Source organism: Desmodus rotundus, chromosome 5 (assembly GCF_022682495.2).
Source record: "Desmodus rotundus isolate HL8 chromosome 5, HLdesRot8A.1, whole genome shotgun sequence".
Taxonomy (NCBI): Eukaryota; Metazoa; Chordata; class Mammalia; order Chiroptera; family Phyllostomidae; genus Desmodus; species Desmodus rotundus.
In genome coordinates, this window is record NC_071391.1 from 15,940,924 (window position 1) to 16,085,102 (window position 144,179).

General features: G+C 41.7%; 2 protein-coding genes across 4 annotated transcripts; both read right to left on the reverse strand.

Moving 5' to 3' along the window:
• Window positions 1–17,223: 17,223 nt before the first annotated feature.
• TTC17 (tetratricopeptide repeat domain 17) lies at window positions 17,224–107,747 on the reverse strand. Of its 2 annotated transcripts, XM_024559062.3 has the most exons (25): window positions 107,551–107,747; window positions 90,640–90,729; window positions 85,615–85,784; window positions 84,862–84,973; window positions 84,526–84,657; window positions 81,379–81,488; window positions 80,649–80,793; window positions 79,887–80,026; window positions 77,831–77,991; window positions 76,312–76,424; window positions 75,396–75,542; window positions 73,966–74,081; window positions 73,644–73,809; window positions 72,407–72,484; window positions 72,045–72,269; window positions 65,974–66,160; window positions 50,674–50,844; window positions 43,441–43,700; window positions 42,818–42,971; window positions 38,627–38,747; window positions 36,374–36,533; window positions 34,034–34,117; window positions 22,041–22,160; window positions 20,270–20,413; window positions 17,224–18,361 (listed from the first exon to the last, which is right to left on the reverse strand). In XM_024559062.3, exons 1-25 carry the CDS (start codon window positions 107,707–107,709, stop codon window positions 18,230–18,232), a joined length of 3,597 nt encoding a protein of 1,198 aa, XP_024414830.2. In that variant the 5' UTR covers window positions 107,710–107,747; the 3' UTR covers window positions 17,224–18,229. The 2 variants fall into 2 exon arrangements, with proteins under 2 accessions (XP_024414830.2, XP_053779901.1); XM_053923926.1 differs by lacking the exons at window positions 20,270–20,413; window positions 22,041–22,160 and having other exon boundaries at window positions 107,551–107,726.
• An 8,591-nt stretch (window positions 107,748–116,338) lies between these two features.
• Window positions 116,339–139,480, reverse strand: API5 (apoptosis inhibitor 5). 2 transcript variants are annotated; one of them, XM_024558890.3, is made up of 14 exons: window positions 139,255–139,480; window positions 134,248–134,409; window positions 133,060–133,153; window positions 132,532–132,597; window positions 131,771–131,922; window positions 130,458–130,664; window positions 129,729–129,833; window positions 127,634–127,723; window positions 126,513–126,694; window positions 125,356–125,449; window positions 124,511–124,567; window positions 124,008–124,084; window positions 123,369–123,505; window positions 116,339–118,448 (listed from the first exon to the last, which is right to left on the reverse strand). In XM_024558890.3, the coding sequence occupies exons 1-14, from the start codon at window positions 139,321–139,323 to the stop codon at window positions 118,426–118,428; spliced, it is 1,515 nt and encodes a 504-aa protein (XP_024414658.1). In that variant the 5' UTR covers window positions 139,324–139,480; the 3' UTR covers window positions 116,339–118,425. The 2 variants fall into 2 exon arrangements, with proteins under 2 accessions (XP_024414658.1, XP_024414657.1); XM_024558889.3 differs by having other exon boundaries at window positions 116,339–118,453.
• Between the last annotated feature and the right edge of the window lie 4,699 nt (window positions 139,481–144,179).

Genomic DNA, 144,179 nt, shown 5'->3' on the forward strand with positions numbered 1-144,179 from the left:
CACCCCAGTGAAAGACTGGGAACCCCAGCTGGCAGGACAGAGGGGTGTTGGGAGGAGCCATGGAGCGTCCCAGGTTCAGAAGAGCAGGGCTGCCACCATTATCTGCCCCCCATCCCTACATTTCCCTGAACCCCAAAACCTCTATCTGGGCAAAGAGGCTTCCTGCTCTGGAGACCCACCCATCCACTAGTCTGCTAGCAGGACTGCTGTTGACAGGGACTGCCTCCCCACACCGCCCCTCCCAAACACACCGTCCTCCTGGGCCTCGGTTGGGCTGGGAGGCACGGAGATCCCAGGCCCCGCCGCATCGTCCTCCTCCTCCGCTGACCCAGTGGGGAAGCACGTGGAGGAGAAGGACACTTCTCTCAGAGCCAGGGAAGAGGAGTGCAGCTGCCACTGAGGAACAAGGAGAGCAGGGGCCAGGCGTGAAGGGAGAGGTGGCGTGGGTTCCTCAGGGCCAACGGAGAGCTTAGACGTTTATACGATCTTTATAAAAGGAGATGCTAAAACTCAGGTAGGGAGGGCATATTCAGCCTATGGCCATAGGGGTCAGAATTTTCTGTAGCAAGTAGGCTTCATGTCCAAGTCCTTGGTCCAAGGGAAAATGCACCAAGCACAAGGTCAGGTGAGAGAAAGATCAGGTGGCCCGGGTGTGGCAATTTGGAGCCAGAAGTTGAGAGAGAGATGAGACAGAGGCTTTGAAGCCCAGAATTCCAGAGTTGGAAGGGGATGAGTGAGGGTATCCAGGGGACCTGCTCTCCAGAGCCAGGACTGTGTGGGCCCACATCCCTGAGGTGGAAGTGTCCACTTGGCTTGCGTACCTTGGGCCCCAGGGAGATGACCAGGGAGTGGAGAATAGCTACGTCCCAAGGGAACCTCATAACTTGGGAGCCCTGGGGAGCTGTAGAAATTACAGAGGGTGAGGTGGGAGGTCAAGAGGCATTTGCATCTCTCTTATTCTTGCAAGTGGTAAGTCTGACAGAGAAAGCAAACCCTGGGTAATGGTCCCCTAGTGGTAAAGACCAGAACTGGGTCTTCTGAGCTAAGACTTACATTACAGAAACAGACTTCTACCAAGGACAGAGTACCTCCGAAGGGGATTGCGACAATGGTGTTGGCAGGAAAATTTCCCGCCTGATGAACATAACTTAAAACTAAAATCTGAGAGAAAGAGGGAGGGGAAAATATCTGTCTGCAATGGATATTGTGGAGAACAGGCCTGGCACAAGCAAAAAGTAGAAAGACAAAGAGGTTCTCAGTTAAGTCTGTGTGGCTCAGATTGGGGCTGGGTATCTCTATTTTCTCCTCTCGTTCCTCTACCCGTCCGTCTGCAGTTATGCCTGAGACCTATCTTTACGTAGCAATGGGCTCTCAGGCCCCCTTGGCTCCTATGAGTTTCAGCCAACAAGAGTCAACCAGCAGGAGACTGGAAGGTAGAAAGAGAATAAAGTTGGGACGTTTATTCTGCGGCTCCCTCCCAGCTGAGTCACCGTGCATGGGCTGCATCCCTCTTGTGAAGACCGCAGCCCTGGTCAGACACCAGGGTCTCCTCGTCCCTTTGCCCCAGCAGGGCTTGTGATGGCACCCGGGCCCCACTGGGCTAGCTCCAGTCCTTGCTGGCTTCCCTTAGCCCTGCCCAAACTGTTAACCAGCCCCTTTATTAAACTTTTGGTTACCCCATCTGAGAGTGCCTCCCACCTCCTGCTGGGACCCTGACCAATACATTAAATGACACAAAATTGAAACTGTAACCTGAGGTTAACATAAGCTCAAAGCCACCACCAAGTCTTGGCTGGATGAGAGTCATGAGATGAATTCTAGTGGGTGAGGGTTCCCTTCATCCAGATAACTGGGTCTCAGGGCAATGAGTCAAGAAGTAGGACTCAGTTCAATCGCTTATTTAAAGAAATGTTTATTGAGTTTCTTCTGTATGCCATTTACTCCATGAGAGGCTCCGCCAGTCAGGGGTGGGTAAAGCAGACAGACCTCCCCCTCTCACGGTGTTTTCAGTCTAGTGGGGGAGAGAGATATTCATCACATAGCCACAAATATAAACTTGTAGGTAGAAACCAAGATAAATCCTTGGCAAACTAACTACAACTTGCTATGGGGGCACAATTAGGATGCTGATAAGGTGTGGAACTTGAGGAAGTGACACTAAGTTTAGCCAGGCAGGACACTACAGTTTACAATGCTCTTTTACATAGACAATTTCATCTGATTATCACGTCATTTTGTGAGCTGACATATATAGGGGTTCCTGTTTTCATTTTACAGCTGACAGAATTCCCAATTAGTACAGTAGCATATACATTTTAGTAATATTTATATTATTTGCAAAGAACTTTAGTATCCAAATGTATTTACAGTCCATCAAAGAGAACGAGGTTGTGCATTACATTCAATAATAATACATGATAAACAATACAGGTTATGGGTCAATTCATTCCATTGGACAGCCTGTTAATCTGTCAATATAAGACTGGAAGCAATTATCTTGGCCTCGTTAATAATTTCTTCAACTTATTAAGGTACAAGTGACAAAGAAGAGTTGTGCTCACTTAAGGTACGCAGCGTGATGCTTTGATACATGTACACATTGTGAAATGGTCACTGCAGTCAACATAATAGCACATCTATCACCTCACAGAGTTACAATTTCCCTTCTCTCCTTTCCCCTCCCTCCTTCGGTCCCTCCCTCCCTCCCTTCCTTCCTCCCTTCTTTTCTCCCCTCCTTGTGTGAGAACACAGTATCTACACACTCTCGGTACATGTCAAGTACACAGTGTGGCATTGTTGACTGTAGCACCATGCTGAGCTTTAGATCCCCGGACTTAATCACTTGCCATGACCGAAACTGTATTCTTTGACCACGGACTCCTCATTTAAGCCCCTCCCCCACCAGCTGGACAAACTCGTTCTATGAGTTTGACTGTTGTAGATTCCACATATAAGTGACATCGCGTGGTATTTTCTTTCTGTGTCTGGCTTATTTCACTCAGCGTTATGCCTTGCAGGGTCTTTCACCTCGTCATTAACGGCAGGATTGCTTTCTTTTTTTTATGGCTGCAAGAGGGGGACCCCCCAAAAACCAGAATTTATTTATAAAAAATTGTGTATTGGTTCTTACATGTTTAAACTTCAGTCACCTTCAGAGTGCTCTCCATTCGATGCCATACACGTATTGCAATGTTTCTTTCCACTGCTCAAAACAGTTTTTGAACTTGTCGCTTTTGATGTTTTTTAGTGCTTCTGCCTTTTTTTTGCTTCACCTCTTCCACATCGGTGAAATGTTTCCCTTTGAGGATTTTTTTCATTAGGGAAACAGAAAAAGTCACTCAGGGTGAGATGGAGGGGCGAGTAGGAAGGGTGGGGCACAGGGGCATGGTGTTTTTGGTCAAAAACTGCTAAACACTCAGCACGGTGGGGGCAGGTGTGCTATAAATCACTCATCATGAATTGGGCAAACATGTTGAAAGAGTCTCCAGGAAAATTCACTGAAGCTGAACACAGCCTCTCACAACAACACCAGCTGGAACACTGATAATACATGGGTTCCTAGAACACTCACCTAGCGGGGAAAGTCTGTGCAAGGAGCCCACCCTCCAGAAGATAACTCTGGTTTTTCAGGGGGCAGTCCCCCATTGTGTGTGTATACCATATTTTCTTTGTTTATCCATGAGCAGACATTTAGGCTGTTTCTGTATCTTAGCCAGTGTGAATAGCATGCAGGAACCCATTCATCTGCCCATCTGCAGCAGGCTCTGTTTATATGGCATGGCAAATACCGCAGATCTAGAACGGCAGAGCAATTGAAGTCACAGTCTGATTGCTCTCACATCACCTGCCATCCTTCTCTAAATCCAAGATACGTCTGCCCAAACCCAACATGTAAGTTAAATGGGGACGTAATAGGGATCAACAGTGGTTTGCTGGTAAACTGGCTCTTCAAAGGGAAAAAAAATCCTAATTTGTAGTGTTTGCCAGTTTTCATGGTTTAAATAGTCCCACCGTGGCCAATTTCAAGCTCTCAAAGTGACGTCACTGAAGAGGAAGTTGCAAGGTGATGTTGACAATCTCATAATAATTCTTGTGAATAAATGGTAACAGTTCTCACGAGCCTGCCGGGCTGATTCCAACACACCACTGCGTCACCAAACTTGACGTTTTCAAGTCTTCCGTGATAGCACTGCTCTCTGCGATTCTCCTAGAACTGTGGCGATGATTTCAATTTACTGCTTTGTTAGAAAAACTCACCAGGAGTTTTCACTTGATCCTTCCTTTCACGACAGTCCTTAATCCAAAGGTCAGGCAGGTTGCTGCGTATATTCCAGGTATACATTCAGGACCTAGAGAAATAACGACCAGGTGCGTACGACTCTATTTGACGTACTGTGAAAGGGTTTGGGCTGAACTCCATTTATTTCCTGACTCCCGTTAACTCCTACTCACCCCATGACCAGAAATAAGCATTGTTTCAGAACCAGCACTAAGCCCTGAAAAGTCTTGCTTTTCGCTTTTCCCAGTGAACGCTCGCTGTACTGAATTTCCTTGGAGGAAAACTGGGAGGAAGATTTGCAGTGCAGTGTCCATGGTATAGAGTACACCTTCTTTCCTCTTCACCTGACCTAGGCCTGGAAATTTAGTGAAACCCTATCACCCTCGGATACCCGGAGTCTCTGACGTCCTGAGACTTCATTTGTCAGATCTGCTCTAGATCTAGTTTTTCCCCCCAATTCTACAGATCAGGCGGGACCTTAATGCAATACTCCGTGTATTTTAGTCCTTGGTTTTCATAATCAGTCAGCCATCGCCCAAGATCCCTGTGTTAGTTTATTCTGACTGTCGCTCTGGCCCTTCTGCCTGCTTTGCTTCAGGTCACTAACTGTCACTACATAGCCAATGCTAGGACCTTATTACCCCCGTTCAAACCCAGGGACACAGTTCAGTGGCAGCATCTTCCATCATCACCCCCAGCAGATGGAGGACTGTAACTATAGCCCTTATGAAGGCCGTGGATGCTCCTCATCAACGTGTTTCTCTACGTCTGGATGAGAGGGGAGTCCTTCGGTCCCTGTCAGGGGATACACCATTCCCACGTGATAAATCCACTTCAATGTACCTAGCTCCCCAAGTCTATGCATTTTTCCTACGTTATACCTGAGAATTTTTTTTCTTGTTTTTTTGCGTCTCAGTTTCATTTGACTATTGCTGAGTTCAGTCTTCAGTTCGCCAACTGAAATAACAACAGAACTTTCATCAGATTCTTGAGCTGGCACACCAACTTTGGAGTCTCTGGTAATCACAGCCACACCAAAAACTCCAGCCAGAGCTAAAACTGCATTCTTTCTCTGTCTTCAGGCATGATTGAAGCCGGTTCCTGTGAATATTCCCCAGGTTTTCATTGACATGTAAACTTGGAAATTTTGACATCAAAGCATTTTTAGGCCAACTTTATAATTGGCAAGCTGGGCATATTGCAATTGGATCTGGGGGATGTGTGAGGCGTGGAGGGGGGAAACAGCAACAGAGCCTCCAGGTAAGGCAGGACCAGCCTCCTCTGGAAGGGCAAAAGGGGCTGTTTACACTGGTGAGAGAGGGCTAGTGGGGTGCCGAGGTGCAGGGTCTTCGGAGTTAACTGGGTTCTCCTAAATAGCGCCATTCTAATTTTGGAGATTCTGGCCTTTCCTCATTATGGCCCTAACTTCAATCTGGTGAGGCTGTGAATTTAATCAATTTTGTCCATCAGCAACCTACAGGCTAAGCATCGCTACCTGGCTTCTGGCTACATCTACTTGCTCGCTCTAAGAGACAAGCTGTTGTTCTCGGGCACGTATAAGATGCTCTCTTAGGGCAGTTACGGCAAGTCCTTGGTTCTCTGACTGTGTCCTGAGCCATAAATTCAAAGTTTTGAACTTGTTATTCCATGTCTTCAAACTCTCCTGAAGGGGTAGAGGCAGCCAGCCTACCTCATAATCCTTACATTCTTTATGCAACCCAGCTGTGCTACAGCATCGGCCATTCATTCTGCCAAAACCATATCTTAGAAAACAAGTTTATTCCATGTGACACCTCTCTGTCTCTCTCTCCTTTATCAAGATATAATTCACACCCCCCACAATTCACTCATTTAGATTGTACATTTCAATGATCTTTAGTATATTCACGTAGTTGTGCACCTGTCACTACAAACAGTTATAGAACATGTTCATTACTTCAAAAAACCCATTACTTTCACTATCACCCCCGAGTCCCCATCACCTCTGGCCCTATAAAACCCTAATCTACTTTCTGTCTGTATATACTTGCCTATTTTGCGCATTTCATATAAATGGAATCAGAATGCATGATGAGCAAATTGCCGTCTTAAATTGTTTTCTTTTTATTTGAACTGGAATGGTTTTCAATGCAAAGGAATGAAGCTCTAATGATAGACTCAGCATGGGCAACAGGGGTGTATGTGTTTATGTGTGTGTCGGAGAGGAGGAAGAATTTGGAGATTCAGATCCCACTTCCTGTGTGCATAATGCTAGCCTATTTGTTTTTTTTTCTCTCATAACCTGCTTGGCAAGGAAAATGTCAAAAGCCAATCAGCTGCGGCACCCAGGAGCAGGCCAGTGAGCGCCGCAGTGGCTGAGGCCCTGCTGAGCACTGCGCGAAGGGAGGGGGAGATTTCTGCCCTTGGGGAGCCTCTCTCAAGGGAGAGACCAGCTGTCTGTGAGGTGGCAGGTGGGGTGGAGATGGTGGACCGCACCGCATTGCCCTGGAGGACTGGAAGAGGCATCCAGAAGCGCCCCGGCTCTCCTTCAGTCCACACAACCCTTCCACACGGACACGGGGACGGGGCAGGGGTCGTCAGGGTTTGTCACACGGGGGGATAGACTGCTTGACCAGCATAGCTGACGTTCGTAGTTCACCTGAACCGCTTTTAGGGAATGTCAGCCCCTAAATAACATTCAGTTGCCCACTAAGAACAGTTCCTCCCCTTTTAATTCTTTTTCAAGGCCTTTATGTTGATGGGTGGGGACCACTCGGCACACCTGCTTCGAACACTGAACGGCCCTCTAAGTGAGAGACTGGGTTGTAGAATCGGGGCCCATCCCAGCAACACTTGTTCCCTCGAGTTTAATAACATTGCTTTGATTACAATGAATTAATTTTACCCATGATGTTGACCTTTCATGTCTGGTAGCAACATAAATTTTCCAAGTTTTGTAAATTTTTTAAGAGCTTCATAAGTGAGTCTGCTGAAAGAAATAACAGAAAGTGGTATGGGGAGACGGCAAAAATGGTGGTGGTGATGAATGAGCAGAGCCGGTAAAAACTGAACTAGGACCCGTTTCAGCTGAGAGGGTCTGTGCCTCAGCGGCTGAGGAGATGAGAAGGGCCGTTGGGGTCAGCTGGACTTGACCGTCAGAGCTCTCACCACCCCGCGTTGTGATGCACAGGTTACTTGCCTGCTTCTCTCCCCAGACCGAGAACCAGATCTCTGTCTTGTCTTCGTCTCATCCCCAGCGCCCGGCACAGTGCCTGGTACCTGCAGTCCTCAGTGATTATTTACTGAATGAATGTGCAAATGAATACATAAATGAGTGGATGATTGTCTTCTATGTTATTGGTCTTAATACCCTGAGCAGTCACCCTGATTATGTCTGTCCGTCCCTCCATCCATCCATCCATCCATCCATCCATCACACACTTATTAAGACCTACGATAGCCCTGGCTGGTGTGGCTCAGTGGATTGAGCGCAGGCTGCGAATCCAAGGGTCACCAGTTAGATTCCCAGTCAGGGCACATGCCTGGGTTGCAGGCCAGGTCCCCAGCTGGGGGCATATGAGAGGCAACCCCACACTGATGTTTCTCTCTCTCTCTTTCTCCTTCCCTTCCCCTCTCTCTAAATATAAATAAATAAAATCTTTTAAAAAAGACCTACTATGTTCAAGGTGCCCTGCCCTTAAACTCCTTGGGATGACTTTATTTTCCATCCATACGCGATCTATTTATTATGCACGGGGTGGTCAAGACACTGTCAGTGGTGGGCGAACATAATCTCTTCTTGACCTGAAAGTAGAGATGTTGGAGTCAGGCGGACCTGAGAGTGAATCCTGCCTCTGACAGTGTTTTGAGCACCTTGGGCCAATTGTCTTTTTGAGTAACAGTTTTTCCTGTAAGATGATTTTAGTAATGCGGAACGTGGGGGAAGGTCCTGAGTCCACCTCAGTGGATGTTGTTGAATGAAGGAGACAGAGGGAATGCATGAGTGAATGGGGGAGGGCTTATGGCCCCCCCCCCGCCCCCCGCCCCCCTACCCCCAGGGCTGGGTGGTTGGACACAGCCTGGCTCCTCTCCCACAGCCAGGCCTCAGCCTGCGGGCTGAAAATTCTGGATGCGTAAGAGAACGTCTATGCCCCAAGCTTCGCTTAACCAAGCAAAATTGGAGCAAACTGTGTGTAAAAAGAGAGAGCTAGCGAAATCCTTTCCCACAGTGGGCTCTGGGGCTTGTGGCTGTGGCAACAGTGGGAGCCCCAGGACAGGTGAGCCAAGAGGTAGAGCAACTTGCTCACTAGACTGAATGTCTGACTGCCCCGGCCCCTCCTCTCCTCTCCCCCGAGGACGTGGGCAATTCGATGTTGGCATGGTGACCGCTCAGCCTGTCTCCCCCTCCTCTACATCCTGACCTGACAAAGAGGCCCTTCGGAGTATAGAATGGGGCCCCGCGGGCTCCACTGCCTCAAGAATGGTGGGGAGAGAGGGTCCAGGAACTGAGGGGGCCTGGTTGCTAAACTCCCGCAGTGGGAACAATGGAGCCGTTGCCCTGGCAACCAGGGGAGGCCTCTCCCTGGGCCTCAAGGCTGAGTCTGGGAAGAGGTGTCCTAAGAAAGGGAGGTTGGGAACAGAGGGGGTGGGGTGGGGGTGCCTGTTCTCAGAGCTGTCTGCCCCCCAAGGAAAGGCGGCTGGGGCCTCTTTCCAGCGAAGAGGGCCAGAGCCTCTGTGGACCCATTCCGCAGAGCCGCCGAGGGGGACCCCGCAAGAACCGAGAGCAGTGTCGGCCACACTCAGGGAGGGCCTGCTGGGCGACCGCGGTCGCTGCGCTGCAGTGTCCGCCGAGGACCTTTACCCAGCGCGCACTCTTCCCGCACTCAGGCCTCCGGAGGGCAGGTTTGCGCAGGGGCCCTCTCCCTGGGGCTGCCCTGCCGACTCTGGGGTGCGCTCCGTGCTGTGAGCGCAGGTGGGAGTGGGAGCTGGGGGGTTGGGGTGGGGCTGCGTTCTCCGAGTCTGAGCGCAGATCCCTGACAGGCCCTGGGGTTTTGTAACCGCGTCAGCTTCTGGAGCAACACAGTCTCTCCGAGGCTCCGAGGCTCTAGCATTAAAGCAGAAATGAGTCCGGCCTTAGCATGTGCGGGCTGCGTGGAGGAGCGGCCCCGGGAGGGCCGAGCTGGCACCACACAGCTCCTCGTGGGTTGGCTGCCCTGCCTCCGCAGTCACACGTCTCCTTCCATGCCCCTGTGACCCAGACGCAGGAGGTATCGCCCAGCTCTACACGAACGGCTGAGACACCCCGCAGACACAAATACACGCCCACTCTCCCTAAAAGCCTCCGGAGGAGCTCAGTCAGTGAGGGTGCTGGGCAGCATGGGCCCCTGTGGTGGTGGCCCAGGTCGTCTTTGAGATGGCCTGGTTACAGGTGTCCTTTGCCTGTCCGAATTTTCTCACGTTCTCCTTTGAACTGGGGTTGCTTTTGCCTTAAAGAAAAGAGACAGTTGAGAGGGGGTGAAGCACACCTTACCAAAGACCTGAGAGCTCAGAGGCGCTCGGAGTGGGCAGCGGCCTAGAGGATGTCCTGGGCCATCCGCCCATGGCGCCTGCCTGGGTAGAAGCAGGTGCGGGGGGAGAGCCTGCCTCAGCTGGTGGCCACATGAGCCAGGGCTCCAGTGCAGAGGCCCAGCCCCGACTTCGTGGTCAGCACCCGGCAGGACCGGGAACTTACGTGGGTGTTGGTAGAAGGCGGGAGTCACGATCTCAGCTAGACATCTCGTCCTTTCAGGACAAATGGGTCCCTCTTGTGGCCGCCAGGCCTCATAGCCGTTGCTTCCCACTCCTATGCCCTTGGGGGCTGCTCGGAGAACTCAATGGGTTATCTGAAGGGAGGGGCCCTAAGGAGAGCTGGGTCCAGGAACTATGGGGATCTGGTCTGGCCCCGCCTTTCAGCGCCCAAAGTAACATCAGTCCTGGCCTGATCCCCTCCACTCCCCCTCAACCAAGTCTAGATGGAGCAGCATGGCTTTCTGCTGCCTTCCCAAGCAAGAACCTTGTGGAGGACGAAACGCAGCCACTCTGAGAACCTCACCACACTCAGATGGGGCTGGCAAGCCTTTGGGGAGCGGGGGAGGGGGGGCAGGGGGAGGGGCTGAAGGGCCAGCTGGCCGCAGGGATGTCACCCGCAAAGGTGTAATCTCAGAGTGGAGAAGATCGCTCACGTCGTTCACATACTGTTTCTGGAGACTGCTGAGTCCGAGCTCTGGGCTGGGCTCCTTGCGGGGTGCGGTGCGTGGCAGAAGCTGAGCAACCCAGGGCAGCATTCTGCTGCTCTCTAGTGCTTTCAGTCTAGTAGTTGGTGTGTTCATTCCAAACAGAGATTCTTAGCAGGGTCCTTGGATGGGGCCAGGGTCCCCCTGAAATTATATGCCAAATACGGCCTCACAAGCATTTTTCCAGAGCTCTCACTGGATTCTCAAAGGATATAAAAGAACGAGAACCACAGCAAAGGTGAATGAGCGCAGCATTTCCCTGTCCAATGCTGCCTGGGCCTTCTACCAGCAGCCACTTGGCGAGGGGTCATCATGTTCAGCTGATACTCTCTGCTTCCATCTGAGGCTCCTTTGGACTGTGCCCATGGAGAACTTGAAACTATGGAAGAATCTCAGGCTCACTTTTCCCTGACTGTGTCTCGTTTTTGTCTCCAGAAGGACCCAGCTTCATCACCCGCTTCAGTCACCAGCTTTGAATCCAAAGCTGTTTGACTCTTAGCGGTTCCAAAAATTCCATCCAACCTGCCAGAGCAAAGATTTGTCACCCTCAGGGGTCTTCAGGGGAACAGGACAGCATCACTGTAGGAATTCCTGACACTTCCTTCAGAATTCAGAGTGGGGCAGGAGTAGATAAAGTTTTTCAGGTGACTACTTTAATAGCTCTGAGGGGTCAGTCAAATGTCAGCCATGGGATGTTATAATGACTTACAAGCCTAACAGATGGACGGACAATATCCAGATGAGGTAAAGGGTCAAAGGAATGTGTGCGGGGAGTCAGAGAAGCGGGAAGTGGCGGCGGCCAGGAATTCGCCGTCATTCATACAGCACTCGGGTTGGTTATGGACGTCCACTGTGGGCCCTCGATAAATAAGACAGGAGCTCTCAGCAACACAGAGAGACAGACACACAAAGAACCAGCTCTGAAACTATGTAGGAAATGTTATAAGAGGGAAAATGGAGGAAGTGACACCCTAAAAGTTCACCCAAAGTGACAGTTCACTCAAAGTGGCAAACCCTGCCAGAGCTGTGGAGTGGACAGAGAGCACAAAGCATGCCCCCGGAAGGCAGCATTTGGAAGAAGCTGTTTAGACTGCATTCACGGCGCCCACTCCTCATGCTTCCCTGCGTCTCATGGCCATGGGACTTTGCTGTGCTCCCCCACTGGGGGCCACTTGTCATACCATGCCCCTGGACAGTGGCTACTAGCAGATGTGACACAGGCGGGGTATCCAAAAATGCTTGCGTGGTTGGGCTTATTCCCTAGTCCCTCTGCCATCGCCAGCATGTTTCTGGGCTAGCTTGCTGGTCCCGGGAAGAGGGTGAGAGACATGGAGCAGAGTTACCCTGGTGCTGGTGCGCCCCCTGCCCAGCCTAGAAAAGGACACCCAAACCAACCCCAGAGGCAGAAGTGACCCCAGGCAGGCCAGCAGACCCCTGACTCCCATCTGACCCCAGCCTTGGTCAGCCTGCTTCTATCAGCCCAAAGACAGGTAAGATGTGATCATAAATGACTGTGGTTTTAAGTCACTGAGTTTTGGGATAGTTCGTCACACGGTGATAGCTGACCAATACCAAGTCCCTTTTATCAGAGATTTCATTAAATGTTTCCTTGTCTAGCTATCTGAAGGGTTGGGCACTGCTCACCCAGGAAGTTCATTTATCCTTCTAGAAATATTACTGAGCACCTGGCATCTACTGTGTTCACAGGGCTGTGGCAGGTAAAATGCCCTGAAGAAACTTGAAGTCTCCCGGAGCCTTTGTGGCTTAGTGATCACCAGGTCCTGGCAACTCTCCAACAACCTTCCTCTGATCCTTCACCTTCTGCCCGCCCCCTGGGCCTGGGCCCCACCTAGTCCCTGCTCCACCTCTCCTCTTCCACTCCCACCGCAGGCTCCCCGGGGACCTGCTCTGGTCTGTTTTCACATCACTCCCAGTGTGGCCTTTGTGGGGAGGCCAAACCCCTCTACCCCTCCCAGCCCGGAAGGTGTCCAGGGCTCCCCATTCACTGCCTCCAGGAGTGCTCTGTCTGGAGTTCCTACCCCTCCCTCCCTCTTTCGGCTGAACTCAGCTGAGCTCCCAGCCCTCTCCCCACCTGCTCTTGAGAACAGGTTCTCATGGAGAGGCCTCGGTGGAGAAGCCCTGGGCACCTGTCCATCATGTTTAGGAAGTCCGCATGTGGTAAGGGTCTGGGCTTTGTTTTCCTGTAGTGAATTGGAAGATAGAACAGAAGAGATCCACCCAAGTGAAAAACAGAAAGGTAAGAATTTCCTCAGGCATTTCTATTAAATGCTGTTGTGGGGAAGCTCCTTACCTTCCAGACCGGGAACCACTGTCCTGAGCAGTGAATCTTTTAACACAGGGCCCTGCCCTGGCTGGTGTGGCTCAGTGGATCGAGCCTGGGCGGCGAACTGAAAGGTCGCGGTTGGATTCCCAGCCAGGGCACATGCCTGGGTTGCAGGCCAGGTTGCCAGTAGGGGGCGTGTGAGAGGCAACCGATTGATGTTTCTCTCCTCTTTCTCCTTCCCCTCTCTCTACAAATAAATATGTATAATCTTAAAAAAAAATCAGAGACCAGAAATGGAACAAAACTCTTAACCTGAAAAGAAAAGGTAATTAATTTCTAGAATTAGGAAAAGATTTTGCGGCGGGTTTGAAGGCCTCTGCTCCTAAGAAGCGCCAACACCTCTTGGTTGCGCAGTGAGTGCCTGTCCCGGTTCAAAGCGCTGTGTGCAGATGGGGAGCAGGGCGCGGCTCGGAGGCGGGTGGGGGGCCGGGGTGAAGAGAGAGTGTTCCCTGCCTGAGTCTTCCCTCTCCCTTTCAGCAGCTACCTGTTTCGGGTCTCTTCTCCCTGATGTTGCTATTCGCCATTAGTTCAATTGTTCAGTAATGTTTGGTTTTTTTTAAACCAAGCAATTGCCTCGGCCCAGGCCCTTCTGTCGTCGGCGCAGGGGGTGCAGACTGTAATTAGACTCGGAGCTAAGCACGGAATCGGAGACGAGATTGTGGCTCACTTCCACACCGTGCGCTGAGGAGCGTCACCAAGGGGTTCATCGCAGGGGCTGTCGCAGCGCGGCGTCTGGGACGGGCAGACGACGCCTCAGAGAACCAGTGGAAATAAGGGAAGACAGAAGACTGGGAGGAGTTGGGATTCAGGCAGCGGGAACTCCAGGATCCCAGGCACGGAGGTGGGGACGTTTGGTGCGTGCGGGGAAACACTAAATCGCAGCTTGAAGAACGAGCTGGGGAGAGGCTTCCCTTTTCCCTCCGGAACAGCCCGAACTCCGTGGCTCTGCTTCTGAGGTTCTGATGTTGCTCATGCGCTGGCTGCGGACTCACCTCCCGCCGCTGCCCCACGCACACTGCGCTCGCCCACTCTGCGGGATTCCCTGCAGCGGCCAGCACAGTGCCTGGCACAGAGTAGGTGTTCGATCCGTGTTTTCTTTTTAATTTTAGTTCTTTATCATTTTCAATTACTGTTGACATTCAATATGATATTACTTTCAGGTGTATATTGTAGTGGCTAGACACTTATATATATAAGTTATGAAGTGACTCGCCTGATAAACCTAGCACGCACCTGGCACCATACACAGTAATTACAACACTACTGACTATATTCCCCATGCTGTGCTTTACATCCTTGAGACTGTCTTGTAACTGGCAATTTGTACTACTCACTCCTTCACCTTTTCCACCCATCCCCCCAAAGCCCTCCCCGCTGGCAAACATCAGTCAGGCTGTGCTCTGTAAGTTTGTGACCATCTGTGAGTCTGTTTCTGTTTTATTTATCTTGTTTTTTAGATCCCACAAATACGTGCAATCACATGGCATTTGTCTTTCCCTGTCTGACTTATTTTACTTAGCATAACACCTTCTAGGTCCATTTATGCTGTTGCAAACAGTGAGGTTCATTCTTTTTTATGGCCAAGTAATATTCCACAGCACATATGTACCATATCTTCTATGTCGGTCATCTATGGATGGGCACCTGGGTTGCTTCCATATCTTAGCTACTGTAAGTAAAGCTGCAGTGAACATAGGGGTGCACACATCTCGGCAGATTGGTGTTCGGTTTAATCTGTGTTTACTGAATGAAAACAGAGTGGCGAAAGAAAAGCGTGGAAAGGCAGGCAGGGGCTGAGGGCTGAGCCATGGAGGGCTCTGCTTGGGGTGTCCAAACCAAGGAAGGTGCCCCTGGAAAGGTCCACACTGTCCCAGTGGACTCATGTAGTAGATCCATCAGAGAACTCCATTTTTACACCAAGGCTTCTGCTGGAGTAGATGCCACATCTTGCAATTCTCTTAGTCTCATCTCTTCAACTAGATGTGACTCTTGGGTGCAGAAACCATGTCTAGTGGCTCATCCATGGTGTTGGACATCACCAGGTGCTGAATTAAATGTCTGTAGGTAGAGCTGGCCTTGCCTGGTTGCATCTTCGCAGAAAGTGAAACTATGGGATTCGATCTGGGGAAGGCATGTCTGACCAGCAGAATTCTGACCATTAGAATAACCACATAAAGCTGAAGCTGGCAGCCAGTCTTCCCAGCTGCTGGCTCAACCACTCGTTGGGAGACCACAGCAGGCATAGCCGTCAGAGGGGAGTGGCTGGAGGCCCAGGAACGGGGAATTCTGTGCACAAAGCTGGCCCCACCTTCTCCTTACCCAGTGGTGCAGGGGCCATGGGCAGTGAAGGGTGCACTGTAGACTGTTTCCGCTCTTACCCAGATTGAGAACGGAGAGCCTGAGGCCGAAAGATGGGTGTGTGTGAGTGTGTGTGTGTGTGTGTGCAAGGTCCGGTGTACAGAAGCAAGACATTTCATTTCCCTGAGATTAGTTTTCTAAAAAATTGTGAGGTGTGGGTGGAAAGCCCTCAGAACTCCAACAGCAGGAAGAAGAGGAACATATTAATTGCATCGTTTGTCAATCATCCAGCACTTGTTATTTACTATATAATATAGTGCAGTTAGTGCTAGGAGACGGACATGTGACATATGAACGTGTGAGAGAGACACAAGATCAACACACCTGGGAGTAAATAAGGGGCAATTAAGAGTGAAGCAGTCCCTGGAAGTAACTTACCCAGTGAAGGACAGCAGAGCAGTTCCGGGGACTAATGGGTGCACTGACTGAGGCAGATCTCAGCTTGGTGTGGATCTGAGCTCCACTACATACGGCGCAATTATGAAGCGGCTACTTCACCTGTGAGCGTGGTCCTCTCACCCGCGGAACAGGGATGAGACCATCTACCGCACCGTGTAGTTGGTTGTGAGGGTTAACTCAGCGGATGCAGAGGGCACGGTCTCTCTGCAGGTCTGCCTGGGCTCAGACCTCGACTCCATCGCTTCCCACCTGCGGTCTTGGGCGAGTTATGTAATCTGTTTTCCCATTTTTTAAATCGAGTAACAACAGTACCTGTACTTGTGGTTTGGTGTGAGACTTACATGAGCTTTATTGCATGAAAACTTTTGAATACTTTTGGAGCATAGCAGGAACTCCATACAACAGGAAACAACCGCTGAATTGCTTACACAGGAGAAATGAAAACCTATGTGCACATGAAAACCTGTATGTGAATGTTTATTGCAGCTTTATTCATAATCTCCGAAAGCTGGAGGCATCCCAGTGTCTTCCACCAGGTGAATAAAAACGATGGAACACTATTCAGCAGTAAAAAGTAATGAACTGACTCACGCAACAACAGGGATGAATCTCAAGTGCCTTCTGTTGAACGGGAGAAGTCAGACTCAGAAGGCTATACACTATGTAATTCCATTCTATGACAATATGGTGAAGAACTAGGGAAAACAGATCAGCAGTTGCCAAGTGTTAAGGGCGTGTCTGACAACAAATGGGCAGCATGACAGCGTCTTTTGGGGGTGATGGAAGTTGTGTCCTGTAAGGGCTGCGTGACTGTGTATTTTTCAAAATTCATAGAGCTGTAGACCAGAGTGATTCTCATTCTATGTAAATTAAAAAAAAAAAAAACTCCCCCAAACAACTATTGAGTGTTTCAGGAAACTAAACACCAAGTTGTGAAGAAGTGGGGAAGCACGTTAATTCATAAATAACCTGCTAGTGATTAAAGGTTCACTTTATTTAGCAATCAAGGAGCTTGTACCCAAAGTACATCTGATCAAAATGTTTGGCATTAGTTGGACTCTAGCTGCACAAAGGACAGAGTTCACAGGGATGGCTGATTGCTATCTGCCTCTAGGGACTTACGCAGTCCGTGCGAGAACCAAAAGCTCCGGGATCTCTGACCCAGCATCTGAGAGGATTCGTGTCTGACATGGTTCTTGGAAAGTCTGCAGAACTCCTGTCCCAAAGGGGATGCTCGATTTTATACTCGTGTAACCCTCACCAAGGCCCTCCACGGCGCTTACTGGGGTGAACGTCAGAATCAGTGCTCGCCTGAGGGGACGTGACTTTGTGGCTCACGTCCCTCTTCTGGGGAGGTCAGTGACAGACCCAGCCCTGAGTATCTGCTGATTGTGCTCCCTTCCTGCTCAGAGGTCTCATGCTCATAAGTTCATCAACTAGGAAGCCTAGTGTGGGTCTCCACTCCCCCTGCTGTTATGGAAGGAAAGATAAGAGGTAACCTAGGACTTGAGACCTGATCCAGTTATCAGTGGGCTTCACAGCTGTCCGAGTTAGCCTGGTTCTGAAGAATAACCACACTACAGACCTGTTTTGCTCATAAACAACTTTAATTTTGTTCTCAGTATGTGCCCTTGAAGATTCCAAAATGGCTGGAGTTTCTGATTCTGCTGGGACCAGAGGTAACGGCTTTGTAGGAAACACTCAACCCTGGCTCACCACTCTCCTGAGGGGCTGTTTGAAGGCTTCAGGGAGAGGGAGCCGCACTCACACCTTATTCCAAGACGGGTAACACAGTGAACAGAGAATTAGTAAACCACAGACTCAGTCTGTAGAGGGCTTCAAATATACATATTCTATATATATAAACCTGTTACATAGGATTTCAATTTACTGGTGTCCTTGTGATTTGCAATTAAAAGTACAAATGATATAGATGTTGTACTGCTGATTTCCCCTTCTCAGCCCCCCTCCCTCCCCAACATAAATAACATCACAAAGGTCAGGTGATCCTAAGAGATTTTGCTGTTGTAAATATTTTGTTTTAAAAATCATTTTCCCCTACCTCCCCTGCAAGCTACCTCTGAGAGTCTGTGACGTAGCAGCATGGAATGGACAAGACCGGGACAGCGTGGAGATCTAATGGAGAGAGCAAAGGGCGCTGCTTCTCCCTGAAGGGCACCAGGTGGGCTTCTGCATTTCCACTGACCACCGAGGCGAGACAGGAAGCAGAGAATGTGCGTGCGGTTCGTCCTCGCCACGGAGGAGGAGGCTGGCTGGACCACTGGGAAAAGCCCCAAGGGCCTCGAGGTTTTGGACACAGAGCACAGCTCCAGAAATGTCTTGGCTCAGTATTTACACAACATATTAAGCTGCATTTTCCTTTAAGAAATCTGTGTTTCTGAGGTTGGCTGGGGGAAGAAGGAGCTGACAAACAAAAACGAACTGATTCCCACCTATGTAAAAGTCCTGTTATAAGTCTTACTCAGTTATTTTCACACATCATTAAAAGTTTAAAAGTAGATACTGACAATGATTGGTTTCTTATTCTTTTTTTTTTTTTTTAGGAGCAGGAGGAGAGAAAGAGAAAGGAGGGGTGCGCTAAGGAGAACGTCGCCCCTTCTTCAGCATTAGGTGACACTGGATGGTCTGGATTCGGTTCTTGGCCGGGACAAACTCAGGCTGCAGCTTCAGAGTCGATTCGTACCACACCAGCGCCTTTTCAAACTCTTCCTGCGAGGGGCAAAGGGGCAAATGTGAGGGGCACTGTCACCAGACTAAAGATACATTCAGACTCTCCCTACTGTCCCGTCCCCACCCCTTCAAAAAGCACCTCCGTGCTTGTGACAATCTCCAGTACTTTCTCATTCTAAATGGATCTAAATTGCTGAGAAAAACTCTGAGGCCTGGGCGGGGGGAACAACTACCTCCATCCCCAACTACAACTCACAAAGAAAACCACGGCAGAGCCCAAGAACCAGAGGGAGAGGGGAGAGGACTGTATAGAGGAGGTCTGACCGACGAGGGGAATACTCGGTTAGTGACAGCGAGAGCTAACATTACTGAGTGCCTGTTACGTGAGGAGGTCTGACCGACGAGGGGAATACTCGGTTAGTGACAGCGACAGCTAACGTTACTGAGTGCCTGTTGCGTGCCAGCACCGTGCCCAGTGCTTTGTGAGACCCTCCCGCTCCGTCCTCACGGGAACTCTGCCTGACAAAGGCTTATTATTTAGCGGCCTGAACATTCTACTGTAGCTGGAAACGTGGAAGTCAAGTCAGGTATCTCAATTAGACTTGTACATTTTGAAACAGTTTTTTATTCTCCCTAACATTTAAGAGTATGAACACGGCCCTGGCTGGTGTGGCTCAGTTGGCTGCAGCAGCACCCTGAAAACCGAAGGGGTCGCAGGTTTGATTTCCGGTCAGGGCACGTCCCTGGGTTGGAGGTTGGGTCCCAGGTGGGGCATATTCGAGAGACGACCAATTGATGTCTCTCTCCTACCCTCTCTGTCCCCTCCCCTCTCTCTAGCGTCAGTGACCATGACCTCAGGTGAGGGTTACAAAGTGCCTGGACATGGTTCCGAACGATCGCTGCCACACCGAAGGCGCTCACCGTTCACTTAGACTAATGCTCTCAAAGCAGATCTCAAACCCACTGGCCAAATGACTCCTTCCAGCCAAACGAGAGGAAGAAATCCTAATTTGGGGTACAAATTTTCACACTTGCTGGGGACGAAAACAGAATCTGCAGTTTTAATAAGCGGAGAGGGAAATCTTACATCTAGCAACACCTCCCTGGCCAAATTACAGTCCCTACCTTTGAAGTAAAGGAAGACCCATGAAACTCAGCCTGAAGCTGCTCATTCTGTGAACCTGCAGTGAGCGCGCCCTGGGAATACCCTCTGATGGGACACCAAGTTTTAGATGGGAGTGGATGGCACGATTCTCATGTTAAATTCGGTTATCACGGTTTCTGGGGAACCCCTAGAATTTTAAGTTCTGAAAGCAGTCCTTGTTTCCGACCAGAATGAGGGTTCTGGATGATGGGTGTGCCGTTTTCTGTCAATGGTATCCCATGGAACAGTGGCATTTCATCATTCACCGAACATTTCGTGAGCACCTACTGTGTGCCAAACACTGTTAGTGCTGGGAACAGGGAGATGAAGAGCAGTGCTTTCTCTAAGGAGCTCCTACTCTAGGGGGAAGAGACAAACACTTAACCCCAAAACATAAAACAAGGTGAAAATACGGCCAGGGAAATGAGCACAGGGCACCGAGAGTGCGATGGTAGGTGCCAGGCCAACCTGACGGGAGCGGGGGGCGGGGGGGGGGGGGGGGTGCGTCCCTGGGGACTGCGAAGTGGTGTCTCCAGAAAACTGGAGGGAAATCTGACTCTGCCGTTAGTGTTCGACTCATGGTGAACTACACAGATGCAAATACTTAGATGAATTTACTTACTATTTTTAAAAACTCACACACCGCTTATTCATAAAATACACCTTTGGTGGATGAGCGACTTTGGACACAAAACTTACAGGAAACTGTGGACACCGACATAGTCAAATGAGTTTGAGACCAGAGAGGTGCCACTGAGAGAAAGCGGCAGGGCCGGGATTCCCTGCCCCCGCGCCAGCCTCACCATGGCCACGTAGACGTTGCCCAGGGTGAAGTGGTTCACAGCGAAGTGCGGCGCGATCTCCACCGCCATGGTGGCCACGATGACGGCGTCGTTCCAGAGCTTGGCGTTGTGCAGGATGTTGGCCAGGCTAATCAGGGGCACGTCCTGGGGGGGGGGGGAGGGGATGGCGAGAGGGGAGGAACACAGGTGTCTGAGCCTCCATTCTTGGTTTCTGAGATCATAAGCAATGCAGTCGACGTTTCCCGGTGGGTGATGGGGGGCAACTGGAGGAAGTGCCAGTCTGCTGTTTTCGCCGGCCTGTGCCCGTAAGGAGCTCGCACCGGAATGCGAGTCTAGACCTGTGCGTTACCGCTTCCACGCAGAGTCTTGCCTCAACGCACAAGCGGAACAAAAACATCGGCTGAGCAAACAACCTGCTGAGTGAGGCTGTGGTTTACATCCTGGTGCAAGCTCCTCGCCTCATTTCAGATTGGCAATAATTAGTTAATGGGCTGACACCGGTCCACGGGTCACACTTTGGTTATACTGCCACAGAGCAAATGTATTTTCTGCAACGACCACTGTGCCGCTGGAAAACTTTGGCCCATGGGCCATGTCCAGCCTGTTGCCTGTTTGGGTAACGTTTTGCTAAAACACAATCATTCCCATTCCTTTACATATTTCCGTGGCTGTTGTATGTTACCACGGCAGAACTGAGCGGCTGCAACAGAGGCCGGCAGGCCTGCCATGGCTGCATTTCTTACCATCTGACCCTTCGCAGAAAAAGTTTTCTGACCTCCGATCTGGAGTCTTGGCCCTTCCCTACTGCCTGACAGTACAGAGCACAGAATGCTAGGTTGAAACTGTAGCAACATTATCATCACAAAATATTTATTGAGCAACTGTATCTCACTGTACTGGGTTCTAGAGGAGATACAAAAGAAACGGGGAAAAAGGACCCGTCTTTATCCTATGTGGATACCCGTAGAGTGCACAAGAGTGTAAGAGGTCACAGAGGTGGAATAACTGGCCTAAGGTCACAGAGCGAGAGAGGCAGAGCTGCGGTGAGCACTCAGCAATGGCCAACCGGGAGCCGGTGCCTCCCCACCGTCTCCCAGGCTGCCTGCCCTTACGGACAAAGGCCTCAGCGGTGCTCAGGAAGGATGAGGTCTGGAGACTAACGCAGCCCTCAGCACACGTGGGTACAAATGTTCTGTCAAAAAATGGTAAATTCTCAGTTATAAAAATAACTGACTTTTTGGAAAAGCTTGATGTTAACCCCTACAGGGGGCTAGCTGCCTTGTGTTTGTGTGTGGAGGGTGAAGTCAGACAAAGAACAGGAACTAGCTGATGTATATGAAGGAATGGCAATTTGCTTGTTTCTTGTCTGGAAGCAAGCCCATGGCAGGAGTATAAGCAAATCAAGCGTAACAGGCCTCCAGGCCCAGGGGGTTAGCTGAATCCGGAACGACTTCCCGAGCGGTGGCCTGCCTGGGCCAGTGTATTTGTGGTACGTCGGGTGGCTCTGACTGCAGTAGAGGGGCATAAAAGGGTGTGATCTCTTAGGGTGATCCTGAAGCCCTTCCCTCACGTTCCAGCGTGCTGAGGCAGAGAGGGCACGCCAGCGGGTGTAACTCCCAGGCTTGCGGCACTGGCGTAGGGGCGGTCACAGGTTCTTCTGCCCTGTCCTAGGCTTTCGCCGTTTTCCTGGCTAAGTTGAAACCTCCAAAGAAACCACGGGCAATGGGCAGGACCCAGGGACAGAAATTCGCTCCGTGGGAGTCCCACTCACCTTCATCTGGTGTGGCGCATAGTGGAGGGCCTGGCGCAGGCAGTCGATCGCCTTCTTGCCTTGGCCTTTCACTCTCCAGTAGAGGGCAGCCATGCTGGAGAGGACCCAGGATGTCTGGTTCTGCGGAGGAATAGCCAACTAAAGCTGAGGCCTTAACACACTAATTTTCTACCAAGACCAAGAACAGTAATGGGAGGCCCTGGCCCTTGGTGTCCTGATACGCCAAGGTTGCAGGTTCGAACCCTGGTCAGCACATACAAGAATCAACCAATGAATACACAGTGGAACAATAAATCAGTGTTTCTCTCTAAAATCAATTAAAAAAAAAAACTAACACAAGTTAAGAATCATTTAACTATTTACTAGGTGTTGGCACCCTGCAATGCACCTGATATTCATCCTCTCGTTAATCCTAATGACAATCTTACGAGCTTGATTCTACTATTTCAGCCTTTTTAGATGAGAAAACTATGATGCAGAGAGGCTGAGTATCTCATCCAAATCCACTCAACTACTAAATAGCAGACCTATACTTCATGTCCACGTTCTTTCCTTTTTAAAGATGTACTGTTTTCTTAGAGAGTGGGGAAGGGAAGGAGAAAGAAAGGGAGAGAAACATGGACGTGCGAGAGAGAGAGAGAGAGAGAGAGAGAGAGAGAGAGAGAGATAGATAGATAGATAGATAGATCAGCTGTCTGGCACCCCGCAGCTGGGGACCTGGCCCGGAACCCAGGCGTGTGCCCTGACTGGGAATCCAACAGGCAGCCCTCTGGTTCGCAGGCCGGCGCTCAGTCCCCGAGCCACACCAGCCAGGGCTGATGTTCATTTTCAAGTGGTGTCCTCAACAAGAATCCACAGGAACAAGATTGTTATAGGCTGACGTTTCCCCCCAAAACTCCTATTTGATGTCGCAGCCTCTAGTAATAGTACCTCAGAATGTAACTTGTATTTGGAGATAAGATCTTTAAAGATGTGGTTAAGTTAAAATGAGACCCTTGGTACGGCGCCCTGATGCAATCTGACTGGATGTGTGTGAAGGGTGTGCAGAAGAGACACACGCCAGGGTCACGTGTACAAGGGATGACCATATGAAGAGGCAGCAAGACGACTGCCATTTACAAGCCAGAGAGAGCACTCAGAGGAAACTGACCCTGTGGCACCTGGATCTTGGTCTTGCAGCCTCCAGAATTGTGGAAAGATGAATTCCTACTGTTTAAGCAACCCAGTCTGTGGTATTTTTGTTATGGGAGCCCTAGCAAACTAATACCATCGTGTGTGTTCAAAACTCTGTCTGCAGCCTTCAACCCTGAAGGACAGCAGGCTAGGTACAAAATCACGGCTCATTCCCTCCTGGAACGACGCATTGGCACTGCTCCACTGCCTCTTGGCAGGGACACTGCTGTGAAGAGATGTGAAGTTAGCCTCGTTGTTCCTCCTCCTTAGTGAGTGACTGGACCCCTTGACTGGCTTCCCCAAAGGGTTCTTAATTAAAAAATAAAATTATCTTTTTTTATTGCCACTATTTGACACATACAAGAGAATGTATTTGTATAATTATGCATATCGTATGTAGTTATATAAAACATACTTATGCTGTAAAGCAGAAAATGACGACTATCCCCCAAACTGCCGCCCTATCAAAGAATGTGGTGCATCTCCCCATGTGTTCTGGCACCATTCCAGCCCCTGGCCTCCCTCCAGGGGCACGCACTACCCTAAATGCCATGCTTATCATTCCACTGTATGTATAACACTGGTCTACCACTTACAACACTTGCTTCAACAATGTAATACTTCGTTTACTTCTTCCTGTGCATTATTAAAATGGTGTAATACATTTAAGCAGTGTACTGGGTCTTGGATTTTTACTCAACACACTATTTCAAAGATTCATCCATGTTGTATGTAGCTTTAGTTCAATTTCCTTGCCACACAATTACATGTCCGTCAAGGAAATATACTATAATGTACTTATTCATATTCTGTACATAGGGGTTTGAGTCCTTTCCTGTTTTTAAATCTCCTGTTGCAAATTAACATACAGAGTTTCTTAGTCTAGAGTACCTCGGAGTGAAACTGCTGGGTCACAGGACATGCAAACATCCAACCTAACAAGAGAATGCCGAATGTTTCCGAAAGGTGTTGACTATTTGCCATCCCATCAGCAATGCTTAAAAGCACCTCTTAATCAACTTCCTTTCTAATCCTTGGTTATCATCAGTAGGGGTCTTAGTTTGCATTTTCTGATTATTAATGAAATTGAGAAATTTTTTTGTGTATATTGGTCATACACACCTCTTTTTTTCTATGAAATATCTGCTAATATCTTTTATGCATTTTTGTTTTATTACTTGTATGTTCTACATATTAATCCTTGTAGGTCAAGCGTGTTACACATATTTTCTCCCACTCAGGCTTATCTCTTTAATTTAAAAATATCTTAAGTCTACAGCCATACCACCCCAAACGTGCCCGATCTCGTCTAAAAATATCTTTAAAAAGATTTTATTTATTTTTAGAGAGAGGGGATGGTAGGGAGAAAGAGAGGGACAGAAACACTGATGCAGGAAAGAAACATCTATCTGTTGCCCCTCGTATGTGCCCCAGCTGGGGACTGAACCCACAACCCAGCCACGCACCCTGACCAGAAGTGAAATGGCGACCTTTCGCTCTGCAGGACAATGCCCAACCAAGTCACACAAAACACCTTTAATTTTAACAAACTTAAAACTTGAGTGTAGTTGAACTTATTAACATTTTCTTTATATGTAATGTTTTTATTATCTTCTTTAAAAAAACTTTCCGTACTGTAAGGCCAGAGAGAATAGCTCCCACATCTTCCTCTAATTTGTAGAGTTTAGTTTTTGATACTTAATTCACATGGAATTGATTTTTTGTGTGAGATGTGAGGTAAGGACTGAAATTAAGTAATCACGCCAGCACAGCTTCCGAAACAGTCCTCTCCTTCCCACTGGTCTTCCTCAGTTGTGTGTACGAGCCTGTTCTGGTCTCTATGTAGTTCTGCTAGTGACTTGTTTATCCTTGATCCTATGGCATAATGCCGTGTAACTTTTCATAAAAGGCAATTCTCACAACCTTATTCTTTTCAAGGGTGTCACGCCTCTTTCTTACCCTTCCACGTAAATGTAAAGACATGCTTTTCAAGTGCCAGAGATATTGTTGGTTTAAAAACTAGCAGCAATGACTCTGCAGTAATCAAACGGGAGAAAGCCAGCGTGTTTGTGACATGCGTCCCCTTACCCATGAGCACTGTGTCCCTGTTTACTTAGGTCTTTCAAAGTGCCTCTCAGTAAGGTGGTATCACTTCCTGCATAAAGTCTTACACGCTTTTTTGTTCAATTTATTATTGGGAACCTATTTTTATATCAATGCAAATATACTTTAAAATTATTCTCCTACTATTTTGTGCTGTTGTATAGAAGTGCATATTTACTTTTATTTATTGACTTTACAGGCAGTCATCCTGGTAAAAATGTTATTGCTAACAATTTGTAGATTCTTGTGGGTTTGCAACGTGGATGATCATGTTATTTCTGAGTATTTTTTTTCTTCCTACTACTTATACCATTTTCTTTTTCTCAACTGTATTTGCTAGGACCTCCAGTGTAAGGTTGAAAAGAAGTGGTGATGGTGGACAATCTTTTTCCTGATTTCAAAGAATTACTTTAAATATTTCCCCCATTAAGAATCATCTTTGATGTAGATGTTTTGCCGATTATTCGAATCAGGTTAAGGAATTCGTCTATTCTAATTTTCACGAGGTTTATATCATGAATGGTATTGAATTCTATCAAACACAATCTACTGAAGTGACTTCGTAATTCTTCTTCTTTAATTTGGTGAATGTAAGATTTTTCAAAAGTGAAACCATTTTTGTATTTCTGGGATAAACCCAAATTGGTCAAGTTGCATCTTAAAATAATGCTGTTGGATTCAGTCTGTTAGTATTTTGCTTATGGTTGCGATACCTACATTCATGAATAAGATTAACCTGTAATTTTCTTTCTCATCATGCCTTTGTCTAGTGTGTTTTCGAGGCCACACGTGTCCAGGGAGGCACACACCTGGTCCTGCTCTGGTTTCCTCCCCACTGTCCTTCTGAGTGCCATCCCCAGGGAGGCCGATGGTGAGTGAGCAGCGCCCGACCATACACAAGGCTGCTACAGTGGTCAGTGCAGCTCCCTTCTGCCTCGTGGATCACTGGGGTCATGAATTTTAACCTCAGAAGACACTACTGCTATATATTTTGTGCCGTCATATTCTTCTATATTTAACATTTACCCTTTCTGTTGGTCTTCACTCTCTCCTGTATTTCTGAGTTTCCACCTGGGATAGTTTTCCTTCTGCCTAAAGTAATCTCCTTAGTGATTTTTAGTGCAAGTCTGTTGGTAATACGCATCTTTCAGTTTTGGGTGGTCTAAAATATTTATTTAACCTTCATTAAAAAAAAAACAGGTATAATTTACACAGAGAGAAATACTCAGCTCTTAAGTGTAACATTTAGTTTTTGACTATTATTTGAAGACAGGAAATTTCCTATACTCCAAAAAGTCCTTTCAAACTGCTTCCCAGGCAACCTGTTCTGCCCACAAAGCAAGCGCTGATCTGACTTCTATAACCATAGGTTAGTTTTGCCTGTGCTGCAATTTCCGAGCTGGGATCATTCACTATGCACTTTTTTTGTGCCCGACGTCTTCTATTAACATATTTTTAAAATTCATCAATACAGATGTTGAATCTTTCTTGCTGAATAGTATCCACTGTATAAATATACCATTGTTTATCTAGTCTTCTCTTGATGGGCATCCTGCTGTTTCTTGGTATATTGGCTGTTATGAATAAATCTGTTGTGAACATTTCTTTAGACAAGGATTTTGTGGACACGTTTTCATATCTCTTTAATAAACAGCAGTACAATTACTGGGTGATGTATGCTTAACATTTAACAGACTACCAAAGTGCCTTCCAAATGACTGTCCTGTGTTACATTCCCACTAGCAATTATCAGAGTTCTGGTTGCTCTACACCATCACTAAAGTTTACCATTACCAACCTTTCATTTTAGCCCTTCTAACTCTAGTAGTGCTTGTTAATTCTAAGTTTATTTTTTCTAACAAGAGTGTAGCCATACTAGCTTTTTAAAAAAATTGTATGCACGGTGTATTATTTTCTATCTTTGTACTTTCAACCCACTGTACCTAATGTTTAAAATGTTTCTCTTATAAGCAGTACATAGTTGGATTAAAAAAAAATCTATTCCATACTAAATTATATAATTTTTTCTTTTTTAATTATACTTTATTGATTATGCTATTACAGTTGTCCTGATTTTTCTCCCTTTGCCCCTCTCCACCAAGTACCCCTACTCCCTCAGGCAATCCCCCTGCCACTGTTCATGTCCATGAGTCATGTCTATAAGTTCTTTGGCTACTCCATTTCCTATACTGTACTTTACATCCTCATGGCTATTCCATAACTAGCTACTTGTACTTATTAATCCCCTCACCTCTTCACCCATTCCCCCCACACCCTCCTCCCATCTGGCAACCATCAAAGGGCTCTCTGTATCCATGATTCTGCCTCTTTTCTTGTTTGCTTAGTTTGTTTAGATTCAATTGTTGATAGATATGTATTTTTTTGCCATTTTATTGTTCATAATTTTGATCTTTTTTCTTTAAGTGTATTTTATTGATTATGCTATCACAGTTGTCCCATTTAATCTTCTCTCCTTTATCCCCATCCATGCTGTACCCCTCTCCCTCCAGCATTCCTCTCTCTTTAGTTCATGTCCATGGGTTGTACTTAAGTTCTTTGGCTTCTCCATTTCCTATACTATTCCTAACTTCCCCTTGTCTATTTTGTACCTACCAATTATGCTTAAAAAAAAAAAAAAGATTTGTATTTACTTATTTTTAGAGAGAAGGGAAGGGAGGAAGGGGGGAGCGAAACATCAATGTGTGGTTGCCTCTCGAGTGCCCCTTACTGGGGACATGGCCTGTAACCCAGGCATGTGCCCTGACTGGGAAATGAAATGGTGACCCTTTGGTTCACAGGCCCATGCTCAACAATTATGCTTCTTATTCCCTGTACCTTTTCCCCCATTCTCCCCCTACCCTTCCTCGCTGATAATCCTCCACGTGATCTACATTTATGTGATTCTATTCCTGTTCTAGTTGTTTGCTTAGTTTGTTTTTGTTTTAGGTTCAGTTGTTGATAGTTGTGAGTTTCTTGTCATTTCACTGTTCATAGTTTTGATCTGCTTTGAAGATAAGTCCCTTTAACATTTCATATGCCACACTGTGCTGTGTATCAGGTGCTCCCATGCATAATGTGCACTCAGGTTCTAGTACTACCCATGTATAATGCACATCCTTATTTTTCTTCAAAAATTTGGGCAAGCAGTGCTCATCATACAAGGTAAAATGAAATGATGGTGAACTCCTTTAGTTTTTCCTGTCTGGGAATTTCTTTAACTGCCCTTCTATTCTAAATGATAGCTTCACTGAATAGAGCAATCTTGGCTGTAGGTCCCCGCTTTTCATGACTTTGAATATGTCTTGCCAATACCTTCTAGCCTGCAAATTTTCTTTTGAGAAATCAGCTGACAGTCTTATGAGAAATCCCCTGTAGGTAACTAACTTCTTTTCGTTTGCTGCTTTTAAGATTCTCTCTTTATCTTTAAACTTTGGCGCTTTAATTATGATGTGTTTTGGAATGGGCCTCTTTGCATCCATCTTGTTAGGGATTCTGTGCTTCCTGGACTTGCATGTCTATTTCATTCACCAAATTAGGGAAGTACTCTTTCATTATTTTTCAGATAGATTTCCAATTTCTTGCACTTTCGTTTCTCCTTCTGGCACCCCTATGATGCGAATGTTGGATCACTTGAAGTTGTCCCAGAGGCTGTTTATACTGTCCTCATTTTTTTGGATTCTTTTTTCTTCTTGTTTTGATTGGTTGTTTTTTGCTTCCTTATGTTTCAAATCCTTGATTTGATTCTCAGCTTCATCCACTCTACAGTTGTTTCCCTGTAAATTGTTCTTTATTTCAATTAGTGTGTCCTTCATTTCTGACTGGATCTTTTTCATCCTGTTGAGGTCCTCACTAAGTACCTTGAACATCCTTATAACCAGTGCTTTGAACTCTGTACCTGATAGACTGCTTATCTCCATTTCATTTAGCTCTTTCTCTGGAGTTTTGATCTGTTCTTTCATTTGGACCATGTTTCTTTGTCACCTCATTTTGGCAGCCTCCCTGTGTTTGTTTCTTTGTATTAAGTGGAGCTGCTTTGACTCTGTAGTGTGGCCTAATGCAGTAGGTGTCCTGCAGGGTCCAGTGGCAGATTCCTCTATCACTCAAGCTGGGAACTTGAGGTATGCCCTCCATGTAGACTGAGTACTGCCTCCTCTTGTAGTTGAGCCTTGCTTGCTGTTGGCACATCAATGGGTGGGATTTACCCAGGCCAGTCAGCTGCAAGGATTGGCTGTGACCACATACCACCAACCTTCACCCTCCATGGAGGATCAGCTGTGCAAGGGCAGGGTGGTACTGCAATGTGGTCTGTAGCTGTCCATTGGGTGCATTGGCCCTCATGCTTCCCGGGTGATGTAGGCCAAGGTCGGCCCCCACCTGTGTTTTGTCTGGGGACACTGAGCTATAAAGCAATCTGAGATGGCTGCTACTTGTGCTGGGCTTGGAGATTCCCAGGTGAAGCCAAGGTGTGAACCTAGGCTGACTGCTGCTAGTGCTGGGCCTGGGGCTCACTGAGGCCAGCTGTTGCTTGTTTGAGAGGATTTAGGAAGTTGTGAAGCAGGAGCCAAGACCAGCCATTCATGTGGAAAAGCAGCTCGGATGGGCCTGTAAATTGGGTGAGGTGGAATCTCTGGGGATCTCTAAGGTGGGCCAAACACTGTTAGCCAGGTTGATGGAGTCTCAGATATGGCACCAGCTTGTGGCTCTGTTGGGGAAGAGTTTAGAAAAGGTACGATGGCCTCTTCTTGCCTTGATGTCAGAGACTTCAGTTTCTCCCAGTATGCTGCTGGTGCCTTTCACGCTGCTACCCTGGTGCTGGAACTCAGAGGGAGTCTGAGTAGGTGAGTCTGTGTGTGAGTTCTTTAAGAGGAACTGCCTGGGGCTCCAGAAGTTTATTCCACTGACTCAATCCCCGCTGGTTTTTGCAGCCAGAAGTTGTGGGGATTTATCTTCCTGGCACTGGAAGCCTGGGCTGGGAGGCCTGGTGTTGGGCTGGGATCCTCGATTCTGAGACATCGTTCCCAAGTTTTCATCCACCACACGCGGGTGTGGGACCAGCCTGTTCCATGTCTGCACCATGCCTGGATTTATGCAGTTTAATTCTGTAGTTGTCAGACTCAATTAAATTTTTGATGGTTCTGAGTGATGGTTGTTCTATATTTTAGTTGTAATTTTGATGTGATGTACTTTTGATGAGACAGGTTTGCCTACACTGCCATCTTGACCAAAGTCCCAAATACTTATTTTATATAATCTTTTGTACTTAACTACTGACAAACTTGGCTCTGTATTTACTATTTGTGTTATATTTTTTCTTCTTTTTTAAATTCTTAAGTTTTTCTTTTATTGTTGTTCAATTACATTTGTCTCCATTTCTTTCCCTACTGATCTTCCCTGCCCTGTCCATCACCCACTCCCAGAGATAATCACCCCATTGTCCTTGACCATGGGTCCTTTGTACATGCCCTTGACTTGACCCTTCCTCTTTTTATCCTGTTATCACCCTCCCCTCTGGTTACTGTCAGCTTTTTCTTTATTTCCATATGTCTGGCTTTTTTTTTTTTTGCTCATTTGTTTGTTTTGTTGATTAGGTTACACTTATAGGTGAGATCAAATGGTATGTGTCTTTCACTACCTGGCTTATTTCCCTTAGCATAATGCTTTCCAATTCCATTCATGCTGTCACAAAGGGTAGGAGCTCCTTCTTTCTTTTTGCTGTGTAGTATTCCATTGTGTAAAGGTGCCAGTTTTTTGATCCACTCATTTACTGATGGCACTTAGGCTGTTTCCAGCACTTGGCTATTGTAAATAGCACTGCTATGAACATCAGGGTGCAGAGGTTCTTTTGAATTGGTGTTTCAGGATTCTTGGGTATAATCCCAGCAGTGGAATCACTGGATCAAAAGGCAATTCCATTTTTGGTTTTTTGAGAAAACTCTATACTGTTTTCCCATGTGGCTGTACCAGTCTGCATTCCCACCAACAATGCACTAGGGTTCCCTTTTCTCTACAACCTTGCCAGCACGTTTGTTGATTTTTTAATGATTCTCATCAGTGTGAAGTGGTACCTCATTGTGGTTTTAATTTGCACCTCTCTGATGGCTAGTTATGTTGAACATCCTTTCATTTGCCCATGGGAACTCTGTATGCCCTCCTTAGAAGTGTCTGTTCAGGTCCTTTGCCCATTTTTTAATTGGATTGTTTGTCTTCCTGGTGTTGAGTCATGTGAATCCTTTATATATTTTGGAGATCACACCCTTGTCTGAGGTATCATTGGTAAATATACTTTCCCATACAGTTGGTTCCCTTTTCATTTTGCTGATGTTTTCTTCAGCTGTGCAGAAGCTTTTCAATTTGATGTAGTCCCATTTGTTTATTCTTTCCTTTATATCCCTTGCCCTAGGGGACATATCGGTGAGAATACTGCTGCGTGGGATAGCTGAGATTTTCCTGCCTATGTTCTCCTCTAGGACTTTTATGCCGTCACGATTTATATTTAAGTCTTTTATCCATGTTGAGTTTATTTTTGTGTATGGTGTAAGTTGGTGGTCTAATTTCATTTATTTGTGTTCCATTTTTATGTTCTTTTGCATTTCTTTGAATTAATCAGATGTTTTACATTGCTCCATTTTCCTTCAACTAAATTGTATTTTAAAACCATTTTTATAGTTAAGACTATACCTTAAAATGTGCAAATTATCACTTTAACTACTTGGCTGATACCAATTAAAGCTTAGGACTTTAAAATCCATTTACTTCCCTCCCATCATTTGCTGCTGTTACCATGAATTTCGCCATCTATAAAACTGAAGCGCTACAGTTAACTATTTTGTACAGTTACTGTTCATTTATATTTTCCTTCCCAGTGCTCTTTATTCCCTCTTGCATGTCCCTGTTTCTGTCTGGGACTATCTTCCCGAAAAACTCCCTTTAAGTCTCATTTCAGTGCAGGTCTACTGGTACCAAATCCTCTGATTTTCTGTTTGTTTGAACGCATCTTTGTTTCACTTTTAATATTTGGAGGGTGTTTTGGCTGGTCTAGAATCCTAGGCTTGTCATTTTCTTCTTCTAGCTTTAAAGATGTCGCTACATTGACTTCTGATTTGCATCATTTCTGTTGAGAAGCTGTCAGCCTTACTCCTCCTTTGATGGGAACTGTGACAGATTGAAGATGGTCCCCATATTCTCTGTCACTACTGCTCTCACCCTCGCAGAGCCCGAAGCCACCATGCACAAAGGCTCAGCCTCACTGCTGCAGCGACTACACGGAGAGAGAACCCTCCCAGCTGTGCTCCAGCTATTCCAGCCACTCTGAGTAAGGAAGCGGATATGTGGGTAAAGCCTCCTTTCGTGGACAATCTCAGAGGAGTCACCACGTGTCTGCAGGTGCATAAATGATGCCAAGTGAGACCACAAGAAATGCCCAGCTGAGCTCCACTCAGACTGCAGAATATTGAGCTAATAGTTTTAAGTCAGTAAATACTGGGGGTGGTTTTTAAGGCAGAAATAGATAAGTGAAATAGCATTTGGTATCCAGAATGGAGTGTTGCCACTAACAGAGAACTAAAACATGTGGCACCAATTTTGGGAAGGGGCTACAGACATTTGCTAAAAGAGCAGCCACGAGACCATCAAAGGACACTGGATGAGCCCTGAGGAGCTTGCTGTTGGAGGCTGACACAATGGTGTTGTCAATGTGCAAAACAAATAGTGTGGCTGTGTCTTGCAACACAGAAAAAATACCTAACAAAGCCATGGGCCTGGTGAATAAGACAAGGAAGAATGTTGAAAGTTGACAAATGGTTTTTAAAAAGTCATTTATAATATGGTATTAAAAGAGAGAGAACTAAATGGGGAGCTGTGTAGTTTTTAAGCAGAATTTAGAAAAAATGTTTTCAAGCTACTTGCAGGGTTAGGAAATGAAACTCTCTCAACTGCCCAAAATAGTCGCTCCTCTGGGACTGGGGTGGCGTATGTCTGGATGGATTTCAGAACTGACAACGAACAGTGACTACTTTGTGTGTGCTTTCCACTTGATCACTTTTAAACTGATGGGATTACCCTACCCCTACCATACTGCCATTTCAGATTGGACGCTGAGCTGATTTAAGTTTAATCACTATATTCTTTAGTATTATATAGCAATCACATGGAGAGATGTGGAACCATAAAGTAATTAGTTTTAATATAAAAAATCCTCTTCTTTACATAAATATCACACAGAGGCAGATCAACGTATTAGAAACTCTTAGTTATATTTTCTGTAGGCTGTATGAAAATGCAGTTTTATAAATATTTTGTTTCATGATTTTGAGAGAGAAAGGTATTTAAAGATGTATTTCTCATCCACAATCTGAAACACCAAATATTCTTCACCATGAGAAGAACATCTGGCTTATTTCATATACCTAGACTCCACGGTTCCCAGGACCACCACCACCTCTACACACCCATGCTGGAGTAAAGAAGAGAAAACTGATTAGGTGGGTTTCATCGCAGAGAGTAAGCAAAGAAGCAAAAAATATTCAGTACTAACCACGGGATGGGAAAAGTAATGGAACAGTGATTGAGACATTCTATGTGGGGTTATTCCACGTTATCTCTCTAGTTACCAAGTGCTAAGTACCTAACAGGAGAGGTTAGAGCCACTTCATGACAAATAAATTTGGCAAAGTTAGAAGGCGGGCAACAGTTCCCAGCTTTCCTACAGGGTGACTTACCTTTTCCAGAACTTTGGCAATTCGGGTGCCAATCTGTTCAAGTGACTGTTGTGGATATTGGTTTTTGCCAAGATTTTGTAATACCTGGTACGGGAAGGAAGGCGGTAGATTAGAGCAGTGGAAGTGAGGCAGGGTCCAGGCAGCACTGCCGACACCGAGCTGGGCTCTACCCACAAAAGCAAGTCACTTCTCTGGGGTAAGTCCTGTGGTCCTATTGGTCAGACATGTTTAAAGCCAGTGTATCATCTCTTTAGTCTTCTCTCAGTTAACAAAAATTACAGACATGTAAATCACATTCATTACAACAACATGAGAAAATAGAATAAAGAAAATAGAAACTGTTTGTAATCTTGTTACCCAGACACAACCACTGTTAATATCTTTCCATATACGAGGTCTGTCTGGAAAGAGTCCAGCCATTGTTAATACAAGGAGAATGGTTTGTGCAACATGGACGTGGCCTGGCAGCAAGGAGAGTGGACTGGAATGCGCATGTGTGAACAATGACTTCACTGTACTAGTCAGTGGGGGCCGTAGACACCATTGAGTGAGCATGTGTACTGTGAGGCTGTCATATTCAACAACTGAGCAAGTGGAGCAACAAATCTGCACCAAATTTTGCATTAAGCTTGAACATTCCTCCATGGAAGCTATTCGGATGATTCAGAAGGCTTTCGGGAACGATGCAATGAGTGCAGTGCAAATGAAAGTGTGGCACAAACACTTCAAAGATGGTCAAGAATCTGTTGAAAGTGATCCACGTTCTGGAAGGCCTGCAGCAAGCAAAACACCTGAGAATGTTGAACATGTATGGGCTGCAATCAACAAAGATGGGCAAGTGACACTGTGAGAACCAGAAGCTGACGTGGGGATTCCAAAAACTACCGTGTCTGAGACCTTGACGCGCAGGACCTTAGCATGAAACGTGTCATGGCAAAATTCATACTGCAGCTCCTGCTACCAGAGCAGAAGGAACATCGTGCTGCACTTGCTAATGACTGGATTCAAACCACTACCAATGAACCAGATTTCCTCAAGAAGGTCATAACCAGAGATGACTCATTGGTCCATGGCTATGCGTATGTTCCTGCAACGAAGGCCCAGTTGTCCCAATAGAAGTCGCCTGGTTCTCCGCACCTGAAGAAGTCATGGCAAAGTTGCAGCAAGATCAAGACCATGTTAACTGTGTTTTTTGATTGGGAAGGTGTCCATCACGAGTATGCCCCTCCAGGCCAAACAATTAATACGGAGTACTACCTCACTGTTCTTTGTCAGTTGAGACATGCAATATGACGACAATGGCCGCAGCTATGGGCAACTGGTGACTGGCAGCTTTATTAGGACAATGTGCCCGCTCACGCATCACATCTCATGCAGAGTTTTTTGGTAAAACATGAAATCATCCAGGTGACTCAGTCCCCCGTACAGCCCAGATTTGGGGTCCTGTGACTTCTGGCTCTTCCCCAAACTAAAATCACCTTTGAAAGGGAAGAGATTTCAGACCATTGATGACATTTAAGAAAGTATGACAGGGCAGCTGATGGTGATTCCAACAAAGGATTTTGCAGAGTGTTTTGAACTGTGGAAGAGATGCTGCGAGAACTGTGTGAGCTCCCCAGGTGCCTACTTTGAAGGGGACTGAAGCGTCATTGTATCTTGTATCTTGTATCACTGCATCTTGTATCTTCTTCAGTAAATGTCTGTATTTTTCACATTACATGGCTGGATACTTTCTGGGCACACCTCGTATATCTTTCAGATTTTTATACATGCACACATTATTTCTCTCACAAAATATGGGATCACACTGCATACTGTCACCATTTTCACATAATACATTCTGAAAACTTCTTCCGCCACTAAATGTATTCCCACACATCTTTCTTAATGACTGCAGTGTATAATACCTTACATCTACACCAACATTTATGTAACAAATCCTGCACCGTTGGACATTTGTGGCATGTTTTCCCAATTCCTCTTGATATATTCTTTGCTAGGTATATTCTGGGTCTGTCCTCCTTTCTTTCCTTTTTTGGAATGCCAACAGGGGAATTACACTGTCCCAAATATCTCTTGTAAGAGACTCTTGTCTGATAGCAAGCAGAATGCTACCCACTTCAAGGAGTGAATCAGAATTAAAATGTCCTGGACATAAAAAGAAAGTAAGCTCTGTCCCAAAGTCTGAAAGGAATTAGGCTTAGCCTAAAGCCACTGAAGTGACAGCCAACCAAAGAAAGACAGCAACACATGACCTGGCCATTGTGCTTTCCGCTGTCAGTTGCACCAAAACTGCTGGGCTAAAAGCTATAGACGAGCTGAATAAAAGCGAGCACTGACCTCTGTTAACTGACTCTCGCCTGTGTAGTGTAGGCTGGCGCGGTTGGAAACCCCATGCAGGTGGTCCAGGGTATGCATGCTGGTGGGGAGATTGCCATTGCAAACAGGCTCCATCGCTGGCTGCTGGATTGGAGTGGCAAAGTCTATGTGTTCTGTGATGCTGAAACATGGAGATGACCACATTAGCCATGGAAAATCTGAATGGGTGGGGAGAAAGTATTAATGATCAGCTGATCGGAACTTCAATAGGTTATGAGGACTGCCTGGAACCATAGACTCAGACTGCAAGAGACCTCAGAAGTTATTTAGACTGATGTCTCCTTATGCAGATGCAAGGAATCCAGTGCCTGGCAATAACTACGTGCTGAATGCAAGAGTTAAGATCGTATCCCGATCAAAGGAGCAGTGTTGGGATCGGAGTCCTGAACTCAAGTGATTTTCCCAACCACCTAGGCTGCCTTCTTTCTACATACCATGGCATTTGATTTGCTCACTCCTGCTGGCCGCTTTTTCTCACTGGGGAGATTTTAAACCAGCTGGGTTTTCTGGTAGGATTTCTTTTTCCAGGGTACAGAGAATGATAAACACCTACAGGTTGTTCCTATTTTATTTTCCCTTTTACACAGAAACATACTTGTCTCCACACAAAGTTTCAATAGGAAATTTTATACAAAACAGTTGTCCATTGTATCTACATAAAAATATTTTCTGCATGGTCCCAAAGCGGTCACTTTCCTCCTAGACATAAGCTAAATATTATGCACTACCATACACATCGACATGGCAAACTGGCATCGACAAATTTTGTTTCTAACTATTTAATACCAGGGCTAGCATAATTAACATAACATACCCAGTCCCTGCTGTTATGGTGCTCACAGTCTTGTGAGTGACTTAACTATTACAGATGTGACAAATTATAAAAGATAAAAACGTGGTAAAATGTCGGTGCTACACTACAGGAGGGTATCTGTTTCCTCTACACAGACGAAGGAGGCAGACGGTCAGTGAAGAACTGCCTGAGGAAGTAAGATTTAAGCTGCGATCAGGAGGAGGAGTCTGCACTAACCGGGCAGAAGATGAAAAGAACGCAGGGAAAGAGACACACCAAGCGTGAAGGCCCTGATGGGAGAGAGGACAGAGTTGGAGATGGAAAGACATGCACGAGCAGACTGACAATGTGGAGCACTGTAAATAGCAGTAAGAAGTTATTAGAGCATTTTACGAATTATTTGACCTTGAATTAAGGAAGAATTCTGAGCACTATGGAGAGAATGGATTGAATAAAGCCAAGAGTAAATAAAGCAAGAGGACCAGCTAGGAGGCTACTGACTGCATGTAAGGGGAGATGATGGTGACCTGATTGAAGAAGGCAGCACTGGAGATGGAGAAAAGCAGCTGGATTTGAAAAATGCTCAGAGAGTTAAAATGACAAGTGGTAACAGACTAGATTCAAGGGGTAAGGAAGAGGGTTGTTAAGGATGACTCCCACGGTTCTGGCCTAAGCACGGCTTATTCTTATTTACTGAGAATAAGAAACAGAAAACAAACACAATGATAATTTTCTTGGAAGGCGAGAGCACAAGAAAATGGTAAGTTTAGCTTTCCTGAACTTGGGACACCTGAGAGCTATCTAGGCAAAGAGGCCAGGCAGGTAATTGGAGAGGAGGGTTGAGGATTTGAATCAAGGTCTGGTCTGGAGATTGACATTTGGGAATTATTAACATATTAGTGGTGCTGTAAGTTCTGACTAGAGTGATTATAAAGGCGGCTTACTGGTAAATCTTGGGGAACTCCAACACTTAAAGACTAGGAAAGGGGCCAGCAAGAGAGAATGAGGGTCTGAGAAGGGAAAAAGCAGTTATCAGAGAGGCAACCTTGTGTTTTGGAAGGTATTTGTAAATCGGATTGGCCCCCACCCCTTTTCTGAGTGGGGGGTGTCAGTGAGAGACCACAGGTTTTACACTTCTAAAAAGAGGGATCCAGTCTTCGAGTCAAACTAAGTACACCTGGGTAAGTTACAAAAGCGTGGGCAAAGGCACTGAGATCGGGGGCCCATTTACTGTTCGGTGTAACTGGCCGGGTCCATCTGTGGGCCATGGTTGGCAGTGGTCATCCTCTGAACCACCAACTCTAGAAAGGACGACTCTTCTAATAGCTGCTGCCAAAAAAGGCATCCCAGATGCCAGCTCAGGCCCGTGTGCTCACTGGTCCACAAATGCCACGGAGGAGGGAGATGTTTAAGATACTCACTCGATGTTTTTTGAAGAAACTGCAAGCCAGGTACTCACGATGGCAGTCAGCTCTACCCAGCGGAGTTTGACACACTCATCTGGGCTGGGCCATCCCAGACTCTGGTAGTCACGCTTTTTTCCTGGGAAAAAGGCATGTCAGCAATGACACAATTGCAAAGGAACAGCATACACAGTGTCTTATGCCCAGGCGATCACTTCCCCCAGATTGGTGTATTTAAAGGCGCTAGTCATTCTTCTAGTCTTCAGAATTTGTATGACATAGAGAACGAAAATCTTGTCATTCACAGCAACAAGAACAAAGATGATCTCTGAGTAAAGCCTTGTTCTTGAAGGAGATAGTAATTTAAGTACAAATACTTGAGTCCTTCATTAGATTTAAGACTAACCAACAAGAGATAAGGGTTAAGATGTTCTTCAATGTTAACATTCTTACCAAACTTAATTTTCAACCCTGTCCATTTTGATTTTATAGACCACGAGAAGCATGTCTCTAAAGTAGGCTCCTCAGCCTGGCCCTACGACTCCGTGGGCCAAACAATGCTTTGCTGTGGGGACCGTCCTGTGCACTGGAGCAAGCTTAGCAGCATCCTAGGCCTCTACCCACTAGATGTTGGTAGCGCCCTCCCCCAGATATGACAACCACAAATATCTCCAGATACTGCCAAATGTCCCCTGGGGGGGCAAAATCGCTCCTGGTGACAACCACTGCCGTAAAGAAAAGCAGCAGGGTGGGGAATAATGGTGGTAACAAGAGGATATTTAATTCCAGAGCACTTGCCGTGTGTTTGGGTCCTTGCTAAGTGCTCTACATTCCTAACTTCATGAGGCGGGTTTTACCCCTCACTGCTCAGGTGAGAAAATGGAGGCTCAGAGATCTCACATGACTTGCCCAAGGCCACCTGGCTAGCAGGTGGCAGGGCTGGGGTGAACATCCAGGTCCACTAACATGCAGACCCCCAATACCATGCTATTTAAAGGTGCATAGGGCTTTTAAAGTTCTCCTTCCTGATACCCCTCCCCAGTGCTACCCTTTGGGCACAGGTCCTTCACTTAGATCAAGTTCCCAAGAGAAAAGCAGAACTAAGTTTGGTCGGGGAAGGGTTCTTCTGGAGGACTTATAGTTAAAGGGACAGGAAGGAGAACTTTGGTTCTGTATAGCTCTTTTTGTACTGTAGGAATTTACCAATAGTAGAAATTGTCTGAGGTACAGGCAGGGTTTTTAGATTTAGATTTTAATAAAATAGAAAAGAAGTGTGAAAGAGTTTCAAATGAACACTGTTTAAATTAGTAACTGAAAGAATTAAACTGTAAGTTTCACAATTAAGCTTACTTTTCTTTTATGTTTAGGAATTCCCTCGGAAAATACTTTGTGAACATCCATTACCCAGGGCTGGGAACCGCGGTAGGAAACAAAGGGCACAGAGGGAAGACACAGAGCCTGACCTTGTGCTCGGAGCCCAGTGAGGCGGCAAATGTGAACGAACCCTTAGAACACAGTAGGGTCAGTGGGAGTGCCTGTGCGGAATACCTGCAGAGGGAGCAACTAATTCTGTCTGAAGGTGCCAAGGGAGAGATGGCTTCTGAGCGTGAAGTTTAAGGATGAGTGGTACTTTAGCATCTCTGAGGTAGCATGAGAGCATTCCAGGCAGAGGGACAGCGTGAACCAACCTCTGCTGGCTTCAAACTTTCCTTCTGCAGCTCCTTCATCTCTCAGCTTTCACAGAACTGAAGGGCTAGGCCTTGCTCTGGATTCGGCTTTGGCACAAGGGAATGCTGTGGCTGGTTTGGTCTTCTATCTAGACCACTGAAACCTTCTCCATATCAGCAATAAGGCTGTTTTACTTTCTTATCATTTGCGTTCACTGGAGGAGCACTCAATTTCATTCAGTAACTTTTCCTTTGCATTCACATTGGCTAACTGTTTAACACAAGACGTCTAACTTCTGGCCTATCTTGGCTGTTGACATTCTTTCCTCACTAAGTTTAATCGTTTCTAGCTTTTGATTTAAAGTGGCTCTTGCTTTCAGTTGAACGCTTGCAGGCCACTGCAGGGTAACTAACTGACCTGACTGCAACATTGTTGTGTCTCAGGGAACAGGGAGGCCTGCGTGGAGAGCGCGCTGGGGAATGGCTGGTTGGTGGAGCAGTCAGGGCACACACCACATGTACTGATTAAGTTTTCAGTCTCACATGGGTGTGGTTCGTGGTGCCTCAAAACAATTACAAGGGAAGTTCACAGACCACTATGACATTTATAATAAATAAAAAGTTTGAAATATTGAGAGTTACTAACACGTGACAGAGAAACAAAGCAAGCTAATGCTGTTGGAAAAAATGGCACCACCAGACTTGCTCAATGAGGGGTTGCCACAAACCTGCAGTTTGTGGGGGCTGGGGGGACCCCATAATATCTACGAAGTGCAATAACGCGGTACAATGAAAAGCAGTGCACCTGAATGCTGCTTACAGACCTGCTCTCCTGCACTCACTAAACCACAAGCACCTTGCCCGCACAGCACACGGGCTGCAGTTCATTCAGGCAACTACCAACCTTCAGGCTGTTCCCAGTTTTCACTGTGAGCAACTCTGCGATCAACAACTCTGTACTTCTATCCTCAGCACTTGTAAAATGATTTACTTGGGGTAAGGTACTGGAAGTAGAACTGTTGGTCTGTTTTTAAATTTTCTGGACATCTAGTCAAACTGTTCCAGAACTCATAATTCATTGCACTAATTCTCATTGTTTACTACACACTTAAAGAATCCGACAGGCAAAAATGGAACGTCACCATTGATTTTGCACTTTTTGTTTGCTAGTGAGGGTGCGCATCGCCTCACCTTTAGGGCTGCTTGCACGTGTGTGCACACGCGTGTGTCTTTGGTGAACCGCCTATGTCCTTGACACATGTTGCTGAAATGCTGTATTTTTCTTATTGATTTGTAGGTGCTCTTTAAATGATATTACTATCCTCTGCTCATTGTACATCCTGTAAATATTCCACAAAAAATACTCTGTTCCAGTCCTTTGTCTTATTTCATGGTATTTTCTGGTGTTAGAATTATTTGTTCTTTCAACCATAGAAATTCCCTTTTCACCTTAAATGCATATAAATAACCATCTAAATTTTCTTCTTTTATCATTTTATTATGTGTGCTGTTTAATCCAACGCGGTGCTCATTTCCATAATAATGTTCTACAGTTCGAGCGTTGTTCCCTTGCTACAGAGGACAGATCTAACAAAGGAAGTGTAGCTTTCCTGTGTCACCTGTTGACACATGCTATGTTCCCTTAAACAGTAAAGCTACCTCGTGCTTTTAGTTCCAGTCATGACAAAATGTCCTTTTTGGTGTCCTTACTATTTTTCACAAGTCACAGTTCATTCTGGGATTTAGTCATTTTACTGCGTGCCCTCTGCTTTGAGCTTGGTAAGTACACCAAATTAAATAAGACATTTTCAGGAAGTTACCTTGAATTTCCAAAGTCCAAGACAGGGAATATATCCTTTTAAAAAATAATTTTTTAAAAAAGAAATTCTAACGTCCTGATTGCTGGAAAAGACAGTCAACTGGACTTACAGGAACGGCCCTGAACCTGGAGTGCAGAGATGGGTTTTGGAACAACTACGAACCTTGAAAGTACAGCTCTGAGTTTGGTGTGCATGCATTTTCCCCGGGGAATGGTTCTAGAGCATTCACGCAATATGCAGAGACACCCGACACACGAACATGTTACTGGATTGTTAATATGTGCTGAGCCCCCTTGTGTCCAGTTCATTCAAAGCACTACAGATGTATGAACTCATGGAACCCTCACAGCCACCGTACAAGATAGGTGCAATTATTGTTCCCATTTTATAGATCAGGAAAGTGAGGCATGGGGAACGGAATGGCAAAACTGGTGATTGAGCCCAGGGAGTCAGTCTCAAACCCACCTTTTTATATATTAACCTAGACTTTCAAGTTAAGAATCAATAGGGTATTTAAGCTCAAGATAATAAGAATAAACACCAAATAACCAATGGTAAAAAAAGTGACCTGTCAAAACAAACTTTTTGTGTCACTGACTGGCTTCATGTTCACTTAGCCAACTTACCTTATCATCTACTTTAAGTAACAAACACATCTTTTGTGACAACTAGGACAGTAAAGTCTGAAAGAAGAAACTGGCGTATTAAACATTCAAATTCACCTTGTGGCCCAGGAGATGCCACCTTGGGGCCAGTGATCTCCAGGTTGGCTTGGAAGCGATGTACGTTTTCTGCTTGATTTGATTCTATCTTCTTCCCTGGAGTTTTTTTATGATCTCCTTTGGGCTTCTTTACCCGTTTGACCTGGAATGTGATCTAGGCAATAGAAACATGTTAGGGACAAATGAGACCAGTGACCAAATCTGTCAATGGCTGTGGATATTGGTGGCTTTAAGAAAAACCAGTCCTGGGCTAAGGTTAAGTTTTCTCCTTCAGTTTAATTCTTAAAGCTCTAAATCAAAAATGTTTAGTAAAATAAAAATAGTCACCTAGCCCTGAAGAGTGTAGAGAGGAAGCTGAAAGTTAAGATGTCTGAACTGGGTAGTTCCAAACCTACGGGCTTTGACTGTGGCCACACACCCATCCTATTTCCTCTGCTTCCCAGAAAAGCTAGTGACACAGTTACACGAAATGCTTCCTGCAGTACAATTCCAGTGTGAAGGCTGACTGGAGTGTGGACTAAAGTAGGGCCACATGTCCAGCAGAAACATCGCACTTTGAAAACTTAGGCCCCCCCGAAAGACCTGGGCTACGATCTGCGGAGAACTGAGTTGGCAACTCTTACCCATTCTGTTGCTTCGTCATCTTCACTTCTGCAGTCTCCATAGCAAGAGCTTCTGGCCACTCCGTCCTGGGGACCTTTCTTCAGTACCCGAATCCCCTGCAGGTCCAGACGCCGCCCTTTCATCTCTAGTGGTCCCCCAAAGCCTTCCAGGGGCCACGCCTGTTGAAATTCGTCCACCAAAGCCAAGATCTCTTCTGACATTTTTGTTTCATCTGAATTCTCTATCTCATCAGAACCATTGCTTTCTTCAACCACTGTACCTGCAATTCAAGTTCCAGCATGTTATTCAAAATTACATAGTATTCTTTCAAGTACTTGAGTGACTCCAACCTTGCTTTTTGAGAAAAATTTTGGCTCTGGTTAGAGGCACTTCTCTGGCCCACTTGCATAAAAATACCATTCGGCATCTTCAAAATTCCTGTAAAAATATCATCTTCATCATGTGCCTTTTGCCAACAGCCTGGCTGAGAACAATGGCAGCAGCTCGATGGCGGGCACTCAGCGTATGTCCCTAGTGAGCACGAGGACGGCTATTTCATGTATGTGTTTTTGCAAAAAAGACCAACTTGCCCAAGATAGAAGACACAGATGGCAAAGATGAGGTTTACTTATTTAATGGGGGATTCTTCAAGCTTTATTCAAACAGCACATAAAATACCATAGCTGCAGGTCCAGGCCATATAATCTAATTGCCCTAAGTGAATAACGTTTTGTTTAATGGGAAATTATCCTATTTCCACACAAAGGCTCCCATTTTCACTAATGGCTGATATAAGAACTAGCAGTATGCTAGTAATAAAACAGTAATTTTTTTCTAAAATGTTTATCAGGATACTACTTGTTATGTTGCTCAAGTTTCTTATGCAAAGACTCCCATGGATGCTTCTCAGCACAGTGGCCTAGGGAAGAGTCTCTCCCCGGGAAAGTCGGTGCGTTTCCCTTATCGTGCGGTGCAGACTGCACCACCGTACCCATTCTCTTCTACGCTTAGGTAACTAGGACGCTTCGGGAAAAATTACTAAGTTTCTTAATGCCTTCCTTCTAAAAAAATTCTTTACTACTCACGTTATTTTGAATTAGTGGCTGAACCCTATATTGTGTTTGATGAATGTTATCTCCAACCCTGTTTGGAAGTAGAGAGGGTATAAAAACAAATAAAATGAAACGCCTGCTTTTGTAGTATGTACCCACTGGCCAACCTGAGAGCTTGTGGCTGACTGCTCCCAAAACGCTAGTCCACGTTACCCCAGTTATCCCAGTGAGCTTCAATGGGTAATTCTGGCTTGTTCGGTGATTTAGAACATGGCGTTACAAAAGCCAGGGCCAGGAACCTCATATCCGTAGTGACCCATGTGGCCACTGTGAGTGATCTTTCTTAGAAAAGGGCAGCGTTGGTCTCTGAGGAGGCTCGGGGCGAGAAGGACGCCTCACTACCCTGCCTAAAAATAACCTGAAGCTTTGAGTCCTACTCACAGAAGATGCAGTGGCACCTCTAACCCAGGTGACGCCTGACTCCCATCCCCCATTCTATTCCAGAGAGTGGGAAGGTCTGTTGTCAGTACCACCACCAATCTCTGCTATCGTTCTTTGAAAAAGCTATAGGGCTCTTCTATTCATCACAAGTGAGTACAGAATATACTATTATTTTTTTAAGGAAGTTCTTCTGAATTTTCTGAATGAATCTGCTGGTTTCTACCGATGATGATGATGATGACGATGATGACGATGAAGAAGAAGAATGAGATCTGAAACAAGTTGTAAGTAAAATAGAAGCTTGCAAAAGCTTTTTTAAAAAGAATATTCAGATAAAAATGGTTGGTCACTTGCCTCAATTATGTGGCCAGTAGTGTAAGTAGTGTAGGACTGACAAAGAGTTTTAAGTTTTCAACATCTATCTTGCTACTATGTTCTGAATGTCTAACATTTTACCTGGCACAGAGCAGGCACAGAAGGAATCAATGGGAACGCAGAAATAATGTGCTTCGTGAGGTTCCTGAGAATCTGCCGCCCCTGCCCTTCCCGTGTCCCGCTGACACCTTCAACTCTAAGGGTTTCCTTGTCCTGTGTTAAAGTTTGGTCGGCTCGGCTGAATGAACGGTAAGCAACAGAAAGGCAGGCACGTCTCGGCGGGATCAGACGCACACTGTGCCATTTACAACTTTCTCAGTAACTAACCCAGGAAAGCAGCTGGACGGGGTTTCTACAGGCATCCCGAACAGCGACTCAGAGACATTCCAGGCCTCTGACTTGTAGCAACACTGTTGTCCCTCAGTATTGCTCATGTTGTTTGAGCTTCCTCTCCTTGCCTCTCCTATGGATACCATGGGATTCCTTGTACCTCGTCCTGGAACAGGAAAGGGTTTTCTGAAAAATTCAGCCACAGTGAAGAATATGGGTTTAAGGAAAAGTGGCTTTTGGCCAAAGAGAGACTGCAAGTAACTAATTCCCCAGTGCACAGTCGGAGCTGCACATGGATACTGTTGTTTGGAAGCCTTTTTTACTATTTAGAAAGCATTTATGTTGTTCAGCTGCAATGAGTTCCCCAAGGTTATGCTTCCCTGTGCCCTCACCATTAGGTAATATGTATCATGATTAATGTTTTCTGAGAAGAAAATAATCTTGAGTTTTCATTTGCACCAACAGTGCTCTTCCTTCTTTTAGGTGGGTCCAGACAGCAAGAGAAAACAGAATTCCATGAAGATAGTCTAGAAGAGCAAATAGGTAATCTTTCCTCTGCCAACACCGGTGAAAATATGTCAGGACTCCCTCCAATCAAACAGATGTGTACTTAGAAGATACTGTACATACATGCTTGTGAGGACTTTGGCTCATAAGCAGCCTGAGTCCAGAAGCAGCAGGGTCTCATGCCTATGTCTGCAGAAGTGACATTTACTTAGTTCCCACTATGTACCAGGCACTAAATAAATGTTTCCCTAAGTTATCTCATTTAAATACTCAAAAACTCTTTGGAATTTTTTTCTTTGATTATTTTTAAATTAAGAACATAAGAAAGGCTCAGGAAGGCCAAGTAAGTTGCCCAAGATTGAATAACTGGTATGTGGGAGAGCCAGGACATGACAGTATTTCTGACTACAAAATCTACACCCTCCCTTCCACATCTAAGGTTTACTGTGGAGGAACTCTGTACTGGATAATGACAAGTTAAAGCAGTGGTTTTCAAGCGTTACTCAGACACAGAATTTCCAGCAACCCTTAGCAAAATGAGAAAGGAAACAAAGACACACATATAGTTATACACACACACACGGACACATGTCTAGATACACTTCTGCGGCTGTGAGGCTGCCAAATGTCCATTTCTGAGAAAGACTCCCTTTACTCTGAGATTGTCTTTGTACCTTTATGACATCAAAATGTTCTTTGCTTTATATAATGGTGATAACAGATTCTAGTTTTCTTTTGAAAGATTTTATTTATCTATTTTTAGAGAGAGGGGAAGAGAGGGAGACAGAGAAGGAGAGAAACATTGATATGAGAGAGAAGCATCGATTGGCTGCCTCCTGCACATGCCCTGACTGGGGACCAAACCCACAACCCAGGCATGTGCCCTGACTGGGAACTGAACCGGCAACCTTTTGCTTTGCAGGATAACGCCCAACCGAGCCACGTTGGTCAGGGCAGATTCTAGTTTTCTTTTTAAATGACCTTGCCAATTAAAAAATGAAGTTCTGCATCAAACCTCTACTTCTGACAACTACAGGCACAGGACAGTTTATGGAATCAGAAGGCCTGAGAATAATTTAAATTATGCCACCTACTGAATAATTTGGGCAAGGTACCTAAGATCACTGGATCTCAATTTTCTCATCAGATGGGCTTAGTAATAAAATCCACAAGGTTAATACATAATTCATAGTCCTGTGTAAGTTATAAGTACCACAAAAAGGTAGTGATTACCGTGATATTTTTATAGTTACTTTTATAGAGAGGGTATTAATTTGCTCCCCCACATGCCTAAATTCTGGCAGTACCTTCTTCTAAATTTCCCCACATAGTGACACGTCCAAGAGGACTGTAGCTGTCTGTACACGTCAGCATGTTTGTACCAGCAGGCTTCCTAAGATGAGGTTATCGGAGACAGGAAAAGTATCCCTTTTTAATATAGTGTGTTATAATAAAAGCCAAAGCACAGACATAAAAGAATTTTTGTATTGTATTTTTGGAGGAAATTTTTAAAAACCACATGCAGTAAAGCCCATAAGAGTCATCATCATATTGCAGATTCAATTAGCTATCTGGAAAGGATCCTCCCTGGGAGACAGTCTGCACAGTGCTGTAGGGACCTGGAAAACACCCACCCAGGTCTCGGCCAGGGCCACGACACTGCGTCCTCAGTAGGGCGATGGACAGAGCTCTGTGAGGGACGTGGGGCTAAAGAATGATGCGAGCGCTACGTTACAGTCTGTCTGCCCCAATGACACATTCAGAGACCCGGGACACAACGAGCAAGACTTTGCTTGGGTTTTATTCTGAGTTACGCAAAGAACAAAGCCTCTAATTTGATAGTCATGTGTATTCTGGTCACTAGGGAGTTGTACTGCATTGGAATAGGGGCAGTTTCTATAAACTGAATAAACAACCCCTAACATTACAGTTGCATTTGTATTCATTGTGAATTTATCAAGCAACCTCACGATGTCCATTCGGTACTGTGGGTGCCTGATGCCAGAAGGAGACAGGAGTCTGCCCGATACCAGAGAGGAGCAGCTTCCTCGTGAAGGAACAAATTGGTTATCTGGTTTAAGATCCAATCTCCTTTGAGCTGGTAAATGGGAATCAGTTTCCTTAAAAGCCTAATAGTTTCTGGTAGAACTGATAAACTAATTTTCTAAACCTGCAAAGGTGAAAGTCACAACTTCTCCTTTGAGGTCTAGCTTGACTCTCTTAGACATCATTTTTATATACAATTCCACTTAGAAAGAAGCAAGATTTTGTAATTGCTAAATATTGGGTTGGCCAAAAAGTCTGCATGGTTTTTTCTGTAAAATAAAAGACATATATTTCATTTTCACCGATACCTTTACTGATTTGGATAGTTTGAGTATGTTGGCAATCTCCCACGTGGTATAACACTGATTGTTCTCAACGTCTAGATTTGATTGCTATCAACTTCAAGTGGTCTACCCGACCGTGGAGCATGGTCCAGCAAGAAATCTCCAGCACGAGAACTTCACAAACCACTTTTGACACGATCGATCAGTCATAAGGACCTTCTCCATACACTGCACAAATCTTTTTTTGTATCTCAGTTGTTTTTTATTTTTCTTGAAATAATAAAGCGTAATATGCTGAAAATGTTGCATATTTTCTTCCATTTTAACATTAAAATGGCTTCACAAAAACTCACTGATTTTAATTTTTTTTAATGCACGCTGATATGACAGCTGTCACAACACAATCTAACAAAGTTGTTTTGAATAAAGTTAAAGACAACTAACGCTACTAGAACTATCTTACGGAAAACACCAAATGAACTTTTTGGCCAACCCAATAGGTTAATCCAACCTACATATAGGAAGGCAAAGGCCACACTTTATTACTTTAAAAAATACTTACTGTACACAGGAATATAGTAATATAAGATGTGGTACATAAGAAGCTCACAGTCTGATGGGAGACAAGACATACAAGTGACTAACACTGTGTGACTTGGCCTGGGTAGAAAGTGCAAACATACGGCAAATGCAACAACCAAATGCTTGGAGTCCTTTGTGAATGTTTCACAGAGGAGGTGACATTTGAGCTGCATCTTGGAGCAGCACGGGAGTTGTCCAGGTAAAGGAGAGAGTACGCGAAGGCCACTCCCAGCCTGTGCAAAGACACGGAAGTTTGGAGCAGCACCGCACGTGAGGGGAATGCTCAGAGGCTGCACTCTCTGTCACACAGAGCACTAGCGGGCAGTTCAGTTCAAGACGAAATTGAGGGGTAAAATGTCATGTACCCCATTTTAAGACATTCGGACTCTCCCTATAAACAACAGAGAGCTGTTGAAACATGTAAATGTAGGCGACTTACCTGATCAGATCTGATTTTAGAAACAACTCTTTGGATACACAAGAAACCGGTGTATCTGCTTCTGCTTCAGCTTTTCAGCTTTTGTACCATTACATGTATCATCGCTCTCTTACTCTCATTCCCTCCCTCCCTCCCTCTCTCCTCACTCAGGCTGAAGGAAAAGGCCAGACAGTAAGGAACCTACTTATGAGGCCCCTGCAGTAGCCCAGGCAGAAACGAAGACCGTCTGAATGTAGGCAGGGGAGAAGGACAGATGAAGGTAAGATGCAACCAGTCTTAGGAAGCGACTGGATGTAGTGGTGCCTGGGTGAGCTGCGATGCCATTAACAGAAGAGGAATAGAGACCTTAGAAGCAGTTCAGGAAATGGGGTGAAAGTGAGGACAAGTTCAAGTTTGGATATATTAAGTCTGAAGCGCATGTGGCACATCCTGATAAAGAGAGCACTAAAAAAGGGGAAGTGAGATCTGGAGTTGTGGAAAAAATCTTAGCTGAAAAGAGAGAGTTGGAGTCACTGGTATACTCAAAGGCACGTGAAACACCGAGAGATAACACACAGAGGGATAAGAAAAAGAAGACCAAGGTTAAATAAAATACTGGGTAACTCAACAAATCAGGGGCAAAGTAACGAAGTGAAGGAAACTGAAAAAGATGTTCTGAAGACAGGAAGACAGCCAAGAGCAAGTGACAGAGGAGAATTTTAAGGAGTTGTGCATAGTTCCAAATGCAGTAAATTTTGGTTAAGTAGGATGAGTATTAAAATCAAGTCATTCATTTTGGCAGTTATGGAACTGACTCAAAATGTGGTCATACAAATGCAATTGGGGGGGCTGGTAGGTAAGCCCACTATTCCAAATCTTTAAATTTTACTGGGTTAGCATAAATACAACTTATCTTGCTTTGTTTTCAAGGACTTACTCAATAGACTAATAATACTAAAAAGAGTAGTACATAACCAGATCAAGTTTGTTCTAGCAAAAGACAGGGAGGCAGAGAAAAAAGAAAGGAGGATGAAGAGCACTTCCACCGTACAGCTCATCTTCTGCCTCACCATTTGAGGGCCCCCCTCATGAAACGACCACGGAATAAATGAGTAGCTGCTAAAAGAAGGAAACAGACTCTTGAGTAGAGAATAACCTAAGCTTAAATCTGAGAGTTGATTTTACCCCAGACGCACAGCTCAGGTCAAATCAACTTACTTTCCAGTCTAAGGACAGCTGAGTCCCCCCCTGAATTCTCAACAGAGAGTACAGGGTCCTCCTCTGTTCCTGTCTCAGAGGGCTCTTCTTCAGCAGCATCCAGTGACTGTGAGTTGTCAAAATATTTCTGTTTGTCATGGCTGTTGTCCAGGGTTTTCTCATGACAATCACCTCAATGACAAGAGACACAATACAGCACATTAGAAACATCTCTCTTCTGCAGCCCCACGGCTCAAGGTCCCCAAGCATCAGGAAGAGCAAAAAGGCAACAGTGTAGGTTTTTTTCCAGCAGAACATACAAAATCAGTGAGTGGGAGAGCCCAAAGGCAGATCATTACTGTGACTCAAGTTTAGCACTGAAGTCCAAGTTTTACCTGCCAGGCTATTATAAGAAGCAAGTATTTGGGGGGACAAACTGGAACAAAGATCATGTCCTAAGATCTCATTCCATTCATAATGAATGTGAAACAGTTCTTTGAAAGTCAAAAACACCATTAAAAAGTTTGCCTTCTACCTAAATCAATCTGGAGATAGATGAATTATAGCAGAGAAACGTAGCATTTTTTCATCCTAACTTAAAATGAAACATGTATCAAATGATAAAGGGTTATAAATGAAAAATCAAGGATTTAAAAGGGGACAGTGGTAGCAGAGAATCCATGTTTAAGACTGCAGTATCACAAAGAAAACCTTTTCTTTTGGAAAACAAGTTCTGGTCATGGACATAAATATTTGCCTAAGCACAAAATGCTGTATCTTGAATGTAATCATAGCTCTCTTTGATACTTTCTGGTATGTATAGGTGAGCCTGACCTCTTACAATTTTGCCAGAGTCGAGGAGCTTTGGTCCTATTAGGGACTGTGTTAACGTGGACGAAAAGCTACTATCCAGCCCCGCCCGATGGTCATTCTCTGCGTAGGGGTTGAGGCTGATGCGGCAGTGATCTGACTAGCTGAACAGGGCTTCTCTTCCTTGCTTATATCCCATGAGTACGCTGGCTGTGGATACATGTTCAGGGGAAGCCTACAACCTTCCCAATACAGGATGCTTCTTTGGGTGAGAGTGTGTAAGTAACTTCCCTTCTTTACCAGAACATTTAAAAATGCTCTAAAAGTTTACTATTAGAGAATGCTGTCTCAAAGAGATGTATGTTCCCAGTCAAGCTCTCTCTGCCGCTGTGGAAGTACAAGAAGTCTCTTTCTGGACTTGATGACTCCCTACAATTCCACAATTTAGGAAAGCACTTCTCAAGCCATTTCCCTTACTGTGCCTAGTGGACTCCAACCCTTGCCCAATTCACTGAGTTCAGAGAAATGGGACGACGGGCATGCGAAGTCACCTTCCATTTTCCAATTCTAAACTCTCACATGTCAGTGGTAGTTCTGTTTTATCACATATCTGAGGCCATCATATTCAACAAGGCTACGCTGAAACAGGATTCTGTCTGATGAGAGCTTTACCTCTCAAGAAACTTGGAAGCAACTTGGGGAGACGGTAAATACAAAGTAAGAAACAATAACGAGATAGAATTCTGTGCCAAATAGGACCTTCAGAGAATAAGCTTTCAGCAGGCAGATCTTGAATTCTGAAGAGGTAGGACTTAAAAAAGGGAAACCTAAGAAAGGAAGCCAATATTTTTGAGTCTGTTGCCTTCTTCTTCAACTTACTCCTCAAAAACACATAAAATATTTTCATTTTACAGATAAGGAAACTGATTCTCAGTGAAATTAAGTAACTTATTAGTAAGTGGCTGAGCGGGGATCTGAATTAGTTCTATCTTATTGCAAAGCCTTTTGGGTTTCCTCTAGTCAACATTACTGCTGTAGCAGAAAAAGTGAAGGCAGCAATCCAGGCAGGGAGGAACAATGTGTTCAGCAAAGCAGAAGAACAGGAATTCTCATTTGTGTTTGGTAGACAATGAGAAGGAAGGCGTGTGTGTGTTTACATGTGCCCCAAGAGGACTAACAGAAAAGAAGCCCCAACCAATAGTAGTCGCTTTCTTTCTCCAGATTCTCCTGTGAGAAGACAGAGGTTGCTAATTTGCTTCCGCTTCTGTTTTTGCCCCCTAGTATGTGCAGGTAAGTATGGGGAAACTAAACACAAGCGTATTAAAATAAGCAGAGCAATGACACGAACTCTCACACCCAGCTGCATAAAGTCTACTATGAAGAACGCCGTACTTCTCAGAGACAACTCTTGAGATACAGATAAGCGTGACTGCTGAAAGCAGAGAGGAAACAATGACAATGATGCTGAGAATTTTAAAATGTATGTTATTCCCAGTGCCTATCCTCTGCTTTCAGCTTTGGTGGTTTTGCTTCTAAAGCATTTTCACCATTAACACAGGTAGAATAAAACTTAATGTCACAAAAGCAAAGGTCAAATCTTTTAACACTGGAACCCAGTGAAATCCTAGCTGTTTTCTGCAGTTGACTTCGTCTTTCAACTTTTGTGTCTCTTTTTTTCTCTCCCACCCTCTTCCCATTACAAAACTTTAATTGGTTTCTTCTTTTTAAATATCTGCAGCATTTTAAAATGCTTTATAAGTAATTTGTAAGATATGATGGGCTTAAGTTCCCAAAGCTAAATAATCCTCTTGCACAATGCTCAAAACCCGGATACCCTTCTTGAGACAAACCTTGTGCATTCTAAGAATGTCTTGCCCTCCAACTGAGGAAATTTGGGCGAAATCTCTGATAGAGAGGGCAGAGTGGGGAATCAGGGAGAACCGGGGCAGTACAAAGAATAAGTTTATGTTCAGACACTTCTTGGGGGTAGGCAGGATCAAAATGAACAAGTGAAAACTATATGCCTTAAGAATAGAACTGTTAATGCTTTTCTTAGGATGATAGTTAAAAAAGACTGCTTTGGCATTCTGATATGATTACATAATTACCTCAACTAATAATAAAAGCCAAATTGCCTAATTTTAAATTACTCCTTCCAGTTGTCTGAGGAAGAACGGAAGCATTTCAGAAAGAAAGTTTCCATTCTTTGGACTACAGTACAGGTCTATTCCAGCTCAAAGGGGAACTTAAAAAGCTGCTTACATGGAAAAATATTACTTGTCTTTCCGCAGAGGTGGAGATGATATTCGTGTGAAAGAAACACAAGAAAATGTTGGCGAAGTAAAAGTGGAAAGACACCTATCTATACAGTAACATGTCATCTTCCATGCGTATTTCTTGCTGATGCAAAAATGAGGAGATTCTATAGCTAGACTGATCCTAAGAGGTATGATTTTTTTTTAGGGGTTTAAATGAAATACTTTAGATAACAAGGTCCCAGGTGAAAAGGGGAACACGTTTTCTGTGCTTAATGCTTTATACTTGGTTGTAAAGCATTTAGCACCTAATTCAAATCCTGGTGGTTTGGTTTTTCTTAGAAGTAAGAGACTCCAAGACAATACCAACTAAGAACTCTCCAAGGGGGCATTTCTGATTCTGGAACTGCTATGAGATCTTAGACATATCAACATCCTTTTCTGTGGTTAGAATATACATGCATAAATTCAGTTATTAATATTAACTTATCCTAAAAGGATGTTCTGGAAAACAACTAAATATTTAATACACTTGTCAAAGCATAAGTCTTTTAGAGATAAAAGCACAATTTATTCTGTGGCTACAGGTTTTCAGAGTAAACTAACTTCTCAGAAACTCCTATCATTTCTAAGGTTAAAGAAATCTCCTGTCTTCTCATATTAATTCTGTTTACAAAGGTTCAAGATTTATTTTCTAACTAGAGTTGGATAAGCATACTTACCTTCTGAATCTCAAGTTAGTAAGAGATTCCTGGTTGGGTAATTTAGGATCCTTTAGGACAGTTATACTAAAGAAATGCCACAAATAAAAAGAAAGGCATCAGAAATTGGAAGCGCCGAGTGACGAGAGCGCCGAGTGAAGCCAACAACAGGGTCATGGAGCACTGAGCACAGTGCGTAGGAGCACACGCTGGAAGCAGGCGAGTCAGTTCAAATCCTGTTTCTATGTTCTAGCTGTGCAGAGCAGGGCGAATTCTTTTTAACCTCTTTGTGTACCAGCGTCCTCATCTGAACACTGAGTGTACTAGCAGTATCCATTTCATTGGGTTATTGAGATTAAATCAGACCACTGCCTGGCACATGGCAAGCTGCTATTATTATTTATTGTCTCCCTGAAAACAAAGTAATGAGAAGTTATCCCAACATAGTCTCTATTCACAAAGGCCTTTTAGATAATAGCCCACTCAGAATCTTGAGTACAAGCAACTAGCTCTTAGAAGTTATCAAGGTATTCGCCTAATTTCAGCTTCCAGTGTGTGTGCGTGTAGAAGATGCTGGAGGCAATACAGAGTTCATTTCTGCCAGTCTCTCAGAAGTAAACTGCAATTATTTCTGATTATACCGTTTAGCATATCTAAATTCTAGATTAGTTAGTACTTTTAGAAATTAGCCTCACAGTCCACTATGTGCTCTTTGAAGGACATTTTGGCAGATGGCGTGAAATCACTGTCTTACAATATAAAAAAAAACTACAGATACCATATTCAGTGAAATCAACCTTACCTCTGCTACTCAGCAGTTCCCATTAGGCTGCTACTGTTTGTTCCTGTCTTCCGCCAAACCTTACCCCCCCTACCATACTTTCCCCCAAAACAGAACAAATAAGTATGATACTCCTGTGCTTCCCATTACACAATGAATTTCTAAGATGTAAATAATAATTGAACTGACTTGTAATGAGAACTAGAATTCAAATGTTGAAGGCAAAGTAACAAATGCTAAAACAATGAATATTATAAAAATATTCCGACTGTCCCTGTCTAATAGGATTATTTGTGGATTATACTCTAAAGTCTCCTTTTTTCTGCCTGCAGGCAAAGTTACTTTATGGGAGGCAATCTGGTACATTCAATGAAACATAAGGTAGCTGGGTGAGAAACACAGATAACACTGCCCTCTAAACAGACACGAGCGACGCTTCACAGTACATCCTTCTCCTTACCTTTCCGCTCAACCGCACTCAAGCTATGCAGCTCTAAAACTACTGTTTTTATACAGCTAACTCAGAAACACACTGCGTCTGTTTCATTTTATTATAATTTTAGCGACCTCATAATTTCATATCCATTTCTCTAGTAAGATAATCTGTCTTTTAGAAAAGGTAGTAAAAGAAATCATGAAGTGAACAAAAGTATATCTTTTAATTGCTCACCACTGCTCACCAAATTACTTTAAAATGTTACCAGGAAACTCTAACTGTGGGTGGCACATGGGGGCTTGGTACCACATGGAGTAACAGGAGGAAAGAAACTTTCCTGGGGGCAAAAGGAAAATGATTTCCATCTCTAGAGGTGGTGACAGAGTCCTGTATACCTCCTTCCAAGAGGAACATTCCATGGAATGAATTTAAAATCTGCCTCAACTGCAGCCTGACCATCTGAACTGGGGCAAATCAACTTACACCTCTGTGTCTAGGTTGTTTATCTGAAGTTTTGAAATGGACAGGTAAACTACTGTCCCACAAGAGGCTTCTTGGGCGACAATATTAATGAGACCACTGAGAACATAGGCCTACGGAACTCCTTGCATCTGGGTGAGACCTAGGTTGCTGAGGACTGTGTCCGAGACAAATGCGGTTGTCCCACCTCCTCTGCCCTACACTGTCCGTACTTAGGAAAGATGAGAGGTAATGGCTCCTCAGACTTGTTCTCATTCAGCAATTACTGCTGAAGGAAATTCTTTGCAGTTTTTAAAGAAATGGTTGTGCATTAACTGACCTTAAAAGTGCAATGTCGGGTAGGAAACAGACCATATTAAAGACTTGAAATCAGCAACCTCAGGATTACATAGGCATTTCCTCATAGTGAGGTGAATGAGTCAGAATCAAGTTTAAAAAAGAAACGAAGATAGAAAAGTATGATCTCAGATACAAGTAAGTGTATATATTTCCCTTCTACTGCATATTCTGGAGTCGAAATCTTCCCTGGGACACTCGGTTCACACATGGCAGGGAAACCTGCTTTGCCTAAGAATTCAGGGCTGCATCTGTCTTGGTTTCTGCAGACCGGGATTTCCTCCTCCTTTAAGAGGAGAACGAGGAGAACTGGCTGTAAATCTGACCTCTCTGTCATGCCATGTGGCCCTAAGTGACTAAGGCAAAGTCAGCGTCAGGTGAGACACAGACACCATGAAACATGGGGTGTGGAAGAAACAACCCCAGTGATGGAATCTAAGCTCTTGGGAGCTACACATCTTCCTCTAGAAACACAAACGGTTGGACTAGATGCCTAAACAAGGGAATTTAAACACTCGCTGGAAGTTTACTATGAAAGATGTGCCCATGCAAAAAAAAGTTAACTACCACAGCTATTATTATTACTAAATTTAAATCTCTGGCTTACTTCATCCTAGGGAAATTTATCTCAAGCAAGAATGCTGGGGAAACAAATCCAAAAGCTTTTCTCAGACTCACTGATGCACCATAAAGGTTTTTATGAGTATCAACAAGGGCCTTTATTTGCAACTGTTATTAAAAACTGTGTGGACAGAAGGTGGAAGATTACAAGCTATCTATTATAGGTGTCAGTGTCTAGTGGAGAAGTGAGACAAAGAAATTCCTTATCTCTTCTGTCTCCTACGGTATTGCAGCTATAGACCTTAACAGTTCTGCATTTGTATATGTATGTTGAGTGGTGGTTCGGTAAAAGCATTCTGGGTAAATAGTGGGTAGATAAAATTAATTACTCTTTATTACTAGGTATTTTCAGTAGTTCAAACTTGAAATATCATCAGCTATATGCCACTTACTTAATCCTACATGCTAGATTTTGGGGCCAGGGTATGAAGATGAAAAAAAGGATCAGCCCCGTTCACAAGGAGCTAGAGAATTCTTGTATACAGGAGATTTGTCTCGTGTACATGAGTAACTATAATAGCAAGTCACAGGAGCTGAAGGAGAGGCACAGGTGGGTAGACTGATTGGTTACACATTACTTGTAATTAAGCGATCAGGAACGGCACATGGCAGAAGTGGGCACTGAAAAATGGGTAAGATTAGGAATTTTATGGAGAGGGAAGCGGGTAAAATTATGGGGAACTGCTGCAGAAAACATAAGCAAACACATGGGACCAGGAAAGCAGGATGTATGTAGTAAAGAAAATAGGCTGTTCACAATAGCATTATTAAAAATCACAGTTTGGTACAATTTCCATTGACTTTGCAAAAGGTAGAATGATATTATAGTTCTTACATGGTAAGTGAGCTTAAATTCACCACATCGATTTGAGTCAACCACACACTCTTGCAGAGAATCAGCTTCACTCAATTCTTAATACTTGGTTGTAAGATGTACCTCTAGTTCAGGACTTTGAAACTAGTTTTAATTCTTACAAAAATAAATGGCGGTAAGCTACCTAGTAACATATATAATGCTATAAAAACTGAGTCTTTAAGACTGCGTGTTTTTTTTTTAAAGCAGGTATCTTCACTAATTCTTAATGAAGAGGGCGATAAAGCAAAGTCCTTAACTGCAAGTAGCACATGCTGGACAGTCCACAGGAGGGCAGCAAAAGGCAGGACTTCGCTTCCTTCAAAATTTGAACACCATGAAAACTGCTCTAAGTTACAATCTATAAATCTATAGAAATTTAGGTTGAAGAACACAGACTAAACAAGTTATAAAAGGGAATAAGATTTACGTAAATAGATGTTTTAAAAATACAAACATTGGGAAGACAACACAGGTTAATTCTCCCGTACACTGAACAGATATTCTAGCTCATGTAAATAGTTTGGAAATTCTCCCATTTTTTCCTCCAGTGGAGATACCTTTCAAATTGATATTATAGAGAAACTTGCATAAAATTCTAAGCATACCTAGATATTAAATTCTAACTTCTGTATAACATTTATTTGTAATTTCTAAAGTTCTGGGCCAACAATTTTAGTGGGCGTGCAACTCAGTGAATTAAGACCAGGGTGAGAAATGCTGGGTTTGATGTTTAATTACATTAGGTAAATATCAGTACCACTGTTAATGGCATACCTGTAAACATCTCATGAAAAGGAAGTCTAATAAATGTAACCTGCCATTGATCTTATGTTTTCTATTATAATAAAAATAATACTGAGTGAAGAATACTAAAAATAAAGTGAAATTATGCATATCAAAGACATAATAGAACAATGTAGACTATGAGATGTACCTTTTTAATCTGCAGGTTAGTGAAGTTGAAGGATGAGAGTACTTAGAAAATATTTTAGAGTAATAAACACTTGGAAAAATCCACTGTCATGAATGTTACAGATTCAATATTTTATTATTTTGCAATATCTATTATTAAAAATTATCCAATTTGGTCATTAGAGAAGATACTAATTATTACCTCATGAAGTTTCATTCTCTGTGACTTCATTTTTTCTAGTTAAAAAAGGTCTTTTTAAAAATGTTGAGCATTTCAGAGACCTTACTTAGATTTAAAAACATTGTAAGTTCATTAAACAGATTCCATTTACTTTAAAAAGGGCCAGATGTGTTGTTACTGAAGCATGAGTTTGTTAAAGCAACTCATTCAGGCGTATTTAGGTTAACTCAAGTTGTAAAATAACAAACCAGTAAATGTAGAAAAACAGTGTATATGGAGTCTGTCCAGAAAAAAGTCCAGCCATTCTTAATATAACAAGAACAGATTGCATGACACAGATGTAACCTGGCAGTCAAGGAGAGTGGACTAAAATGCGCATGTGTGGACAATGATGACTTCACTGTACTAGTCAATAGGGGCAGTAGACGCCATTGGGTGAGCACGTGTCCTGTGAGGCTGTCACATTCAACAACTGAGCAAGTGGAGCAACAAATCTGCACCAAATTTTGCATGAAGCTTGAACATTCCTCTACGGAAGCTATTCCGATGATTCAGAAGGCTTTCGGGAACGATGCAATGAGCGCTTCAAAGATGGCTGACAATCTGTTGAAAGCAACCCACGTTCTGGAAGGCCTGCAGCAAGCAAAACACCTGAGAATGTTGAACATGTATGGGCTGCAATCAACAAAGATGGGCAAGTGACACTGTGAGAACCAGAAGCTGACGTGGGGATTCCAAAAACTAACGTGTCTGAGATCTTGACACGCAGGACCTTAGCATGAAACGTGTCATGGCAAAATTCATACTGCAGCTCCTGCTACCAGAGCAGAAGGAACATCGTGCTGCACTTGCTAATGACTGGATTCAAACCACTACCAATGAACCAGATTTCCTCAAGAAGGTCATAACCAGAGATGACTCATTGGTCCATGGCTATGCGTATGTTCCTGCAACGAAGGCCCAGCTGTCCCAATAGAAGTCGCCTGGTTCTCCGCACCTGAAAGCGTGGCAAAGTTGCAGCAAGATCGAGGCCACGTTAAGTGTGTTTTTCCATTGGGAAGGTGCTGTCCATTATGAGCATGCCCCTCCAGGCCAAACAATTAATAAGGAGTTCTACCTCAATGTTCTTTGTTGGTTGAGAGATGCAGTATGATGAAAATGGCCACAGCTATGGGTAACTGGTGACTGGCAGCTTCATCACAACAATGGGTCTGCACATGCCTCATGTCTTGTTCAGAGTTTTTTGGCGAAACATGAAGTCATCCAGGTGACTCAGTCCCCCTACAGCCCAGATTTGGTGCCCTGTGACTTCTGGGTTCTCCCAAAACTAAAATCACCTCTAAAAGGGAAGAGATTTCAGACCGTTGATGACATTCAGGAAAATATGATGAGGCAGGTGATGGCAAGTGGGAGAACTGTGTGAGGTCCCAAGGTTCCTACTTTGATGGTAGGTCCCAAGACTGATGTGTCATGGTCCTATGTACATGTATGTTTCTTGTATCTTGTTCAATAAATGTCTGTATTTTTCACATTACATGGCTGGATACTTTCTGGACAGACCTCATATTTCAAAACTGGTGAAATAAAATATTTAATCAAAACCATAAGCACTACTTCTCTTTTGTAGTCAACTTGACAGTGGGCAATTAAAAAAATCAATCTATTAACTTTTCCTTCCCAGTCCTTGAAATGGTAGTGGCAATATAAAACTTCCTACAAAAGAGAAGGCTTTGGCTCTGGCTGGTGTGGCTCAGTGGACTGAGTGCTGGCCTGCAAGCCAAGGGGTCATCGGTCTGATTCCCAGTTAGGGCGCATGCCTGGGTTGCGGGCTGGGTCCCCAGTGGGTGGTGCATGTGAAAGGCAACCACACACTGATGTTTCTCTCACTCTCTTTCTCCCTCCCTTGCCCTCTCTCTAAAAATAAATAAATAAAATCTTTTTAAAAATTTAAAAAAAGAGAAGGCTTTATTAAATGGTAATCAAGAGAGAGAGATGATAAGCAGTTGCTATAAGACTTATGTACCTAACAAATGGCAGCCAATAAAATGATTCCTAGATTAATAAAAGTGTGGAAAAACTTTGAGCTAAGTAATTCAGTACTAATTGACACATTTTAGCTATACAGTCTTTACAAGTAGAAAAATTTTATGAGCATAGCGATTATTTATTTTTAAGCTGAATTAATCAGTATTCAAAGGTAATAGAATACATTACCTGTGCAGATATTCCAAGAAACATAAACTGAAAATTTATGTGAAAAATTCCAATTATATATGAAAAGCAATAAAATACTTGATGTTAACATACTGACTATAATTTTACCATTAAGTTCATATTACCCAAGCATTATATTACATATAGTTACTAGTATGAATCTTTAAAGAAAATAATTTGTGGGAGATTAACAACAGTGGCCAGAAAAATTATTTTAAAAAGGGTTTCCCAAGAGTACTTAAGTATTTTTGATCTTGAAAAGCTTATCTAAAAAGTCTTAATATGGTAGATTTTCAAAAAAGGGCGGATAAAGACAGTTTAAATCCTTGTGTAACTGATATCAATATGAATTCCTTGATTATTATATGGAGAAGGAATCGTGAGTCTTGTCCATCCTCTTGAAACCTTATACTGTCACAAGAAAAACTTCAGACCATAATACGTCAGACAAGAAAAATAACTTGTGAAGCTTCTTTCAATATTGCAAAACAAAAAAGCAAAAGCAGACAGATCATCTAAAGGTATAGAAATGTTAATCATTATCCAGAGACTTTTGTTCATTTTGTTTATTGAGCAGTTGCAATTGCTTAGGTTTTCAAATGTAAGTTCATGGTTTTTATAGTTTATTTCTTTCAAGTTTCAGCTTTCAAAGCTGGAACTCAGCAAAGCAACTGTGAATGAACAGGATTACTATGGAAACAAGTACAAAAAACACTGTCAGAGAAAAATTCAATACTGAAATTAATCCAGTACCATCAATGAGTTTTTAAACATAGAAAATGCTACAACACTCTTTATTTAGGGGCTAACAGATGTTAGATTCTTTTCTAAACTCGTTCATTACAATGTGAAAAAGGGCTACATTTTAAAAATTATTAATTAATGAGTTCTTTCTAAAAGAACTAAAAAAGTATTCCCACTTCCCAATTATTTTCTTTTAATATTATTGTATTGGATCCAATAATATTCTTTGGATAATCTGGACTATCAGACACTACAGCTCCAAGGCAGGTCTGTTTCAAGTTAGTAGTACCTTGGGCTAGTTGAGGTTATATTCTGGGAAAAAATTTCAGGACAAATGAATTTCCTATCTTGACATGAGTAACATAAAATAGGAATCAATTTCAAGAAACAAATACTGATGGCATTTTTATACACCAACAATGAACTATGAGAAAGAGAAACTACGAAAAAAAATCCCATTTACTATAACAACAAAAAAATAAAGTACCTTGGAATAAATTTAACCAAGGAGGTAAAAGACCTGTATTTGGAAAACTTAAACACTTAAAGAAGTTGAAGGAAGATACAAATAAATGGAAGTATATACCCTGTTAATGGGCTGGAAGAATTAACATCATTAAAATATCCATACTACCCAAAGAAATCTATAGGTTCATCACAATTCCTATTAAAATACCAGTGGCATATTTCACAGATCTAGAACAAATACTTCAAAAATTTATAAGGAACCAAAAAAGACCCCGAATAGCCTCGGCAATCTTGAGAAAGAAGAGCAAAGTTGGGTGATCACAATACCTGATATCAAACTATACTACAAGGCTACTGCAATCAAAACAGTCTTGTACTGGCATAAGAGCAGGCACATAGATCAATGGAACAGAATAGAGGGCCCAGAAATAAATCCATGTCTCTATAGTCAATTAATATCTGACAAAGGGGGCACGAGCATACAATGGAGTAGAGACAGCCTCTTCAATAAATAGTGTTGGGAGAACTGGACTGATACATGCAAAATAAAAAAGAAACAAGACCACTAACTCACACCACACACCAGAATAAACCCAAAATGGGTAAAAGACTTAAATTTAAGTCATGATACCATAAAAGTCCTACTGGAAAACTTAGGCAGTAAAATTACAGATATCCCATGTAGTAATATTTTTGCCAATACATCTCCTAGAGCAAGGGAAATAAAGGGAAAAAAATAAACAAATGGGACTTCATCAAAGTAAGCTTCTGCACAGCTATAGAAACCATCATCAAAATAACAAGAGAACTGACTGTATGGGAGAACATATTTGTCAATGATACAAAAGACAAGTGTTTAATCTCCAAAATATATAAAGAACTCATTTGCCTCAACACTAGGAACATAGACAAGCCAATTAAAAAATGGGCAAAGGACCTGAATAGACACTTCTCAAAAGAGAACATACAAATGGCCCATAGACATATGAAAAGATGCTCAACATCACTGGTCATTAGAGAGATGCAAATTAAAACCACAATGAGATATCACTACATACCAGTCAGAATGGCCATCATTAACGAATCAACAAACAAGCACTGGTGAGGATGCAGAGAAAAGGGAACCCTAGTACACTGTTGGTGGGAATGCAAACTGGTGCAGGCACTGTGGAAAACAGTATGCAATTTCCTTAAAAAACTAAAAATGGATCTGCCTTTTGACCCAGTGATTCCACTGCTGGAAATACACCCTAAGAATCTAGAAACAGTAATTCAAAAGACGCTGCGCCCCCATGTCCATAGCAACACTACTGACAATGGCCAAGTGCTGGAAATAGATCGAAAAACCGCGGTAAATGTACACAATGGAATACTACACAGCAGAAAGAAAGAGGAAGGAATTCCTACCTTTTGCGACAGCATGGATGGAACTGGAGACTATTACACTAAGTGAAATAAGCCAGTCAATAAAAGACAAATGCCATATGATCTAACTTATAAGAGGAATCTAGTGAGCAAAATAAACTAACAAGCAAAATAGAACCAGAGGCATGGCAAGAAGGGAAAGGGCTTAGTCAAAGAACATGTATGAATGACCCATGGACATGGACAATGGGGTGGGGATGGACTGTGGGAACGGTGGCGGGCTGGGTGGAGGAGGGCAAAGGGGGGAAAATTGGGACAACTGTAATGGAATAAACAAAAATTAAAAAAATAAAAGTGCATCTTAATAAAAAAAAAGAAGCAAATACTAAACAAAAGCATGTAACACTAATACTAAGGAAAAGGCTTTTTAGAAAAAGGACATTATATACTTTCAAAACCTCCTTCCCAGTAACAGAAACAAATCAAGAGAGGAGGGAGATGACGGTAAGTAAAGAAAATAAAAGACTATTAATATATAAGCAGCTCAATGGAAAAAGTTAAACTTGTTTACAAGGCTGTGCTTAGGTAAACTACAGAACATTTTCCAGGATGCAGTAAGAAAATAAAGATCTGCCCTGGCTGGTGTGACTCAGTGGACTGAGTGCTGGGCTGTGAACCAAAGGGTCACTGGTTCGATTCCCAGTCAGGGCACATGCCTGGGTTGCAGGCCAGGTTCCTAGCAGGGGCTATGCAAGAAGCAACCACAGTGAAGCTTCTCTCCCTCTCTTCCTCCGTTCCCCTCTCTCTCAAAATAAATGTATAACATCTTAAAAAAAAAAAAAAAAGAAAGAAAAGATCCATAACTTGCACTGTGAAAGCTCTGAATACTTTGTATACATTATGCATTTCTACTTACTTTTACCCAACACCTGTAAGAATCTCATCTAATCCTCCCTATAGGTATATGAGATAGACTTTTATTGTCTTTCCTTTTAGAGAGGAGGACACAAGTTTCTTTACTGGGCTGACTCTAGCATCAGGCACTCCACTCCACTGCTTTGCTAAAGCGTGGTCTTTGACCGTCAGAATTCTCGCAAGACCTTACGCTGTGCTCAGCATCGCTCCACAACTAAGTTATGGAGTTATGGTGCTGAGAGATTTTTGGTTCTTCACTAAAAACTAGTCTCTGATATTTTTTAAAAATGTAAGCACTAAATACAGCCTGTGACTGCATTGCAATCCTGAGGCACTCTAGTACAGGGAGTCAGGAAAACCAGTTTTGGGTGCCAAATCTACCAGGAATTCCTGATTATCTTTTAGGTAAGTCACTTAACCAAGTGGGCGTCACTTTTTGTTTTTTAGTATCTGAAGTGAAGGAGCTGAACAGATAGCCCCAGGCTTGAATATTACAATCAAATTCAACCATTAGTGGAGCACCACTGTGTGCTCTACAATGGCAAGCTGCTGGGGATCCACACACATGTAAACCGTAACTCATAATTCAAGTGAAACTCATTTTTTCTCTTGTAGTGAAGATTAAACAAACATCATGGAACTCTGAGAGAGTTCTAACTGATGAATTTACAATAGTTCAGATATTAACTCAAATATTTTGACGAAGGTGGACACACCTTTGCACACATGCATATGTACACATTGCATAGTAGCTTTGGAAGAAAGTGGATGAATGCAAAGAGATACCACTAATGCCAGGGACTCTTTAAAGGTGAGGAAAGGTTTCGAACCCCTTTACTGGAAGGCAAGGGGCTGTATTTCCGTGCATGAGCACAGAGAAACTGTTTCAAATCTCACCACACAGTTTGAATTCATGGACAGAAAAAATATCCCTAACCATAAGTATCAGTTGCTATAAAACATCAGAGACTTGGGGAAAAGGAAAAAAAAAACCTCACAGCCTACCAATCCCAGCTGAATGTACTTTAGTCAGCCTTTCTCAACTAGGGTTCTGAGAGAGAATTAAGCCTAACACCCTGCAGCATCTGTATAGTGAGAAATAAGTAACTTCTTTCCTATGTATCTAGAATTATACTAGTTATACACTGTCCTTTGGAAAAACTGAGAAAGTCATTTTCTGTGTTGTTGATCAGAATAGGAATTCTGGTTGAACTCATGATTTTGCCAGCACTTAACAGCTGCTTACCACTGCAAACGGAAGAGGTGATGTTGTACAGAAAAGGATAAAACTGCATACAGCGAATCAACTTCAGGCTGCTTTCACACTCTGGGCATTTGGTAGTTAATTTCAAAGCCTGTCTAAAGGCCTCAAGTGCCCCACTGATATTCTTCAGAGCAAGGTAAGCATTTCCCAGGCTCAAAAAGGTCAGGGGCTGAAAAAAAAATCAGCAAAATGTTAATGAATTAATATTATCTGAGAATTACCAAACCTTTACATTATAGGTCTTTTGGCTTTTATTTTTTAGGTTACCCCATAAAAATTAATGGCTAACTACCCACTTGACTTTCACCAGCTATTTCTAAACTGTATAACACAAATATAAATTTGTCTTTTACCTTTTTCCTAAGATAAAAAGTACATAAAGTGTATAATGTACACTGGTATTAAGTGTATAGATCAATGAATTTTATATATATAAATTATCTCATCTTAAGATATAAAAACAAAACATTCGGAATGTTCCTAGTGCCCCAAGAGGGTCCCTGGGGCAAAGTCAACCCCAATCCCAGAGGTAACCACTGTTGTGACTTCTATAGATTAGCTTCGCCTGTTCTTGAACTTCATGTAAACAGACTCAAACAGCATGTTGTCTTATGTGTATATACAATATATACCCTTTTGTAGCTTCTTTCACTCAACACAAAACTAAGATACAAGAAATTGAATGTTTTTGTGTATCAGTAGTTAATTCTTTTCAAAGCAATGTGTAATGTTGCATCATGTGGATACAGTACTACAGCGTGTTCATCTGTTCTCTTACTGATCTAGGCATCTGAGCTAGGTATCCAGTTTTTGGCTATTATGAATAAAGCTACTATCAATATTCTTGTAAAGGTCTTTTATTGATAGCCGTTACGTACTCATTTTCCTTGGGTATACACTTAGCAGTGGTTCTTAAGGAGGAGCATACACTCCGTGTTAGGAGATACAACCAAATAGTTTTCCAAAGTGGAGGTACAGATTTATACTCCTACCTGCTGGTATGAGAATTTGCTCACTGGGTCAGTCTTTTTAAATAAGCTGTTTTAGTAAGATGAAGTAGCATCTCACTGTGGTTTTAATCTGCATTTCCTTAATTAGGAATGATGTTAAACGTTTTTTCATGTGCTTATTGGCCATTAGATATCCTCATTTCTGAAGTGCCTGGTGTTTTCCCCATTTGGAAAAATGGGTTGCCTTTTCCTCATTGACGTGAAGAACTTCACACACACACTCATACACACAAGATAAAGACCTTTGTTAAAAATATTTAGCACAAATATCTTCTCCCAGTCTGTAGTTTTCCTTTTCACTCTCTTAATGGTGTCTTTCGACGAATAGAAATTCTTAATTTTAATGAAGTTTAGTTTATATATTTTTCTTTAATTATAGTTAGTGGTTTTTGAAATCTTTGCCTAATGTAAGGTCATGAAGATGTTCTATTTTTTTTTTTAATCAAGAAGTTTTATTGTTTTACTTTTTACATTTTGGTACATGATCCACCTTAAATTAATTTCATGTACATTGTGAGGTAGGAGTAAAGGTTCGTTTCGTTTTCCTTCGGGGTTGTCCAAGTATTCCAGCAACACTAATTAAAAACCAAAAGCCTCCCCCGCGGACACCCACATGGAACTGCAGATGTGCCTTTGTCATAATCAGGTGACCATATACACGGGGGCCTAGTTCTAACTTCTCCACTGCTGTTCCGTCATACATTCGGGTGTATCTGGGCCAATACCATACGCACGTCATCACAACCAGTCCTCAGGTCTAGTGATGTAAGCCTTCCAACTCTGGTTTTCTCCCTCTCACTCCAAATTATTTTGGCTATTCTAGACCCATTCCTATTTAGATTTTAGAGTGAACTACCAATTTACACACATATGTACATGCAATTGCTGAGAAGAAAAAATATCTATGAAGTGAATCTATAAATCAGTTTGGAGAGAACTTACATCTCAATATTGAATCTTCCAATTCATGAACATGAGGTGTATCTCCACTTACTTAGGTCTTTTTCCTCTTATCAATGATTTGTAATCAGTACAGAAACTGATTACATCTTCCTTTAGATTATTTCTAGATATCAGATTTTTTGATGCTATTATAAATAGTTTTTGTATTCTATTTTCCAATTGTTTGTTGGGACTTTGTTTTTAAAAGCAGCCCAAAGTATTTAGTTTAGGTTGTTTTAGCTGAAATATACCTATGCTTAGAATTTTTGTAATTTGCTTGTATACACACCATTCATTTTACACTTACTTTATGATTAAAAATATTTTAAAAGATGTAAGAATGTTTTATTCTCAAATTGTACTATATATGCCTATGAAACGCAACACCTATGATTTACCCAACTACTTGCTTTTGATTCAGGCGGTTAGGTCATCAAAAATGTCTCATGTAACAAAGCCAAGGTGTGCAAAATCCGCAGATTAAAGAGGCCTAATCCAAGCAGGTTTCAAATTACATGTACAGTATTACTTAGGGACTCACTGTCAGATTCAAAATGAAATCTCACACCTTGACTTCAAAACTGCCTGTATGCTCTGCATGAGAAAGCCGTGTTGTGACTCCTGTCCTGTCCAGAGTGATGGCGGTGCAAATACCGCGTATTGAGACAAACTAGTAAGCATTTTGGAAAAAGTGATAAATTTTCATCAACGCTTCCAGAAAATAACGACTGAATATTTACTGATATTTCAGACACTGTTTTAGATACTGGGGATCCAACGGAAAGGAAGAAAGATAAATCCCTGCCCTTGTGGATCATACAGTCTAGTGTTACACTACTGTGAAGAAAGTATGATGGAGAAAAGTACAGCAGGAAAGAGACACAAGCAATACTAGAGTGGGGGAGTGCCACTGTAAATAGAGAAGTTAGTACTTGTAAAACATTTTAAGCATATGGAGGAGCGTGCTTTGAAGCAATCTTGGTGGGAGGGTGAAGTATTCCAAGCAGAGAGAACAGTGCAAAGGCCCCAGCGGGAGCATGGCCAGCACATTCAAGGCAATGTAAGGAAGCAAGTAAGGCCAAACAGAATGAGCAAAGGATTGATCTCACGGAGTTGAGGTCAAAAAAGAAACAAGGTAACGCAGGACTTCTACACCATTATAAATTTTTGTCTTTTATGGTATGTTACATGGAGAACTGTTGCAGAGATTTGAAGACACAAGTGACATTTACTTATTATTATTATTTTTTTTTACTAAGGATCTGACTGTTGCTATATTGTGAATAGACTGTAGGGGGACAAATGCCAAAAGCAGAGAAGCAAGGTAGGAGGCTGCTGAAATGAGTCCCAGATAAAGATAATGGTGGTTTAGATTAGAGAGCAGTAGAGATATTGATAAATAGTGAAATCCTAGGTATATTGTGAAAATAGAATCAGCAAGGTTAGCTAATGGACTGAATTTGCCCTGAGAGAAGGAGAAAGGTTATCCACGAGGCTCCAAGTTTCTGTCCTGAGCAACAGGCTTTACTGTTTCCTTAAACGGGGAAGACAGAGAAGAACAAGCTGGAACAATGTTAAGAAGCTTAGTTTTTTAGTGTGTTTCAGACATTGAAGTGGAGATGTCAAGTAAGCAAGCCGTTGCATAAAGGAGTCTGGAGTTCAGAGCAAAGGTGACAGACGATTCAACAGGGAAAGGACAGTGCTCTCAAGATACAGTACTGGTACAACTGCTATCAATGGGTGAGAGCTCTGATGAATAACCTTTGATCCCTACCTCACATCACAGAGAACACTCAACTTGAAATGGATCATAAACCTAAATGTACAACCTAAAACTATAAAACATCTAGAAGACAATACAGGACAAGGTCTTTCTATATTCGAGAGTTAACAATTTAAAGACAAATCACAGAAAACACAAACAAAACAGAACTAATTTTTTCAAACTTCTTACGGAGAAGTTAAGTTTCTCCTACGGAGAAACCAAACAATAGAAATAAAAAGAGAAAAGATAGACAAATTTAAGGGTAATTTTTAAAAGCTAAGACAAAAAAGCATAGATAATATTTTTAACATAACAGATGGAGTTGAAGACTATTGTATAAGAGTTCACATACAATTAAACAACTAAATTTTAACAAAATGAGCAAAATGCATACATGAACTTTTACTTTAAAACTTAAAAGTTAAAGAAATTTATATTACAACAGAGAAGTGCCAATTTTAAAAGTAAACTTGTGTTACAAACATAATTCAGAGGCAGTGTGACATAGCTAAAGGTGTGAGCCCTGTGGCCTCTCTCCCTGAGCTCCAATCTAAGCTCTGACATGTGGCAAATCTGCTGGAGTTTCTCTCTCTATCAAATGGGTAAATCCTATCTCATAGGGCTGCTGTGAGAATTCGGTCAGTTATTCCATGTAAAGGGCTCACCATGGTTCTGGTTCCAGACCAAAATCAACAAAAGTTAGCATTTATTTTAAGTGCCCAATTCTGGTGAAGATACAGGTGAAATGGGTATTTTTAGACCTTGGTTATGGCAATGTATATTGGCCCAAATCTGTTGGTGGATTTTTTTGTATTTTGTATCATAGTCATGAAAATATTCATTCTCTTTTTAGTAATTCCAGTGCTAGCCATCTTTATTAAGAAAATTATCTGGAATACAGAAAAGGCCTTACAGAGCAAACCATATTGATAACAGCTAAGCACTATCGGTAACCTAAATATCCAACAACACAGCAGTGAGCGGGGACATACCAATCCATTGCATCTTTACACAACAACCATTTAAGGTGATGGCTACAAAAACTATGAAGTAGTAAGTTATTTTTATGTAATACATTTTAAAGATCACCAGTAAAGCTGAGTTGCAATACTATGAAATATTTACATAGAAGAAAAGCTTAACAAGGAAATACTTCCAAATATTGGCAGCTACGGATGAGGTACCGAATAAAGTTTATTTGGGGTATCTACTCTGAATCACCGATTTATCTTTTTATTCTTGTTTCAGTACACAGTTTTTAACAACTGAAATTTTAGTGTAACATTCAAATGTATGAAGGCGAGCAATCTGCAAAGGAGCTCCTTTTCCAGAAAACCCTGCCTAATTGCCTTGGCGCGGAGCAGTAGAAAGTGAAAAGCATCAAGGGGAATACAGATGTACTCAACCTTCCATCTGGGAACCCAACCTTCCTCACATCCCATACACAGCGTTTGTTCCATGTTTCCACCACGCCTGGCACATAGTAAATATTCAGTAAATATTGGATGTACTTCTTTAGCAACTCGACCTGTTGAATAGTATAGCGACTGTAAACTTTTGCTTAAAATCCAGCTACGAATTTGTGTATTTTAAAGGACACTCTTAATAGGAAATATTTTCTCCTCATACTTAAAAAATTACTTCAGAGTATCTCAAATAAACCTACATCATTCATGCACACTTCTTCTAAAAGTTTCTTTGGATAGAAAACTTATAAACTTTTAGATACCAGGTATAAAAGCTATTTAATTGTACATTTATTCTAACTGTATTTCATCAGACCTAAGATGTCATCATGTCATCAATGGTAACATGTATCCTTATTTCAGAGATGCCAAAATATGATTTAAAAAGAAAGGAAGTGGTATCTTAGAAACTATGAAACAAATTAAGTGACTGCGGAGCAGCGATGTAAACCCACGGACTGCACGTGGGAGGTTCAAGGCATGCACACCAACCCACCTGCCCTTCCCAACCCACCTTTCACCCGTGCTCTGGCCTGCTTGGTATAAAGATACCTGTAAATTCAAGTTGTCAAACAGCATGATATTAAGCAGCGTGCATGTTGTGATGAGTCGGATAAAGGAAAACCGGATGTTTCAGAATAACATAAAAATAGTGGCAGTATATTTTTAGCAGCTATGTCATTCCTATTTAAATGTAATTTGCTAAAAGATATTTAACTGTATAATCACCCATTTCACTTATTTAAAATAAACAAACATATCAAAATTAAAACAAAATATGTTTCATGTGCTCTCAAAATACACACATTCTACTCTGAACCTGAGTTACCCACACAGCACATGTAGCTACAAAGGAGCATAAAACCTTACCTCAGAGCTATTGATGGCCAAAGCTTGGAGCAGCAGCTTAGCAGCATCAAGATGAAGGCCATAGTGAATCAAAAGGTTGGCCAGGTTCACAAGAGGAATGTCCTGGTATTGAAGCGGAGCCAAATTCAAAGCTCTCTGAAGACAAGCAATAGCAAAGGTGCTATTTCCTACCGCTCTCCAGTAGAGTCCAGCTTCGTTGAGTATCAGCCAGACGGGAGCGTTTGGCTGGAAAACCCCCAAACACTTCGCTTAGTACAAGAACATAGTACTTGTTCTAAAAAGGATGTTCAATATATGCATTTCAATTTTTAATTACAATTACTAATCACTTAAACTTCAGATGTCTGAAGTAAGTGACTCACCTTATTAATAGCGTGAAATAAGAAAGACCCAATTTCTTCTTCTGGGATAGTATAGTTATTAATACGGGAAAGCAGAATCTGGAAACAACAAAAGGAGGACTGACTCAATTGAAAATAGCAGGGAAGACATTTGAAAAGAATTTCTACAGATAGCAGTCTCTACCTGAGCTCCTCAGGAACAGCCAATTTGAACAGATATTTATAATTACATAACATGAGGTCACAGACATACCAACAGGTGTGGACCTGCTCACATGTATGCCCTAGTTTCCTATAATTAAAAAAGCTGAAAGATACATACCCCATATACATATTAAGGTGACCTGCCATACCCCGTTAAAGCCAACTTAAGTGTCCAGAACCAAATGAGAAATTGTTCAGGAGACAAGAGCAGGCACCCCCTGTTGCAACAAAGATCTACCTTTTCCAGCTGGAAAAGCACCTGACCCTAAATTATCTAGGTTCTTCCAGCGTGGATGTAACTGTGAGCAACTCTAGGACAGGTGTCATGTCTATCTGTCTTTGTATTCCTAGCACTCCAAACAATGCCCAGCACATATTTTTTTTGCCTCAGTACATGTTTGTCGAATTTAAGTAGTAACTGTTCACAGTTTTAAAATTAAGTTTAAAAGGAGGTTGTCGCGACAGTCCGTTTTCTTTGTTAAAAGGTTATTTTTTCATTTGTACCTATGAAATGGAAGGTCATATAGAATTTATACTCAGTAATAAAACATTCCTAGTTACACACAACTAACAGAATTAAAGAAAACAACATGACAGAACTTATTTGTGACAATCTTTGCAAAGTGGTCATCAAATTCATGCAAATCCCTAAGGACCTCATATAAGCCCGAAGCAGGGATGATCAGACCAGGGAAAGAGGGTCTTCAAGCTCTCCATTCACACTAATGTCGGAAGGCTAGGGGACGCAGGGCTAAACTGAGTGGGCTCAAGGGCCCCATCAGGAGACGGAGCGCTGCGTTACTCATCTCGTAGCCCTCTCGGTGGGAGGGAGTGTTCAGGGGGGTCTACACAAACAGCACCCCAAGGGACACCTTCCTGCCACCCTTTCAACATCACTGAGTTCTCAAGGGTTTCAACAATTCTTTAACTCTATCCTTCAGTTTCATCAAGGGAAAGCTCAACCACTGCCTCCTGTCACATTTTTGTTCCACCTAAGGGGCTTGGAAGTCACCCAGAATGGACGGCAATAAACACCAGCCTAAGTGAGCCTTACTTTGCGTGCATGGTCATCTGGCATTTTGGCTTTCAGATCCATGCGCACCTCTAATTCTTTGACTAAGTAGGACAGAGTCTGGCTTTTTTTGAAGTCAGTTATGGAACAGTCAGGGGTTTGGGCCTCTTCTTCTGAAGAATAATCATCACTGTTGAGTTCGTGGATCCTGGCACAAGAAAAAGGAACAAGATTCACATTTTCAAAGTTTGGGTGATGTCAAGATAAAGACTTAACCTTTCAAGTCCAAGGCTGGTGCTCTCAAAGAACTGCCAGATGACAATCATGCCGATTCAAGTGCTTTGCCAAATCCATCAGCACTTGCCTGAGTCCTTTGTTTTCCGGAGGCAGAAAGTACGTTGGCAACTGTCCACCAACAGGGACTCTCGGGTAGCTTTCTGCACAATCCGCTCTTTTAGGCCAAAGCATATCCTGTTTGTCCTAATAAAGAAAGAATGTTTCTCATCAATTTCTTTGGACTTGGTATTTCAAGATGCATAATGAACTTTTAAAAGAACATGAATATACTAGGATAACTAAGCAATAATTTAGTTATTTTAAGATAAATGTAGACATTGTGGTTGATTGTATAATATTCCTTCTGCTGCAGATTATTAGTCCAAGTCAGTAATTCTACCTGCATTACCACATAGTGGTTCAGGGTTGGGCAGGCCTAAGTCAGGTGAGCCAATGAAACCCAAGGAGAGGCTTGCTTGGGGCTTCTGGGAAAGAAAAGCCAGCCTTAGTTTCTTAGGCCACATAGGAACAAAATGGTTGTTGCTCTAGTTGCTGCTGACTGTCAGGCTGTAGGATGAAAACCAGTACCGTGATGGCAAATTTAAGAAGATGAAATACATGGGTCACTGGTGACATCCCTGAGCCACTGAATCAACCAAACCGAAATTATACCTTATCTCTGGACTTCCTGTAATGAGGAGAATTTTCTCTTGTTGAAGCCAATTTGAGGTGAAGTTTGTGATTTGTACCTGAAAGTATACATATTCTTATAAAACTGACACAGAAAACTATTTTTCCCTGAACATTTCTTTGCCAATGCCAAAGTTTAACAATTGCTTTTGATTTCTAAAATGTAGACTTTTTCTAAATATAAAAGCTTGCTAAACTTATATCCTGATGCTGTCAAACTATGGTAAATTTATTTCACATATAATTAAGTCTAAGTGGCTATATTAATTTTGTTAGAATACAAATTCTGAAAATTTAATAGTGAATAAAAAAATATATGATTTCTGGTATTTCCACTGACTACCATACAGTTACTTCTTAGCTTAGGAGTGCACCTTTATTAACATGTTTATTATCCGCGTCTTCTGCTAGAATGTAAGCTCCAGCAGAGCAAGGAATTTGTGTACCATTGTCATAGTACCAGCCTGGCACACAGTTGGGAGCTCAATAAAAGGATGCTGATCAAAAGCGTGTATCCAGGTAAATACTTAGGTCAAGTCTACACACTTGTTAGGGCTGGTAACTGTACTCAGAGCTCAAAGCCTGAACAGAAATCAGAAAGTCAATCTGCCCCATTTGACTGCAAAGAAGTCAGGGCAGACCCAGTGTCTTACTTATCTACTACCTAGCTGAATGCCTGCCATTTAGTAGAAGTTTAGTAAGTGCTGACCTGAGCTGAACTGTGCTGAACTGTGATTGGGGCCATATTAATCAGTGAGGTTGAGAGCCACTGCCTTAAAGGAGCTTGTCTGTTTGAGAAAACTCCTTCACTACCCTCTGTTAACTTACCCTATATGCATCAGAGTCCCTGCCCCATATCCAGAGAATAGAATGGGCTACAGGAGAAGCCTTGACCAAATCACTGATGTCACTCTGATTTGCTGGAACATCAAAGTTCACAGACATCATACTGGAGGTTGATGAATCTTCACCAAACTGGGAAATGAAAAGTTCAATTAAATTAAAAGTAAAAAGGAGTTGTAACTAATATTTAAACCAAGACATTTAGTGAACACTCAAAATTAGTATGAAATCAGAACTTTTAATAATTTTCAGAGCTATGTTCCAACAGTATTCTCTCATAGATAATGATGCATAGTCAGCAACTTTCCATCAACTATGCCACTGGGTTGTTCTCCCGTCCTGTTACTTCTTTCGATGATTGAGTCTATTTTAGGTTTAACAATGAGCTGATTTAGAGGTCTGGTTCATTATTTCACTCCTCTACCTAGACTGAAACGATCACTACTCTATAAAATTAACGTTCTATGGGTTAAAGCACAGAGTTTAATATAGAGTTTTACATTAAGAGTTTAATATAGTTGTCATTTAGGCCTTATAGACTATTGTACAATCAATTCCAAATATATATATAGCCTTTCTCCAAACAAAGGTAAAACAATGTTTGATGTTCTCATAAGACTGGACAGTTCTAAAACTTTGTTAGATAAGAGAATGGGGCCAAGATAGGACAGGGTAGGAGACGTGGGAAAAAGGTATGACTATGTTGAGTATTCTTTGGGGAACAGAAATGTCATTCATGGAGGAACAGGGAACTTTCTATAAAATCTGACTTCAAAAACATAACAGGCAACTTGAAACCTTAACTGAGAGTCAAAAATTTTAGGGATCAAAAATACAAGGAGTCAAGGAGGGGGGCAATGTAAAAGCTCATGTAAGAGCCAGACAAGAACAAGAGAAAGACCTGAACATAATCCACGTTCTCAAAGATATCTCCGCGGTGGTAGCGCACAGGCTGGTCCCACTGGCAATGTAAGCTATGCTGCTGGTTGACCAGACGGCATATCTGATGATTGCCTAGAGTAAGAAAGAAAATTAAGATTGATGAGAAAGATCAGCAATGTCGACATGATTTTCTCAGTCTAAATCATTTGTTTCAACTCTGTATTCTTCAGAGCCTGGCAGAGTATTTACAGAGGAGGTATCTATACAGGAGAACATTAATTAATGGGTAATTAAATTAAACCTTTCTAAGGAAGACTGCCTCTACCTACAATACAGAGGGTCTCCAGATAATCACTAAGATATCTTCTGGCAATTACATTCTATGATTATAAAAGTCTATTAATAACAAGAGACTTCAGCCATCTCTCTGGAAAGAATTTACATTATATACTTCATAATCCTGTTTCAAATTTATATGTTAAGAGCTCTGGTTGTACTTCAGTACAGATTGGAGATGTTACTAATCCCAAGGACTGAACATACTCTTTACACTCAAAATAACAAAGAAAACTTGTTAGGTGATTTGCAAAATGAATTGTAAATGGTCACAGCTAAGGTTCAAAGATTAAGAGGCTTTCTAGACCAATATATTTATCAAGGCAGAAAGGTGTAATAAAAGAAATTCTATGAATTTATTCTTTGGTGTCAAGCTGTCAGATCTGCCCTATGAGGGTTTAATCAAAAATGAAACATTCTGGATGTAACCAAATCACTGATCTCCTGTCATCCAAGTTCCCTTACGCCAGTGGTTCTATTTTGGGGCCACAGACTCTAAGAGATTTTGATATGTCCTCCTCTCAGAAAAAATGTTTGCACATACACAATTCTACTTACAATTCTGGGAAGGATTTCAGATTTCCCTGAAACTAATCAATTGACCCAGATTAAGAATTCCTGCTTGAGATTAATTCTAATCTAAAATCTTACTTCTAAAATAAAACGTTTATTTTTAAGGGAGCAAGAAAAAAAGGTTATTTATTTAGCCTTATTGCCAGTGTGGACTGAACAGGGTGGATGCTCTGTTTCTAGGGTGGGTCTGGCTTGTTTTACTCGGTAGGCTTGAGGTGCAGTGTTTTCAGACCAGCAGCAACCGGCGTCAAGTGCGAGCTTGTTAGAAATACAGAATCACGCCTTTCCTCAGACCTACGAAATCAGAATCTGCATTTTAACGAGATCTCCAAGAGAATGACTTCTGTATGACAGTTGGAGAAGTACTGGTGTAAGCCACAGAGGGCAACAACCATCGTTAAGACTAGGGTCTAAAAGGTTTAACTTTTACCTTAGAATGTGAATTTAAAAAAAGGTCCAGGGACCAAGGTCCCTGCTGGTACACCTGCTGTGATGACACTCGGTTTTAAAATCTAAGGGCGTTATCGGCACAACTTTACACTGCTTCATGACTATGCGCAAGCTAGGAAAATAAAGTAAGCGAGAAGGGAAGTTCTTACCTGCCTTCAGTGTCTGGAATCAGTACTTACCTAATTGCGCCTCTTTGGCCATCTGTGTCTCATGGATGATGTTTCTTAAGATTTGCTCCTCTTGAATCAGCTTGTGTTTTTCCAGGATCTCCTGTTGTCTCAGGTAGTGGTCATGCTGCTTTTGATATTCTTTCAACTCATTCAGGGTTCGCTGGAGGGATCTTAACATTTTTAACACCAGGAAAAAGTTACAGAGCTTTAAAATTGTGAATTTTAAACCCACTTACATGCACAGATTTTTCTGGTTCTCAGAAATAATCGCTAGGTTTTATTTTTCCCTTTTAACATATAGTCACTGTACCACAAGTTCAAGAATAATGAGGCTAAATAAATGCTATTGTTTTATTAAATCTTAGGGGTGAAAAAATGGATGCAAAATTCTCCCCTTAAATACAACTACCCTGACATTAAACAAATGGTGTATAGGACTTTTCAGGTGCCAAAAAAGATGTGTAACAATATACTATAAACTTTTATACATTTAACAATTCTTGTTTCCCTCCACAAAGTCTGTCAGTTCCACTGGCTGTCAAAGCCTTTCTAGAACCCTCCTTTGATTCTGCCTAAAGGCGAAGTTAAGTGTAAGGGCTGCTCTACCTTGTTCTCACACTCTAGCTCCTTGATTTTATAGATTTTGGGAAAAACCACAGAAATTTTACTTTAGAAAGGAATATTCTGTACCACCTGGTATCAAATCAGCTGCCTGATTTTATTTAGTCACAAAAATCTTATTACTATTATACTATTATCTATTACACTGTAACATATGGAGATTTAGGAGCTGTACAGATTGTATTAGAGAGGACCAATTTGATTCTTAAGAGCATAACATTGGAAGAAGCTCAGCCAGGGAAAGTTCTGATCAGGTATAACAGAAGCCAGGTACAAAAGCGAAGCTGTCATTCTTTTTTTTCCACTACATATGCTTTAAACCAGGGGTGTCAAACTCATTTTCACCAGGGGCCATATCAGCCTTGCGGTTGCCTTCAAAGGGCCAAATGTAGAGCTTCTTGCCCCTAGTTGAGGAGTAGTTACATTTATACAGTCCTAAAATTACATTCAACCCTTTGAAGGCAACTGTGAGGCTGATGTGGCCCCTAGTGAAATGAGTTTGACACCCCTGCTTTACACAGACTGGAAAGTAAGCAAATACAAAAGTTCAATGAGTTCCAAGCTGTCATTTAAGTCTTTAATAATCAAAGCAGACTTGAAACATTAAGGCTAACTCTATGAGCGATGAACAATTCATTTCTGAGTTATGTGGTGCTTCTTAATTGGTTCTATAATCTATATTTTTATTAATTACACTGCAAGGACCAAGTACAACAGAATTCTACTACTGCACAACTTATCCAAATCTGACTAAAATGTCGGCAAAATAATGTCTCTTATCCTCACTTAACCAACAATAGCCCGACCCTAGAGTCGGGAGAGAGAAAGATCAAATACAGCATGTGTGAGTAATTTCACCGATGCTGTATTCTACGGATATAATACTGTAATGAATAGACTTCCTGAGTATGCAGCAGCATACCCCTCCATCTGACTTCACAGAAGTCACTGATGTTCAAATCGTAGAGCTCTAAATGACAGCATTTACTGCAAACATTCTCCAGTTCCTGGAGTTCATGCTATTAAAGAGATTTCTGTATGCCACCACTAACTTGTACTAAACCTCATGGATATGGAGAAAAGGGACGGGACTAGCAGTGGTGAAAATGTGCTTTTTAAAATTCCAATGAACAGCCCTGGCTGGCGTGGCTCGGTGGATGGAGTGCTGGCCCCCAAAGGGTGGCCAGTTCGCTTTCCAGTCTAGGGCACATGCCTGGTTTGTGGGCCAGGTCCCTGAGACGGGGTGCGTAAGAGGCAACCACACATCGATGGTTCTCTCCCTCTCCCTCCCTTTCATTCTCTAAATGTAAATAAATAAAAACAGACCTTTAATAAAAAATAAAATCCCAATGAACAAATTAACTAACACTGATATCACCACCCACAGGTCTGACCTAAGGTTTTATGCTGCTAGTGCTTCAGGGACATTTTTTCTCCTAATTACCTATGTTGAGCTTCTAATTTTTGCTCCAGTTTTTGCTGACACAGGACAGCATGCTTCCTCTTTATAGCTTGCTCAAACCCAGGTTTGGCCTGCAGAGCATGGTCGTAACAGAGCACTGAGTGGTTATATTCCCCAAGCATCTGAAAGGAGAAAGCAAACATACACACACACGGGGCAAATGTTAGCCAGTATGTTTGTATCTGTCCAAATCCCCTAATAATTTATGAGATCACACCAATATCTCACTCTACAATGAACACTACCGTATTTTTCAGACTACAAGACGCACTGGACTGTAAGACTCACCTAGGTTTTAGAGAAGGAAAATAAGGGAAAAAACCCCCCCCGCTCCAACGCCATCCCCCCTCCCCTCAGTGAGCCAGGTAAGCTACATTCAGACTATAAGAATACCCCCATTTTCCTCCCAAATGGGGGGGTGGGTGCGTCTTATAGTCCAAAAATATGGTATTTTGGTCAGTGGCCAAACCTCCACAACATGAAAACATGCTATAGGATGGCTTAACTGGGAAGTATTTCTATCTTAAGAGGTATACTATGAAGAAATGTAATATGCCTATCAATGTAATTATTTTTCCTTTTTGTCAGGAGGCTGGGAAAATTATGATACATTTCTATCCCCTTTCCCTTGTTTGGACCAAAAGAGGAAGGGAAAAAGGTATTTTTTATTTGGCGGGGGGGGGGGGGGGCGGGCGGGGGACAGCAACTGGTTTGGCTCATGAAAACCAAAAGAAATGTATTTACTGCATATATATTTCCCAAAGTGTAATAGCTGGTGAAGAAGTCACTGTCGTCCAGGGCTGCGTGGACCACGACAGCAGCATCAGCAGAGAAGTGCGCTCTGTGTAGAACATTGGCCAAGTTGACCAGGGCGATGTCTTTATTATGCCTGAGAGGGAGGGAGAGAGCAATCAGAGGTGAGGAGTGAAGCCTGTGTTCCATGATATGAACAACTGTCTGACAAGGGAAGATCACACTCAGAGTTACTGAGCTCAGGGACATAACTCTGAGTGTACTCACAGGTGGAGAAAATAATTTACGAAAACCAGAATGTCTCATTTTTGCATAACTGATGATGCTTACTCAATCTCGTAGCTACAAATTCTGCCACAAAAATAAGGGCTGGCAGACACTTTATGATTTTAAAATGTATTTGGGCCTCATATTTGTTTTGAGAAAAATTTAATTTATGATGAGGTCTGCAGTCAAGGCCCTCGCATTCAGGTCCAAGTGGGTCAGGGGGCATCTACGTTATGTGTTTCTCCCCTGGTGGAAACCAGAAGCATATGATGCTATTTTCACTCTGAAGTCTTTGAAATCTGCCATTTTTTGTGATGGGACTAATTCTTTGAACAGGAATGAGAGAGAGTGTAAGTACAACACAATGTCCTCTTACTGTTTTTTTTTTTTAATGTGTTATTTAGAAGCCCAAGCTATATGGAAAATCAGAAGGTGTGAAGAGGAGGAAACTCACCTGGAAGAGAAGTGAAGGGCTCGCATGGCACACTCCACCACCTGATACGGCTCATTCTTTATTCTCCAGTAAAATGAAGCCATGTTATACAGTACCCATGAGGAAGAATTCTAGAGATTAAACAAATAAAATGACAATCAAGCACAGCTCAAGACAGTTTCTTCAACTCAGAATGTTCAAAATGAGCACCTTTACTACATTGCTTCTGAAATTTGCGATGAAGAGGAGACAGACTTACAGTGGTGATAAAGCATAAGACGAAGCACTAATAAACTACACCTGTCAAAGCAGCCTCCTGATCGTCAGCTGTGTGAGTGCACTAAGGTGTGATCTGCACAGCAGACCGTCCAACTACAGGCTGTCATTCCAAGGGGGAAACAAAGCTGAAAAGCCCACCACGTGGCTACAATTTATTGGGCCTTACGTATTTCAAGATTTTAGAAGTTAGGGCCTAACCTACTTAGAGATGCCAGTTGCTCTAACACGAGATTTCTGAAACGAACATATTTCAAAGTCTCCTATTTATTTACTATCTGAGTGAAGGTAATACATAAGCAAAGGGCAGGCTTATGGTTTTGTGACAGATAAATTTTGTCATTTCTCAAGTGTGTTTAGAATCTAAGTCAAACCTTCAAACTACAACACATTTATAATAACTGTGCTATTTAGTCAATTTAAAACAGAGTTCATGCAGGTTTGCTCCTTTTGTGCCTGAGATTTTCATTCCCTGATGTTTCAACCACATGGAGGTCAAAGCACTAAACCGGACGGTGTCGAAATCTCAGTGCAAGTAAGTTTGAACCCAAGCAGAGAACTTTCAAATCCAGCATGGAAAAAAGTCATAAAGTTTAAGATAAACTGGGAAAACATGTATGACAGCTTACGTTTAATATTTTTACTATATAAGGAGCTCATAAAAGTATAAACAAACAAACATGTAACTAGAGACCATCAGCCAAAACCACAGACAATTCAAAAATATAAAATAATGGCTAATTAGCAGGCGAAATGATGCAAAACTTAACCAAAAAAAAATAGAAGTTAAAGAGACACAAGTTGCCTTTTACAAACTGGTGAAGATTAAAAAGAACGCCAGGCCTGGCTACACTGGATACCAACTCCAGACACGAACTGTGGAAGGGCTGGGTCAGCACAGGCCAGCACTGCTGGGGGAGCAGCTGACACATGTCTGTAAAAGGCTTTAGAAATGTGATTACCCTTTGACCCCTACAACTCCACTACTAGAAACTCATCCTATGAGAATAATTAAGTTTTAACTATATAAATGTGTAAAAATAAAAATCCAAAAGTATATAAAACTAATTATTCATGTTTTCAAGTTATAATTTTTACTTTACCTTTCTGTAGATTTTTAAATATACTCTGATTTTTACAAGGACCAATTATTTTCTTTTCAAAGTAGTTATTTTTAAGATTAAAACGAAGGATAATTCTGTGTTAATCAGCCTCATGTATACTATTTTCAAGGAAAGGCTATGATTTTCTTCAAGTGAGGCAGTCAAGGACTTGAGCACTATGTGTAGCTGGTAAAGGGTTACTATACTCTTTCACAATTCACTTTACTTGAGATTGAATCTCCTTTTTGATAGCTCTTTGAGAAAGTTTTCCTTCAAATAAACAGATACTTTAATTTTATCTCTTATTTTCAGACTTCAAATTGTGAACTGGAACAAAAAGAGGAATTAAGCATTCTACATGAATTACTGAAAACATCCAGATAAGCAGAACACTCCAGAGTCCACACATATTAGAAGAGAAAAATAAATCTTTAAAAAAATGCCTTCTATAAGATTTCTCATAAAATCTTCCCCCAAACTTATAAATGCTTTAACGTCCCTGTTAATCATTCCCTCCTTCTTTGGAACACATTTTCCCCTTGGCTCTCAGGACCACATTCTTGTGGACACCCTTTCTGGTCTCTTTGGCTGGCCCTTCCCCCTCTGCTTGACAGCTGAACGCAGGGGAACCCAGGACTCCCAGTGGCTTCCTCTTACACTGCGCTGTCCTTCAGAGGACCCTGCCCAGTCTACTCATGGCTATACACACTCCCTATTTAACGGTGATTCTCTATCTATACACTCGGCCCTGCCCTTTCCTGCAATTCCAGACTCAGACAGCTTTCAAATTCAACATGGCCAAAATAGAACTCTATCTTCTCTTCACTCACCCAACCCTGTTCTTCCTTCAAGATGCTCAAGCCGGAAATTGAAGAATTATCCTTGATTCCCTTTTCCCTCATTCCCCATATCTAATTCATTAGCTGCTAAACGGTTCCCAAAATAGTTTAAGTCTATCCATTTCCAATACTAACTATTCTAGTCCAAACCATCTTCATCTCTCTCTTGAACTACTAAAGGGTATTTTAAATGCTAGACAGTTTTTCCTTGTTACTCATTGAGTTCTGAGGATGCAATGTTTTACATAACCTTCAGAAAAACAAGATGAAGATAATTTAGCAATAAAGAGAATCATGTACAATATATAATGTATTTGAATAACCATATAAATATGCAATGTATTTTAGTAAACTGCATGTATATAAATCTCGCAATTACACATCTTACTTAACACCACTAAAGCACTGCTTAGGAACTAGGCTACGCTGTAGGACACAGGGAAGAACAAAAACCCTTTTCTAATTCCCACGTCACCCTGCATGATATACTTAAATTCTCGGGTCCTGCTGTGTAATTCCCTATTTCATTTTTTAAAAGTAGATGTTCCCTTGAAATACAAATTTTAAGAATATTGTATTGATGGTGGTAACTTTTTTCTTATTCGGAGAATAGTGATAATCTCTGTATTGTGTGTAGATATAGCAAAGACACTAATGTTAAATTTTCTTTCACACTCAAAACGTATAATCAAACTTATAATCTCTGTTGCTTGTATTAGCATATCATTTTTTAATGAATTAGTTTAAATAAATCTTTCTAGCATCCCTTCCTGGTTAAGGGAACTGTATCACCAATATTTCTTTCTCCTTAGCTTTGAACTATACAGTTTCAGTTAGTATAATCATAATTGAAAATCACTCTCTAGACAGCAACAAGCTAGGAAGGTGCTTCCTGAGAGTGAAATGTCTCCTGTGCAGTCTCCTGACTCTGTAAGTCACTGACGACTTACCTTCTGCAGGCCTTCATGGATGAGGTGACCTATGTCATCTATATTCCTTCCTAGTCGTTTAGATAAATATGTGAAGACTGGATCTTCTTTAGATAGTAGAGGTGTAGAAAGATTAACTCTTTCTTGTACACCCTGGAGAAAAACATAGACAAAGGAGATTATAAAAGACCACAAGTAATTCAGTATCTTGTAACACTTATTTTGAAGGAATTTTAAGAAATACAAGATATTTGTAAAATTACAAAGCTATTGAGGAGAGGTGGAAAGAAGAGGATTTATAAGCAAGAGACGCAATTTTTAAAAACGCACTGAAAGAGGCCCACACTCTGCACTTACTCGTAAATGCTGGAAAGCGTGTATGCTGTACGGCAGTTCTAGAATTTTAGTGCAATCGGGTTGCTCGGGGTCTGGAGGGACAGGAGATTCTGTGTCTATGTAATCTTCAGGGCTAAAATCAAGAAGCAAGAAGTAGCGAATGTAGGACAAAGAAGTATCTAATTTTTCCCCGAATGAACCGTATCCTCAGAACATCTCAACTGTACAACCAACGTTAGTTAGCACTCAGAACTTTGTCAAACAGCTGTTGCTGGAGTCAAACATTTTGGGAGTTCAACTTAAAGGAGATAAATCAAGAGTGAGGAAGTAGGTTGGTGACAGAATGTTAAGATCAGAGACTTTTTAAAAATTAATATAATGCTGCTAAATTCTTTCTAGAAACATTAAATCAATTTACACTTTTGTTGACAGTCTCTCCACATTTTTTTACCAGTTACTGATTTTTACATTTTTCAGTTTGATAGATGAAAATTACCTAAAGGTTTCAATTTATACTTAACTTGATCATTATTGAGAAATATGTTGTCTACATGTTTATCTACTTGTGTTTCTAATACTCTAAATTCAATTTTCTGCTGTGGTATTAAATATTTTTAATTGATATGTAAGAATTCTACATGTACTATGGATTTTAAAATGTTAATCAACTTACCTGTAATTGAAAGTTATTTTCATTAGCGAAGTAATTCACTGATTTGAGAAAGGTCTGCTCAAGAAAACATACTTTGGGCGGAGGGAAGCGAATCTCTTTACCTGATGTCTTTGCTTTCCAAAGTTATGTATGTGCCGTCATACAGGTCCAGGTCCCCTAAGGGCACCTTAGCTCTGATGCAGTCTGGATCCTCTTTATTATGTCTTTGTTCCAGTCCTGTGTCTCTGTCCTCATTCTCTTCTATGTGAATTTTTTGAGCAACTAATTGCTTCTGTTGAAAAGAAAATAACACAATAGATTTTTCTAATATTTCAGTCTACATACCATGTAAGAGAAAAGAGAATTTAACATGTTAAAGAAGTCAGAGAATCCTTTATGAAGGAAGACACGATTCTGAATATGCCATCAGTTAACTTAGTTGACATAAATAAGCTTCTCTAACCCAGTGAGAACAGCATTGAGAGTTGGGGGCTATTTGTTGCCAATGTAAAAATTGACTAAAATACTGCAACAAAATGTAGACTATCTTAACTAATCAATCATTAATGAGATTGAATATATTTCTGATAAGTTTATGAGATATTTTGTGAACTGTTAAAATCTATCCATTTTCTGGTAAATTAAAAAAAAATTGATTTGTAGAAATTTCTAAGGAGTAATTTTGTGAACTCATTCCCTATCATTTATACACATTACAAATATCTCTTCCCAACTTGCAATGTATCTTTTAATTTTGTTCATGGTGTTATTAGTTAAAAAGCTTTTCATTTTAAGATGACCAACTTTATCAATTATTTTCTTAATTGCTTGTACTTTCCGTGTTATTTAAGACATACAGCTTTTTAAAAAGATTTTACTTATTTATTTTTTAGAGAGAGGGGAAATGAGGGATAAAGAGTGAGAGAGACATCAGCAGGGTGCCCTCTGCCCCGACTGGGTCTGCAGGCTGGCCCTCAAGCCACTGAGCCACACCAGCCAGGGCTAAGGTGTATTTCCTGTGTGCACCATACAGCTGCTCTAAATAAGAAACCTAATCTGACAGTTTGAGTTTTAATCAGTGAGTTTAATTTGCTTATTGTGATTGCTGATCTTTTCGGATTTATTTCAACCATATTATTTTGGGCTTTCTGCTTATCATTCTTTTTCAGCTTCTCTCTCTTTTCTTGCTTGCCATGTGTGTGATAACACTTTCTAACTCCCTTCCCCTTCCCCAGTATCTTCTCTTAATTTGTAGGTTTGGAAACTATAGATTGCATTTCTGTTACTTTAGTGCTTGTCCTTATGGTATTTTTGGTTAATTTTTCATCAGCAAATATTTCAGTATGTCCAAAAAAATAAAACCAAAAAACCATTATCACAGGTAAAACATAATTTAATTCCTTAATATCAAGTATCTAGTTTGTGTTCAAGTTCCCAATTGTTTCTTTCTTCTTTTTAAAATACAATTTGAATCAAACCCCAATGAAGTCAACACACACTGCAATTGGTTAATTTGTCTCTTTAAATTTCTTTTAATCTACTGTCTAGTTCTTTTTTTAATCCCTTGTTATTTATTCGTTAAAGAAACTGGGTCATTTGTCCTGTAGTTTCCACTTCATAGGACTGTGCTGACCACATCTCCTGGGTTTGCCTTACATCTTCCCTGCCCTCCGGATTTCCTGAGTACTGACTGCAGGATCCAGAGGTTCTCAGCTTTTCTGTGCCACGGACTTCGGCAGTCTAAGGAAGCTAGAGATTCTTTTTCCAAACAGTCTTTTAAAACAAAAAGTAAAGTATTAAATTGACAAAGGGAACCGGTTATATTGAAAAACAAATTGCATCGTGGTTTGAGTAGACCCCTACTTCTTTTGGCAAGGCTGCTCGAATGGTGGCAACATTCTTCAGTTTTAACATGTGCGCCCATAAACCTTCCAACAGGGTTTTAATTTGTTCGGTTACTTTTACCTTTTCCTGAACATGACAAAAGAGTCTAACACGCTTTAACTTATCGCTGATCATACCCCACCTCAGCCACATACTGTTAATTTTATCTAGTTCTATCTATTAAAACACACACAAAATTGCTAAATAAATTTGGCAACTTTTCCATCAATGTTTTCACTGACTATTAAAGTACAGCTTTCACTGGGTTTACTTTCCTTCTTGCAAAACCATGCCTTTAACTTCTTTTTAAGTGAGAGTCTGTGCGTAGTAAACTCTACCTTTCTATGTCACAAGACATCTTTGCTCTGCCCTCACTCTTGAGTGACAGTTTAAAACATATAAACGTCTAGTTCGACTGATTTCCCTTAATACGTTGCGCTTATTCCTCCATTGTCTTCTGATACCTGGGAAGTCACTTCCGACATCTAAGTAGTTGTCACTACCTTGTGCAGGAGCTGCATTATCTAGTCTCATGGCTTTAAGTCTATGTGCCAACGATGAACAAATTTCCACCTCCAGCCAGCCCTTTACCCCAGATTCCACACCTGAAGAACCAACTCCCTACTCAACGTCCCCACTTAGATGTCTAAGAGATGTCACACTTAACATCCAGAAGCCAACCTATCACCGATTTCCGTGTACTCCCCAGTCTTACACATCCTTAGTCTTCTTTACCTCGGCTAACACCAATTCCTCTTTTCGGTCTCTTGGATCAAAAACCTGGAGTCATCCTTCACCCCTCATCATCTCTGTCTCTCTCTTCCCAACCATTCCATGACCTCAGCTCTCTTAACAGTTTTGTAGTTGCTTCCAGGTTGTATCTAGTTCCCAAATCCAGAAACAGATCTTGTAATTTTGGTTTGGAGTTTCTACCTCATAGTACTATTCTGCCCTGAAACGAATTTCAGATAATTGAAGATGCAATTATTGAACCACTGGATAGTTTGGTTCCTCACGTGATCATCAGGTTTTGTTTTGTATCCCTGTTCCACACCGCCCTCATCCCCAATTTTTTCATGCACAGAATGGTCCACCCCAGCCCTCAAGCAGTTAAGCCAGGTCCTCTTCCCTTATCTTGCATGGAGTACAGCCAGTCCCCTTTACTTCTCCGAGCTGGTCAGAAGCACAGAGCACACCTGGCCTTTGAGACCTGCAGGTATGTAGCCTTAGGCACTTTCCCAACTTGGTGTTTCTGTTCCATTTCTGGTCCAGAGAGATATTTATGTTGCTTTTAGGCCTGGCTACATTTTATTTTGATTTCTATTTTATATTTTATCTGTCATTGCTGTGCATATAAAGCGAAAAGGGTGTATTAAGTATAAACTCAATACACTACTTTAATCAAAAATTAGTGAACATTTTTCATTTGCATTTCACTGACTTGGTGAATGCCATTTTCCCCTTGTATACACTCAATTTAAGCCTCCTTCTCTGCACATTATGTCATACTGCCCCCTAAAAAATGGGATAGCATTAAAAATACACAATGTGCCTATGCATCTGAAAATTAGAACTATTTTCTGCACCACTGCATCTTTTTGCACGAGCATGAAGCCTGATAAATAAAACTATTGTCTTATTCCTAGTATCCATAAAAATCAACATTTCTAAATTTATAAGTGATAAAACTGGTAGAAACAAAGTGAGAGACTATTCAAAAAATGATGAGTTTCTCTAAAAGTACTACTACCTGCCCTGGCTCATATGCCTCATTTAGTTTCAGTGTTGTCCTGTAAACAGAAAGGTTGCAGGTTCAATTCCCAGTCAGGGCACATGCCTAGGTAGTGGGTTTGATCCCTGGTCGGGGCCCATATGAGAAGCAACTAAACGACGTTTCTCTTGTACATCAATGTTTCTTTCTGTGTCTCTCTCCCTCCCTTCTTCTACCTCTAACATCAATAAGCATGCCCTCTGGAGAGGGTTAAAAATATAAACAAACAAACAAATAAAAGTACTACCGCCTACGCAGAGCTGGTTAATATGTGCTACAAGCTCCTCCTTAATTTGCAGAAATTTTAAAAACATATAACTATAAAATTTCTGTTGATTTGTGTACTAGTTTGAGTTTATACAAGTGAAACTCGGGATTTTTACATAATGGAAAAATGAATGGCTACCTGGTCTAACAGGTATGTCAGCTTTTAAGCCAAGAGATAGGTGTTTGCCCCTGGGTCTATCCGGGCAATTCACTGTCTCTGGGTCTGTTTCCTTGCCTCTAAAACAAGGATGATCTTCATGATTCCTTTGCTCTTAGGACTCTGATTCGACTTTTGTTATTCCGAATAATTTTCTAAATTTCATCTTGCAAACTGGTTTACTTTTTCTACAACTTATAGTTTTCTTAAAATTTGGATTCAATTTACACTATAACTTTTAAGCAGAGATTTTATGAGGAAAAAAATCCCCAGTTTTTCAAATAACTAATAGTTTGCTATTAAGCAAAATAAATTTATGGTAATCAATGACAGAAACAAAAAAAAAGGTCAGATTTTATTAGCACAAGTCAATTTCAAGTTTTCAAGGTGAAAAGTAATAAATGATTTTTACCTCAATCATAAAAACACAAAATATTCAGACTCTAATTTTTACTACTTGGGGATTAACAAAAATTACATTATTACAGTGTATTAAAACCCTTCTTCCTTTTTATATTTTACCCAAGCTCTCCTTCCAAGAATACCCCCAGAGACTACACCCCTTTACACTTGATGGAAAAATTTATACATGCGCCCTGGCTGGTGTGGCTCAGTGGATTGCCTGCTGGTCTGTGAACTGACAGGTCGCTAGTACCCAGTCAGGGCACATGCCTGGGCTGTGAGCCAGGTCCCCCGTTGCGGGCTTGAGAGAGGTAATCACTCATTGATGTTTCTCTCTTTCTCCCTTCCTTCCCCTCTCTCTCTTAAAAAAACAAACAAACAAAAAATCAAACAAAAAAACCACTTATACATGGAAACTTTGTTCAAGGATATGAGTTAAAAATCAGGCATAAAACCTACAGTAGGGTAGTAGCCTATTTTTATTATTATTGTTCAAAAGTTACTCTAATTAGATGTTATTTTTAAAAACATGACCTAAAAGTAGTAAATTCCTGTAAAGGTCAAAGAATCAGACTTAAGTAATAATGCTTAATTTTTCTTTTAATACAGTAGCTCCCATGAAATACACCAAGCTTTAGCTGTATATCACATGCCCAGGTGCCTCACCTCCAATTCTTTGAGGTAGTTAACTGTTGTTTCTTGTCTCATTAGTATGACTAAGTCATGGGGATGCTTCAAGTTCATTGGTGAATCCACCTGCAAGCAAGCATGCAATAAATAAATGAAGCGCAGATTTCATTAACATTTGTTCTGAGTCACAACATTTTTTTTAATATGCTCTAAACTATTGTTCAATCTCCATTATAATCAGCGTTAGGTGCTCAGTAAAAGTCAAGGGGTATTTTAAAAGTGATCACACAAATTTCGGCAAAGAGAATGACAGGTTCAATAGCTATCCCTTGAACTTCAACTTGAAAGGACAAACTTTTGAAGTAAATATTCTGACTTGACTGGTCATATTAAAAATATTTAACAAGTATTTGGCAATGAATGATTAAGTACATTCTTTAAAAGATATTTCACATGTGTAATAATAAAAAGGGATTGTCTTGTCTTGATAGCACAATCAGTATCTCAACAAATTTGCAAGCAATAAAAGACAATTTTTCTTTTCAAAAAAACAAAATTTTCAATTTTTGAAAGCTATAACTGAAAGATAATATAAATAACCTTGAGATGTATTATTTACAACTCATCTTCTCTAGATCATAAGCAAGTGATTATGTGGTTGAAGTAGAAAAAATGGACCCTCATATGCAGATACCAGGCTTATAAATTTATTCTTTTTTGGAGAGTCATTTGACAACACATACAAAAATGTTAAAAGTGTATACCGTTTGACTTGGAAATATAAACTCTAGGAATCTCTCCTATTGCCATTCTTAAACAAGCAGGCATATATATACAAGGATGCTCTCTCTAACATTTTTATCTGGGGGTGGGGGTAGGGGGAGGAGGAAGCAACCTAGGTCCATCAATAAGGGAATAGGGAAACCCATTATCCAATGGAACGGCATATAGAAAGCTAGATCTACCGTTATGCAAAGATGTTCACAATGTATTGTTGACTAAAAACAACAAAGAATATTAAGCATACTATGAGTTTTAAAAGAAATTATATGTGTACATTTTTATAGATAAAAATATATACATGTCTGTGTATGCACAAAACTAAGATGGTTTACAATGGTGTCTTTTGGAAAATGGGATAAAGAAGAAGGGTACATTCATGTTTTTACACTACACACTTGTATATTTTTAAACTGTTGGTGATGTACACACAACACATTTATAAGGAAAAACAATATACACACAGAGCTTTTGAATTTCAGAAAAATCTAATACACAGGCCTTGGTACCTAAGGGATAAGAGGAAGTTCCTGCTATCTCATAGTGTCTGATTGTCAAATTATATACCAGCCCGACAGGAAGTTCCACTTTGAGAAGAAACTACTTTTGTAATCTCTAAGAAATTGACATCACCTCAACTAACTGATTTTAAGAGCTAACTTTTTGGGTGCAGAAGATAGCCTTGCTTAGACCTTGATGAATATGAGAGCCCATTAAAAATTATTTTAAAAAGAGGGAATAAGAACAGCATGAAATAAAGTTAGCTTTAATAATATACACTGAAACAACTGGACGATGTTGAGTGACTACAGATAAAACTCGATTGCCTTTGCTCATTCTACCTTCTTGGGAATGCCAGAGGAAAGAAACGCTAGTCCTGAATAACTTCCGCTCAGACTTTCATTGCAATGGTCTGAACTACGTAATTATCACTATCTAGTCATATAATTTTCATCTCTCATAGCTTTTAAGAGGAGATCACTTCACTGCTCCCTGGCCTTCCCACTATATTGGAATTTACATTAAAACTGGATTCTGAATTCAAAAGGCACTAAAGAGACAATAGCAAGGCCTATTCATGGCCACTTGAGCTGTAAATCTCTACCAAACAATCACACCTAGCAAAGGCTTACAAGCAAAACGTTAGGTTTATCTCAGTAAGAGGTGGAAAATTTAGCTTCTTTTTTCAATAGTAGTTGAACATATTCCCAAAAGGCATATGTGGGTGGGGCAGAGAAAGCTACTATAGTAAACTGAACATGGACCAATTTCAATTCAAACCCATCAATCTTTTTTTACAAGATGATATATTATTTGTGATATAGGACACCATTTTTTTTTACAGCTGAAAATGTAAAAGCTATAGCCAGTGGCCAGAGTATAAAAGAACCATATGTAAGGAAGCCAAAGAAAGTCTGCTTACTTTGCAACTTTGTCCATTTCTCAACAGGCAGCTATTTAGTACATGACTTTACGTATTTTTCAGTGAGGATTTTTGGAAAAAAATTGGGGGAGGGAAATGAAAGTGGGAGCGTGATATTCCAAAATACCTAACTAATCTGATTACCGGACATTTGGAGAACTGTAAGAGGGATCAAAGAATAAGACAAGTAAAGGTTTACATTAGAGATATATTTAAAGTATAATATTAGTTTTAGATTAAAAAGATACTAGATGACCAGGGCTCTATCATATTTGAATAGTATGGGTTTGGCCAACATTCAAGGATGAGGAAATACTTCTCATTTCCTTGAAGCTTTTAGTTCAACAAAGACACAGCAGCTACAAGAGGATAAAGTGATCAGCAGAAGGAAGGAAGGGGGCTGACTGACAGCTGTGTTTCTCTTTTTAAATGGCAGGGAATGGCATGGATCTCCGCCAGGTAAGTGTTGGCAGCACATGATTTACAGTGTGACATATTTTTAATGAGTTATCTTCAAGTTCTTAAGTTTTAGGACAAGATAATTATCCTTGGCAAATGTCAATAAGCTCGAATTTCTCTCCTTTCAAACACCCCTCCTGTTTAGAAGAGTATAAATACCACATCATCCACTCAGCCAATAAAGGTTTGTTAAGACTATGAACCAGGCCCATTATGAGTCAGTATTTGGGACCCATGTACTCCTATTTTATATACATTGTGAAAAGGAATGGTAATATGCCTCCAAAATCTTTAGCATTTAGAAGAGCTGGCTGTATGTTCACGAGCAAAAGAGTGACGGAAAGTAGAAGAGGTGATGGAAGATGATTTGGCTTTGGGTGGTGTATCAATATACAGACCATGTATCATAGAAATGTACACTTAAAACCTATATAATCTTATTAACCAATGTCGCCCCAATAAATTAAATTAAAGAAAAGAGACCATAATGCATACATGAGATCTCAAAGCACTTAATGGCTTTTTCACAGGAGATAACCCTACTAACTTCCATTAATGTTCAGCACAATAAAAAACACTTGTTATGACCAGAATCATTAAGAACATGTAGAATTATTTTCAATTGCTTCTACTTAGGCAGGAGAGGTGGCATGACATATACTTCAGAGCAAAATTTAAACTGCAGGGTAAAACTGACCAAGTATTTGGAACTTCGCTCTATGGAATTCTATTATCCAAAATGATTCATTATCTAAGAGTTCCAGATAAATAAAGTTTCCCTGTTACTGTAGCAATTTATTTTAATAGAAAAATGACAAACCATGTAAGGCAATTCAATTTTGTAAGTGCCTATGTCCAATTATATGTAACAGCAGTAAATATCTCACTCATATCAAGTTTATTTTCACGTGTTTCATTTGCTGCCGTCTCTAACCGAGGCAGTGTTCATATGCACGTCTCAGATCTCTTTCTGTAAACTCGGTCATACCAGATGGAAATATCACCACAAGAGGGTAGTTACTTCATTGCCAAATTCAATCAAAGGTGAACATTTTAAATTTAAAATAACCAATCTAAGGATATAAACATATTTGAATCCTACAAAAGCAAGTTTTAGTCAATCACTTTCCATTGGTCCTTGAAGACAGAAAATTGAACATTTCCACTGTAACATTAATCCCATTCCTCATCCATAATTTATTCTTCACATATGGTGACCATTTCTACATACAATTTTTTAAAGATGTCATTCAAATGAGTACACGCAATCAAATGAGTACCTGAAAGCAACACTGATGGGGACCCACTCTTTTCCCAACAGCAGTTTGACACTGATGAGGGAAATCTTACACTGTGCCACAGTCATTTAAAAAAATTTCCCTTTAAGTTAGAAACTGGAATATTTGAAATCTTTTATTCAGAATTTTATATTGCTTAAATATTGAGACAATATGATGGAACACATAAATAAAAATCTTCAAAGCAACCAAGATTTCACCTCTACCTTAAATGATCCCACTCAGTAGGTAGGCACAGTTTTTGCTATCCTGTCTTGTGGCAAAAAGGTTTAACTTAAAAAAACCTTTTTTCCTGATTGTAAGCTAAATATAGCTTACTGATAAACAGACACATTATAGAGCATATAAAGAAACTGAGCCCTGGCTGTTGTGTCTCAGTAGATTGAGTGCTGGCCTGTGAACCAGCGGGGCACCAGTGGGGGGCACATGGGAGGCAGCCACAGGTTGATGTTTCTCTCCCTTTTTCTCCCTCCCTTCCCGTCTCTAAAAATAAATAAATATTTTTTAAAAAAAGGAACCTGAAATTACTTGAAATTTCATTTTCAGAGATATCTGCTGCTATATACATATACACACACATATACACATACACACAAAATATCAGAATAACTCTTTGCATATATACACATATAAATAGCTGTCTAGATAAGTATTTTTACAAAAATTGAATAATATATGTACTATATTGTATCCTTCTCTTCTCCACTATTCTCTAAATTTTATCAGATTTTCTTTCCCAGTAAATATAGATCTACTTTATCATATTTAGTGGTTAATAGTGTATTTATTTACCCGACTCCTCCTTTACCTAAAAATTGGGTTTTTAGTTATTCTCTCTCTTTAACAATATTGTGGTTAATATCCTTACACTTAAATTTTTGGATACGTGTGCAATTATTTCCTTCCCAGAAAGAGAATTGTAGGTTAATATCCCGCACTGTAAAATTTGTATTTTTTGTTAGCTTTTCTCTGGAATAGTTGAATCAGCTTAAACTCCTAACAACAGTCACTGAGTTTCCACACACTTTCAGGAACACAGAAGTAAGGGGAAATACATTGCTAATCTTTGTTGGCCTTATGTATTTCTTCTTTTGTGCACCCGTAAAAAAGCCTTTCTCACTGCCTCCCTTTAAATCCATCTGACATTTTACATATCATATTTCATGAATGGTGGCTTCTAGTTGGTGGACTCCGGGTGACTGAAAAAGTGAAAGCTCAGTCTCTCCAACCCGCCTGGTCCCTGCCTGCCTGGTTCCTGCCGGGCTGAGGCTGACAGCCCTCCAGTTTCAGACCAGTCTAATCATTACAGGAATTCTGCCTGGGGCCTGAGTTTTACAGAAACAGCCCCTCCCATCTCCCTCCCCTTGACATAAGAGAAGCCTGAACCCTGTGCTTTCTTACAATGGATCTGAGGGACTATTGAGGCTCCCACAGTCTTGGTTGGTGCCTTCTTAGTCAATAAACCTTCCTTTACTCCAAACTCTGACGTTTTGAATTTTGAGGCATTGAGCACAGGGACTTTGGAGGGCAACAATTATTCTCTTGTTGTGTTTTCTGACTTTTTCTACAGGGGTCATGCTGTCAAAGGGAATCCTTAGAGCGCTATGCAACATGTATTTTTTATTGGAAAAACTGTAATGACAAGTGTAAGCTCAGGTCTGAGGAACGATTTTGTAGCTCTTCCTTATATATTCGTAGGGAAAAAGTTTCTCTCTCAGATGCGGGGCTAGGCAACATACCTGAAAAAGGCAGCATCTACTGTATGTTCTTGTTCCTTACCTCCCTCCCCTCAGATTTTTACCTTGATCTCACATCTAGTGCTTTGCCATTTAGAAATGATCGTCCAAGGAACCCTCACCTCTGTAACCTCCATTAGGCCAATACAGTGGCCAGGAAGATGGGTTTTAGGGGGAGGGGATAAGAAAGGCAGAAGAATCTGTTGCCCACTTTGCATGCAACTCTCCCTTCAGGATTCCAGCCTAACCATCATGGACTTGGACCTTCTTCCAGGTCTGGAGAAGTGCAAGTTCACAAAATACCAGTCCAGCCTCAGCTCTTGAGAGGGAAGTACACAGCCTCCTGCCTGTAACTATCCAAACCTTAACATTAATATAAACAGATCTTTTACTAGAATTTAATGGTATAAGATCAACGAAACACTATTATCATGAACTGTTGGGATTTGGAAATATTTTTGTTAAAGATTAACTTTTTTTTTGCTCTTAGGGTACTTAAACAGTATTTAAATGAGAAATCAAAAGCCAGTCTCAATTATGTAGGACACCAAATCATCAAAACTAAAAATAAACTTTAAATAAACGAAAGTACTGAATCTTGACCATCACATTAATTTTTATGGCCTTATATCTCTATTTCTGCAAGTCTTACCCTCAAGTAGATTTTATCTTCTATTTTCATAGCTCATGGAAGACACGGTTATATGTGCTTAAAGTCACATAAAATCATCTAGGTATTTGAAGTATATTATATAGCTATACTCTGGATTTGGATATGTAGCGTTCCAGCCAATTTTGCAAGAATACTCACGTCAAATGACCACAATTTTCCTAACTGATAATCAAGTTATTTTTTTCATTTTCAATATGAACAATTTCTAATAAAAGTGCTATTAGACACTACATTTTTCCCCCTCACCTGAGGCCATTTTTTCATTGCTTTCAGAGTGAGAGGAAGGGGAAGGGAGAGGGGAAGGGAACATCAAGTGGGTACATGCCCAGACCAGGGATCAAACCTGCAATCTAGGTATGTGCCCTGACTGGGAATCACGTCTGCAACCTCTCAGGATCTGGGACTACGCTCCAACCAACTAAGCCACATCAGCCAAACTAGATTATACTTTGCAATTTATGTAACCAAGAACCATTATACAAATAACATAATCAAGTAAACAATTTACAAGGAAATTTACAATTTTACAAGGAAAGAGAATGCAACACTGAATAAGACACAAGAGCCATGGATATATATCATTTGAATAGTTATGATATTCTTGTACACATATACAGAAACAATGTAGCTAAACAGTGGTAGTTGTTTTGTATGTCACTCAGAGGTGATTCTCATTCCAGCAGCAAATATTTACTAAACACAGAATAATGATCTAATAAATATGTCCATGTCCTAGTCACCAGAATTTCTGAATATGTTAGGTTACATGGCAAAAGGGGATTTAGACAACTGATAGCGTTAAGGCAGCTGTTCAGATTATGTTAATTAAGACAGAATACAACCTGGATTATCAGGTGAGCCCAATCGAATCACAAGGGTCCTTAAAAGTGGAATAGCTATGTCAATTTAAATCTTAAAAATAAAAAAAATATTTAAAAAGTAAGTGAAAGCAGTCAGCTCCATAACAACGACAAAAGTAGAATAGGGAAGTCAGGGAGAGAGAGATGTGCTTAGGGAAAAATGGTCAAAGAGATGCCATGTTGCTGGCTTTGAAGATGTAACAGAAAGAGCCAGGAGGCAAGGAATGTGGGCGGCACCCAGAAGAGGCAAGGAAAAGTACTCTCCCCGGAACCTCCAGAACGACACACAACGCTGCCGTCCCCCTGATTTTTGCCCGGTGAGGTCCAAGTTGGAGTTCCAACCCACTGAACTGAAGGTAACACATTTGTGTTGTTTGGAGGCACTCAGTGAGTGACTTTTAACAGCAGCATTAAAAACCAGGATAAGCACCCACTAAGTACCAGAAATAATATTGGACATAATGGTGATTAGTAAAATAGGTGACAGCTTTAAAGTTCTTATTCAGATGGCTGCCATGGACTGAGCTGTGTCGTCCTGAAACGCGAATGTTGAAGCACTCACCAACAGTATGAGGGTGATCGGAGAAAGAGCCTTCGGGAGGTAATTCAGTTTGGATGAGGTCACGAGGTTGGGGCGCTCATGATGGGGTTAGTGACCATATAAAAGGAGATACCAGAGAGCTTACTTTCTTGTTCTCTCTGCCATGTGATAGCAAGAATACAGCTGTCTGCAAGCCAGAAAGAGCCCCACTGGAATCTGACCACGCTGATCTTGGACTTCCAGCCTTCAAAACTGTGAGAAAATAAACTTCTGTTGCTTAAGCCACCCAGTTGATGGTGTTTTGTTATAACAGCCCAAGCTGAGGCAGACTTGTTAATCAAATACTGGAAAAGGGACACTGAAATCAGTGTCAAGTGTTGACTCTTAGTAACTTTATCCCTACTCAGGTGATGGCAAACTCAACAGCTAAGCAATTACTTGTTATTCATGCTAGAAATTGCTGCTCTTGAATACAGTTTAACTTGATTTTTCATCAGATAAAATAGTAGTATCAGCTGTGGGAGGGAAAACCCATCTTTTCTATTTTCTTTTACTGTAATCCTAACAAGTATGAAATGAGCATTAATGACAAAGGTTTAATGTTTTTATGACGGTAACAAATCCAAACTGAAGGCCACAACACTTTAGTGAAGGGCAATGGATGGAATAAGTGGTCTTTCACGAGAACTGGATTATGAACAAAGGTTCTACATATTCCAAACACTGCTAGGTATTTTCAAACACTCCTGTGCGGTCCTTCAGGAAGACGATTTGACAGTATCTCAGAAAATGAAACACAATGCACTGTTAGAAGCAGGAAGCAAGGAGACCAGTTTGGAGGCTACTGCTGTCTCAGGAGGGAGATGAAGAGAGTCTGGACTAGGTTTGCAGAAGGAGAGGCAGGAAAACATGGCTTCATTCAGGACACATTTTGGATATCAAGTTGATAGATTATTGATAAAAAAAAGTTAAGGAAAATACTGAGATTTTGGAGCTGAGCAATTTAGCTACAGGTATGCTGGGGTGCAAAATCAAGAGTTCAGTTTAGGACATAAGGTATTTGGGGTTTTGTTTTCTTTTTAAAAAGAACCTAATTTTTATTTACTTAAAAAGATTTTGTTTATTTTTAGCGAGATGGGAAGGGAAGGAGAAAGAGAGGGAGAGAAACATCAATATGCAAGAGACACATTGATTGGTTGCCTCTCACATGCCCACAGCCAGGGACCTGGCCCACAATCCAGTTGTGAGCCCTGACTGGGAACTGAACCTGCAACCTTTCAGTTTACAGGCAGGTGCTCAGTCCACTGCACCACACCAGCCAGGCAGGACATAATGTATTTGTGATGTCTATTAGACAGCTAAGTGGAGGTGCTGAACAGGCAACTGGATAAATGAGTCGGATTTCAGGGAGAGACTGCAGGAAGATTTTGGAGTCCTCAGAATAAACAGGGTCCAGCAGAACTAACGCCTGCTGGAGTGTGGCTGGTATGGTAACAATACAATGCAGTAATTTATAGTTTTAATTAGAACATTTCACCTAAAATGTCATATGGTGTGCTTGAGTGTGATATTGGTGTTACAGAATCACATGCTTATGATTTTATAATAAAAGATTTTGTAATAAAAAGGGGGCATTATTTGTGCCGGGCCCTGTAGATGGTATTTTATGCCATGAGACTGCATAAAATCATCTGGAGAGCAATGTATAGAGGTAAGAGAAGGGGCACACTAATATTTAAGACTCGTGAAGACAAGAGGAATTCCACAGAACAGAATGATGAGTCATGGCCAGGGACTTGGAAGGAAAAACCAGCAATGTAAGTCCTGGAAGCCATGTAAGAAAACAGTTCAATAAGGAATGAGGACAAGTGCTGGCTTGCTAAGAGGTTGAGATGACTCAGAACTGAGCACTGAACTTGGCAGTATGAAAGGCCCAGGTATCTTGACAAGAAACGGGGGGATAGAGACTGAAGTGGGTTTAAGAGGGACCTATGCAAGGGCAGGGAAGAGAGTGTGTGCACAAATAACTCTTTGGAGGGATCTGGCTTTCAAAGAGCCACTCGGCAGAGGAACTCATCACGGAGCACAGCTGAGGAGCAGGTACTGCTCACACCCTGCTCCCTACACTGGAGTGCAAAGCTGCTCTAGTTTCCGACCTGACGGGCTGGCAAGCCCTCTCACTCCTCACTGTCAGGCTGCCTTCTGTTCACTTGCACCAGTGCCTCCAGACGGGAACAGCTGCGAGCCCACGGATGATCCTAACCCCCTCAGCAGTGCAGCTGCCATTTCTCATCTGCCGATTCTTTTTTTTTTTTTATATTTATTGACATTAGAGAGAGAGAGAGAGAGAGGAGGGAAAGGAGGAAGGGAGAGGCACAGTGGGGACGAGAGGAGAGAAGTGGGGAGAGAAAGAGAGATCGACTGGCCCCCTCCCACCCACACCCTGACCAGGGACCGAACCTGTACCCTAGACATGTGCTCTGGGAATCAAACCCCCAACCTTCTGGTGCACGGGACAACACTCCAACCAACTGGCCGGGGCCCTTCCAATTCTTTTTTTCTGCTTTTCTTGTTTGTCTCTATTTTCTTGTCTCTTGTTGCTTCTCCCTACTTTTTGATATCTGAGCAGTAAAGGTGACTTTTTGGATATATCAGTGACAAAGTGGATGACTTACACCCCACAACCTGATCACTGCAGACAGGCAAGAGCAGCCTCTGAAATTATGGCTCTCCTCACCTGTGCACAGCACCTGTTCTGAGGGCCTAAGGGCTGATTCCTGGAGGTCTGAGGCTTCCTTTCGGCAGGGCTCCATGACTATCGCATTAATGAGTATAGTAAGGACTTCATCCAGACAGTGGTAAATTCCTGAAAGGCAGGCACCTCTCCTCTTATGTCCTTACATCATCCATTCAACGGACGCTACTGTAGCCTCTGTGCTTACGCAGTGTTAGAGATGACAGAGTTGCGGAGAAGATGGATACAGCCATTCCCTTCGGGGAGCAGGGAGTAGTCTAGCAGGGCTTTTACATAAGTAAACGGACACAGCTCGGTATGGTAAAAGCTTTCATAAGGGAATGAATATAGGATACTCTGAAAGCATATAGAAAGAAGAGCTTGTTCAAATCTGGGCATTACAGAAGCTTCCCTGCGAAAATAATGTTTAAGTTGTGAAAGAATATAAGTTAGCCAACTTGGGACATCTTGGGGGAAGAATACGTGCAAAGGCCCAGAAGCAAATAGGAACAGAGCGTATTTGGGGACAGTGACAAAAGTTAAGGATGGCTGAGTGTGAATGTGTGTATACTCTTCAGTGAGGGTGGGGCAGAGAGGACGAGCAGAGAGAAAGCTTGACAGAAGGGAGGGTCAGAGCATGAGACATGTTAACGATTTTGGACCATGTCCCGGGGTATGTACCCCCCTATTAAAGGTAGTTTTCCTCAGTGAATGAGAATGGGTACAGGTGGAAGGACTTCACTTTAGTACATTAAATATTCCCACAATGTTAGCCATTTATTTTTACAATGCCATGCCTTACTTTTATAATTCAAATTTTCATTACTGAATTATAGTAATAGTGGCTATGGGAAGAAGTGAGATACAAATAGAAAAGTAAAATTGAAAGACGGTAAGGAAGAGGGGAGAGGAAGAAATTAAAGAAGACAACTAAATTTCTAATGTGGCAAATGGGTGGATGGTGAATGGCGGCATCTTTCATTAAATTTGGGAAAACAGAGCATGACACAGGCATAGGAGTAAAACGAGTTGAGATTTGGTCACACGAAGCTTCAAGTACCTAGAGGACATTCATATGGAATTGAAAGCTAGTATAAAGAGGTCGTGAATCTATTATAACTCTGGAAAAAATGTGAGCTGTTGAAAGAAATGTGGACATGCTCCGCATGTACATGGTAACTTAAATCCTGAGACAGGATGAGACCGCCCAGGTACAGGTAAAGAGTGAAAAGAGAAGGCTCGAACAGAAGCTGGAGGACAAGCAATATCGAAAACGAACTGCTCAGAATGATCTGTGGCCCATCTGCATCACAATCTCCTGAGGAGTTTGAGAACCATGTAGACTGTTGGATCCACCACCAGCCTCCTGAATTAGACACTACGCATGGCCTGGGAATATGTATTTTAGGCAAGAACCCCTTTTATTTTTGTGTAAAGTTTGAGAACCACTGATCTCGAAAATAAGTGGAGTAAGAAGAGCCGAGGCGGGGGGGGGGGGGGGCGGAGGGAGGAGAATTAGGAAGAAGCTGGGCTTTGCTCACTGCTAAAGAAAAAAGAGAATTCTGTGTCACAGTAGTCAATGGAAAAAAACTGGAGAAAAGTAAGCAGTCAATAAACACGCGTTCGATAATCGGGAAAAGTATTTAAAGTTATAATTTATCTCTGTATATTTCCCAGTTTCTAGTAACTACTCTACAGTATAAATAACGTTAATACCTGGGTAATTTACAGGAAAAATAATAGTGGAAGTATCTAAAAATAATGGATTATATAAGAATCACTTTGATGCCCAAATCTAGCACAAATTACAAGGTTCAGCAGGTGACTAGCAAGTTAGTGAGTAACCACCATGACCTCTCAGGTCCAAGTGAATCCTGAAGTGTATAAACAAGGAAACAGCACTCCATCCCAAAAAGATGGGTTCGGTTTTGAAAAGCTCGGAAATAAAGCTGTCAGCCTCATGGGACTGTATGGATGCTCTCTCCCAGATTAACCAAATTACTTACCATCTGATCAAAATTAAGCCACTCCTTCATTTATAAGCTATTAAAAACCAACAGATAAAGATTTAGCCTGTTTGTCCAACTAAATCTGATAGCTCTGCTTTAGACCATAGCTAATGAAGTAGCTGCTTATCAAACACCTGTTCTTTGCCAAGGTTGCTTTCGCTTCGGGGCCATCGGTTTTGTCAGAAACCCCATTTCTTCTGAGCAGTTAAAAGGATCTGTACTTGAATACATTTGCTTGGTAGGAGGTAAACTGATTAACCCCCAAACTAATTCACACCTGTTTGGGACACTCCCCCACCCACCAATCCCCAATTTGAAGTCACCACAAAACAAGACGCAGAGGTAAAGCAAACCGGAAAGAGAAGATATTTACTTCATTATTTCCAGTTTTGATTTTATTTTTCTTTCTATTCCTTCATTTGTAGGTGTTAAGGGTCGGGGGAGTAACATTTCAACTTACTGATTACAAAGTGCTCACTTTCATGCTACTGCGGATAAATACATTTTTACTGATTGTTATGACTGAATACCATTCATTAGTTGTGTGACTTTCTTGCCTATGAGTTATACAATATATTCTTGTTTTCAAAGATTTTATTTGTTTATTCTTAGAGAGAGGGAGGGAAAAGGGAGAAAGAGGGAGACACGATTGATTAGTTGCCTCTTTCACGCCCTCAACAGGGGACTTGGCCTGCCACCAGGCATGTGCCCTGACTGGGGATCGAACCATCACCTTTTGATCTGCAGGCTGGAGTTCAGTCCAATGAGCTACACCAGCCAGGGCTATACAATATATTCTTAAAGAATTTTTCCAAATCTAAAATTCTATTATTCTAAGATTGGAGGAGAGAGAAACAGTAGCCAAGAAAATAAATGTTCTAATGTTTTAAGAGAGTTGGAAAAGATAATATTCTATTTACTTAACATTTTAGAGGATTTATGAAGACTACCCAGAGGCAGTGAATCCAGCACTAGTAGTACAACTCCTTGATTCAATAAGTCTGCAACAAACCAACTGGTAACATTTCAAGAGTCCATCTGTTAGCTGGTAATTTAGAACACAGAACATTAATTTTTTCCACAGAAACGATGTGATACATAGTAGCTAGACTCTGAGGCTAATTCATAAGTTTATTTAAGCTCCAATGCAAGTGAATTGCTAGACACTGTTGATAAAAATAGAAAACGGACACTTCCACACTTGTAATTAAGCAAAAAGGACATCAGAATGAAAGAAACAAACAAACAAGGTTTCACTTGAAGACTGTTCCCCACAACGAAGTCAACGGAAAGACCCACCGGCCTGATTACACGCACTGCAGATCCTCCCAGAGACTAGATGATAAGAGCCCACTCCGCAAGTCCACAGACTCCAAGTTAAGGATGGATCCCTCATTACACAACATTAGAGGGTCTAATTTTTAGCTACAGGGGCACTAATGGTTCAGAAGTATCCCAAAGCTGAAAGGCTTGGAGAAAAACACAAAGTTGGGGAGGATAAGGAGAGGAGGGGCTTTTTAAAAAAGATATCCCCTGACCTCTCATTCCCTCAGTGGGAAATGAACTTGGTGAATGGAGCATTCTCTTCACATCCCAGCTCCAGGATTTCCTGGACAATGTTGCTGAGAGTTCAGTGGCAGCTCAGTAAACATGGAGCCTAAAAACAATGAAGATATGCTTCCTAACTGGAGCAGGGACTGTGGAAAGGAACAATTTTCTGAGCTGCCATGCCAAGTACCAGACACCTGCTACTGCCAGAAGCAGCTCCAGCTTTAACTGTGAGGAGGCTGCCTGGAGGAATGTCTGCTTCCTGGCTCTCACTGAATCCCCATTTCAACGCCTCTACACATCTAGGGCTTCCAATACATATGCATCCGCACAAGTCTGCGGCATCTAACTTGTGGGTGCCTATCTTTATCATCTGCTAAGGCTGGAAATAGAAAAACCAAATGAGTGTTCTCTTCTTCTGAAAAGGACTACTTACTGTACTTAAAGCTGTAACTCTCATGATGACAAATGTCCCTATTTAAGTCTGTATTTTGGGCAATTCAGATGTTTAATTCATAAGTACGGCTCCTCATTCGCTATGGAAACAATGACCTATTATACCTAATTTAAATAGGAGGTTTAAATATCAGGTGAAGAGTTTCAAAAAATATTTGTCCCTTTAGTTTTCTAAGACCTGCTATTTTGATTTTCCCTTAGCCTTTCCCTTGATATGAGGAAACTAAAACTGAAATCATACTCAGACAGTATAACCCAAAACAAGTAATTTGGCATATATCTTTTAATTAATTGTGTTTGAGTGTATGGAAAGATATGCAGTGTACTCAAATCTGCGTACTAAAGCAGCCTTTCAATTCTTTAGTAAGTATATCTAAATGTGATAACCACAATTGTAATTGAGGTTTGGATTTTGTCTGCATTCAAATTATTGATGGAAGGGCAGCATGGGTATTGCATGCAGAGCCATCAGAGTAGAACTCAGAAGCTGACCATGGTACCCAACTTTACTTATACATGCTGCATTTCCCTCGGATTAAATCCAACCTTCCTTCTCTAGCCTCTTATTGTTGCAATATAGTCACCAACTTTATTTCTTCGGGTATGATGGTTGCCTGAATTTATGTAAACGCTACATAGTAAAATATTGGAAAGTTCACTGAAAAGGATCATTTAAAAAGGCATGTAGTAAAGAAATCTTGCTTTCCAAACTTTAAGCCTAACTACTTACTGCAAGGGCGACTTGGCAGAAATCCAGAAAATTCTTTGCATTTCTCCCTTTCTGAGGCAACTCCTACCTGTCCCCTTTGAAACATATATATCCGATGTGCAAAAGAAGGAAGTTGTTAAAAAATAAAAACCAAATCAGATTCCACTTTCCATCGGCCTTTAGCATTTAGGTAATACACTTCTACCACCTTTCGCTTTTCCGATGGGCTACTTTCTAGGCTGAGTGGCAGGACACCTAACTGGGAAGGAGAAATCAATGCCATGGAGTATAAATAGCTGTGGCCAGAAACAACACTGCAGAGGAGCCAATAGGAGAAGGGCTCCCCAAACTGCAGCAAGAGTGACTGGACTTGTGTCCCCATGAGAGCCTCAGGGAAACCTGAGGAAACAGAAGAAGGGTGAAGTAATGCGGACTCACGTAAGATTTCCAGTGTTTCTTTAGAGGTGAACTTGCAGCGTCTTCTAGGGTTTCTGAAACCTGTATTTATTAAATCTCAGCTGGCACGGCCAAGAAAAGGAGAATTTTTTCTAAAGTAAGTTAGGTACAGAGAAAATGCCACCGATAGGAAGTCAGTCTTTTCTCAGACTGCCCAAAACCACTCACCAATATCAATACTGACTTGCAACTATTTTGTTTAACTCATTCATTATACTTGACATAAAATGTGCGTTCGATGGCAAATGTAAATGTGAATGAACCTCACTCTGCGCAAAAGTAAACCTTGCATTGTGTTCCCATCACCATTCAATACACCCGACCCTAAAGTCCAGTAATTTCACACGGTGAAAACACTTGAGACCACTGGGCTAAACTGCTCCGGGTACACACTTCCCTTTCTAAACGTTTGCTGAACTTTTCAGGATTGCTTTCAAGTGCTGAAATTCATTAAGTTTACCAAATTTCTGTAGCGCGCGCGCACACACACACACACACACAAATGTACACCACTCCATCAGCATCCACAAAACGCAGGCAATCACAAAGTTATGTAAGAAACGCAGGAATCAGCTCAAGCACGAGCATCCAGGAAATCGCCCATCCCTCTTGCAGGGTCCCGGCGACCAGGTAGAGAAACGATGCAAAGTACACGGGGAACCGAGGGCGGTTGCGGCCGAGAAGACGCATCTTCAGGCATTCCTTCGGAAGCAGAGCGTGCGTCGTCGCTAACGGGCCCCTGCTCACCTGGGGACGGTACAAACCCAAGCACCACAGCCAGACGCGAATGCCGGCAAGTGGGAGAGGAGATCAGGGGAGCAGCGATACAGGATCCAGTGCCCAAAGGTGCCGAAGCTGTCACCACCCGGGGACCCGGCGCTGCCGCCTGCTCTCTCCTTCCTCGGGCAGCGCTGGTGGCGCGTGGGCCCGAGGAGAACCGGAGGGAGAGAAAACGAATCTGTGGTTCCCAAAGCCCGAGCACGAGAAAACGGCCCCAGGGGCCGAACCCCCGCAGACCGGGCGACTCTCCCCGCGCAGCGCGCGGCCCCAGGGGTGGACGCTTAAGAACCTACAGGCGGCCGAGGCGAGGGCCAGGGTGTGAGTGGGGAAGGGGCGGTGCGGGGTCCTCCCCGCCGGGGCGCGGGGTCTTTGGAAAGGTAGGTTGGGGGCGGGGCCGCGCGGAGCCCAATAGCTAGGGGTCTGGCCCGGGCATCACCCCCGGGGCTAGGGCCGGCGCGGACAGAGACGGGCGTCCCAGCTGCTACCTGCTGCTGGATCTTCCCGTCCTCCGTGACGACCCAGTGCGTGGTGGCGAAGGCCCCTCGAGCCGCCACACTCAGCAGGGCGGAAAGGCTGAGGAGCCAGCCTGGGCCGGAGCTCGGCGGCAGCCCGCACCGGCCACGGACCCCTACTGCCGCCGCCATCTTGCCCCCGCCCCCGGCCGGGCCGCTCGCACCGGAAGAGGAAGCGGGCCTCCGGCGCCCGCCATCTTGGGGAGGTCGGCCTCGCACAGGGGGCGGAGCCGAGGGGGCGCTACCGGCCGGCGACAGGATGTCCCAGCCCGCGTTCGGGCGACTGGGAAGCGCGGCCTCTGGCGGCTGGCACAGCCTGGTTTCAGGTCGGAGACCGACTTTTTGTCCTTTTCTTGTGGGCGATGCGATCTCTGATCGTGGGAACCAGAGGGAGATGGAAGTAGTGTTTTACGTGGAGCCTGCGCCAAAAAGAGCACTTGAGAGGGTGAATACACACACACACACACATTATTAAATAAAACCTTGGTTTTTATCTTATTTCTGGTTGTGTACAATAGTAGAGAAATAAAAGGTATGCTTTCGAAGCGCCTAAGGGAAGAGATGTATTCTGTTTGATTCTTAAAGCCTCACAGTAGTGGAAGCTTCAGAATCTGGACGGTTGTCAGTCTAGGGCAGTGCAGTCCCGTAGAAATAGAGTATGAACTACGAGCCACATACGCAATTTAAAAGAACGAGAGAAATAACTAACCTTTTATGTAATCCGTTATGCACAAAATTGCATAAATTCAATATAAAATTTGTACAGATTAGGTGTTTTTTTTGTACGAGGTCTTCAAAGTCGGTATGTGTTTAACGGTTACAGCTGAGCTAAATTAGAACTATCAAGGTTTCGGGGATTTACGTGGCTAGTGGCGATCGACGTTTGTGGGCCGCACGGGTGCAGGCTGGAGGCCTAGGTCTGGAGACGCGCGGTATTGGCTCCACGTGGGAGCTGATTAGAAGAGCCCACGCAGGACTCTTCTCCCAATCCCGGTGAGATTCTACCTTTTCACTAGCGTCCCAGGTGACTGGTGTGTACATTGAAGTTTGAGAAGCACTTCCCTGTAGTGACTCAACACAGTCCAAGCGACTAGCCTGGACTCTAGCTTCTACTTCGATAGGTCGGTTTAGGTATTTCAAGGCTGCCTTCTAGCTTTGCGTGTTACTTTGTATTTAGGTTCATTATGCTTTTGGTTTTCTCTTTGAGAAAAGGAGGATGAGAATTTTGCCTGACTACTTCCTCCACTAGTGTATTGCAGGAAAAAAAAAAATTGCCAAGTGTTTAAACACCACTTCGTGCTATGGAAGCAATGCACAGCGTTTTTGTTTGTTTTTGTTTTTTTCCAAGAGCAGCTTTTCTTGAGGACGGAAGTAATGAACACTCATTTTATTAAAAATGTATGGTTTACCTGCTTTTGTCTAGTACTCTGCTAGACACTGGGTATGGAACTGCGACTGCTGAGCAGCCTGCAGTCTGCTGGGATACTGGTAGGTTGACAACTGAAATACAGGATAACAGGCACGTGTGTAGGAGAGCGAGCAACCACACAGGTGAAAGGCTTGCAGCGAAGGTGCTGATTCAGGCAGAATGAGCAGTAAGTGTGAACAGGTGAAATTGGTGGCAGATTGTTAAGGGTTTCTTGTGAGTGATACCAAGGAGTTTAAACATAGATGGAAATGTTTCAGAGTTTAGAAGCAGAAGTGGCAAGTGATGGAGTCCCTTTGTTCTTCCCTTCTTTTTTTAAGGCAGAGAAGTCAACCCTCTTACCTGTGTATAAAGCCCAGTAATGGCAGTCATCAACATCTGACACTTGTTGAGTGTTTAATGTGTACAGGGCACTATACATGAATAGTTCCTATTAATCTTTACTAATTAACCAGCCATAGGCTGGTTAAGTAATTTGGCCAAGATCATACAGGTAATAAGCAGCAGAACTTAGATTTGGAATTGGATCTACCTGACTTGAGAACCTGAGCCTGGATGAAGGATGGTAAGGGGTTGGAGAGAAGCCCCAACATCACATATTTTGCCTATCAGCAATTTCTTTGACACAAATTAATCTGTAAAGGGGTAGAAGCATAGCGTCTGCAGCTCTAACGTACCACCCACCTCTAATTTCCCAAATGATAGCTGCTGTCCTTTTGGATCCTTTAGTAGTTTCCTGTTGTGGTGTAACAAATAACCACAAATACAGCAGTTTAATACACACTGAACTCAGTTTCCATGGGTCCGGCATCTGACGTGACGTGGCGTGGCTAGGGGCTCTGCTCAGCATCTCACATGGCTGGTATGAAGCCTGCAATCTCATCTGAAGCTTGGAGGCCTCTTCCAGGCTCTTTCAAGTTCGTGGTAGAATTTAGTTCTTTGCCGCCATAGGACTGAGGACCCAATTTTCTTGCTGGCTGCTGACTGTGGCCACTCTCAAGTCCAAGGCCATCCACCATTCCTTGCCACATGGACCTGTCAATATGGCATCTGTTCCTTTAGGGCAAGGAGAACCTCCACTGCTCCAATCTTTTGACTTCCTTCAATCGCTGGTCTCCAGGCCCAGGTTGAAAGGGCTCATGTAATTAGATAAGGTCCACCTAGATAATCTCTTAATTAACCCCAAGTTAACTAATCATCCTTAATGACTTCTGCAAAAATTTCTTTTGCCATATAACACAATAAATTACAGGAATTATATCATATTCACATGTTCTCCACACATTCAAGGGAGATTTTTATGGGGGCAAGGATCGTTGGTGGGCATGCTGGAATTCTGCCTGCACAGGCCCTGACTGCCAAGCTCTGCCCCTTCTAGTCTGTTACTGCCCGGTTTTAAGCATCACACAGTAGGAGTTAGAAGTGATTTTACTGATCCTGTTTGCTGCCTGAAATCCTTTCCTTGCTCTTCCTTTTCAAATCTGTTATTTAAGGTACAGCTCAAATCCCACATTGTAAAAAAGTCCGTCAACTTCTTTTGCCTCTGCTGATTTTTATAACACTAATATTGCAATTAGTACCATGTTACTTTGTGAAATTACTTTGCACATTTTGAATAGCTAAACTCTTTAGTAATTCTTTGTTCAGTTAGTCAGACTCAATCTGAGGACAGGAAGCACTTCGTATACAAACATTTTTATCTTCCATAAAGCTTCCATACGTAAGTGGTTAGTTTGCTTAGTTTTTTAGTCCCTCCCCCATAAAAGGTAGGTTTCCCATTTTATGTAAATAAAACAATGAAAAATCTTAACCTAAATAAAGTTGTTGCTACTGATTTTCTATACCCAGATAGACCACCTGTTAACCTTATTTTATTCTAAGGCTTTGTATTTCCTTTTCCTTTTTAATTATATTTTCTCATTTATTTATATATTTTTAAAGATTTTATTTATTTATTTTAGACAGAGGGGGAGGGAGGGGGAGAGGGAGAGAGAAATATCAATGTGTGGTTGCCTCCCACATGCCCCACTACTGGGGACCTGGCCTGGCAGGCAACCCAGGCACGTGCCCTGAATGGGAATGGAACCAGCAACCCTTTGGTTCACAGGCCAGCACTGAATCCACTGAGCCACACCAGCAGGGCTATACTTTCTCTTTGAGATGCTCAGATAAAACCTATAGAAATGTAAGATGGTACTTGACAAAATTTCTGACCTCTAAATTGTAATTTAACTCTCAGTTGAGTAAGTGATAGAAAAACCCCTAACTGCATTTATTTGGTCTTTCAAGAAAGTATTCTGGCAAATAGATCCTTCAATTTATTTACTGTCATTATAAATGAATAGAATTTTTGAAGCTAGGAAGTGGACGGTGATAAAATGATTTTTCTGGATTATTAATTTCCTCCCTTGGGCCGTTTTATCTGAAAGTTGCAAAAAATCTCTATACTGTTTATTTCTTAGTGAAAATACTTAAGATATTAATATCCCTGAGAGAGTTAACGCTGATTTTAATTCTGTTAATTGATTATCTTTTGCTTCATAGTCAACTTAAATCTTAGTGGCTTAAGCTTTAAAACACGATTTATTATTTTTCATAGTTTGTGGCTGGACTCAGCTGGGTGGTTCTCTTCCTGCTGGTGGCTGGAGGCGTTCAATTCATAAGGCTGCATTCAGCTGAGACAGTGGCTGGGGCTGGAATGTCTCAAAATGGCTCCACCCACATGTCTAGTGCTTTAGCTGGAGTGGCTGAGATGTCTACGGGTGGCTGGGCTTCAGTTACAAAGGCTTCTGACATGGGCTTAGGGCTCCGAAAGAGTGAAAGTAAAAGCTTCCAGGCTCCTTGAGGGCCAGGCCAGAAGTGGCATTCTATAGGTCAAAGAGAGTAACAAGGCTAGTCCAGATTCAAGGGGGGAATGGAGACAGACTCACCTTGATAAACGCAGCAGCATGTTCCAGCAGGAATGGAAGGGATCATTGGTAACCTACTACATATAGTTAATTTCTTTAGATAAATTTTGAACTGATAGGAGTTTGAGAGGGGGTGTAGGGTGTGAGTCTGGTTATGGCAGACGGGCTGTACAGGTATGTTTCCCCAATAGCTATATGTAAAGTGAAGAGGGTGCTCAAGCATGTGCAGAGGGCACATACTACATAGCAATTTCATTCAGAAATAGTTTGCCAAACGTGTCAGGTAGCCTGAAGCATGAGGGCTGCTGTGGATGAGACCCAGGTTTTAATCAGCCCAGGGCTCTAACCCACAGTGACACCGGGGCCACTCTGCGGATAGTGTGATGGTCAGCCACAGAACCTTCCTCCCACAGACTGAACCGGCCATTCATTTATCCCAGTCCTTGCAGCTGTTAATACATTTGGGGGGGACAGTTTCTATGGAGTAATTGTAGTGTAACTATTCATTCTGTAATTAGCTAAAGGTCATACCCTTCCCCCACCCCCAGCTTTTACTCCCTTACCTACATCCAAGTTTCAATATCCTGACTTCATGATTAAATCCAAGTTCATTCTACTTAAAGCTTTCATGAGTTTGTGCTTTTTGATCTTATCCATCACGTATAACATGCTAAATTTTAATTTTTCCTCATGGGAATACCACTCCATCTTTTGTTTGCTCCTTCCTCTCTGCTCCTTTTCTACTTCTTGAAGAATGCAAACGAGAACTGTATATAGTATTCTATCTAGACTTTGTCTTAGATCTTATTTTTTTCATACAAAATTTTCATTACTTTTTAAACTTTTTATTTTTTAAAGTATTTTTTTTATTGATTATGCTATTACAGTTTTCCCAATTTTTTCCCCTTTATCCCCCGTCTGCCCTACCTCTGCATCCCTCCAGCATTCCCCCCGCCCCCAGTTCATGTCCATGGGTTGTACATATAAGTTCTGTGAGTCCTGTTTCCTATACCATTTTTATCTCTCCCCATTTTATGTCTACTAATTATGCTTCTTCCCTGTACCTCTTCCCCCATTCCTCCCTCCCCCTCCCCTCTGAAATCCCTCCATGTGATGTCCATTTGTCTGATTGTTCCTGTTCTAGTTGTTTGCTTAGTTTTGGTTTTTGTTTTCTTTTCTTTTAGGTTCATTTGTTGATAGTTGTTTGTTGACATTATACTGTTCATAGTTTCGATGTTCTTTTTCTTAGATAAGTCCCTTTAATATTTCATATAATAAGAGCTTGGTGATGATGAACTTCTTTAACTTGACCTTATCTGGGAAGCACTTTATCTCCCCTCCCATTCTAAATGATAGCTTTGCTGGATAGAGTAATCTTGGATGTAGGTCCTTGCCTTTCATGATTTAAAATATTTCTTTCCAGCCCCTTCTTGTCTGCAAGGTTTCTTTTGAGAAATCAGCTGATAGCCTTATGGGAACTCATTTGTCGGTAACTGTCTCCTTTCCTCTTGCTGCTTTTAGGATTCTTTCCTTACCTTCAATCTTGGGTAACTTAATGATGATCGTGTGTTCCTCTTCGGGTCCAACTTCTTTGGGACTCTCTGGGCTTCCTGGACTTCCTGGAAGTCTATTTCCTTTGCCAGATTAGGGAAATTTGCCTTCATTATTTGTTCAAATAAGTTTTCAATTTCTTGCCGTTGTTCTGTTTCTGGCACCCCGATAATTTGGATATTGGAACATTTCAGGTTGTCCCAGAGGTTCCTAAGTCTCTCTTCACTTTTTTGAATTCTTGTTTCTTCATTGTGTTCTGGTTGGATATTTATTTTTTCCTTTTGTTCCAAATCCTTGTTTTGAGTCCTGGTTTCCTTCCTGTCACTGTTGGTTCCCTGAATATTTTGCTTTATTTCATTTTGGGTATCTTTCATTTGTTTTTTCATTTTTTGACCGAGATCAGTCAGATCTGTGAGCATTTTGATTACCAGGGCTTTAAATTCTCCATCAGATAGGGTGGCCATCTCATCGCTTAGTTCTTTTTCTGAAGTTTTGCTCTTTTCTTTCATTTGGGCCCTATTTCTTTGTCTCAGTGCACCTGTTAAGTTGTAAGGGGGCAGGGCCTTAGGCAGTCACCCAGGCAGGGCAACCCTCCTTGCCCTGCTGCCACAGTGCCTGTGGGGGAGGCGCCAGAGAGGGAACAGTGCCGCTCACCTGCTTGTCTCTAGCCCACTTTCCACAGGACCCTCCTGTGAGACTGGGAGTTCTCCCACTGTGGCAACTCCCCTTATGTAGTTCACAGTCAGCTGAGACTCAGTTTCGCCTTCAGCCAGCCCCGCCCCCACCGTCCGCAGCCTCACCTTGGTTTTTCTGAGCTGGCCTGGCCACTCAGAAATGTGGTCCACTGCCTTAACTGTCTGGTTGTTCTGGTTGATTTCTTCTTTAATTCCTTGGTTGTTGGAGCTCCACGCAGTTTAATTTTCTGGCACTTCTGGTTGTTTATTGATTTTAGATTGGTTGTTATCCTCCTTTTGTTTGTGCGAGGAAGTGAAGAGTTTCTAACTACACCTCCATCTTAGCCGGAACTCCAGATTTATTTCTAGTATCAACTCTTTATGATGACCAGGATTTTATTGGGTTATCTTAGTTGTGGCTACATTAGTTTTAGGGAATAAATGTACAACTTCTAGGAACAAATGTACAATTTCTTAGGTTTTTGATAAATTAGATTTGTTTCCATTATACTTAAGATTCAATCACTTGCTGTTTTCTATCCAACCAGAACTGATTTGAATTCCTCCTATAGTTTCTAAAATAGGGGAAAGGATAGTGAACTGAGGGAGCAAAGAGGTGGTCAAATCTTGTCCAATCTGAAGGATCAGTTAAGTAGATGGAAGGGGAGACGGGGAGTTGTCAGGGAACAATGATTTTCCAGATGGGAAACATGCTTCGGTGTCAGAAAGACATTGGTGCTCTTTGAGTTACTGAAAGTGGTTCAGAGTCACAGTAGATGAGGAATTTAGGAGTTCTGGGGTCAAGATTAGGAACCTACAAGCTTTGAGACAGCCTGTTCTTTAGTATAGCCTGGGATTCTTAGAGCCAGGTGTTCTGTTGGCTTTGTTGCCTCCATCTCAAATGCTTTTCCTTGAAATATTCATTAGGTTGGCTCCAAATAATCCTCCAGGTCTCAGCTTAAATGAATTCTTCAGAGGCTTTTTCTAACTATTCTTTCTAGGTGAGCTCTTACACATTATCACATTAGAATGCTTCAGTGTCCTCATAACGCTCACTACTCTATGAAACCCGCTTCTTAGGCTCTGCATAATAAAATATAAACTCCATGAGTTTGCCTGTCTTGATCACTATATGCTCAGAGCCTAAAACACTACCTTTGACTTACTTATTGAAAGCTTACTGTGTACCAAGCACTGTTTTTAGATTGGGGTTATCAGTGAACAACATGCAAAAATGCTTACCTTTGTGGCATTAAAACACATCACATTTTACCCAGGGGAGACAGAATAAACAACATGTGAGTAAATTACATGCTCCAGGGAACGCAAGGTAGGCAAGTGTCTATCCTTGGCAGGATAGAAAGGGGACCTGCAACTTGAAACACGGTTCCTTGAGGTGGTCTTCGAGGATTTGGAGGAGGAAGTAGTTAGGCAGGCAGACACAAGGAAGAATGGCTAGAGGGGACAGCTACTGCAAAGACTGTAAGCAAGAGTGTGTCTGCCTAGCCAAGGGACTTGGGCAGCATGATGGGAGGGGAAGAGTAGCAGCTGAGGTCAGAAGTAAAAAGCCGTAGCAATATTTTTGATTTTTATTCTGTGATGAGGAGCCATTCAACAGCTTCAAGTAGAAGAGTTGGCTGTTCCCTTTGCTGCTGTGTTTAGAACAGGCTGTAGAGAGACAAGTGTAATAGCAGGAAAATCAGTATTAGGAGGTTATTGTGAAATTCCAAGCAAGAACTGATGGACACGTATTTGGCAGTCCTCAGCATAAAGCGAAAGGATGTGACCACCAAGGGAAATTATCATCTTAAGGATGATTTCAACTTTGGCTTTAGGATGCTCCTAACCATTTTTGGTGCTACTTTAGTCAGACTTTTTAATAAAGGCTGGTAGTCCAATTAAGAAGATCCAATTTGCTCTGCATATGAACTTGAGGATAGCAATATTTCATGATTTGGCAAGTATCTGTTGCTTTGGTTAAAAGAACCAAATCCTTCTATCATTAACTTTTAAATATAAATCCAAAAGGATGAAAAGTAAAGGTAATTTGCAAGACTGAACTCCTTGAAGGCAGAGCAGTAGCTTGTCCATCTTTGTATTTTTATGGTCTGACACACTCTGGCACATGAAAAGCAAAAAATGTTTAACGAATGTCCAAGAACATGAAACTATCATAATCATAACACATCAAGACACAAAACAAAATTACAAAAGGAAATTTATTTCAAAAGCATAAGGGAACATTTACTTTTGAACAAGGTGATAAACAGGTGTCTTGCAAAGAAAAAATCATGACATGAACTTTGTTTCATTCAAATTTTTGAAGCAAAAATAACCTAAGTTGTGCACTAGTGCCTTAGGAGAGGAAGGAGAACAATGAAGTGGCTAAGGAAGAAACACAGTCAACTCAGTATCAAACTTGAAGAAGTAGAGTCAATTCTGCTTACCTGTGAGTTTACAAATATTGTTAAAAAAAGAAAAAGAGGAAAAGTTACACTTAATGTTTAAATTTATGTAACTATAATCCCAATGTAGTTCCTATACTTGAAATGGCTTTGGGCTACTGGCTGATCTGCCTCTGAGCTCCGGACTACCTGGTCACAGTTTTCAAATGGCAATTCCGCCTTCCTACGTCTGTTCAGATTCCAAGGGAGCTTAGGTTCAGCTCACTGTCTTCTGGAATGTTTAGATTATTGTCACCACTCCACAGTCAAGCTGACCAACTTCTTTTGCTCATGTGTATAATTCTAGTCTTCAAAGAAATATCTTTCCCATAAACATGTGCAGTAATTCCAACAAAGGGGTTTTGCTTTTCCCCCAATGTGAAGGTAACAGTATGAAGACACCTGCATTGGAATCACAAACTATTCCTCAAAAAATGTGCCAAACTACTAGAAAATGTCATTCAGGCATTGGACTTGAACAGCAAATGTGGGGAGGGAAGGTTAACTGTGGAACAAAAATATATGAAACATTCAAATGCAGAGCAAAGGACCTACACACTAAAAATGCCCATGACATTAAACACTCCACAAACCCCCCATCTGTTGTTTTCACCTAAAGATTCTATTGGCTAACTTATACAATAATTTTGATTAATAACCTGAGAAGTTAAAATCTTCAAAGTGGCAAAAGCAAACAGAGAGCATCCCTCATTATTGGTACAGCATGTTATCAAGTCATTTTTCCTGGACTGCCCTGGTTATTAAATCCCCAAATTCTAAACTATTCTATGTCATCCTGTAGAAACCTATATGTACATCAGATTCAATATTTTGGCTGTATTTCTCCAACAGGGATCTCCAAACTCATCTTTGAAAATGCAGCCTTTGTTTATTTTTTGTTTTAAATAACAATAATCATGTAAGTGCAACTGACTCAGAATCCCTCACCACTTGGAGGAAAACCTAGATAACAGGTTAATAATGGATTCAGCCTCAAAAGGATAATCACCATGTCAAAGATTACCCGTCCTAGAATTTTAAAAAATGATTTACGTTGTACAGTCAAGTTTCACAGCATGCATACACACACACACACACATATGCTTATGTATGTATGTATATTACACATACACATTCCTACCCAAATAGTAAGATCCCATAGTCAAAAGTCTTTATCACAACATATGGAGAAGAGGGAAGTAAGCAGTGCAAAGCAGCCTACTTTCTCCTAAAAATGTAATGTTGTTTGTACAGTTTAAGAAAGCTGATAAATGTTTTGCTCTTAGGACACTAGGTAGGAATGCTGAACCATTGCCTAGCAGCTTTATTAAAAAATAATGAAAACAAAATGTTAAGATTGACCACTACTCTTCTCCATATATTGTGGGGAAAAACAAAGGACAGAGGGGAGAAAAAAAAATCAGTAACCTTTCAAAACTGATGATCTTTATCAGAAACTGACTGAATTTCATTATATTTTAGACTTGAAGAACTCTCACCAAATTATTAAGATGTTGAAAAGTAAAAGATTCACAATATGAAGTCTGAATAATGATGATATTGCAAAAACAAGATCGCGCACAAAGCATCCAAAAATATCGCTGTGGTTTTTACCTTAGACACAACCATGGTAGATACAAAAGTAGATCATACATACAAAGGTATAAAGAACATTAAGTTTTTAGCTGAAGGCAGCAGTCCTCTTAAAGGGACATCCCCGGCAATCCAATGAGTAGTAGAATTTAAGTGTATGGAGCTCATGACAATGCTGAAGAATGTGATGTCTTACTCAGTAGAGTCTTCCCCGACTGCGATTTCCCCGTGCTCCCCAACCGCGGCCACTTCTACTTCCCCTGAAGGCTCCTCTCTGCTCTACGAAAAAGCGAACAAGGGTTTAGGTCTTGCTCAGGACTTCGTGACACAACAAACGTAGCTCAAGAGATCTGAATACAGCAGTAGGCTTTTTAAAAGTAGCATTGGTATCTACTACACCATCTACAAATTCAATCTGTACATAAAACCAGGGCAACGCATACACCGAAGAACATATGGCAAGGTGCAAAATACAGTCATAGTGGGTACTCAATTATAACTATTTATTAATTCTTTATTTGGTAGTGATAGTGTTTATCACTACCAAAGACAATTAATAAAACTATTAAAGTGTATATACTTAATATGAAATTAACAAAAAGCCATTGGCTTTCAAGTTTGTGACATAAATGCAAAGTATCTTAAAGTATCAATGACCAATTCTGAAATGCAATGGATAGGCAATTTGTTTTGATCATAATATTTCAAGCACCAAGACTCAGAAAAATGTAGATATAAGTGCTGACAGCTTTGCTCACTGTTTTATCAGCTACGTGAGCTTCTCAGAGTGCTGCTGAAAGGTGATGATGTGTATACATAGTGTTTGGGTTACTGAAAAGTCAAGTCACTTGCATTATATGACAGAGTAAGTCTTTATTCATTGGCTAGTCTCTTTTCTAGCCCCAGAGAAGTATTCCTCAGGGGAGTCCTTCCAGTACAGAAAACTGATTGAAGTTACCAGCACGGCTAGACGTCTCATCATACATAAATGAATTAAGAGCCTCAAACTTCTAATTCTGGAGATCAAATCTCTTCATTGAACTTTCAAACTTCCTCACTGCGGCAATCTTACTAGTAGCAATAAATGACGGTGCCATTTTTGGATCCATAGTGTTGGGATACTTGAAAAATTCCTATTAAATCCATTTATTGCAATCCATTTTTTGCCATTGTGGCTAGAAGTATAGTTACCTTATTTGGGTGATGTTTCCCCCCCAGAAATTCTGAGTTAGAAAACCAACTAGATCTTTCTCCAGCTTCGCCAACATTTATGTGTGCGACAGAATGGGATCTGACTCAAAGTCACCTCTCATATCATGGCACATTTTTCTAAGTTGATTGGCATGGAAACCACTGAAACACAACCGTCATGTTAGTTTATTACCCTAGTGAAAACACTCAGGATGTTAGAGGTGGTCTGAGGGCAAGATGCGCCCAGTGATAAATGCAGTGACTGTGGGTACATTCGGAGGGTGGGCTGTAACTCCTGCATTTTTGACTAAGACTTGGCCTTATTTATGGCACACGTCTGCACATTTTCCCCTACAATACTCATTATAAAACCTTCATTTCTCAGCAAATTTAACATCAACACACTTAACAAATAAACATCCTCATAGATATCATTACTATAAGCTATAAACTAATAGTCTACAGAACTCCACCCTTTCAATTGTTTTTCAATCACTTTTAATATAAAGAACTGGGTTCCCGTCAATTGTTCAGCTAGATCTAATGACAATGCCAAATATCCCGTATGAAGGTCCTGTTTGACCCTGTTGTCTTTTCTGTGTCGGCTATTTCTTTTGATCTGATGCAGACACTGTTACAGTACAGGGAATAACCAAATATTCTTTTTCAAGGGCTTCATCCTGAGAACCATTCTGTACTTCCATGATTTTTTCAGCAATTTCATGCTTTTATTACTAACTTAAAAAGCCACTATTCAAGTAAAAATTATGCTTTAAAAGTTATTTTTATATTCTGAAAATGTAAAAGGTAAAGGTCACAAAATACAGAATATTTAGAATTCCTGGGTTACTGGGGAACTTCTTTTACAGGAAGGAAAACTAAACATGGGTATGTGTTAGTAAATGATACGACTGAAAATGCACTAGGAAGCTGAACTCAGTTGTGGGAACTAATACTAGGTTCACACAAGTAACAGAGACACAGGTTAGTAAAGTGATACACGTGGGCAAGGAACAAAGACTACACGCGCCTGCATGGACTCAAAGGACAATCACAAGTCCTGGCTCCTTCGTGACAGTAAACATGTCCAGGCCCAGGACACCAGTAGTTTGTTTTCTTGACAACAGACCTGTCGTTCACTGTAATAAGGTGGTAATACTAACACTACCTGGTTCCCCAATAACACAGAAAGAATAAATTTCCCAACCCCTCAGTGTGCATGACTTTAAAAACCCCCATCCAGTCTTCTCTGGAAAAATAAAGCAAAACGTGAGCTTGGCGGACATACAAATGTGGAATTATGATGATTGTGCCAAATGTGGGTAACAAAATCTATTCTTAAAAGAACACAAAACATCCCCCCCCTTCCAATATCTGAGGCAATGTTGACATCTCAGAAAAAAAAAAAAAAAAAGCTTCTCCTATATTCCTTACACATTATCAGTTCCCAAAGGACAGGCATAAAAAAGGTGGAAAAGTTTTGAAGTAGAAAGGAGCACCAATTCTCATCTGTAGTACTGCGAGAATACCTAGAAGAGGTAACATTCTACTCTCAAATATACAAACAAGCAAAAAATTTACACCTATTTTCTAATGAATCAGAGTTTGCCATTTGATGTACGAAAAGCACTCCAATTATGAATTGACTCTTATAAAAATGGTTGGTTGGGTGTTACCCACAAACTGAAATGTGGGGTTTGATTCCTAGTCAGGGCACAGTCGCCAGTTGGGGGCGCATGCAAGTGACTGACGTTTTTCTCCCTTCTTTCTCACTCCCCCTTACCCCCTACTCTGGAATCAATAAAAAACCGAAACCGTTTTTCACATTAATAGTTTGAAAAATATCACATACAGCCCTGGCTGGTGTGGCTTCAGTGGACTGAGTGCTGGCCTGCAAACCAAATGGCTGCTGGTTCGATTCCCACTCTAGAGCACGTGCCTGGGTTGCAGGCCAGATCCCTGGTGCGGGGCGTGTAAGAGGAAACCACACACTGATGTTTCTGTCTCCTTCTCCCTCCCTTGCCCTCTCTAAAAACAAATAAATAAAAAATATCACATACAATCTAAGGCTTTGCATTTTCCACGTCTCTTTCCATATGCATCGTATCACCTGATTCTATCAGGCACAGGGCAAAATCCTCAAGGAAACTCGAGTAATGACTTGCCCAAGTGAAGGAATACAGATCTCTATGTATTGCCACAGCTCTTGATTACTTTAATTAAATCAAATGAAGATAGTATCTGAGATAACAGTTGATTTTAATAATGGTTGATGTTAAGATACCACATTAAATCATTCAAGTGACAGAGGACAGTATTTGATGCAATGAAGCAACACGGAACCCTCTCCATTTACAAAATGCTTTCACAATATTCTTATTTGGAATTTATTATCCTCTTATTTGTTATCCATCTTTTTCAGGTAAGAAAAGAGGCTGAGATGCACATTTACATATTACTACATAAGTAAGAGCTCAGTGATCTTTCCCAGACTAAAGTTGCCTCAAACAAAAGAGGCAAAAAGTGAAAACAGTGCTCAGTGTTTGTGCTGTGGCTGCACTAGAGAGGCAGTGTGCAGTGAGTAGTGAGTGGCCCACCAAGCTTCTTCCCCGGAACCACATTCAGCATCCCAGTGTCAAGCTGCCACACCTTTGAACCATGTACGTGAGTACCTGTGCTTTACCTCTATTTTGTGCATACCTGAGGAAGACGTGTCCTGAAGTATCAGAAACACCTAAGAGAGTTTGGAAAGGTATTATGCTTAGTATAAAACTGGATGTAATTTAGTGTTTTGATCGTGGTGAATGAAATAAAGACATTGTGTGCACTGAATCTCCTTTGTCCGCCATTTGTACTACTTTACACCCAGAGAGAGACTCTTGAAAGCTGCCAGTCACTACTGGTTCTGCAGGTAGCAAAGGGATGTTTTAGTCGGCATCGAGTAATGGAAAGTATATTGCTTGAGCAGGTTGATGAATGTACAAAGAATGGTGTGTATTTATCCTATCAGTCATTCCTGCTTTTACTATATGGCAATATTACTTGTATTTTATGTTTTACGTGCCATTTGGTAGGGTGTTTTGTTTTGTTTTAGGCCTGGGAATGCTCAAAATTTTTTCCATGTAAATTAATAATGGCTTCACTTCATTTTGTTTTAGCTTATGAAAGGTTTCATAGTAACACACTACTTTTGGAAAGTGGGGGCACCCTGTACTGCAAATTAATCCTGATTGGTAATCAAGGCCAATCACAAGCATTTTTGATTGCTGGTGTTATTAAACTCAGTCTTAAAGATCTGCTGAGGTAGTGATACTTTCACCCATTCTTCTTTGAAAGGATCTATGAAGGTATAAATCAGTGAAGAAAAAAAAAAAAACCCTTCACTTCTCATTCAATAGCTCTGGGAGAGAATGGACCAGTGGGAAGCTCTTCTGGCACTAATAGCTAAAGATGATAGGAGGACTGCACTCTGGGCAGTTGGGTGGGGGGACCACAATTGGACACATCTTCCTTGCCAGATGATACTTTAGCATCTGACCCCATTTCTATGACCTCTCCTTTTGAAACAGTACAGAAGATGGGAGGACAAGCGGTAGGCTGACAAGGTCCAGGAAGGATCATTAATACCTCATTTGCCAGAAGCTATAGCTCTATCCCTGAAGGAGAATGCACAGAAAGTCTTGCCTTGAAGCTGGAACAGGGAAAACCAGTAATGAATGGCTCAGGCCAACTTCCTTTCTTTTTTTCTGTTGGCTCCTCTGAATGTAAGAGGCATATTTTTCTTTAAGTGCTTAGTTTTGCACGCCCAGTTCAGTAAGCCCACAAAAGTGGATCAGAAAGTGATGGAGTCAGCTGTTTCCCCAATAGCTCTAGTTTCCCAAGCTAACTCAGAAAGATCACACAATAAAGCTATGACACTGCATGTAATTGATAATGAAAACCAAACACAACACAGTTCTTGCCTAATCTCTCATACTGCTTGTACCCAAACGGAAACGCTCACCATAATTAAAGTTGCCCAGATTGCTGCTATATTTCCCACTAGGAGGATTATAAATCTGCCTGGCATCCCTTTTTGGTCCTGCTGGAGATTTCTTGGGTGGTGAACCGGAAGTTGTATCTTCAGTGGCTCTCTTTTGCCTATAACAGTAAAAAGAACAACAATTAAAACAATTATACCAGAGGCCACCACTACACTTATATTTTAGCATTATTAGTTATGAAAAACATCCTAAAGAAGATAGTCACATAAAGGAAATAACATTCTGATGTATCAAATTAACTGTGCCTTAATTATGGAGACATTGTGAGAGAGCATTTACAAGACTTTAATCTAGAATTCGTAGCTCCAAAGACTATATGCAAGTAACCCATTTTGCAAAAATTGTCAGAAAGTCCAGTTATGCCACAAGAGCACAAATAAGGCTGAAAATCCAGGGTTGTACTCCACTAGTTTATTTTGTAAGTACTGGAAATAGATTTAATATTTTAAGTCATGCTTCTAATAGTCATATTTTCACATCTTATTAAGAATCATTTAATAATGTACCATTTTATGTAGTGTTAACATCTGAATTCAGATTTTCATATTATAAGTCATAAATATAAGAACACTTAAATCACTTTTAAATATATGTCTTACCCAATTTCAACCTTCTGCACAGGTTTCCAGGATAATGTTACTGTGCTCTTATAAGAAGGAGGGATGTGGAAGAGATCCTGAAGAGACAAAATCAGACGAGATCTCTATGTATGGGATGGTGTGTGGGGGGGGGGGGGGGGGTGGCCAGGGTAACACACAGGGAGACGTCATAAAGGTTAATTTTAGGAAAGAAATCTTTAATTTATCTTGCTCTTGTGCTGGTGACTGAGCACCTAAATAAGGCTACAAGAAAATAGTAAGCAAGGGCAATTTTGTTAAAACCTCCACCTATTACTTATTAAAGTCATTTTGTGCACGACACTTAAGAAACCGAAGCTAAGTTTTTTCTAAATGTGATTTCAAGTTTCCAGGGGAAAGTATCATGTTTATCAACTTTAATAACAAAGTCAACAAGGATTTCTTTTGTACATTTTAAGTAGTTTAAAACTTGAGTACTGCTTGTCTAGCTAATGGGAGGACTGGGTAAGAAAGGAAGACATTACCTTGATTAAAACATTGATGTTATTTGTTATTTTCAATGCAACAACTTTAATCTTGTTCTGCAAAAGGAAAACAAAAATAAATTAAAATGCCATTAACCTTTATAATGCATATTCCATTACCACATAGAAATAGAGTAATTACACTTCTCTTTCAGAATCATTCATCATTCATTCTTTCTTTAAACTCTAAGCCAGTATAGAGATGGCAAAGCAAGCAAATAATCTTTCTGTTCTCTTGACAGGTAAGAACATGAAATTGTTAGCTACAATGTACCTGAAAAAACACATGAGGGACAGGTCATATGCACACAGGAGTTGTTCTAAAAACAATCAGTGTAAGTTGCAGGAAGACATGATGAAAACATAAAACAGTTCAGTGGGACGGGGATGAAGAGTGATCAAAATAGATGAGATTAGAGAACCAAATATCCCAACACAAACACACATATAGTTTGGTATAAAATTAGCAATTTAATCTTTTTTCCTAATGTAAATTAGTATGTGGGTTTCAAAAAGGTGAAATTAAACATAGGACAACCACCAATCAAATATTTAAACAACATGTGCTGCTAATGGCCCTAGTGAAATACTGGTATGTATCTAAGTTTGGTAACAAACACCGTTCATAAACACTAGACACAGTCAAGATTACTTCAATATTGACAAAAATATAACTTAGCAACTATGTAGACAACCTTCTAACATCATATATCTGAACATATACTTGTATCACCAATTCAAATAAAGTCAAATGTTACATTTCAATGTATGAGTTCAGTCTGAATATATAATAAAAGGTGGCTATTATAAGTATTTCCTTATGAGATGTGACCCAGTGTTCTCACCTCGTCTGTTTTTAAGGCCTCGCCTGTTTTACCCTGGAGAGCCAAGCGAAGTTGTCTGATATAAACCTGCAGGCCCCGTGCAAAGTACTGCAGCCTAAAGGAAGAAGTATTTGTTAATGAGTAAATCATCACTTCAACTTTAACAAGTCAATCTCTGTGTGTTTATCTGCTAACAAGTGATAGTGTTTGACCTGTTTGTCCCGAAAGGTCCAGTAAAAATACACAAAATTACAGATTTGAGGATTTATTATAAACTCACAAATCTCAGAGACCTGAATAATCTTTTTCAAGTTTGTTCCCACTTAATATGTGAACAAAGAGTTGGTACCATAACTCTATCCTACGGACTACTAGGCACACTGCTTAAGAATCTGGTTCCATTTATTTAATTTTTTCATTTTTAGAGTCCTTCCTTCTTTCCTTTCCTCCCTTTCCTTCCCTCGCTCCCTCCCTCCCTCTTTCTTTCTTTCTTTGAATAAAAACAGTCCCACAGCATTTATTATCTGGTAATAACACAAGGGTAATCAAAACAATATGAATCAATGTTTAAGAACCATACTCCCAATAAAGGACACCTACAAACACAAGCTGGATTGCCTTCTTAACAATTTCTCACTTCATTAGTCATTTCTAGTTGGAGACACTTTGGAGTAGAGTAATATTATCTCCTTTTAGCATTATCTGACCCAGTTATTTTTTTGACTTTGAAATGATTCAATACAAAGCGTCTTCATGTAAACAACTTAGAATTTCTCCAATAACAGCAGCAGCTAGGGTCTCCTGAGTACCCACCATATCCCGGGCACTGTGCTCAAAGCTTCCTGTCTCATTTAGATCTCACAACTCTGGGGTGGGTGCTATCATCATTTTATAGCTGAGGGAAACTTGGGGTGTTAGAGTTTATGGAGCCTGCCCAAATCATAAAGCAAGTGGGGAGAGCCAGAGTCTGTTTTCGACAAAGTTCCTTCCGCCCATGGATCTGTTATATACCACAGGTGTCATGTGTGTGCAAATATGCCTGTGTCCTGGCTCTTCTGTCTCCTACTAGGCTGCAGCAGGGTGGGAAGACAGCTCTTGTAAAGATGAAAACAGAACCCAGGGAGCACCAGAGAGCAATCATCTCTGCCAAGGATTGGACTACTTTGATCACACATCACCTAATTTTAAAATCTTTGAGCTTTTCTGCATTCAGCTTGGCTGTTAAGAAATCTGGAAGTTTTCGTCCCAACTGGTGGAAGCTGTACAACAAACACTCCACATAACTGAATTGCAGCTTAGGTTCTTCATTGCCAGCATTTTCCCCATTTTCTGCTTCTTCAGGAGGGAGAGGCATGTATTCCTAAGAGATAAAAATATCGAGGTATTTGCAATCGCTCTAATTAATTATAAACATATACTCAACTAATTGTAGGGCATGCTTTTAAGGCATGAAAAACTACCAAGATCAGAAATTTAGGTCAGATAGCTCTTTTAGACCTACTGGATCAATGATCTAGGCTGTCAATTCTCCAAATTCACCTACGTTGTAGCTGCTACCACTATTAAGAAGGATAATGAAAGTAGCTAACATTTACTAGGTACTCAATATAGATGGAATTCTAAAAGCTTAGGTATCTTTCCTATAGTGAAAAAGTTAGTAAGCTGAAGAGTCAAGCTGGGTTTGACCTCAAGAGTCGATGCTCTTAACCCACTGGTAACTCCAAAACTCTCTGAATATTAGTCCATATTCTTTAAGCACTGACTCTCTCTTCATTCGAAGTAGTACCAAAGACATTCAACACCAGGACTGTAGCACTAGGAGGTACTAACGGTCTGAAAGAGAAACAGACACTGGATGACTCAAGTCATACTATGGGCCTAATGCTTATCACTGTGTCCTAACTGCTCACATCCAACGAGAAAATCATTTGGTGACTCTGATGATGATTTTATCAAATGGCCTATTTTCTCTACAATTATGACTTAAATGGACTGATTTTCTGGTTGCTAAAGCTACTTGGCCATTGGCAGCAACCTGAATGGTGAACTGCAGCAAATGTAAAATATTTTGACAAAGGAATAGCAGAAAAACCTACTATAAATCCTGTATTATACAAGGTTAAAACATTTTTTTAAAAAAAGTAGACAACATGTGGCCTGAGTAGCTAACAACACTTGCTAGAATTATTGGCCAATACTGTAACTTCAAAATTTGGTTCTCCGTGATCCAGACATTCGTACTACACTGTTAGATTTTGGGGGCTATGTATATTCCACAGGGAAAGAGAAAAGTTCTTACCAATAACTTATCAAACAGTTTTCTTAAATTTGTTTCTAGCTTTTCCATGTCACCACAAAATGAACTCATCTCTGCCAACAGTTTCAGTACCTAAAACACACAATTCACTGTTATTAGTATTACTTTCTTGAATGAGCAAGGCCTATAAAATAAGAAATGATTCTAGATAACTATCTAAGACTGCTTTTTTGTCCTGGCTGGTGTGGCTCAGTGGGCTGGGCACTGGCCTGAGAACCTGAAGGCTGGTTCGGTTCCCAGATAGGGCACGTGCCAGGGTTGGGGGCCAGGTCCCCACTTGGAGGTGAGCAACTGATCAATGTTTCTCTCCCTTTCCCCTCCCTTCCTCTCTCTCTAAAAAAAATAAATAAAATCTTAAAAAAAAAAAAAAAAAAAAAAAGGACTGCTCATTTTTTAATTGTATTTTTATGGAATCAGAACATGTAAACTGGAAAAAGAGATGCAGCCCTGTATTTTCCTGTTGAGGAAACTGAATGTCAGAGAGATGACGTGACTGGTAAAGTCACAATATGTGGCAGTCGTAGGGCAAGACCTTAAAACCACACTCCCACGACTTCCAATATATCTGTGAGAAGTAAGGAAAAGAATATACGAGGTCTGTCCTGAGAAAGTCCAGCCATTGTTAATATGATGTAATGTAACCTGGCAGCCAAGGAGGGTGGACTGGAATGCGCGTGCGTGAGCAGTGACGACCCACCGTACTAGTCAGTGGGGGTGGTAGATGCCGTCAAATGAACGTGTACACTGTGTGGCCATCACATTCAAAATGTGACGAGAGCAATGAATCTGCATCACATTTTGCATTAAGCGTGATCATTACTCCATGGAAACTATTCAGATGATTCTGAAGCCCACTATGGGCAACTGGTGATTGGCAGCTTCATCACCACAACGTGTCCGCTTATCCATCACGTCTCATGCAGAGTTTTTTGGTGAAACATCCAACCACCCAGGTGACTCAGCCTCACTATAGTCCAGATTTGGTGCCCTGTGACTTCTGGCTTTTCCCAAAACTAAAATCACCTTTGAAAGGGAAGAGATTTCAAAGATGGGGCAGCTGATGGCAACTGGGAGAACTGTGTGAGGTCCCAAAGGGCCTACTTTGAAGGGGACGGAAGTGACATTATATACAGTGTTTCCTGTATCTTCTTCAGTGAATGTCTCTGTCATATCACATGGCTGGATACCTTCTGGACAGACCATGTAGATGATACTTTCTGCCACAAGTTAATAATGATACTGCTAAATAAACACAAAAATGATAAATATATTAACTTGACAATTTGTACTATGAAGAAACTGAGGAATAACTCTTTAACAGCAAAGAATTATTTACTAACATTTAGAGTAGGCCTCACTTGCTATAAAATTTAGTATCTGGATACCAACTATAAGTATTGGTAATTGCCACTACTGAGGTTCATCTTTGCTTTATCCAATCCAGTCTAATAAGCCAAACCCCTAATATTTTAAACAAAAACAGTGCATGTACAGGGAGACATTTCTGTAACCCAAAGACCTATGAGGGAAATACGTTTTCATATTTCAGTTCGATTCAACTATCATCAAGTGCCTTTTAGAATCAGGCTCTGCACTAGATTCTGGGAGCAGAGAGGAATCTGGTTAAATGTGGGGAGATAAATAAAGGTAAAGCACCACACATGCAGTGAAAGAATGTACTATGAACACTACAGTTGAGACCCAAAGGAGAGAGGGGGTAGTCGATTCCATTGGAGAAGGGATAAAGGGTATTTTGTGTTAATCCAGCTTTAACCTGGCTCTATCAGTTGTGAGCAGAGATGGGAACTGTCATCAATTAAATACCTTATTTAAAAGTATCAAGGCCACAAAGGTAGAGAGACTGACTGTAATGAAGACCACAAGCAGCGCTTTCCCGCTGCAGCAACTTTTAACTGAGTCCATAGGACACTGCTATGCCACTCGTCCTGGGACAGGTCACCAGCGAGCCACCACCAGACCTCTACTGTCTTAGAACTCAGGTCTAAGTTAGTGGTTTACATTTTCATTAACAAATAAGAATAGCTTTCCAGTACTAAACACAGAAATTTTCTCTTACCTCCAACTGTATATCAAGACCCTCTACTGGGGTAGTCAAGGAACTGAGATTAGGGAGAACATGCTCACAGAAATAAGTCACAAATCTTGTGGAATGCACATTTTTCTGTAAAAATCCAAAAACATTGAGTTGTCAAAAAAATAAAGGAGACATACTCTCTCAAATATAACAGCAGAATGCCATTCCACAAATGCCAGCTGAGCGCCACAGCACCCCGCATACCCCACAGCAACCCAGAAACGCCCTCAACACACAATGCCTAGTCCGCCTGGGGCACGGGAACATCTACACATCTTTGACCTGTTCCGTTCCCAGGTCGAACTGTGGAGAAAATTTCAGTGCTGATTTCAGTGTATTTTTTGCAAAGGACAGATCGTTTAAACTGTTTTCCAAGCTGCGGTATGCACATCCCAGAACAAACACTCTTGGCTAGGGACAGCACAAAGCCAGAGATAAAGAGCGTATTTACCTAGAACAACAATCCGTTGGACAATTTAAGAAAAATGTTAAATTGCTAGAGAGTTGTTTAGAAACTTAGCCAAACTATAAAGTATGATGCAAAATTCTCAAGACTTAAAAACCAACCCCACTCGTGCCCCCACACTAAATCCCGATCCCACTGTGTCTGTACTTTCACACAGAGGTTTGAGGAGGGTGTTCAAGTCAACGTCTACAGAAACAGAAGCTAACAGAGCCACCGGACACCAGCTACGCAAACAAAGAGCTCACAGAGAAGAGGGGCACCGCCTGCCGGGTGCACTGTAAGAGCCTGTCCACACAGTCGGGGTCGGACGGGTTGAAGGTCTGCTCCAGGTCAGCCTGTTCAGCCACCAGCTCTACAAGTTGCTGTCTTCCACTCACTGTCTGTAGGCTCTTCAACCCAGACAGTATCTTCATGAACAGGACAAATTCTTCACCAGTCACATCTTCTAGGACCTGGAAAGAGGTAATTCAAAGTAAGTATCTTTATCAGTTGAATGGGAAAGATAGATCAATATTAAAATCATAAAAAATTTATTTCAGCTACTGAAGTCAGTTTGCTCTTAATGTTTCTGAAACACTGATAAGCATGTAACTTCTAGCTTCAGTCAATTTAACTTCAGAATAGATCATTACTCTCACTACGGGGCCCAATACTGTCTCCAAGGGGGCACAATCTGGTTCTTGGAAAATTTTAGTTTTTAATGGATAAGGCACAGATACACACACACATATAGTGTATATAAAAAGATATACAGTATATCTGTGGCATTAAAATTTCAAGGAAGGGTAGGTAAGGAAAAAAAAAAAAACTCTAAAAAGGCTCTTTTGGGGTTGCCAGCAAAATACTGAGAAATTCTGCAGTAAATCAGATGCAGTTTCCTGTATTTTAAAGCAGCCTCATTTGCACTAATGCGGTAATTGTACACAAAGCAGGAGACCACGCAGGTCTTGCTGCAAGTGCTCTGTACCAGTGGGTCTAAGTCTTTCTGCTCAGTGGCCAAAGGAGCAAGCGACCATGACATTTGCCACCAGATTACTTGTTGGGGCACAGGTAAGAAATGCTGACATTTCCAGCTGGACAACTGCTCCTTTCTCTCTCACTCAAGAGAGATCACTAGGTAAGTAAAGAGTGCTATCAGGGAAATTGTGAAATCTTCCTAAACATATAAAAAAAGGGGAATTATTCCCAAACTCTGGCACTTTATAAGTGAAAGTTAATTGTGACACGTCTTGAGAATCTCAGCAGCATCTCTAACTATGCTAGATCTGGGGGCACACTCTGGAAGAGCTTATAGTCTCATGGGGAAAGATGGAAAAAATTGGTCATTTCGATGTGATTTCATTTTTATTTCGAAACAATCCAGAATGCTGAGAGATTGCCCTAAGATGGAAGACAAGGGTACGAGTAACCAAAGTGCAAAATACAATGTAAGAAAAGCTGCATGTTCTATGGCAGTTCCAACTGCGTATGCCATTTTATACACATCGACGAACACTGCTCATTTCAAATATGCACTTTTGCTTTAGGCCAGTTCTATTAAATGATGACCAAAGCTTACCTTTTTGGATTCAGTTAGTATAAGTTCCTCTACTTCCTTTGTTAAGACTTCATCTGGTAAAGTCTTCAGTTTTGTAGAAAGGAATTTAATTGCTCGTTCTCTAACAATGTCCTCTCCTTGAAGGATTTGGCTGAATAAGCCACCTAAAGTCCCTGCAAAACAAAATAGTTTGTGTGTAGCAAGTCAATTCTATATCATAACAAAGTTTTTAAATTTAACTCAGTTACAGTATTTCTTCTCAAGTGAGTTACTAATAAACATCATGAATATTGATACTGTTTAAATTAGTTTGAAACTTCTACAGCTGCAGCTGTTAAGAGTGATCAGATGCTTTGTTCATGGATTCAGAGTCAGCTTGAGTGTGACTTACCTTTTTTATCATTACTAAGAATAAATAAAACTCAGCTATTTTGGAAGAATTTTTTCTTAGCAACAGAGGGAGTTTTACCAACAATTTTCTAATGGAAAAGTTTATCTGTTTTTGTAATTATTTCTGTTGAGTTTTTGAGTAACAAAGCTCGAGCTAAATAGTTAAAACGCCCCCCTCATTGTGTATTGAAATATAACCACTGTTAAAAAAAAAAACTCCCCCTTCCGACAAACTGTACTTGAACAGCAATAAAAAAGGAAAAGAAAAAAAACCCAATATTTTTAGGAAATAGATCTCTGGGTGAATTCCAGACTTTATCCTTCATGAGTAACGCCAAGCTCCTCAATTTTTTAAGACATCAGACACAATTCAGAACAAGAAGTAGCCTTACCTTTTGCATCCATCTTAAATATACTTAACAGGGCATTGTTCACTAAGTTAAATTCTGCAGAGTCATCTGGATAGAGAAAAAGTGATACAAAGTATAAAATAAATCAGAAATATCATCTGCTTCATTTTCAAATTTAAGATTCAACATAGATTCTCACAGATTACATTGAGACACATAACTAGGTATTTCTCTCAAATACTAAGAAAATACATTCCTTAAAAAGGTAGAGAACCTGATGTAGCAAACCTGGAAAAGTTTTGTATTAAGATGGTACAATTATGAAACTATAGGAAATTGCAGGGGGTAGGGATCACGATGCATCAAAATTCCCCCACAGAATCCAGTAATTTTGCCTTTATAAATAGAATTAAAGAACAAAACAATACTAGGAATTACATAATCACAAGTCATTAAGTTTCAAACTACTAAAAAAAGAATTTTATTTTTATTTTTCAAAAGCTAAAAACAGAGTCATTATTTCAGAAAGAAGTTCTATTTATATAAAAGGGTAATGTTAAAATTCTTTACCTGTTTGCAAAAGTTGGGTTAGAATATCTGCCACTCGGGGAAGATTTTCTCCAGTGGCAAACTGAGGAAGCTCTTTAATTGCTTGTCGTCGAATCTGCATATAATTTCAAACAAAAATTTGAACAAATACTATCATCAATAAAAACAACAAACCCAACCTTTAAAGAAAACTAAAACCACAGAAAAACCATAATTAGGGGCATATGAGTCACAAAAATATAAAACATGAGATTTCTAGCAGTTTTAGAAATAATTTGCTTCAATTTAACATTCAAGCTTCACAAAATTAACTAAAATAAAATGTGGTGCAGAGGGACATTAAATACAATTATCTAACTGGAGTAGACAGATTGGAGATTATAACCCATGGTTCATGTACTGATTATATGCAACTATTGGGTTTTTACAACTTCTGGGCATATAATATAGTATCCCTTAAGAAAGCCTATAGTGGCAATGTCGTATCTAGTAACTACTTTATAATTTCTATTGTTCTACTTAATACACATTTGCAACCACATTGTGTACTTAACTCCAAATATGTGGTCTTGGCTTATTTAGTTTAACATAAAAAGGCATAGGAGGTCTACCTAGCAAATTCTGAATGAAATGTTGGTAATTCTCTAATTTCATTTGAAAAGTCATGAATTAATTGTTGAAAATTCTCAGGAACCTATACCAGCAGCCAGAAATGCTAAAGGCTAATTCTTCTTATTCTATTAATCACACAGAATTATTACACAAACCAGTTATTTTCCTGCTATGCAAAATATTTAGGATTGCTGAAACTATGTTTTACAAAGTAATACTACTAGTATTTTAAATATCTAAGGCAAACATAATTTGACTGAAGACTAACATTAGTCTAATTCCATATACACAATGTACAAGAATTTATGAAAAAGATGTGAGCCACGAACTGTTTTTAACAGTGGACAACGAATAAAAAATCAAAGTATCTTGTAATTCTATGCATTTTTCACAGTTGAAAGGTGGTGAAAGAGCAAATTTTCTTGAATGTAGATTAAGCCTTGGTAAGACACTGTGCCAGGCCACACTGCGGTGTTTTATCGGGCACTGATACAATTGGTACTTCAATTACATTAGCTACACAAAGAAAATCAAGTGTCTGGAAAGAGCAAGAGAAACATCTGAAAGCTTGATGAAACGCGTCAACCATAAACTTACTGATACATCTTCATCCTCGCAGAGGTCTAACTGTGCATTGATAGCGGAATCGGCCAGTTCCGGAAAATGTTTAAAGAATTTTGGAATAAACTGAGCTGCTAATCTTTTTTCCTTGGTACCACCTTTCACACCATCCAATATCACTTGATAGGCATCTTTATGCTGAAGGAAGGAAGCAGAAAGAAACACAATTTTGAATGATGAAAAGCTAAACAAACTTGTTTGAATCTAAATTAGTACACTTTTACAAAGGCTAAGCTAAAAAACAGGGCTTATTTTTGGAGTGTTGCTGCTTCAATTGGACACCTACCTTCCTACCATCTGGTCCCCTGCCCCCCCACGAGTTATTTGTGAGTGGGGAAGAGAGAAGGATGCCTCTAATTTAAAAAAAATCCTCACCAGAGGACATGTTGACTGATTTTAGAGAGAGAAGAAGAGGGCGAAAGATTGATGTGAAACAGAAACATCAACCAGGTATCTCCCACACATGCCCGGACTGGGGATTGAACCTGCAAACAACTGAGCCCCCTGGCTGGGGTGGATGACTCAAACTTTAAGTGGAAGAAGCAAATAGGCTTGTTGATGTACCAACACTTCTCCATTCCAGTGATCACTGACCCTAGCCTTGTGACTGGATCATGCTTTAAAAACTGCAATGAGTATCATGGAATTCTCAAAGAATTGTGTTACATTTACTTAAATATGGTCATCTGTTTCCAATGAGTGCCTTAAAGCAGGTGAAGAGAATATATTCCTGAAATTAAGCAATACCAGAAAGGTTAGGAAGCTTTTCTTTGCCTCACATTTTAGACTATGAAAACAATAATTGATTCTGTATAGCCAGCCCATTTTGGAGTAAGATAGATTTTAATGTCACATATTTAACTTTTTTTAGAATAATACATTCAAAGCTCATTTGTCTCCTTTAAGAAAATCAGAAGTGCTCCCCCTCGGATCCCATAATATGATGAGTCAACTATCCATAGGTCCCAATCCCAATCCCCCATACACCTTCCTCCATGAGAGTCCTTTCATTGAATGACAGTGGTCAGTCTGGCAAACAACAGTAACAAATACCGAGACAGTAGCTACATCTCCTGTTTGGAATACGGGTAACTTTCAATTACAAAAAACTTTAACCCTAAATACCATAATGATGACACAAAACGTGCACACAGCACACTGTGTGCTCTGTATAAGGCGTCCCGCTCAGCGCTCCAGCATGCGGGCTTGCTGCCGGCCGCCAAGAGGGCAGTGACTGATAAACATCCCACGGACTACAAAGTCGCCAAAAATTTAGTTAAGTAGAGCAGGATGCAGTTATTGAGGTATAGTAGGATCTCAATTAAGAATATTCTTTTTTTATAACCAGAAATAAAGTGTTCCATGCAGCAAAAGGTTAGGTCATATATTGCCAACCTACCTAAAAACAGATTCTAAAAATTAGTTGTAAAAAACATAAATGTCATTAAAAAACCCAAAAGAATGGCATTTCATGAACTATAAGTCAGTGAAGTTTACACTCATTCACCCCGAAAAGCCAGTGTACTCCTGAGTAAAGAACATAGCAAAAATGAGAGTTTGGATATTACACTGATCTAATCTTAGACCAGCCTAACAGTCTGTCTCTTAACAGGTGTTTGATATTTTTTTTAATTTATAAAAAAAATTCTGCTTACATAGAATTAAGTATCTACGTTTAACATTAAATTCATAAAAATCTGAAACACAGTTTAAAATAATGGAGGGCCACAGCCTGCTCTATGGCTGGTCAGGGGCCCTGGGGGGGGGGGGCACAGTGAAAAAGGGGGTTAGGGAGCTAACCTGAAGGAGCAGCAGAGGCAGAGTGGGGGAAGGGGAGCTGAGTACTTGGGTGGAACCCACGAGCTGCAGGGGGAAGGTGACAGAGGGGCTGGAAGGTTGTGAGGTATTAAATAATGCTTCATTTAGAATTTATCAACTACAGTCTGTTTATCAGAAAATGCATGTTCATGGTCTAAATATATGTTGTGTGTGTGTAGAGAGGTCCCCTCCCTCTTCATTCATAAGATAACCCTTGTAAGCAGGTTTCTGCATATACATTTCTTTGACTGTATGGTTGACCCCTGAACAACATTGGGGTTAGGGATGCCAACCAACTGTGGTTCTAAAACGGTACAGATACTTATTGAAAAAATTCATGTACAAGTGGACAATCACAGTTCAAACCTGTGTTGCTCAAGGGTCAACTGTACAAGAATTTAATCCTTAACTCCAAGAGTTTATAACTTAGTAAGGGAAGAAAAGTCCTCACATGACATAAAATTCAAGCCTGAAGTTCTATAAATGAATCCACAGTACAAGGAGGTTCGAAAAAGAGAAAGATCTGATGTGCCCGAGGAAAGTTAGCTGGTAAAACCCTCGGAGGACTGCGTTTAGTGGCGACAGCAGTGGAAAGGCACTCCCCTCGGTGGCGGCGTGGAGAGCAACCGCAGTTGCACAACTCTCTGACAAAGGGTGAAAATCAAAATAAAAGAAGGAAGTTCTAGACTAAGGGCCTCAAATGTGGATTCAGAAGTGTCCAGACAGGTATCTCCTAGGAAACTTAAGTCTTCACTGTAAATGGCCTAAGTTAACGTGAAAATCGGGCTTTGCTACACCAAGAATGAAAACTTTTTTCTCTCCTAAAAAAAGTGAATGGTGTCCCTTCCATTAAGTTGGCTCTTGCTTTTGTCAGTTAAAATTCACAAGTAGTACCCTGAAACTATCTTTGTTTTGAAATTATTTTATTGTTGTTCAATTACAGTTGGCTGCATTTTCTCCCCCTCCTCCCCCCTTTTTGAGGAGCAGATTTAGAGACCTGTTCTGAAAGGGAACAGCACTATACAAGAGAGCAGAATCCGTAGGCATTAAGGGCCAGTCCAGCGTCAGCCCCTCAGAATTCACTGCGTGAGGCCGAGGACATCACTACATTTGATCACGCAGAGGTCTTTTTCTCATCGGTGGTTGCCTGACAGCTGCCAGCATCATGAAGGTACTCATCTCCCATCGGCCACAGGGAACTGGGCTAAAATTCTATCACCCAACACAGTGTCTGCTACATGGCAGGCACTCAACAAACGTACTGAATACATAAAATCATGGGCCCTCGTTGAAGTCTGCAGGAAAGGGTGTTTGTTTTTCTCAAACTTAAGGCTCCTAAATACGCTGCCTAAATTAAAAGCAGGTTTTTGCTTTGAGAAAGACATTTTTGACCCCTCGAGGGAGATGTCTCAATTTAATCTGGCTTTATAATTAAAGATGACAGAAGGGAGTGCAAGCAATTCTCAATCATTCACAGAATAAATTCTAGTTTGACTTTCGTTTGCCCTATCAGACTCTGTGAAGTAGGTGGCTGTCAACCTTTTTTCTACTCCAGCAAAACATGGGGGTGGGGATATGGGGCAGCACTTCGTCTACTGGTTTCAAGGTTTCCCTAGAAGATTCCTGATACGCCTCTTCCGGGAGACCAGCTGCAGACGGTCGGAGAAGCACTGGTCTGACTTCCACCCATTCCTTGTGCTGATGTACAGCAAGGTCAATTTTAGGTAGAACAACGTACTATAATTGTCCCCAACTCAGTTCACAATACATGAGAACACCGTCACTACTACTTCTTTGTAGGAACAACAACATCAAACCATGACTGACCGTATCTTTTCCAACCTTGTCTTAATGGGTAGCCAACTTCTCCTTCACACCCTATCTATCTTGCACCGTGTGCACAACAGACTCAGTGTATTTCTCACTGGTGATATCAAAATTGCCTCCTGAAACGGAAGTTCTGCAGGGAAGGAAAATCGTGATACTTGCAACTGTATATTTACAATTCTAGATTAGCTAAAATAAGGTTCATACACCGACATCCCCCCCCCCCTACAGCTCAAAAGTTTCTACCTACATGACAGATGTCCAGAAAAGGGAACGGGAGGGGACAGTACCCCAGCTTTGCTCATGTTATTAGACTCTAGGAGATGCACTTCCCACTCCACGGGATGGATATGCCGAGGCATCACGTGAAGTCCTAAGCCCTGAAAATATATATGGCATAGGATTTCTACCGAAAACAATCAACATTACACCCCCCATCCCTGGGAGAGCCTGGGTCTTTTCCCAATAAAACACATACAGAGTCATCAACTCCTGAAGTTCAAGGTACTCCAGGGCTTGAAAACTCACAAAGCAGCGACGGCTGCTACGGACAACGCCGCTGACACCGAGCTGCTGCCAGACCACTCTATTTAAAACTGCACGCTCACTCCTCCTCCCCCTGCGCGGCCGTGTTGTACATTTCACAACACTTTCCATTAAAAAAATAAGAAAACCAACCAACCTATCTTTCTTGTCTATTTACCGCTAGTCTTTCTCTCTAAAAACACATTCCGATAGATCGCCGCTCTTCCGTCTCGTAACTCCAGCGCCCGACACCGCGTCCCGGAGGGTGGTAGGGGCTCAAATCATGTCCTGAAGACATGAAATCGGGAGCTCTCGGTAAAGACTGGACGGAAGGCCCCTCTTCTTTTTTTTCTTCTCCCACAAACTTGTCTCCTAAAGCACTCTTCCTAAAGTTAGCAGCAGACTTTTGTAACTCGACAAAGACTATTTTTTGACCTCTTGAGAACTTTAGGTCTAATCTTCTGAGCGTCTGAACTCCACTGGAAAGGAGAAAGACTTCAGAGAAATTCAGAAGGCAAGACTCGGCAGAGAATGAACGGGAGGCTGAAGAAGCTGAGACAGAAAACGCCACGGGGAGGAAAGGCTGCCCCAGGGAGGCGGAGGCGCCTGGGACCCGGGGACCGCGCTCGCCCTGGGGACGCCGGAGTCTCCACTCCCAGAGAAGGGCCCAGCCCGACGAAGCAGCCGGCGCGCCCGGGAGCTCGCTGGCGAGCAAAGAGCAGTGCCCTCCTCCTTGCCCTGCCTGGCCTGGCCGGGGGAACGCTTCCGAAAGGCCGCGGAGGACCGGGCCCTGCAGGCCGCTGGGGGACTGACCTGGCCCACTTGCTCCGTGGCATCGGCTAGGATACCGTAGTTGCGGTAAAGCTCCTCCACGGTCGGCATGGTGAGCGACAAGCCGAGAGCTCGCTCCTGCTGCCGTCGCCGTCGTCGTCCCCGCCGGCGCCACCGCCGCCGCTTAAGTTCCCCAAGCCCGCGAGCCGCACTATTAAGCCTTTAGATGCCGCCAGCTCCGCCACCAGTCACCGCGCACAAGGGAGGCCCCGCCCCCAACGTGTACGTAAAGACGCGCGCGTCGGGAGGGGCCTTTAGCGACGGGCAATGCGCAACCTGGGGTTGCATTGCCCTCTAACGCTGGGAGGTGCAAAAGGCTGCAAGCGCGCCCGTGTTCTGAAGGGTTGTGGCTGTCTGGGAGCTTTTGGTTTAGAGTGGAGCAACGTACAAAGAGGACTGCGTTTCTGCCCTTGAAAGATCTCACGTTGGCCGGAAAAGTGATCTTAAAGACAGAAAAATAGAACGAGGGGCGGGAGTTCAAGCTGCATGAGAAGTCATAAACTCTATTTCCTCCTGACTCAAGAAACATAACAAATCTCTAGCAATAGGGGGCAGTAGGTCCAGTTTTTATTTATTTATTATTTTAAAGGAAATAAAAAAGATTCAAATGTTGTTTAAAAAAAATAAAAACTATGTCCACAAATCTAAACCAGTCTCGGAGTGAAGTTTCGGCTGCTGGAAAAGTTTGTTTATTTTTGCTTGCTGCCAGAGTAAAGTTAGGGCCACGTGATTGTCTCCAATTCCAAGGGAGTAATAAATAAAGGAAGCCATATGCAATTACTGGTAAATCTCTAAAATACAAGTTTAAATTAAAAAAAAGGAAGTTGTAAAACATGTGTAAAATAATCACATTTATGTAAAAAAATATTGACCTTAAAAATAAAACAGCCAGTTATTTATTTTTTTTTCAGTAAAATGGGTTTGTTTTGGAATAGCTGAGGAATTGCAGTTGTAGACAAGTTGTAGCAAAAACCATAGGCAAGTCCAACAAAGGGAGAGGAACAATATTTTGTACAGAAAAAGGAGGAAATTGGGAGGACTATCTTTTAACTAAGAGTGAGCAGAAAATTCACAGGTTGCCGGAGTCTCTCTCCAGGGCCAGAATGAAATTGCTCTACCTCAATAAATTTTAAAGAGATGGTGGAAGAGAATAACAAAGACCTATTTCAATCAGATCCCCCAAGTCAGGTATTCAATGTAGCACTGGGTATATGTGTAAAAATAGAAAGGAGGGCCTGAGGTGGGAAGTGAGGCTGTGTTTGTTCAGGGGATCTCCGCATTGGCTTAATGTTTTAATTAATTAAATGCGAGTATGTTTAATATATACATATAATATCTTTACATTTAAAAAGAGGAATAAGACTCAACTAGTGTTTCTCTGTTCTAAGCTGTAGCTATTCATACAGATTCCTTCAAACCTAATTCTTAACTAACTTGCCAGGCAGTTTCATTCAGCCCTGCTCCCTCCGTTTGCCGTCTATTGTTTAGCTACAATAATCAGGCTTGTGAACTCATTTTTGGTTTCTTTATTCTCCTCTGATTCTCAGTCCTGAAGAATGCTTGAAATCATTTCATATTTTTCTCTATTTCCAGCTGGTCATCTAAGCTAAGGGCCTAGAATTGCTCCTAATGATAATAATGTTAACGACAGTGATGATGAAGATGATGATGATGCATAGGAGTCATTCTAATGACAACCAACACATTGAGCAATGGCACACTTCTAAGCACTTTATGTGAATTTATTCATAAAAACACTATGGGCTAGGAAATAATAGTAGCATTTCCATTGACAAATGAGCAAACTGGGACAGAGAGATGCGAACTAACTTGCCCAGGGTTCCTTACTGGTGTATGGCTGAGTTGGGCTTTGGGTCTTGGCAGCTGAATTCCAAAGCCCATGCTCTTAACTATCAAAGTATTTCGCCTCTTGTCCCTGAACACTCTCTCCTCTTCGCCACCAGTCTCAACTCTACACTAACTCTATCACACATGCATCTCTTCCTCACCCCTTCTGCCCCAGCTCAGGTTGCCATCCACTCCCATTCGAGTGATGTTCACGACTTCATAAACAGTTTTATTGTCTCTGGCCTCAGGCAACTCTACTTCTTATTGAGTATCTTTTCATAGTTTGGATTTTCCCCCTTTAATTTAACAAGTTATATAAGAATACAGTATAATCATAATACATTCAAATACTACATAAATCTTTTACGCAAAAAGCAAAAGCTCCTCTTTACATCTCTCTTCCCCAGAAGTACGGTTTATATATATATTTTAAATATATTTATTGATTATGCTGTTACAATTGTCCCATTTCCCCCCATTCACTCCACTCCATCCTGCACACCCCCTCCCTCCCACATTCCCCCCCTATAGTTCATGTCCATGGGTCATACATATAAGTTCTTTGGCTTCTACATTTCCTATACTATTTTTACCCTCCTCCTGTCTATTTTCTACCTACCATTTATGCTATTTATTCTCTGTACCTTTCCCCCCTCTCTCCCCCTCCCACTCCCCTGTTGATAACCCTTCATGTGATCTGCATTTCTGTGATTCTGTTCCTGTTTTAGTTGTTTGCTTAGTTTGCTTTTGTTTTGGTTTTAGGTGTGTTTGTTAATAACTGTGAGTTTGCTGTCATTTTTACTGTTCATATTTTTTATCTTCTTTTTCTTAGGTAAGTCCCTTTAACATTTCATATAATAAGGGCTTGGTGATGATGAACTCCTTTAACTTGACCTTATCTGAGAAGCACTTTATCTGCCCTTCCATTCTAAATGATAGCTTTGCTGGATAGAGCAATCTTGGATGTAGGTCCTTGCCTTTCATGACTTGGAATACTTCTTGCCAGCCCTTTCTTGCCTGTAAGGTCTCTTTGGAGAAATCAGCTGACAATCTTCTGGGAACTCCTTTGTAGGTAACTGTGTTCTTTTCTCTTGCTGCTTCTGAGATTCTCTCCTTCTCTTTAATCTTGGCTAATGTAATTATGATGTGCCTTGGTGTGTTCCTCCTTGGGTCCAGCTTCTCTGGGACTCTCTGAGCTTCCTGGACTTCCTGGAAGTCTCTTTCCTTTGCCAGATTAGGGAAGTTCTCCTTCATTATTTGTTCAAATAAGTTTTCAATTTTTTGTTCTTCCTCTTCTCCTTCTGGCACCCCTATAATTCAGATGTTGGAACGTTTCAAGATGTCCTGGAGGTTCCTAAGCCTCTCGTCATTTTTCTGAATTTTTGTTTCTTCATTCTTTTCTGGTTGGATGTTTCTTTCTTCCTTCTGGTCCACACCGTTGATATGAGTCCCAGTTTCCTTCCCATCACTATTGGTTCCCTGTACATTTTCCTTTGTTTCTCTTAGCATAGCCTTCATTTTTTCATCTAATTTGAGACCAAATTCAACCAATTCTGTGAGCTTCCTGATTACCAGTGTTTTGAACTGTACATCTGATAGGTTGGCTATCTCTTCATTGCTCGGTGTATTTTTTCTGGGGCTTTGATCTCTTCTTTCATTTGGGCCATTTTTTTTTTTTTTTTTTTTGTCTTGGCTCGCCTGTTAAATAAAGGGGCGGAGCCTTAGGCGTTCATGAGGGCGAGGTAATGCTGGCCGCTGCGCTGTGATGCTGTATGTGGGGGAGGGGTCTGATAGGGAGAAATGTCGCTTGCTCCACTCTCTGACGGTTTTCAGTCACTCCCTCTGCTACCCATAATCAAATTGGGCTCTTCTGGTGCTGCTTCCCGAGTGGGTGGGTTTGTGCCCACTCTAGGCCCCTGTGGGTCTCTCCAATGAACTCTCCTGTGAGGCTGGGAGTTTCTCCTGCTGCCTCATCAACCCCCACAGGTTTTCAATCAGAGCTTTGAGGCTTTATTTCCCCCGAGCAGGAGCCCTGGGTTGCAGTCTGTCACCCGGTCCACCAGCTGCTGCCTCACAGGCCATTTGCAGCTTTGCCCACCCTGCTCCACAATCTGCCACCTCACTGGGTCCGCCAGCCGCTGCCTTGCCTCCTGTCCTCTCTGCCCAGCTGCCCGTCTCCACCCCTCCTACAGGTCTGGATGAATGTTTCTTTTTTATCTCCTTGGTTGTCGGACTTCCATACAGTTAGATTTTCTGGCAGTTCTGGTTGGTTTTTGTTTTTTAAATTGTTATTGTCCTTCTTTTGGTTGTGTGAAGAGGCACAGTGTGTCTACCTACGCCTCCATCTTGGCTGGAAGTCCTGGTTTATATTCTGAATAGACTTTTATATTGCATGTTTAAATAGCATATTGTACATTTTGTACTGTGTCTTGCTTTTCTTAATTTGTTTTGTGTTGCTTAGTATCAAGGTACCATAGTTTATCCATTTTTTTTTGGATATGTTGATTGTTTCCTATTTTTCATGATTACACTCTGATAAATGGGTGATTTTATCTCCTTTGTGCTTTTCTCAAGAGTCTAGCTTTTCCACAGTGACTTTTTGCAAGTTTATATATATTCTCTCTGTCATTGGATCTGTGAATGAGTTCAGAGGTCATTTTGACAAATTCCCTTTATTCTTACAAAGGCAAAAGTCAGTCCCAGAAAAGAATATGATGGATTGGCCCAGCTTAGGTCACATGTCTTCTGTGGTCCAGTTAAGACCAGGAAAGCAAGGTTGTACAAAGCAAACGTAGCTGTCGGGAGCCCATGTGTACAGACGGAGGAGGGTGGGACTGGTCCCAGGAAACGTTTCAGGGTCACCTGGATTCCTTTCCGTCAAGCTGCGTGCTTGCATAGAGGGTGCGTTTGGCTCCTCATTCAGCAAGTATTCACTCAACACCTCCCGTGAGCCTGGCACTATTTAGAATGCAGCCAAGCCAAGGAGGCATGGAGCTTACATTCTGGTAGGGGGAAAGAAACAATAAATAAAATGTATAAGTAAAATATATTTGGTTTAC

Bases quoted from the DNA above. Each gene is read 5' to 3' on its own strand.
- TTC17 (XM_024559062.3), bottom strand. From the start codon at position 107,709: ATGGCGGCGGCAGTAGGGGTCCGTGGCCGGTGCGGGCTGCCGCCGAGC. The intron at 66,161-72,044 runs GTAAGGTTTTAT...TTTTTTTTTCAG, and splicing joins TGGCCATCAATAGCTCTGAG to CCCCTGACCTTTTTGAGCCT. The intron at 18,362-20,269 runs GTGAGGCTGGCG...TGCCCCTCGCAG, and splicing joins GCAACGTCTACGTGGCCATG to GAAGAGTTTGAAAAGGCGCT.
- API5 (XM_024558889.3), bottom strand. From the start codon at position 139,323: ATGCCGACCGTGGAGGAGCTTTACCGCAACTACGGTATCCTAGCCGAT. The intron at 127,724-129,728 runs GTAAGAGAAAAT...TGTGTGTTTTAG, and splicing joins GTCTTGATATACAGTTGGAG to GTACTGAAACTGTTGGCAGA. The intron at 124,085-124,510 runs GTAATGTCTTCC...TTGTCTCTTCAG, and splicing joins ACATCAATGTTTTAATCAAG to GATCTCTTCCACATCCCTCC.